This window comes from Lissotriton vulgaris, chromosome 3_1 (genome assembly GCF_964263255.1).
Source record: "Lissotriton vulgaris chromosome 3_1, aLisVul1.2, whole genome shotgun sequence".
Classification (NCBI taxonomy): Eukaryota; Metazoa; Chordata; class Amphibia; order Caudata; family Salamandridae; genus Lissotriton; species Lissotriton vulgaris.
Window position 1 is genome coordinate 1,468,590,011 of NC_141689.1, and position 144,179 is coordinate 1,468,734,189.

The 144,179-nt window shown below is 44.7% G+C and overlaps 1 pseudogene; it reads left to right on the top strand.

Moving 5' to 3' along the window:
* Nucleotides 1–7,961: 7,961 nt before the first annotated feature.
* LOC147728039 (presenilin-associated rhomboid-like protein, mitochondrial) lies at nucleotides 7,962–112,299 on the top strand (annotated as a pseudogene).
* The last annotated feature ends 31,880 nt before the right edge of the window (nucleotides 112,300–144,179 follow it).

The following is a 144,179-nucleotide window of genomic DNA, read 5'->3' on the forward strand; positions in this document are numbered from 1 at the left end:
TGGTTTTTGACTTGACTTGACTATTCAAAGATTAGGCAGACCCGTGCTTGAATCTGTAAAACAAGAAAGGGAAAGACCTTTGTAGTCCCGCAATCCTAGCACTCTATAACAAACCATTTTTGTCAGTTTCGAAGTCCCTAAAATGTATCGGCTTACCGCTGTGAATGCCTTCCTGCTCCAATGCACGAGTCATCGAGAGTGCCGTCGCGGCAGTGTGTGTCCCTTAAGTAGAACCGCAGCGCGTGCACTCGCAGCAGCTTGATGCTAACCGTGCATGGTGAAAGAACCGTATCAAGGAAAAGGAAAACAGACTAACATGCCGGTTGGCAAAACCAGCACCTGATTTAATACACCGTGCACACTCAAAAGTCGAAAAGCCCGATCTAGTCAACAGTAAAGAGTTCTTTTCAAAACTGGCATGAGTGGCAATCTACCTGATTAGATATATCGATATAATACAATTTAAGTGGCAATTCCAGTATGGGTATCTCAGGCTGTCATGAGGCCTTGGGTGATGGATCACTTCATAGGAGTTGTTGAGACTAGCACACAACTGGGATATTAAGAGGGCTCTGGATTTTCAAAAAGACATTAAGTCACAGTAGTAGTGATGACATAAGGATGAGCAATCTTATAGGAGTTGGTGGGATTGGAGGTATCACTGGGTAAATACATGACCCTGGATTTTCAAGACACATGGTGTCACATAAATAACAACTGAATATATATGCACACCTTTTTTGTGGTTAAATCCATACAGTATTACAAAAAGAGAAACATATAGTATACACTAATTTTAGCTTTTGATTCGAGTGTGTTCATCTGTGGTCAACCTGTAGAGGGATATAGTATAAAAACACTACATACATATTCTCCTTACAGTGTGATTACTCTCTATTGACATTTTTAACGAAGAGAAGCTAACTGTGCATAGCTAGCATCATGTTCATTCAATCCATCCTGGATGGTGTCAAAACGAGTCATCCATTTGCTCTCTCTCAGGTTAAGGATTAGACCAATATTACCTCCCCTTGGACCCAGGGATACCTTCTCAAGGACCACCCACTTTAAATCCTCAGGTGTGTGGTTGGCTGTTTTACAGTGTTCCACCAGTGGTACACCGTGGACTTCACACCTTACTCTACTGCAATGTTGTAGGATGCGTGCTTTTATCTTTTGTTGGGTTTTGTCCTATGTAAGCTAATCCACATGGACATGTGATGCAGTAAATTACACAACTGGTATTGTAATTGGTGAATGATCTAAGATCTATTCTATGGTGTCTGTATGTAAATTGTTTGGTTTGTATGGTAGTTTCACAGGCCTTACACTGTCCGCATCTGAAATGGCCCATGGTCACAGGTAGGTTCCACATTGTTTTTCGGGTTGGTGGTTCCGGGGTGTCCAGGAAGGAGCAGACCACATGGTCTCTAATGCTTTTGGCCTTTTTGAAGGAATGCATTGGGGGATCATGTTGATTAATGTCATCAGCATTCAATGCCCAATATTTGTTGATGATTTTACGGATGGCGTTACTCTGTGTGCAATAGGTTGTTACACAGATCATCCTCTCTTGGCTCACGTCATTCTTTTCTTGTGTCATGAGAAGTGCTTCAAGAGGGCTATACCATACCCGCTTCTGCACTTTCTTAACAAGTCTATGTGGATAGCCTCTTTCAAGGAGTCTTGCGCTCAGATCTTCGGATTCTTTGAAGTAGTCACCTCTCTAATTTTGCAATTACAGCATATTCGCAAGAATTGGCCTACAGGTAGGTTGCCCCTTAGGCCCCGTGGGTGGTGGCTATTGTATTGTAGTGAAGAATTGCATTTGGCTGGCTTTCTGTATAGGGTAGTGGAACGTTTGTTGTCCTCATGAAAGATGGTGATGTCCAGGAAATCCACTTTGTTATTGTCCGACTGAAGTGTGAACTGGATGTCCAGGCTCTGTTTGTTCAACCAGCGATGGAATGAATCCAATTAATCTTTTGTCCCTGTCCACCGCATGAGCACATTGTCAATGTAGCGTCGCCACCAAATGACGTGATCTCAATGAGAGTTGTTTATGTTTTCGAACATGTTTCTGTTCAAATTCATCCAAATAGATGATGGCCAGGTCCGGCGCGAAGGCTGCCCCCGTCGCGACGCCCTGGTCTATAGATAAAAACAGCCTTGAAGATAAAGAATTCTGTGGGCACAGCCGTAGGTGCATGTCGTCTAGCTAATGCTTGTTGGATGACGTTCAGGGCCTCAATCTGCAGGATACTGGTATACAGGGAAATTATATTGCATGTCACTAGCAATTTGTCTACAGGATCAAACTGTAAACCATCCACTAACTTGATCGTCTGGACAGTGTCTCGCAGGTATGTGTCTCTTCGGCAACTGGTTTGAGAAACACGTCGATATATTTGCAGAGTGGTTCCAGGATGGAGTGGATGCCCTGGAGGTTCTTGCATACTCTGATGGATCTTTAGTAGAGTATATATGGTTGGTAAACGTGGGTCATTCTGGTTCAGATATCTGAATTCATTTTCACTCACAAAGCCTTGGTCTTTGCCTTTCTTTGCCAGGTTGAGAATCTCCTCTGCCAGTTCTTTGGTTGGATCACTACGTAGTTTCATGTAACTCACTCCATCGCCTAGTTGTCTGAAGATCTTAACTTTATTTTTTTCAATGTCCTGAACCACAATTTCTCCCCCCTTGACTGTGGGTTTTATCACTATGTCTTTGTTGTTTCTCAGAGTGGTGAGTGCTCTTCGTTCTTTACTTGTGACATTGAGCCTCATATGTTTGTGTATTTCCAATGCTTTGTTTACATCTTTTAGAACTGTTCATAAGCCAAGATTTGATTAGTCATAGTACTCACCGGTGGTACAAAGGTAGAGCGTACTCTGAGTCCAGTATTGGATGTATTGGTGGAGGGGGCTGTTCCTGAAGAAATACCTCAGTCTGATCTTGAGAAAGAACTTCATGAGTTCAGTCTTGATAGCAAATGGGTTTGGGTATGCTGTGGGAACAAATGATAACCCTTTGCTGAGGATATTCGTCTCGTTCTCCGTTAGGGTGTATGAAGATATATTGACCACAGGGCAGGATCTTTTCTCTACCATCTGTAAACCTTACTGCGTGTTGCTATCTCCCTGTGGCTCTCTGTTGGGAAATGCACTTGCTTCTGCGTTCTCCCGCATCCCCGTCCCAGCCAGGATTGGCAGGGTTTTGTCCTTGCGACGTTCATCTTTGCCAGTTGCCCCCCCTGCCTTCCGGTGGGCGCCATTGCCCTTCTCCTAAAAAGGAGAGAAAGGACCAAGTGGTTGGTTCCAACCGCCTTGATACCCGTAGCTTATATTAGATCCTGCTTGTTCGTTATCGCGGTCTGCACTAAGTGAAGAGTCTGAGAATGTCGTGTAGTTCCTACGACCACGATATCCGCCCCTTCCTCTTCCTGTGAAACAACCTTGATTGTCTTGCTTATAGTAGTCCTCGTTGAGGTACGGGTAAGTGTTTTTCTTTTCATAAAACCGAATATCTTTTGCATGCTTCTCTAGTTTTTTTTGTTGGGTGTTTGTCTTGAATTCTTTTAAGGTTTTTCCTACGTGGTCCAAAGCTTCCTTGGCATTCGATAAAACAGTATCACCAGCGATCTCAGATCTTAAGGAGGCAATCTCCCTTTGGAGGGCTTGTACCTGTTCTGCCGCTGGTTCTACTCCCAGCACCATCCAGTGCCAGGAGCGCTTATTGGCCAAAAAGCTAAAACCTTCTTTGAACTTAGGCACATCAATGAAAACGGCTGGTTCGTTCTTTACTTGGAGACCCACTGGAATGATGTTAGATTGTAAGTACTTTGTCAACAGGTGGCCATTTAATCGAGTCCAGATCAGTTTTTTCTCTAATCTCTCTAGGCGTGCTATTTTATCATTAAGTGTATAATCAATATTCGGTGTATCTGAGGATAGAAATTGATTGGATCTGTCTTGGATTAGTTGATTGATATATTCTTCTATGTATGATAATGTTATCACTCTCTACCATTGTGAAACTAATGAAATATATTTACAAAAGAACAACAACCTCGCAGGCCAGCGCCTGCTCAGATAGCATTACCTGTTAGGGGTTGACCTAATGGTACTGGGACCTGGGTATTCAATGTTGCATAGGTAAGGATCCCAGTATACGTGCTTTCACTAGTGATTTTAATCATGTGTTCAGGTGCGCCCTTGGCACTCCGTCAATATTGAAACCAACGTTGCTTCGTTTAGCAACTCAACCTACGTATTTGGAAACGCTTTTGGCATAAGTACACAGCAGTGCCTCTTAATTTCCTGTGTCTATTAGATGAAGCGCCCTTGCGCTAGCATGGCTATCGACTGATATATGTTCCGTATGTAATGTTTTTAGTGTATTAATGCTTTTTATTTGGCTACTGGTTAAAATTAAATTGTTTATTGCTCAATGCATTTTTGCTCATGGCTGAGATTTATGTGGGAATAATATGATGCAAACCCACTAATGTATCCACAACCCTTATCTTAGGTTGTAGCACACTCTCTGGTTAATAGGAGCCTACGGGCCCAATCCCTACTATCAACACTACCCTACTTGGAAGGTGGCATTTTGGTAATTATACCTTCCATTCATTTGAACTTCTGCAATAGGTGATTCTTCTTTTAGCTTACCTCCATTTTCTTTAACTCTAGGTACCCTACCCCCACATCATATTCCAGTCCTGAAGAAGACCCCACAGTAAGGTGCAACTTGACCTACACTAACCAGGGGTCGAAACTTCGACTGTCTCTTTTAACGCCTACCCATCTACAACAGGTCATTGCTACTGTGTTTTACCATATGGAATAGGATTTCATGAATGTTAAAAATGTATGGGCTATAACAAATATGCCCATGTGATGTCAACTAATTGAATCTTTGTGTGACCACATCTGACTACTGAAACTGCCTTACACAACCCTGATTCTCACAAATCACTCCCCCTTCCCTTTCTTTTTGCCTCACTTCGGGCACAAATGTTTATTTATACTGACTATGTGTATACGTAAAATGTATGTGAATGAGGATGTGAATAAATAACATCACTCATTAAAGTCGTGGTTTTAGTTATATATACAAAAGTTTCTAATATCTCTATATGCACCAAGAAGCACGTAGACTGGGACCCTTACCTATGCAACTGCCATAGCAATCAGCAGTGTCCAGGGGGTGGGCACCCGGGACACTGCAGGAGCTGGCCCTTGGGGGTGGCGGTCCCCAGGGCCATCACAGGCTCCAGGAGGGGGTCTGGGCGGCCCCACTCCCAACCTATGCACAGCCCTGGGGAGGTGGTGGTCCTCGGGGCTCGGGGGTCAGTAACGGACCCCCACATTTTCATTATAGTGCCCCGGGGAGGTGTCAGTCCCCAGAGCATGTGGGTGCCCAAGCCCCCACACACAGGTTTATATATTTTTTTTAAAGAAACCCAGGGGGTGGTGGTCCCCAGGGCTGCGGGGGGCAGTTTGACCCCTGCAAATAATTAATGAAAGCCCCTGGGGTGGCGATCCCCTGGGCTTGGGGGGGCCGTTTCCTCAAGCAGCTGCAGGTATTTTTAGACGGCACACAGCACTGCTGTTGTGTCCAGTATCTAGCTCTAGCGATTTGTGTTATTAATTTTTGCTTTTACTCAATTTGGGTTTTCGTGAGTTTACACCATGGTAGAATTTACAGATTTGCCATTTGATGAAGATATGGCTAGAGTTATTTTGACCACTATTCCCAGTATTTGTGACTCCATACCCACTGCAGGGACTGTCGGGGATTATTGGACTGAATTGTTGGTCCTTCAGAAATCACACACTCGTACCAGTATTCATGGCGCGATTATGACGGAGTATCTCTGTGTCCATTGCGCCCCTACGGGCTTGATTGTTACAAATGCCCCCAGACTCATTCTTCATGATAATCAGTTTCTCAAAGACGGGTCATTAATAGCATGGCGATGCACTCGTGATTGGCTGATCCTTATTATCAGCACAGCGAAATGCATCACTGATGCTATCCTTATTGACATTCAAGTACTTGAGGAACAGATTAAAACTACACTATCTGGTGAAGCCTTTATGAAAAATCTTGAGGAAACTAATAAATCTAACAAGGAATTCTCCTCTCTAAGTTTAAGAAGGATTTGGCACGATTTTCCTTAGAGAAGGTGTTTCCTTACACTCATGAAAGTTATGTACCACCAGAATTTACAAAAGAGGAAGGAAATATGTCTCTAATTATTCATCTTCAGGGTCAGAGGGTTGGTCGAGCGATTCTGATTCCTCAGAGCAGGCTGCACCACGCACAAGAGGCAGGGGTGGTAACAAAAGAAGACAGTGGAGAGGCCACCAGCAGGCTCAATGGTGGCCCTGACTCCTTGGCAGTATCCCAATGCACCATTTCACCCACAAATTATACCCTTCAAACCACCTCCTCAATATTTTCACAATCAGCCTATTTTAGGACAGGGCCATGGCCGCTCACAAGGAAGGAGAAGGGGACAACAGGCCCAAGTGCACTGGAGCCCCACGACATCCCCATGTAGTTTACGCAGCATAAAGAACAGTCCACCAGTGGCTGGACCGAGCAGCGATTAGTAGTGGTAGTTGTGAGCAGACATACATTGACTGAAATGGAGGAAACACTCCTCATCAGAGGTTTGGGGTTTGTCCCAACTAACACTGGCGACCCGTTTTTAATCCAATGTGAATTGACTAGGTTCTTCCGCAAGATAAGACTTCGCTTTTTCTTCAAAAACCAAATGGAAGATGGCACACAAGCTCAAGTTGAGGACATAGACATTAGGTTAAGACCTAATCCACCTGTAGCCCCCCCCCCCCAGTCATGCAGTACCTGATCAGGTTCTAACTTTTGAAAAATCGGTGGCTTATGAAGTCGCCAATCTGAGTATGACATCTAAGAGTCACTATCAGAATCTTCTTAGGCTAGAAAAACAAGCATTAGATTCTCTTTTTACAGCCCCTTTGATCCCTATCAAGCCTGCCGACAAGGGCGGGTCTATTGTCATTTTGGACACCTGTGACTACCGTGCTGAATGTCTTAGGCAATTGACGGACGTTGAGTCCTATCGTGTTTTGACCATAGATCCCACGGCTAGACTCACGAATGAGAGTAGTGAGCTAGTCAAGGAAACCAGAGTAGAGGGTTGGGTGTCTGCTCACAAGACCAGCTTTCTTCAACTACCCATCCTGTGATGCCCTATTTTTATGTGCAACCAAGGTGCACAAGATTCAGCGTACTCCACTTGGGAGACCCATTATTTGGGGTCTAGGCTCACTTCTTGAACCTCTCTCCACTTTTGTGGATCACTTTTTTAGACCACTAGTCAGAGCGATGCCTACTTACCTTCAATACACTAAGGATGTCCTACAATTACTTCCAGGGATTGATTTCAATATTGAGACGGATTTCCTCATTAGTTTTGACGTTAAATCCCTCTACACTTGTATCCCCCTGGCCGAAACGTTGGATGCTGTTAGGGGACTGCTTGATCATAGACTAGGCCCAATCAGTAAACCTGTTTCTTTCATTATGGAATGCGCCAGGCTGGCAATGACTAAACCATTTTTATGCTCGAAGATCAGAACTACCTCTAAACATCGGGTACATCGATGGCCAGTGTTTTTGCCCCCAGCCTGGTGAATCTGTATGTTCGATTATTTGAACAAAATTGAGTACTTATTGAGGACAACGCCTTTTGTTGTCACATTATTGAGTGGAAACGCTACATAAATAAAATTTTTGTCATTTGGAGAAGGGAGATGGCCACATTAAATTGTTTTATTGACTGGCTTAATGCACAGTATAACTACCTGAATTTTACAATAGATGTGAGTAAGATGAGTTTACCATTTCTCAACTTACGCATCTTTCCATCAGCTAGAGGTTTAGGAAGCGAACTGTACACCTAGTCCATGGCCAGGAACTCACTACTAACATTCAACAGTTTCCACCCTAAATCCTTACGTAACCGGCTTCCATTTGGACAGTTACTTCGCCTACGAAGGAATTACTGGACAACTGATGACTTTAGGAAACATGCCAATGTGCTCTCCGAGAATCTTCGAGCGTGGAAATATCCGAAGAAGTTGATACGCCGATCATACAAGAGAGCCTCGGATAACAATCGGAAAGCATTAATAGAACCTACGGCGCCAAAACCTCCTCACAACCGACTCACCTTTTACAATACATTCAGCACCCAGTCTAATCAGTTCCAAAAGATCGTGCACAAGCATTGGTGGATCCTCAACGTAGGACAGAACAATATACCTGCACGCCTTTTCTCGTTTTAAAGGAGAAAGAACTTACATGACTGTCTTTTTCACACATGACCTAGAGGTGCCTCGGCACCTGGACCAACAACTCTCTGTAATATGCCAGCAGTCCAGGGACACCACCCATGTGGCACTTGTATGGTGTGTCCACAGACCAGACATACGACGGAGGAGGACATTGGTACTCAGAGACCATGGAGACAAGTCAAGCACACCAACTCTAAAAGCAAGAGAGTTATTTCTTTAATTAACATTCCCTTGCATCAAAAAATTTGTTAGGATGATGACGCGCAAGATTAAACAGAGGATTATGGAACATAAGAGCACCATTTTGTGTAAAAGAAAATCAACTTTAAGCAACCTTAAATACTAAGGACAGATGATATGTATGGGTTAATTAGATAACTAACTATATGTGCCTTTTTGCCTTTTGGGGTTTATAGTAAATATAAAGTAATTGTTAATAACCATGTACTGAAAAATATCCCATACCTAACTCTAATATTCTTTAATCTAAAGAAAGCAGTTATACCCACCTATGTTTTCTACTGCTCCTTAATACTGTTCCTTTTCCTCTTATTGATTGGTTTTCTTAGATGTGGCAATTATGAAGAAATGCGGGACCTGCCTCGCAACTTTGTACAACATTATTCCAGTTCAGTTCCTTTAACTTGTTCAAGATACTTAAAAAGTCATTCCTAGAAATCCAGAGACCTCTCAGATTAGAGGTCAAACAAGCAATGCTGCCTTTATGACTCCAAACGAAATATCGACGTCTTTAGTTCACATTTAGTCACAGTTGGTCTTTACTTTAGCACTAAAAACAAAACTGAAGCTCTCCTACCCGAGTTCCAGAAGAAAAGAGTTTCCCGAAATCCTTTCTTAGCTGCCTGCTGTAACTTCCGTGTGTCCTGAAAACTTCGCCGGTAAATGCTTCAGATTTCAACACCCGTTCCGATCTGAAGGCAGGAACGGAAGAATAGTGAGCGTGTGAGGTCGGGCCCAAGGTAGCGTGTCTGGGCGTGGCTAACTCCCCATCTCAGAAGAGCAGCGAGGAAGGAAACTTTGCAATAATTAGCGCAAACAAACACAGCACTTGAAACAAAATTGTGCAAGTGAAATAAAACATAACGCATGAAAGAAACAGCGCAAGTATTGAAGCAGAATACCAAGAAACTAAGCCATCTGTGTACACCTCTTATGGCATTTCCACCAGTATCGATGTTGCGGGGAATGAGATTTTGATACCCTTTTTGATCACTTAGATACTTATCTCATTCATCTATTTGGATCGATTATTTTCTGTCATTGAGTAAAAGACAAACCCCGCATAGGTTAAATTAACCCCATAAACTGACGCAACTCTGAAGGACCACTTACGACTGATGAAGTTGTAAAAGTTTAATATAAAATCAGAATTAAGTGCATATACAATCCTCTCAGGATAAGATTCAACAAGTATACAGGAACTAAAAGGAACATAAATTCCCTAAAGAACCTCAGTCTACAAAAGAATACAATTAAAGTCAATTCCAAAATCAGCAGATTAAAAAGCATAGACACAAAGTGGTTCCGTTGCGTCATCTATAAAAAGAATAAACAAGTTAATTCTGTCCCTACTCTGTACTAGGTGACATCCCTACTTCGCAAGTTCCTTACCTAAAAAAGGTGTCAGCAGTTTGACTTCCAAAGAAGTTCAAACTCTCTTAGCCTCTAATGGTAACTTATATCGAGAAGCAGTACCCTCTCTGCCTACCCATCCGCTCTCTAAGGGTCCTCGGCCTACTGCTCTCTCGCGCTCTGATCTCTCTCAGCGCTCGCTCCCCCCTTCTCCTCCCCAGGGTGCTGTCCCTAAATACACAATCACAGTATGGGTGGAACGCCCCTTGACGCCCACCTCGTACTCCTTCACATGAGGTCATTTCTAGCTCTTTCCATAACTTCATCTCTTCGCGTCGTCCGTTAAGTTGACCTTGCTTCGTAGGCACCATCTTCGTCTTCTTGCTGGTGACTTCATTGACATTCCAATTGACACTTTCGGAGCAAAGTCCATCACCTCAACAGACCTTTATTCTTTACGACTATATTCTTAACCTCATTTGGTCCTGTGAACGGTCATTTCAAAACAAGACTCAAATTCCAAGCGTCTCTTATCTCACTTAGGCCATAAACTTCGTCCAGCATTGTCACCTTAAATCTAGCAAGACCTTTGACTCTTGTCTCGCACATTCAGATCAAGGCTATTCACGACTCCTGTGAGCCCACTAAATTACATACAGCGATCTACACTCCTGCGAACTCTTGGTCAGTTAGGTTAAAATCACATATGACCAAACCTTTTCTAACATTCCTACAACTCTTCTACACAGTATAACCTTTAACACACATTTATATATATAATCGAATTTACATTCTCTGCACATTTCTTTGCTTTACGTTTCGTCTTCTTTCTCCGTTTCATGATTACACACGTATATTCAGTTTTGCACGTTCTACTGCTCTTGAGCATTACTATACATTTCTATATTAGCCCACAATGTATACGGGCCTTTCTAATTCTAATACTCTTTATAGAATAGATACAGATACATTTCCTATTACATTGGTTACATCTGCTAACTTTACGCTACAAGTGTTAACTTCACGTTATAACTCCTACGTTTATGCGATATGCTTGTGAATATGGTTCATACATATTTTTTATTCAAATTGCGCTCTCTCAGTTCCCCCCTTTGATGACCTCTAGGAGTCATCACTAAATGCAATTTGAATAACACCTTTACACAGAGCTAGTTACAAGATTCCCTCTTTTGATCGTTTCGAGAGCTCTTAAACTTTTGTACTGTTGATCTTGCAAAGCAGCTAATCTCCTTTCCTGCTCTCTCATGGATCTTTGTAACCGGTTCGACCTATACCATTTGTACAATTTAACTAACCCTAACAATGTGATTATGCAAATCAATACTATCAATACAGGTTTTAATATATACCACACAACGCTTTTACCAAGGTTGGCAAACCAACTTCCAACCTTTCCTACTCCATGACCTACTTTCTCCCAAACATTTGTTTTTGATAAATCTTCGATTTCTTTATGTATCTGTGTAATGTTTTGTATGACTTTCTCAAGTGGTTTTGAATTATCTGGAATGTAAGTACAACATTCTTGGACCTTCAAAGCCTTGCAGACTCCGCCCTCTTTTGCTAGCAGTACATCTAAAGCAAGACGGTTCTGAAGAACCATTGCTCTAATCGACTGCATCTCTCCTTCTACTAGCATTAATGACCTTGCAGTACTTGCAGATAATCTATCTACAACTGTAGCTAGTCTCCTGATCTTAACATCGTTAAGTATTAAACCTAACATAGGAAACATTGCTCCAAAAATGTCTCCAACTACTTCAGCATCTCCTATTTCCCTTTTCGTTCTTGTCGAAGCCTTTCCTTCTATGATCGCTAAATCCTTTGCATGATATATTTTGGGGAAGACAATTGCCAAGTAACACGAACCATACCAATTGTCAGGCAGTTTTACATAGGCATTTCTTCCACATACAAAATATACATTAGGAATCGCTTGCATCCCTTTCATGAAATCTTTCGTATAGTACTCTAACCTAAAAGCATGTTCGCAATTTACTTCACCTACAAATACACTCTCATAATACGTCTTGCTTCGAGTTAAACATAACTTTCCTTTCTGCGTTCTATCCAAAGCTATTGGACCATTGCTACCCTTCTTCTTGTGTGCTTTTTCTTCTTCGGTCCAATCAGTTTTCCACTGTCCTGACATTTTTAGAATCTTCTGCCTTCTGTATCTGTCGTCTACTTGTCCTATGAACTTTTTCTCTACCTCTGACACTTTGCAAGTCAGATTATTTCTGCGTGCATATGAAGTATCTAATGTATCCCAAGGAAGAAAGAACTTTGTTAGTCTATCTTCCTTTTTGTAATAGTCCCACTTATTCATTTGTTTATAATTCGGGACTTCAGGCAGTACCGAATCATAATTTGAAAAGTAGTACTCGAACCCTTCTCTACCATAAAATATACTGAGCAATAAACTACATGTTATCCCATATGTCAGTGGGAGATGATGATATCTGATGCCTTCATCTACGGAAGCCGGCAATTGCATACATACATAACATTCTTTGGCCTCCATGGCATCGATATACTCGTACAATAGCTTGGCATATGCATTTGATCTAAAATTTCCCTGTGACTCGTCTACGTGTAACCTACGAGCTTCATTTGCCAGTAACGTCTTTTCACGGATGACATTGCTCTCCTCCTTCTTCCCAACAAGAGCAGGTTTCAAAGTCGTTACAGGCTTTACATCTGTTGTCTCTTTTTCACTTGCATGTCCTACCATGTACGATGTGGTAACTACTGTAATAATAAGAAAAATTACTACCGCTATTAGTGTACCTATTATGCATTTTGCTTTTCGGTTTGGGTTGCCATTCTCCATGTTATCAAAACAGCGTAACTCTTTCTTTTTCGAAGAAAAGTTTTTCTTTTCAAGTCTTGTTTTACTTTGTTTGCTTTCTCAGTCTGTAAAGTGCTTTTTTTTTTTCAACAAAAGTCTCTTTTCACAACAATGTCTTTTTTATTTTTAGCAATAGACAACCCTAACCCTTCTCCGTCCTCTAAATGTAATCCCTAATTTTATTCTTCTTTCCACTCGGCGCTAGGTTATCTTCTTCTTTATAGCTTAAACACAAAAGTCTTTATGCATCTACAATGATTCTCGTACCTGCAGCTTTAATAACATGTTCCAATAATTCTAAACGAATGACTTTTTCTTCTTGTTCTGGTATTTGATGACCAAAAGTTGGAAACTCTAATCGATTTAGCACTAGATCTTTGATCCGACTCAGGTAAGGGGGTATGGGAAGTGTGAAAGTCAGTAACCCCTCAGTCTCGAGTCCAGGCGTCAACATCCATATCTCCACTGCCACAAATGGATCGAGATTGATCACTTTCACTTCTTTCACTCTCCCATATTTCTGTCCCCAAGACATCTGCTAGATAAGTCCACTCCGGGGTGGCGTACCTTCTGCAGGGCACACGTACCCTTCTTGATCTTCTTGGACTCTCAGATCCTGAATCTGTAGTTTCTTCTTCTTGATCCGACTCTTCAGAAATCGGGACAAGGGTTCTCTCTTGATTTGCTTTTAAGCTTGGCCTTCTCCTTCTCTCCGGCCAACTAGCTTCGTCACTCCTTGTCCTCCTGCTCCTTGTCCTTGGACTTGTTTCTTGATCACTCACAGCTTGTTCGGTATCTGATTCGAACTCCCAGGTACTCTCTTCTTCTGAGACGACTTCGGTCCCACTGGTGTCCTGACCGTCGTCGGTAGCCTACTCCGACACAGGCTCAGCCTCTTCAATCACCTCTACAGCTTGGCTTTCCCCCTCTGTGGCTTCTCCGCTTTCCGCTGGATTCTCATCCGAGAGAGGAGCTGTTTCTTCCAGAGGTGTTGGCACTCTTCGGGTGTGTGAGGCGTGTATCCAGTTGGGCAAGCCTCCACACTTTACTGCAGTGTTCGTAACTAGTATGACTTGGAACGGTCCTCGCCAGCGCACGTCTAGACAGTTCTTCCTGACGTGCTTCTTCACCAGGACCCAGTCCCCCGGACACAGGTCATGGCACAAGTCTTGTGCTGATGGAACCTCTGCAGCCTGGACCTGGAGGGACACAGAATTAATGGCATCAGATAGTCCCTTGCAGTAGTCCAAGATCAAATCGTCTGTGATGTTCAACAACGCTGCAGTCGGAACCGATGGCAATCTCATAGCTCTTACCATTAGCACCTCGTGTGGAGAGAGACCTGTTCTTCTATCTGGTGTGCTACGTATGCTCATAAGAACCAATGGAAGTGCATCAGGCCAACTCAGGGATGTCGATGAACAAACTTTGGCAAGTCTGGATTTTATCGTACTGTTAATTTGCTCTACGATCCCTGAAGCTTCTGGTCGATAACTGCAATGGAGCTTCTGGTCAATACTCAAAGCTGAACATAGCATCTTCACTATTTCGCTATTGAAATGAGTTCCTCTGTCCGATTCCAAAGAGGATGGCACCCCGAACCTCGGTATCAACTCTCTAAGCAACAATTTTGCTACTGTAAGTGTATCGCACCTACGTGTCGGGTAAGCTTCAACCCATCTAGAAAATATACAGACAATCACTAAGACATATCTGAGTCGATTGCACTTGGGCATTTCAATAAAATCCAGCTGCATTCTATTGAAAGGCCCCCCAAACCTCCCTATGTGACTCAACGTGACTGGTGTTCTCTTTCCTACGTTTAGTTGCTGACAGATCGCACAACGCTGACATACTGCTTCTGCCGCTACTCTAAACTTCGGATTAAACCATGTTTGTCTGAATACTCTCACCATAGCATCTCTACCTATGTGTGCTGATCCATGCAATTTCCTTGCCATTGGACTAACAAGTTCGTTTGGTAAAACTGCTCTCCCATCTGCAGAAATCCAAAAATTAATTTCACTTTTAGTATATCCAGCTGTTTCCCAGCCCTTTTTCTCATCATCTGGTGCATTTTCCTGAACACATTTCAACTCGTCCCATGTATCTACAGTGTCTAACAACATTGTCAATTCAGTTCTTTCCTGTATTCCCCCCACTTCTACATTGGTGTGAGAATAACCTTGTTCTGCACAGTAACGTGCTACTTCATCGGCATAACGGTTGCCTTGCGACACAAAGTCTACATTCTTCGTGTGCGCGGCGCATTTGACAACTGCTATGGCTGTCGGACCTTGCAATGCCTCTAACAATAATCTCACGAATTCTTCATTCCTAATAGGAGAACCCGAGGAGGTCATGTAACCTCTTTGAGACCATAACTGCCCATAGTCGTGAACTACCCCGAAACCATACTGGCTATCGGTGTATATGGTGACTCGAATTTTGTTACCTGCTAAACAGGCACGGGTCAAAGCAATAATTTCAGCTACCTGAGCGGAGTGTACTCCTTCCAGGCAAGCGGCTTCCACGACTCTGGTAATTGTACAAACTGCATATGCTGCTCTCAGCTGACCGATATCGTCTCTTACGCATGAACCATCAACAAAGAATATTTCATCGGGGTCAGTCAATGGCTCATCTACAATATCTGGTCTCGGTTTGGTGCATAGTTCAGTCACATCAAGGCAGTCATGATTAACCCTGGGCGAAGAACTACGCTCCGTTCGCGGAGTTTGCGGAGTTTCGGCAACTCCGCGCTCCGCGGAGAACGCGAAGTTGTTGAATACTCCGCAAACTGCTGCGTAGCGTAGTTCTCGCGCGCTCAATAGCATTTTCGCGTGCGCGAGGATGCTTGTCGGTAAGATAGAGTTGCCGAACACGCAGAAACTGCAATCTGGCACAGAATAACTCACGAACACGTTAGTAGTGACCGGAAATAAGGGGACGCGAGCGGGCGGGACAAACCTCATGGGTAACTTCGCGCGCTACACATCCCGAGCATGCAGGCAATCAATCAATCAATCAATCAATCAGGATATTTGTATAGCGCGCTACTCAACCAGAGGGTCTCAAGGCACTTGGGGGAGGGGGGTCCGCTACTGCTCGAATAGCCATGTCTTGAGTTGCTTCCTGAACCTGAGGTGGTCTTGGGTCAGGCGGAGGTGGATGGGGAGGGAGTTCCAAGTCTTGGCTGCCAGGTAGGAGAAGGATCTTCCTCCCATGGTGGATCTTCGGATGCATGGCACGGCGGCGAGGGTGTGGCTGGTCGATCATAGCTGGCGGGTGGGAGTGTAGAAGGTCAGGCGGTTGTTGAGGTACCTGGGGCCCAGGTCGTTGAGGGCCTTGTGTGCGTGGGTGAGGAGTTGGAACGTGATTCTCTTGCTGACAAGGAGCCAGTGAAGGTCTCTCAGGTGTCCGGAGATGTGGCTGTGTCGGGGGATGTCCAAGATGAGTCGTGCGGAGGCATTCTGGATGTGTTAGAGTCTTTTCTGGAGTTTGGCTGTGGTTCCGGTATAGAGGGTGTTTCCGTAGTCCATTCGGCTGATGAAGAGTGCCGGTGTGACCGTCTTCCTGGTTTCGGTGGCGAGCCATGGGAAGATCTTTCGGAGCATGCGTAGGATGTTGAAGCATGATGATGAGACGGCGTTGACTTGTCTGGTCATCGAGAGGGAGGAGTCCAGGATGAAGCCCAGGTTGCGTGCGTGGTCCGCTTGTTTGGGTGCGCTGCCCAGGGCAGGGGGCCACCAGGAGTCATCCCAGGGGGAGGGAGATGATCCAAGGATGAGGACTTCCGTCTTGTCTGAGTTCAGTTTCAGGCGGCTGTTCCTCATCCACTCAACTACGTCTTTCATCCCTTCGTGTAGGTTGGTTCTGGCAGTTCCTGGGTCGTTGGTGAGGGAGAGGATCAGCTGGGTGTCGTCGGCATAGGAGATGATGTTGAGGTTGTGTTGGCGTACGATGGCTGGGAGGGGGCTCATGTAGACGTTGAAGAGGGTGGGGCTGAGTGATGATCCTTGTGGTACGCCGCATATGACTTCGGTGGCCTTGGATCTGTATGGGGGAGGCGGACTCTCTGGGTTCTTCCGGTGAGGAACGAGATGATCCACTCCAGTGCCTTCTCTTGGATTCCGATGTTGCTGAGGCGCTGCACTAGGGTGCGGTGGCAGACCGTATCGAATGCTGCGGAGAGGTCCAGGAGGATGAGGGCTGCTGTTTCCCAGTTGTCGAGCAGGGCTCGGATGTCGTCAGTGGCTGCGATGAGGGCGGTCTCGGTGCTGTGGTTGGTGCGGAAGCCGGACTGCGAGTGGTCGAGGCTGGTTGGGCGAGCGCAATTGGTGATCCACTGTGTGAGGTTGTTGGCTGCTTGGTTGGGGTCCGTTGAGCTGGCGGGTGGGTTCTGGCTCAGTGAAGTGGTGAGCTGGTCGGTGGTGATCTTGTTCCAGTTCCTGCGGGGAACCTGTTGCGGGTGGTGGTGAGTCGTGGTCTTTCTGAAGCTGAAGTGGACGCAGCTGTGGTCTGTCCAGTGGAGCCCGGTGGAGTGGCTGAAGGAGATGTACTTGCTGGAGGAGAAGACTGGGTCAAGCGTGTGTCCGGCGTAGTGGGTGGTGGTGTTCACCAGTTGCATGAGTCCGAGGTTGTCCAGCAAGGTGGTGGTGGTGTTGGTTGTCGTTGTTGTTCTCCAGGTGGAAGTTGAGGTCCCCTAGGAGGATGTAGTCAGCGGAGGCGAGGGCGTGCGGGCTGATGAAGTCTGCGATGTCTTCGCTGAATTGTGTGCGAGGTCCTGGGGGTCTGTAGATGAGGGTGCCTCTGAGTGTGGTCTTGGGGTCGGTGTGTATCTGGAAGTGAAGATGTTAAGCGGCTGTGAGGGTGTCGTCTGAGTTGGTCGTGATGCGGATGGTGTTCTTGTGGACGATGGCGATGCCTCCTCCTGTCTCGTTGACGCGGTCTCTCCGGGTGATCTTGTATCCGTCCGGGATGGTGACGGCGATGTCGGGCGCTGAGGAGGCGTTCATCCATGTTTCCGTGAGGAAGGCGACGTCTGGAGATGTGGTGTTAAGCAGGTTCCAGAGTTCCACTGCGCTCCCGAAGACGAAAAATGTCTTGCGAACTGGTCAAGCAAGCTACTACGCATGCTCGCGGAGCTATGCGTAGTTCGCGGAGTGCAAGTGCATCTTCGCGTAGCTCGCGGAGTGCGGCTACGCGAACTACGCCCAGGCTTAGTCATGATCTGTACAAATTTCATCATCAATCTCATTTGGAAGTGGCATCAACGTAGCAGGATTCAAGACGGAGCATCTTTTTAGGGTCACATTCTCGGCAGCCAAAATGACTTGCTCGTAGCGTGTGAGCCTGCTATTCGTTAGATGCTGAGTCTTAGTCCTGGTCATTAACAATTCTACAGAATGCGGTACGTACACCACTAACTGATGTCCCATTACCACACTTTCACATCTTTCAATGCTGACACCCGTTGCAGCTACGGATTTGAGACATCCGGGCAACGCTGCGGCTACTGGGTCTAATGTAGCCGAAAAATAAGCAACTGGCCTACGCGCATTGCCGTGTATCTGGGCCAAAACTGCTAAAGCGCAACCTTCTCTTTCGCAGCAGTAAAGCAAAAATGGTTTTTCGTAATCAGGCATTCCCAAAGCCGGGGCACGACACAAGTCCTCCCTCAGCTGCAAAAATGCCATCAAACAATCTTTGTCCCATGGTACCGGATCACTTACTCCTTTGTGCGTCAGTTGTAGTAAAGGTTTTGCCTTCAGTGAAAAGTTGGCTATCCACTGCCGACAATAACCGGCCATGCCTAGAAACATCCTGACTTCTCTTTGTGTTTTAGGCGCGTTCATTTTCATGATCGCCTCTATTCTATCTGGAGACACCTTCCGTTTTCCCTTTTCAATCCTGTGGCCCAAGTATTGCACTTCAGTCAGACAATACTGCAATTTACTTGGAGACACCTTGTGTCCGTTCTCGGCCAAGTGATTTAATAAGGTAATGGTGTCTACCTTGCAAGCTTCCTCAGTTTCTGATGCAACTAGGAGGTCGTCTATGTACTGGACTAGAACCGAGTTCTTGGGCAGTACTAGACTTTCGAGATTTTTCTTCAGCAGCTGGTTAAAAATCGATGGGCTTTCTGTATACCCCTGGGGAATACGACACCATGTTAAAACGCGATTTTCCAGCTTGAAAGCGAAAAGATACTGGCTCTCCTCATCTAAAGGATTCGAAAAGAAAGCCTGGCATAAGTCTATCACGGTGAACCACTCAGCTTGGAACGGTATCTGAAACAATATCACTGATGGATTCGGTACCACTGGACAACATGAAACAACAATATTATTAATCTTTCGAAGGTCCTGCACTATTCTGTATTTCCCACTAGGCTTCTGCAAACCCATAATCGGGGAGTTACATGGACTTCCCACGATCTCCTTCAGTATTCCCTGTTTAATCATGGATTCGATCACAGGCTTTATTCCTGCAATCGTCTCCGGTGTCAACTTATATTGTGGTGTTCTTGGATACTCAGCATTGGGTTTTACCATGACCTTTACCGGTTCTACCCCTTTAATCAGTCCTATTTCTTCTCCAGTAAAATCCCACACCTCAGCTGACACTGTCTCCTTCAAGTCCTGTGGAAGCTCCTCCACCGTTAAGGTAGGATATAGTTCCACGCATTCCTGCGAGTTTACAACCTTAAAATCAGCATCATCGTCGTTCGTCTGCACTTCTACTCCTTCAGGTGTGCAATATATGGTGCAATTCAGTTTACACAACAGATCTCTTCCTAACAGACACACAGGGCTAGAATCACAGATCACAAACTGATGTTCATCACTGTAATTCCCTATCTTCACTGACACTGGTTCAGTTAGAGGATTCGTCATTTTCCTGTTTGCGACTCCTACCACCTGAATCGTCTCTCCCGACATTGGCAAACCTGGGACTACCGCCGATCTCAAAGTGGATCGAGTTGCCCCCGTATCTACCAAAAAGGTCGTAGGACATCCAGCCACCTCAGCTTCTACATATGGTCCTCTCTGGTCTACCTCCAGGGCTGCTCCTAGAGTACAGTCTTCTTCCCTATTTACTCGTTGCCCTGTAAGAGGATCAACGTAGTAGCATTCTTCTCCTCCTACGAACAATGGCATTTGTCTATAGGTTTTACCTCCATTTGTAATGCGAGGCGGTTGAGGGAACGGGGCTCGAGGAGTCTGAGTCCCCCCTTTGATAAACTTTCCCTTCGGGACTGCTGTTCCCTTTACCATGCTGGTTTGAACCTCATCCTCCTCCTGTTCTAATTCCCCCGTCTCGACATTATAGGGACACTCGCGTCTCCAATGTCCCACCTCGTTACACTGATGGCACCTCGTTGTCTTTTTCAGTGTTGCGATATCTACCCTCGGTCTCGGTCTTTCTTCCTCATCTCTGCTCTGATTATTCTGTTTCTTTACTGGTGTTCCTGTTCCCTGTTGCCGCTGTCCACCCTTTCCAGCTGATTGCATCTGCACCAACATCAGCTTTTCCTTAAGTTTCTTTGCCTTTGAGTCTATTTCATCGCTACAGTACCTCGCATACCTCAGAATCTCATCTAAAGGTTTGTTCTGCCAACAAATCAAATGCTGTTGAATCATCAAGCTTATGTCTGGCCTTAATCCTAGGACAAACTTCGACACAAACTGTCCTATGTCTTTGGGGTCCATTACATCCAACCCACTATACTGTTTGAATGCTTTCAGCAATCTCTCATAGAACTCGTGAACTGTCTCTTTAGGTTCCTGAGTTGTTCGATCTATCTTAACCCAGTCTATGTCCTGCACTGGCACTTTCTCTTTTAGCCATGCAATTACTCTTTCGTACTTTTCCATGACTCTCTCTGATGGACCATTTGTCCGGGCATCCCTCGCTGGTTCACATGTGGGCCATTCGACACTAAGTTTGCATGCCGTCCACAAATCTCCGGGTACTACGATATCGAACAGAGTGTTCAAATCGATCCACAGTACCTTAGAGATCTTCACAAACCTCTCTACCTGCTTATACCACTCGACGGAGTTCTCTCTGAGTTTTGGTAAGGAATTGGTAAATGCCGCTAAATGCCCCCTACTCCAGGGTACATGCACGTAGCTTCCGTTCGCGATTTCTCGCAAAGGGAAAGCTTCCATTCGCATTAGCTCTCCATCCGGGGACCTTGTAAGTGAACTCCTCCTGACGGATCCCCTCTTAGACCATCTTTCCTCCCATTTATCCAAATTCCTCCACAATCTAATACTCTGAATCAGTTCCCTTATGTGTACTTTCAGCGCGATCGTTCTACGCTCATCCAGATCCTGATCCGTGCAAGTTAGCCTATGGTTACCCTGTAAAGCTTTAGTTCGTGATAGGTCTATCATATACCTATTTGCCAAATTAGATAAATTTTCATGAGCTGACCTCGCTCTCCGGGTAACATCCTTAGACAAAAACAGTATTTCATCCGGTTCATACAGCTCTATCCTTTCCATTGCCACTGTGCCGTCTATTATTTCATCCAAATCTGACTTTAAACTCATTACATCGAGCCGTTTTGCTTTTATCTCGGCTCTCAGTACCTCAGTCCTAGGTGGTTCGCTTACATCCCTCTCACCCCCACTACGAGCCCTACGTCTCGGTGCAGGTGAGTTATGAGGCGTCCTTCTTGGTTCTCTTTGTTCCCACCTCTCTAGATCCCAAGCTTTTCCATCCTCCCTTGGGGTATGGTGAAACATTGATCTATTCCCTATTACTACATTCTGTCTTTTCGGCTCGGTCTCTCTAGATGCGAGATAGGATCTTCTGTTCTGTTCTACATCACTGCAACTTCCTTGCTGTCTGGTGTCACTTAATAAATGGAAAGGTCCTTCACGGTCCTCCATGTTCCCGCGATCTCGTTCATGATCACCGGATGCATGGCGAGACGTTTCGCGACTCCCTATATTCTCGTGACTCCAATGTCGCGCGTTTTCGTCCGGGGCATGGTGAGTGCACCTGAAACTATCTCGGTACTCCTGCGTCTTTCGTTCTCCCTCACTAAGGATTGGGCGAGGCCCTCCCCCACACCCTGCACTCCTGTCGTCGCACATTTGTCTACTGCCACTAGTGGTGTGGCAAGTATCTCCCTTCCTTCCTTGACTCCCTCTCTCCCACTCTGGGCTGCTTTCGCCAGCTCCGCAGTGAGAGAGAATCCTGTTATCCTGATCTCTCCATTCTGCTTCTGTTTCTAACTTTTTATTCTGAGTCTCTTCGGCAGCATCCCATTCTCTCAAATACTCACTTAATTCCCTAAAGGTTTTTGGTTTCGGTCCCCTCAGATCCATCTGTCCTCTCTCCCTCTGTTCTGTCCAGGGACCCGTTGCTGAATCTAATGGGGTACTCTGACTCCTTGGTCCTAGCAACTGCCTTTGGGAATTGATCGTATTATTCCTACTCTCCATCTCTGCCCTTTCCCTGTCCCATCGTGCCTGTTCCTCCTGCTGGACTCCCTCTGGGTTGTAGATGGACACTATAGGGCCTATGGTAACAGGTACTTGTAGAGCATCTGGCATTTGATACGACCTTGCATGCTGTGTTTCTGGTACCTTCTGGACCACGAATCTTCCTACTACTCTCTGTACGGGACTAGATTGAGGTACTTCCTCACCTTTCTTGGAATCCCACTCTGATACTGGGAGCGGTTTATATTCCCCCATCTAGCTCCGTCCCCTTGCTGTAGTTCGGGACTTTCGGCTTCTCTGTTGTACGGAGGTGGTCTATCTGTTAATAGTCTCTCTATCAGATCCTCATCTGGCTCGCTATCCTCATCTTCTTCTAGAGGTTTCTTTTCTCCCGTAGCCTCTAGCATTGTGAACAATTTGTCTGCTTCTATCTTTTGCACCCTCCACTTTTTAGCTTCATCATCCCATTTAGCATCCTGCACTGCTTTTACCGATCGTCTCACTCTTTCTTGGCGTCTATTCAAGCTCTTTTCGTGTGCCGTTCTAAACCATGCACTAAGGGCTTCGAACTGTGTTGGCCTCGGTAGAGGTCTCGTTGCAAGCATTACCGCTTTCAGTTGGTTTAATACTTCTAGCTTAAACGTCCCGTATCTCGGAAACGTCAGTTCCTTATTCCCTTCTGTTAGCTTATTCCACTCAGAGATCCATAGTATTGAGTGTAAGCCTACATTCACTGCCATATGGTAAGCTGGTGTGCCTTCTGGTGGAGCTTCTTCTCCTGCATACAAGTTTCCTCTATCTCTCTTAAAGATCGCTCTTAAACGCTTAAAACACTTCATTTTCAAGAATCTACGATTTTCCTTAATTCTCTTCCTTGTTTACTTCCTGATGACAAACCACCAATCCCTACGCGGCTCTCGCTGACCAGCCTATCCCAACGCGACTCTACGCTGACCGACCAATCTCAGCGTGCCTCTACGCTGACGTCACTCGTCCCCTCTGCAGCAGTTCCCCTCCTTTCTCAACTCGTCTCACGGTCTTGCATGCGTTTTCGTTCATACGCCGAAAAATGACTACTTCCGTCCAAGCGATCACTTTTCTCTGACTGTACGGCCACAGTCTAACTGTAATTGTCACCTCAACTGACGAGACGTCTTCCCTCTCACGTTCAGACTCTCGCCTTAACTGATAGGTTACTTACACACTGTAAACGTACGACCAGCGTCCGTTACTCATACACTCACTCTTACGCTCCCCCTATCATCGGTCCTTCGGGCGATCAATGGTACCTCATGACCCCCTTTCAATGGTAGACAATTACTCTGGGTGTTCGATACACCCGAACCACTTAAGCTCTCCTTGAACTTAAGATTTTATCCGGTTGCGCGCGCTCACAACCTTCCCTCAATCACACTACAGGCATTCAACTCCGCTTGACATTACAACACAGGTACAACACAAAACACCGCAATCTGGCAACGCATGACCCTTATACTCACTCTCGACCGACTCTGCTGCTTTTCTCTCGACGCACCGTCAGCACCGTCTTTGGCAGGGATTCTTCTTCTGGTCGTCGATGACTAGGGACCTTGGGGTAATCTAGACCTGACCTAGGTTGTCTTCCTCAAGAAGAAAACCATCTTTCTCTGCTACCAACTGCGGGGAATGAGATTTTGATACCCTTTTTTATCACTTAGATACTTATCTCATTCATCTATTTGGATCGATTATTTTCTGTCATTGAGTAAAAGACAAACCCCGCATAGGTTAAATTAACCCCATAAACTGACGCAACTCTGATGGACCACTTACGACTGATGAAGTTTTAAAAGTTTAATATAAAATCAGAATTAAGTGCATATACAATCCTCTCAGGATAAGATTCAACAAGTATACAGGAACTAAAAGGAACATAAATTCCCTAAAGAACCTCAGTCTACAAAAGAATACAATTAAAGTCAGCAGATTAAAAAGCATAGACACAAAGTGGTTCCGTTGCGTCATCTATAAAAAGAATAAACAAGTTAATTCTGTCCCTACTCTGTACTAGGTGACATCCCTACTTCGCAAGTTCCTTACCTAAAAAAGGTGTCAGCAGTTTGACTTCCAAAGAAGTTCAAACTCTCTTAGCCTCTAATGGTAACTTATATCGAGAAGCAGTACCCTCTCTGCCTACCCATCCGCTCTCTAAGGGTCCTCGGCCTACTGCTCTCTCGCGCTCTGATCTCTCTCAGCGCTCGCTCCCCCCTTCTCCTCCCCAGGGTGCTGTCCCTAAATACACAATCACAGTATGGGTGGAACGCCCCTTGATGCCCACCTCGTACTCCTTCACATGAGGTCATTTCTAGCTCTTTCCATAACTTCATCTCTTCGCGTCGTCCGTTAAGTTGACCTTGCTTCGTAGGCACCATCTTCGTCTTCTTGCTGGTGACTTCATTGACATTCCAATTGACACTTTCGGAGCAAAGTCCATCACCTCAACAGACCTTTATTCTTTACGACTATATTCTTAACCTCATTTGGTCCTGTGAACGGTCATTTCAAAACAAGACTCAAATTCCAAGCGTCTCTTATCTCACTTAGGCCATAAACTTCGTCCAGCATTGTCACCTTAAATCTAGCAAGACCTTTGACTCTTGTCTCGCACATTCAGATCAAGGCTATTCACGACTCCTGTGAGCCCACTAAATTACATACAGCGGACTACACTCCTGCGAACTCTTGGTCAGTTAGGTTAAAATCACATATGACCAAACCTTTTCTAACATTCCTACAACTCTTCTACACAGTATAACCTTTAACACACATTTATATATATAATCGAATTTACATTCTCTGCACATTTCTTTGCTTTACGTTTCGTCTTCTTTCTCCGTTTCATGATTACACACGTATATTCAGTTTTGCACGTTCTACTGCTCTTGAGCATTACTATACATTTCTATATTAGCCCACTATGTATACGGGCCTTTCTAATTCTAATACTCTTTATAGAATAGATACAGATACATTTCCTATTACATTGGTTACATCTGCTAACTTTACGCTACAAGTGTTAACTTCACGTTATAACTCCTACGTTTATGCGATATGCTTGTGAATATGGTTCATACATATTTTTTATTCAAATTGCGCTCTCTCAATGTGAAGAACTAGCGTAGCACGTTGTGCCAGAGACGTAGTGCACTTTGCCACAGATCTTATGAAGAGATGATGTTGTGCACCTGCCACGATATGTGACAGCGCCCCTAGAGCCGCAAACCAGAACCATGACAACTCAATTCTGAGTTTGCAGTTTTCCATTCAGTACTATTTGTATTATCATTCCTCACATGGACACAGTGGCGTTGGCTCCAGGAAAATAGAGCATTCTTGCTTAATATTGTTCCTTAGCTACTAGATTTTGTAGGTATAGAGCCTTTGGCTACAGGTGGGCTGAGATTTGACTGCTTTGGGCTTCCTCTGACTTCTTTTTAAGCTGCCAGAATAGCTGCCCATAGATCTCTATATTCAGAGATGATAGACGAGCCTGATACTTAATTTCTTATAGCCTTTTGGGACCAGACGAAAGTGCTCCATATACACAGGAGAGTGTGGTTGTATGTATGATGTTGCAACGCGATCTTTTAGATCGCGGTACATTACAACGCATATTTTACAACACAAGTTGTTACCACGACTTGCGCTGTAGGGTGCAGGACTTAGGAATAGTAAGATTTACTATTCCAACTCCAGCCTACGTACAGTAGGGAAGGTGTTGGAATAGTAAATCTACTATTCCTTAGTCTACAGCGCCCTCCAGCGCAAGTCGTGGTAACGACTTGCGTTGCAAAAGAGGCGTGGTAATGGCAGCGCTGTGTTTTGACCGCGTTGTCATGGATGTTCCCCTGAGAGTGTAGGGCCGGTTGTTCATGGTGTTTGATTTGCAGCATTCTGTTGTTTTTCCCTTGAGCTGGGTACATTTTGGGGTTTTATTATGAATTCTAGTGCAAAGTTGTAATATGATAACAAGTATATGGCTCCAACCGATGTCGGCATTTTACAACTCCCAATGCAGTTGCCATTCCCTGCATTGTGTCACAACAGTCATGAGGTTTTACAATGTTCGGTAGCTTGGTGGTAAAATAAAGTAACTATCTTGAGGCATTAGCAAATGTGGGTATTTAAATAAAATAGCTTCACAAGTTAGATTACATTTCCCAGGGTTCCGGTAGTCCTGAGTAGTTCTCAATGACCGTGGTCTAACACTTTGGATGGTGGCTCTTTGACTATGTTCCCCTTCAGATGTGGCTGGTTAGCGGTACATGGAGCGATTATTTAAACTCACGTGTTTTCCTGGTTGCCACCGCTTGCAATACTCAGAAGTTGGCCCTGGGTAACGACCGACTAGGTAAGCGCAACAGATTAAGTATGGGCTGAAAATCCGTTCCGTTTGCGGAATTTGTGATTTTTTGGCAAATTTGAGGTCTACGAATCGCGCAAATTTGGCCAAAAATCTGCAATTCGCAAGCTGGCGGATGTTTTTGCTTGGTCGCGCTTCTAAAATACAATTTCGCGCGTGCAGCATTGACTTACCGTGATTCTGCGTTCCCCGAGTTGTTTTTCCTCCCCGTTTGCGTGTGCTGCGCCATTTTGGATCTTGCTGCGTGATCGTGCGAGAGTTTTTTGACAGTGAGTACGTCATCGCGGCTCACGATCTTGCACAGCAAGAGTTTTACAACCCGAGTACGTCATAAGGGCCCGCGATCACGTATCGCAGGAGTAAACAACTGCAAACACGTAGATGCGGCGCGTAGCTGACTTCCGGCGGGAGATTTGAACAGCTTGCTTTCCCGAACTTGCAAAAATTACAATTCTGCACAAGAAATCCACAGCAGGCAGCATAAACCTTCTGAAAATGATGATTTTGATCATAATAACTCCTCAGATTGACATTTTGAGGCCTGGTCCAGGCAGGGCCTTGCCATGAGGCTGGGGGCCAAGGGGCCATTTTGAAGCCTGGCTGTGTGCCCAGGCCTGCACCCAGTTTGAATTGCTTTTCATCCATTAGGCCCAGGAACAGTGAGTTGTGCATGGATCAAGTCTTTCTGTGGGGTGTCTTGAATTTAAACATCATTGAGGGCATGGATGGCATTGGATTGTGGTGATTTGTGTGTGTTTTTAAACTTTTTGGGGTGGTGTTGGGGCCTGGCCATGTGGGTGAGAGCCATTCTGAGGCCTGGTCCAAGCAGGGCATGGCCATGTGGCTGGTGGTCAAGGGGCCATTTTGAAGCCAGGCAATGTGCTCAGGCCTGCACCCAGTTTGACTTGCTTTCATCCATTGGGCCCAGGGGTACTCAGTGGTGCATGGACCAGGTCTTTCTGTGGGGTGTCTTGAATCTAAACATCATTAAGGCCATGGATGACATTGGATTGTGGTGATTCTTGTGTGTTTTTTGACTTGTTGGGGTGGTGTTGGGGCCTGGCCATGTGGGTGGGGGCCATTTTGAGGCCTGGTCCAGGCAGGGCCTGGCCATGTGGCTGGGGGTCAAGGGGCCATTTTGAAGCCAGGCAGTGTGCTCAGGACTGCACCCAGTCTGCCTTGCTTTCATCAATTATGTCCAGGGGTACTCAGTGGTGCATGGACCAAGTCTTTCTGTGGGGTATCTTGAATTTAAACATCATTGAGGGCATGGATGCATTGGATTGTGGTGATTTTTGTGTGTTTTTTGACTTTTTGGGGTGGTGTTGGAGCCTGGCCAGGTGGGTGGGGGCCATTTTGAGGCCTGGTCCAGGCAGGACCTGGCCATGTGGCTGGGGGTCAAGGGGCCATTTTGAAGCCAGGCAGTGTGCTCAGGCCTGCACCAGTTTGTCTTGCTTTCATCCATAGGCCCAGGGGTACTCAGTGGTGCATGGACCAAGTCTTTCTGTGGGGTGTCTTGAATTTAAACATAATTGAGGGCATGGATGGCATTGGATTTTGGTGATTTTGGTGTTTTTTTAATTTTTGGGGTGGTGTTGGGACCTGGCCATGTGGGTGGGGGCCATTTTGAGGCCTAGTCCCGGCAGGGCCTGGCCATGTGGCTGGGGGTCAAGGGGCCATTTTGAAGCCAGGCAGTGTGCTCAGGGTTGCACCCAGTTTTCCTTGCTTTCATCCATTATGCCCAGGGGTACTCAGTGGTGCATAGACCAAGTCTTTCTGTGGGGTGTCTTGAATTTAGACATCACTGAGGGCATGGATGGCATTGGATTGTGGTGATTTTTTTGTGTTTTTCCGACTTTTTGGGGTGGTGTTGGGGCCTGGCCATGTGGGTGGGGGCCATTTTGAGGCCTGGTCCAGGCAGGGCTTGGCCATGTGCTGGGGGTCAAGGGACCATTTTGAAGCCAGGCAGTGTGCTCAGGCCTGCACCCCGTTTGACTTGCTTTCATCCATTAGGCCCAGGGGTAGTGAGTGGTGCATGGACCAAGTCTTTCTGTGGGGTGTCTTAAATTTAAACATCATTGAGGGCATGGCTGGTATTGGATTGTGGTGATTTTTGTGTGTTTTGTTAACTTTTTGGGGTGGTATTGGGGCCTGGCCATGTGGGTGGGGGACATTTTGAGGCCTGGTCCAGGCAGGGCCTGGCCATAAGGCTGGGGGTCAATGGGCCATTTTGAAGCCAGGCAGTGTGCTCAGGCTTGCACCAAGTTTGACTTGCTTTCATCCATTAGGCCCAGTGGTACTCAGTGGTGCACAAAACAACTCTCTCTGTGTGGTCTCTCTTCTATTAATGTAAACATCCATTTTTGATAAGAATTGCAATTTTTACTTTGGTTCTTTGGGTGTGTTGTAATAAATGCCTAGTTGCAAATATTAATTGAAACACGACATATGCAACATTTATTTAACTGATGTTCCTCTGGCTTCCTTTGCTTTTAGGTGCACAAGAGAACCAAATCAGTCATCGTTCATCATTTATCAGTGCCAGGAAGAAGTCCTGCAGCGGTGAGTGCAGCAAAACGTCATGCGACGTCACTTGTGGCCACAGACATCTCTGCAACTCATGCAACTGCGGCCTGCTGTTCTGACATCTGAAGAAGATGGGCCCAAAGAAAGGTGTGTGTAGCTCCTCTTCCAAGAAAGTTGCCAGTGCCACTGCCAGTAAGAAGAAGCAAGTGGCGCCACTTACCAAGGAGACTGGTGTGCCCACAGACACTTTTTTCGGGAAAAAAAACTACGCCTGCAGCAGCGGGGTCCGCGGGGACCAAGCTGGGAGGAGCACCTCCGCTTCATTGGGCTCAGTGCCACCACGCCAAGTTAGGTCCAAGACCATAGGTTGCTTAATCACCATCGACCAGTGATGTTGGCTTATCGCAAGAAAGCAGCATCCAATCAACGCAGGGTGTAACTCATATGACGAGTGTTCAACAACCACAGCCGCAACGACAATCACAGGTGCAACTAGTAAAAGCGCAAGTACATTTGCAAGGAGAGGCGCAAGGAGAAGCGCAAGGAGAGGCGCAAGGAGAGGGGCAAGGAGAGGGGCAAGGAAAGGCGTATGGAGCGGCACAACTGCCCACAAGGCTTGTTCATCCAGAAGTAGGGGCACATCAGGAAATCGAGATTGAAGCGGAGGTATCATCCGAGGAAGCCACTCCTCCTGATGATGATCAGGGCGGTAAGGAGGACGGTGGCAGTGTCTTCCTGACCCGCTTAATTGCAAGAGACAGCAAATTTACGAGCTTGACCCGATGGTGCTTACATTTTATATTTTTATTCATGGACTGAAAATGTGACATTTTGTTTGTTTACATTTATGTTTTAAATTGAAAATGGTCCTCTGTGCCATACGGGGAATCTAAGGGGGGCCGGGCACTTACTATCACGTTGGGAAGCCTGTGCTCAGTGTTGCTCCTGCCAGCCCCGGTCCGACTCGGTAGCCAGTACCGTTTAGCGGAGGGTGGGACAGGGAGAGCCAGGAACTTCCGCCCTACCACTGGAGTAGTTAGCGCTCTAGTTGCTGCAAGGGAAGGGCTATTTAGCCCTTTATCATCACGAGCGCGCAGTGTTCGCGCGCAGGGGAAGCGCCTTAGACGTGCTGAAGACAAGCCAAAGAGAAGCCCGGCTGCGCCCGTCTGAGACTGGACGGGGCAAGGGGCCATGCATCCTGAATCTTCAGGCCAGAATCCTAATGTAGTCAGGCATATTTGCTATTCGGCCCAGTCATTGTTATATTTACAGGCCACCCCGCTGTAGGGTTGCGCAAGAGAGACCTGGCCATGTCCTGAAGGCCCGTTTTCATGCTGGTGTTGCCAGTTTCAGGCTTCGCACGTCTATCTATCTTTAACACACCCCCGGGAGGCTAAACACTCTTCAAAAGGGTGAAAGAACCTGCTTTGTAATGTCAGATCCCTGCCAAAACATCACACTGAGGTTTGGGACCTTATCTCCTCTACACAGCCTGAGCTGTGTTTTCTGACGGAGACTTGTCTGAAGCCCCAATCTGTCCCTGCACTCGCCTTGCCTATCCCAGAAGGATACAAAATGGCGAGGCTGGACAGACCTATGAAAACCGGTGGTGGCATTGCCATAGTTTACAAAAATGGGATAACTATCTCCATATTGGATCACAAGTGTACCGAAAACATGGAACTGATGATCTTTAGGGTCAACACCCCCTCAATGGCCACTTGGAAAGGGGCCCTGGTATACTCTCCATCGGGCCCATGTTTGACGTTTGCTATCTCTCTAGGAGAAGCATTGGCCCCACATATCAAATCCGGCAATGATTTCCTATTGCTGGGGCATTTTAATGTACATAGTGAGTCAGTGGACAACGCTGAGGCTCAGTCCTTCCTAGCCGATCTATCCTCATTAGGCCTGACACAGTTTGATAAGGGTCCTACCCACTTGGCAGGCCACACACTTGATATGGTTCTGTCCAACTCCCCTAAGATTGTGTGAAATCCTCCCACGCAGGTTAACTGGACCGATCACTTTGTTATTGAATTTGTCATGCTCAATGCAGTCAAACCCAGAAACTTTCCTGCCCCACCTCCTTTGTTGCGCAGGCAGTGGCATAAAATATCACATGAAGCTCTTCAAGAGTCACTGACTGATCCCCTGATTATAGTCTCCGACAACATAGAGATGGCAATGTCTAAATACAACAATGCCATTCTCACTGCGGTGGACGCCATAGCCCCCATAAAACTATGTAAACTGCGCCCCGCCCAATGGCAGGAAATTTGGTTTTCTGACCAATTGCGCTTACAAAAAAAGGCTTGCAGAAAGTTAGAAAAGACCTGGAGATCATCCCGCTCCGAGGTTGATAAAAATTGCTATTACACCGCTTTGGCCCTATACCACAATATCAGACTGGTCAGAAAGAACTATATTGCCTCGCAACTTACTGAAGCAGGCAACACTCCCAAGGTGTTGTATCGGATACTTCAATCCTTTAGTAAACCCATTGCCTGCGAGAGTCTAGACTCATCATCACAACAATTATGTGATGATATCTCTCTATATTTTACCAACAAAATAGAGATGATTTATGATAAAATTATTAGTACTAGCCTTTCTTCGGGCTGCCCTTCGTCATCTCCTCAGAAGAGTGGGTTTTCTAACTCTCTCTCATTCTCTGAGTTCCCAGTGGTCTCTCAGAGCGAGGTAGAAGCTTTAATGGGCCAATTTAAGCGTGGATCCCCCTAGATCTTATTCCAGCTAGAATTATGCCATCGTTAGGCAAACTGCTTGGCCTGATGATTCAGTCTTTGGTCAACCTCTCTCTCTCTGAGGGTAAAGTACCTCAAGAGTGGAAGACGGCTCCGGTTAGTCCTATCCGTAAAAACTCAGGCATTCCCTGGACAGAATTATCCAACCTCTGTCCCATCTCTCTCCTCCCGTTCTTGAGCAAATTAACGGAAAAGCATGTTAATATCCATCTGTCGAGCTTTATCGAACAAACAGGAGGCCTGGTTTATTCCCAGTCCGGCTTCAGGCCAAAACATAGCACAGAATCAGCTCTCCTTTCAGTGACAGATGACATCCGAATGTCCTTTGATAACAGGAACTCGATGATTCTGGTGCTATTGGATCTGTCAGCAGCGTTCAATACAATATACCATGACATTCTGCTCAGTCGCTTGGAAGAGGTGGGGCTTGAAGGCCAGGCACTGGCGTGGATGAGGAGCTTTTTATCGGGCCGTACACAGTGTGTCAGCATGGGTTAATTTCGATCTGCTTTTATTGAGCTCACCAAGGGGGTGCCACAGGGCTCTTGTTTGAGCCCAACTCTTTTTAACATGTACGTGGCCCCCCTAGCAGGTCTTATGGGAACATATGGATTCATCCCAGTGTCTTATGGTGATGATACTCAGCTTCTTTTTCCTTTTAAGACACTTAGCGGCACGGTCAAACAGTCGTTCGCTGAAGGTATGAAGGCTGTGGCAAGATGGATGGCCTCTAACTTCCTACAGTGCAATGTGGGTAAGACTGAGGTGATGCTCTTTGGGGAAGCATCATTACTGTGGACTCCGGACTGGTGGCTGGCAGACTTAGGCTCCGTCCCCAGCCCTAAGCAGGTTGTGAAGAACCTTGGTGTACGGATCGATCAGGGTCTTTCATTAAAGGAACACGTACATCAAACAGTAGGGTCCTGTTTTCACGTAATGGGACGTCTTCGTAGGGTGTTTCCTCTTTTACCAGATTCTGTTAGAAAGACCCTTGTTCAGGCCCTGGTACTCAGCCGCCTGGAATATTGCAACGGATTGCTGCTTTCAGCAAATTATAGCCTTCTTTGTAAACTCCAGGTAGTACAAAATACAGCCGCCAGGCTGGTCTTAAATGCTCCACCCAGATCTTCTTCACGCCCATTGCTGGAAAAACCACATTGGCTGCCAATCCGTCAACTAATTAAGTTTAAGATCTGTTGTGTTGTTCATAAGGGCTTACACGGCTTGGGCCCTGTGTATCTGGCAGGAAAGTTTGTTCCCTACAACCCAGTACACAACCTTCGTTCCAGCAACCAGTCCCTTCTTCAACTTCCAACCATCAGAAGAGCCAGACAGGGTGGAAAAGCTCTTTCCTATCTGGGCCCATGCCTTTGGAACAAACCCCCTGCTTCCCTTAGACAGTGTACCAATCATCTGACATTCAGGAAACTGTTAAAAACATTTTGTTTCTACTTTAGCCCCTCCTCCAGCTCTCTAGTTTTTCCATCATGTGAGCTGTTTCTTGCCTTGGCGCGGAGATACTCCTTCGGGAGTCGATTCCAGCGCTGTACGAACCCATAAATAAATGATCCATTGTCTTCCAGATCCCCAGCAAGAAAAAGGTCAAGGAGGGCTACTACAAGTTCTTCTTCAAGCCCCCTTTTTTCTGATGATCTTGATGTTGATTGGAACCCACCAATGCAGTCTGAGAGTGAGGCATGCCATGAGCCGACAAAGGTAGCTAAGCCTAAAAGGAAGGTTCCCGCAAGGCTTCCACTTATGGGTGATGACGACGAACAAGAAGTGGTGTATTCTGCTGCTGATGAACAGTCTGACGACGACTCAGTCATCACAGTCATCACTCCAGCCCCCGCGGGCATGCAGCAGACAGACATTTTTACCCTAACCTGAATTGCTGCTGAGCGGGATGTGGGCGGCGTGGCACTGGTACCACCACCAACGCAGTTAACTACTACACCAACAATACGACCTACAGCTTCCATATTTTCTCGTCAGAAGGGCCGGCAGGGACCTCCATCCAGCTCGACCTCCATTACCTCAAGTAGTGGTGCAGAGTCAAATTCAGCCACGCCCATCCTCCACTTCATCTGGCATTGAAACTGAAAGTAGCACCTCCACCACCACCAGACATCTCCAGTCCCCAGTTTGGGACTTCTTTAGTGTTAGCAAAAATTCGGGAAACATGGTCGTTTGTTCGATTTGTAAAGTGTAGTTAGTCAGGTTAAGCTTGGTACCAACTATTGTACCGGAGGCCAGAGAGGTCATCTCCAAAAACACCACACTATCATTTGGGAAGCGCACCTGAGGAAGACCCGGGAATACAAAAGTACAACAAATCCAAATGTATCCATTCATATTGCATCTGATGATGACGAGGGGCTGATCGCGCAGGGGGGAAGTGAAGAAGCGACATACATGTTTTCTGGTACACCCAGTAATCCTGGCAGCAGCACTGCAGTGGTAGCGCCCACACCCTCTAGCCCAGCAACATGTATGAGCCAAACTAAGAGTCTGGGAGAGACACTAATGCGAAAAAGTACATCAATGAGCCTAACTGGGTTGAAGAAGTCTATATCATCATCATCATCATCATCACGTAAAACGGTCCAGACCACCATTAAAAGCATATTTTGGTCGGAGGCGCCATTTGAACGCAACCACCCAACGGCACGTCTGTGTAACTCACAGCTATCTAAAATGCTAGCGCTGGACCTTCTCCCTTTTTCTTTCGTGGAAGGGGTGGGTTTTCTAGAATTTGTGGCAACAGTCTGCCCTAAATGGAAGGTTCCTAGCCGGTCCTATTTTGCCAGAGCTGCAGTTCCAGCACTACATGAAGATGTGCTGGAAGTGATTGGGTCATATTTGCAGAAGAGTGCTGTTCACACTATCCACCTGACAACAGACATGTGGACCAGTTGCCAAGCCGTGGATTACATGTGCATCACTGCACACTGGGTCTCTTTTGCAGGGGTTAGAGATAAGATATCTGCAGGTGTTGACAGTGGCACTATTTTTCAAGCTACTCAGAAACATGCAACAGTAGCCATGTTTGCCATGGAGAAATCTCATACTGCAGTAAACATTTTGGATGAGTTAAAGAGTAAAGTTTTTAAATGGCTGGTGCCAAGAAGTCGCATGATTGGTTATGATTGGCAAATAAATCCAAAATATTGTTTAGCGTGGTCAAGGAACTTGCTGGCTCTAAAACTAAGGCCACACTTCCTCCTCTATCCAACGATAAATGTGACGAGCTCGCACAGTATTTCATCTCTAAGATTGAGAATATTCATCTGGCTAATTCTGCGCAGGGAGCTAACAACATCAATAACATCTCTGTTAACTTGCCCCCTGATACTGCTGAGGTGACTTTTCACACTCAGACTTCAGTCTCACTTCTGTCCTAGCCTGACCTTCTCCCTTCTACTCTCTTAGAGATTTTGGGTAAAGTTAAGTCAGGCTCGCCGTTGGACCCTGCACCCGTCTCCATCTTACAATCCTTGGAGCCCCCCTGCTTTCTATTATTTGCACTTTGCTTAACCACTCCTTGAATACTGCAACTGTCCCAAGCTGCTGGAAGCATGCAATGGTCACACCACTCTTGAAAAAGACCACTATGGACCCCAGTGTTTCTTCCAACTATCGTCCCATTTCCCTGCTGCCTATCTTTTCCAAAGTTTTGGAGAGACGTATCCACACTCATCTATCTCAGTATGTGGCGCTTAATAATTTCTTACATCCTTCCCAGTCTGGCTTTCGCCCAGGATTCTCTATGGAGACCACTCTTTTAGGTGTGACAGAAAATCTATGCCTACATCTGGATCGAGGGGAAACTGCTGCACTGATATTGCTCGATCTCAGTGCAGCATTCGATCCTATATCGCATAGTATACTTATCAAATCCCTCGCACACTTAGGTATTGGTGGCAAGACTTTGGATTGGCTTTCGTCTTTCTTGAAGGACCGGACCTTCCAAATTTTTTCTCACCTTTCCACTTCTAAAGTTTACTCGTACCCACACGGTGTACCCCAGGGTTCTATTCTGAGTCCCCTTTTGTTTAATCTTTATGTCACTCCTCTAGCCCATATTGCTCAAAGGGCCGGCCTTGATTTATTTACTTATGCTGATGTTTCACAGATTGTTTTCTCCCTATCCCAAGCTGACCCCACCTTGCCATCTCCTCTGGAAATCGGACTTAGGGATATTGCAAACTGGATGAACAGCAATTTACTTAACCGCATCGCTGCTGCGGTGATTTTTGCGCTGTGCGCCAAATTGCCAATTTGCTGGTGTCATGACGAGCTCAGCTCGTCATCAGCACACGACCCCCGTGGGTGATGACGAGCTGAGCTCGTCATCAGCATCGAAAGGGTTAAATTAAATGGTGGGAAGACGGAGGTCTTGGTTTTGGGCAATAAACCTGATCTCTGGAGTCCGAGTCACTGGCCTTCAGCTATGGGTGCATTGCCAGTCCCGTCTGCGAACGTGCGTAACCTTGAAGGGATTATCGATAGGGGGCTATCTATTAGGGACCAAGCCAACAGAGTGTCAGCCACCTGCTTCACCATCTTGCGCTGGTTTGAAAAAAATTTCTGGATGCCGCTCCCCCCATGCTCCCTGATCCCAGCTCCTGTTGACGATCTGGCCAGCTGGTGGTACCGCTTCGAGACTACAGAGCTGTAACTGCATTTATTTAATTAATTCGCCTTGCGTTGTGTTTATTTATTTAATTCCGCCTCGCGCTGCATTTATTTAATTAATTCCGCCTTGCGTTGTGTTTATTTATTTAATTCCGCCTCGCGCTGCATTTATTTAATTAATTCCGCCTTGCGTTGTGTTTATTTATTTATTTCAGCCTTGCGCTGTGTTTGTTTAATTAATTTAGCCTTTAGCCCCCGGTGCCCTGTGACCCTCCATCTTGTTGTGTGTCCCCTGGCCCGCCCCTCCTCCCTGCTACCGCCTCCCAGCTGCTGACCCTCCCACGCTCCGCCCCCTCCACCATCCATTTATGGCCAATGCCTCCACGCGCAGCGTCCACGCGCTACGGCCTCGCCGAAGGTGCGCCAAAGGTAAGCCCGTCTACGCCCGTCCGCGCCTGGACCGCGCCCAGCGCCAGACCCCCTGCCCCTCACGTCACCCAGCTTCCCGCATTACCTACGATGCCGCCTCCCTCCTAGCCCTTAACCCCGGTCGCGCCCCCAACTGCGTCCAAGCCGCTCCTGGACACACCCATGGACCTTTCTCCTGCTACTCCTGCAAATTCAGCGGCACCGACAACATCTCCGATACGACTACACCACAGATTCCCGACCCCAACGACCTACAATGCATCCTTCTCAACACCCGCTCGGTGCACAGACACGCCATTGACCTATGGAACCTTCTAGACACCTTCTCTCCAGACGTCGCCTTCCTAACGGAAACATGGATGAACGCTTCCTCCGCACCAGACATCACCATTGCCATCCCTGAAGACTATAAGATCACTCACAAAGACCGTACCAGCCACACGGGAGGAGGAATCGCTATCGTCCATAAGAAATCTATCCGCATCTCAACCAGCTCTGACACCAACCTCGCCAACTCCGAACACCTTCACTTCCAGATCCACATCGACCCCAAAACCACTCTCAGAGGCACTCTCCTCTACAGACCACCAGGACCCAGCGCAAAATTCAGTGAAGACATCACGGACTTCATCTCTCCACACGCGCTCCCCTCCAAAGACTATATTCTTCTGGGAGACCTCAACTTTCACCTTGAAAAGATAAACGACCACAACACCACCACCCTCGTGGACAACCTCGCCAACCTTGGACTTAAACAACCAGTCACTTCCCCCACCCACATCGCAGGTCACACACTCGCCCCCATCTTCACTTCCAGCAATCATGTCTCCTTCAGCCACACTACGGACCTCCTATGGACCGACCACAGCTGCGTTCACTTCACCTACAACAAGCCGAAACCCATCAACCACCCCCAACCTACCCTGCAAAGAAACTGGAAGAAAATCACCACGGACCAAATCTCCGCATCGCTCCTTCGAAACTCCCCAGCCCTCTCTTCTAACGCCAACGAAGCCGCAGCCAACCTCACCCTATGGCTATCCAACACCGCTGACACCTTAGCACCACTGAAAAAACGTCAAAGCAAACCTGGCAGCAAGAAGGCCTCATGGTTCAACGATGATCTTAAGAAATCCAAGAAACTCTGCCGCTCCCTTGAAAAAGCCTTGAAAAAAGACCCATCCACCAGCACCAAGGACGCCTTCAAAAGCACCACCCGCACTCACCACCAACTGATCCGAAAAGCCAAGAAAACAGCATTCAAGGATCGACTTGACAACAACGCCCACAACAGCAAGGAACTTTTCAACATCGTCAAGGAATTTTCCAACCCCTCGGCCAACTCCAACGACATCACCCCCTCTCAAACCCTCTGCGACTCCCTAGCCTCCTTCTTCCACAACAAGATTGCAGACATCCACAACAGCTTTGACAACCAACCCGGAAACCAACCCACCCTACCATCTGCTGACCATCTTCCCCCCGTAAACACCCTTAACGCCTGGAACCCAATCTCCACTGAGGAAACCATCCGCCTGATGAATTCCATCCACTCTGGATCCCCCACAGACCCATACCCTCACCACATCTTCAACAAAGCAGACTCCGTCATAGCACCGCACCTCCGAGACGTCATCAACTGCTCCTTCAACTCCGCCACCTTCCCGGAAGACTGGAAACACGCTGAACTCACCGCCCTTCTGAAAAAACCCACAGCGGACCCCACCGAACTCAAAAATTACCGCCCCATCTCGCTTCTTCCATTCCCGGCCAAAGTCATCGAGAAAGCCGTCAACAACCAGCTCGCCGCCTTCCTCGAAGCCAACAAATCACTCGACCCCTCACAATCTGGCTTCCGAGCTAAACACAGCACTGAGACCGCCCTCATCGCAGCAACAGACGACATTCGAACTCTACTGGACAATGGAGACACAGTCGCCCTCATCCTCCTCGACCTCTCTGCAGCATTCGACACAGTCTGCCACAGCGCCCTTCTACAACGCCTCAATAACATCGGAATCCAAGGAAAAGCACTTGAATGGATCACCTCGTTCCTCACCGGAAGAACCCAGAGAGTCCGCCTTCCTCCATTCAAGTCCGAGGCCTCTGAAGTCATCTGCGGCGTGCCTCAAGGATCATCACTCAGCCCCACCCTCTTCAACGTATACATGAGCCCCCTCGCGGCCATCGCCCGCCAACACAACCTCAACATCATCTCTTACGCGGACGACACTCAACTGATCCTTTCTCTCACCAAGGACCCCAGCACCGCCAAAACTAACCTACACGAAGGAATGAAAGAAGTCGCTGAATGGATGAAACAAAGCTGTCTGAAACTGAACTCAGATAAAACAGAAGTCCTCATCTTAGGCACATCCCCCTCTGCTTGGGACGACTCCTGGTGGCCGGAAGCCCTCGGAAAAGCACCCATTCCGACAGACCACGCACGGAACCTTGGCGTCATCCTGGACTCTTCACTCTCAATGAACAGACAAGTCAACGCCGTATCCTCTTCCTGCTTCAACATTCTTCGCATGCTCAGAAAAACATTTCGCTGGATCCCCTCCGAAACAAGGAAAACTGTCACCCACGCTCTGGTCACGAGCCGACTGGACTACGGAAACACCCTCTACGCAGGTACCACCGCTAAACTCCAGAAGAAACTCCAACGAATCCAAAACGCCTCAGCCAGGCTCATATTAGACATCCCACGCAACGAACACATCTCCGGTCACCTTAAAGACCTCCACTGGCTACCCGTCAATAAGAGGATCACTTTCCGACTGCTTACCCACGCACACAAATCACTCTACGACATCGGACCAGATTGCCTCAACTCTCGACTGTCCTTCTACACCCCCTCCCGCCAACTACGCTCTTCCAGCCAAGCCTTCGCCACTGTACCTCGCATCAACAAGACCACCATGGGAGGCAGATCCTTTTCATACCTGGCTGCTAAAACATGGAACTCACTCCCCGCTTACCTTCGCCTCACCCAGAACCACCTAGCGTTCAGAAAGCAGCTTAAAACGTGGATATTTGACAAATAATCCTCCTCCCCTTCCTAAGCGCCTTGAAACCCTCTGGGTATGTAGTGCGCTATACAAATTTTATGACTTGACTTGACTTGACTTCCCTTCGGATACCCAGAGATCTGTGGTTGACGCCTTGGTGACCTCCAGATTGGACTATGGTAACGTACTCTATCTGGGGTCCACCAAGGTGGTCACCCGCTGTCTCCAATTGGTACAAAATGCAGCCGCTTGACTCCTTTGTGGATGCCGTAAATCAGACCACATTACAGAACGCCTGAGGGAACTTCATTGGCTCCGTATAGAGAGCCGTATAAAGTTCAAGGCGCTATGCTATATGCAAAAGATTAAGATGGGTGTGGCTCCCCTTTATCTTCAGTCGATTGTCAAGCCCTATTCTCCTTCCCGCTTGCTCCGTTCCTCCTCTCAATACTTATTTTGTGTTCCTAAGTATACGTTGTCCAGAATGGGGGGCAGTGCATTTGCCAACCTGGGACCCAGACTGTGGAACTCCCTCCCGCTGGCTGTTCTCGCGGAAGTCAATTTTGCTTACTTTCGAAGAGTTGTTAAAACCTGGCTCTTTAATCAGTAGATTTCTTTTCATGGGTGTCAGGTTACTTTTGACAATCAGCGCCGGGAAACCCGTTTGGGTAGCTGTAGCGCTTTACAAACTCAATAAATAAAAATAAAATAAATAAATGTTTCCACAGATAATGGCAGTAATATAGTGAAGGCCATGAATGATGGTGGCTACTTCAGAGTGCTGTGTTTGGCGCACTGCATTAACATTATTGTTCAAGATTTCTTGAAAAGAGAAAACACAGTCAGCAAGTTACTGACCACCTGCCGAAGAATCTGCACACATTTCAGCCATTCTTTTAAGGCCCGGAAGGAGATGAGGATCATTCAACGTAGCCGTGGGGTGCCAGTCAAAGGACTCATCCAGGAGTTGGCAACACGTTGGAACTCAACCTTCTATATGCTTGAACGTCTGTTTGAGCAGTACTTGGTAATCAATGAGTATGCCAATAGCATTAACATACGGTCTGCTGCTATGAAAAACATGAGGTTAGAGCCGGAGGAATGGGACCTAGTTAAAAGCCTGACAGACATGCTTTGTCAGTGGGTAGGACTGTAGTTTGGGCAAAGCTATACCATTGTTGTTCATGCTAGAGCAACAACTGAAGGTGGTGTCTTCAACGTTCTGAGCTGATGTTCACAAACAAGACGCATATCAGTTGGCGGAGAGCTTGTTAAGTTGCCTACTTGTTAATGAAAGGCTTAAAAAAATACATTCAGAACAATATTACATTTGTGCCACTATTCTGGATCCACGGTACAAAAAGGCACTGACCAGCAAAGTATTCATTCCTTTTGATGAAGAAGATGTTTCAAAGTACAAACATTGACTAGCTGTGTCAGCCACTTGGTTCGAAAAAGAGAGGCAGGAAATTGAAGGAAACACCACAAGTACTACTGAAGCAGCAGGCTATCCGACGTCAAGGTCCACTTCTGTGGCTGAAGGCAGTCACTTTTCCTCACAGCCGTTACCGACAGCAGCAACAGTATCCTCATCTTTGTCACTTCAGAAGGGACCCGCCTCTCACCCAAAAATGTGGAGCGGTTAACAATGATCAAGATGAATCAGCACTTCCTACCACCAGATTACAAAATACATGAATCCATGCAGGAAGAAGAGGATACCGACTTAGGTGACGGAAGCTCTTCTCTGTTAGCTGACCTACTCCATGTTCAATTCACAGAGTTTGAGGACGAGCTTTACTCCCCTGACACCTAGGCTTGAAAAACGTACTTTTTGTTTTCTTCCGTCCTTTTTGACTTTTATTTCTGTGTGTCTTTCTTTGATTTGCAACTTTTAGCACAACAAAATTTAAATCACAACAAATCCATCAGCATCACAGTCTTCGTCTTATTTTCCATATTGAAGGTGCCGCTGTCTGCATTCCTGAAGTTCACAACTCAGTCATGCTCCTCTATCCTCCTCATCCAGACTCCCCTTATCCATTTCCCTCAAGGCAGATGCCCGGATTACGCAGAATCTAGAAACTGTTGCTTCAGTCCGTGCATGAGTCCCCTCAAAAGAAGTGGGACTGGAATGACTCAGTTCAGTTCAGTTCATAGACTTTATTTCGATAAAAATATCACAAAAGTCGTTACATGACACAATAGCGGTGAATTACACACAGTATAAAAATCTTTAAAACAATTATATTAGCATTAAATCACTTGTATTCCATTAACAGGGATATACATTAAGTACTTTAAAAATCTTGATAATACAGTTAGAACTCCTAATACATGAAGAGTTTATAACATTTCATTCACCAGCGCAGCAAAACGGAATTACCAATGGGCTATGTGCAAAATGTGCATTGGACGCCAAATTATAAAGTGCTTTGTGCAGGAGACATTATATATCCAATCATTTTACAGGGTAACCTATTTGAAGTGTTTATTATTCTTGACCAGCGTTAGATACTTAAATGTGCTTTCGAACGAATAACCCACATCCCTCCCAAAAATGTTGCGACAGCAATAACTATCGGTTCTTCCAATGAGGTAGTCAGAATCCGCACTGCCTCATTGCTCATCCTAGTTCCCATATTCTGGCAGACTGGTTTCAACCATCTTAGCCTTGGTCTGTAATAGGCTGGGCAGGCAAATAAAATGTGAACCACCGTCTCCACCTGATCTAAACAGTAGGGACAGGTATCATCATTCAAGTCTTTCCATTTCTTAGTGAAAGCTTTAATAGGTAGGGAGCCCACCCTGGATTGATGGTATAGTTTTCTTTCATTTGGAACAGTAATTATGTCCCAATATTCCTCAAACTTGGCTTCATGTTTTTGTCCAAGAAATGATATAGACAATGACGGCCCAATTGAAGATTTTTGCTGTGATCATCTTCCAATAGGCTGCCCTTAGCTCTACCTTAGATGGAAATACTGTACCCCCTGGATCTGTCCATAAGCTACTCATGCCCATCCCAATGAGTGAGTCCCTCACACACGTTAACCATGGAATTGTATTGGACACGTCCAGATTTTTGACGTTGTTTATAGCCAACGCTTAGTGTTGTAACTCGGGGTCACCCATTTCTTCCTCCAGTATGACTCACTATGCTGACTGCACCTTCTGAAATTGACACGAGACGCTGCCCTATTGCCCGTCACTTAAGAATAAGATGATGGCAAGTGGAACAGGTAATAAATGATGAGATGGCATGCAGTGGTGGACAACACTGGCTGTCTGGCTCTGATGAAAGGAATTGTTTATTTGTCGTGCATGTAGCGAATCCTATCTATGTGTTTTGTTATTATTGTTTAATCTTTTACACACTAAATGTAACTCAAATGTAGTCTGTTACCTTGTTTAATACAAATTGTACTTCTACTGCAGGGGCCAGCCACTACGTTGCATTTTTCAATATGGAAAATGTCCTTGGACTCAGTGTGTAGACAACATTGAGTTTGCCAATAACATACCATGATGATGATGAGTCTTGATGATTAAAGTTACAGATTATCTTTATTCTTTACACAGTCACTCACTGGGATGGATGGATCATCATCATTGTCGGTTTACGGAAGAAATATGGCCGTTTTGTGAGTGGCAAACAACAGGTAAACAAGTCAACATCAACCTCAGCAGACCTTCATGTCTGTCTGATCGTGGTATGGGAGTGGTCGAGCCAGTGTAGTGAATGCCAGAGACCAGACAGCAGTTCATGTAAAATTGTTGCTATGTGGCTTGCTGCATAAAATTAGATGTGCTTTGTTTGTCTGTGTCAAAGAGGTATGCCACATCATCAGGTTGGTTTACTCAGTGGTACCTGCCTTGACCATCTGCATGGCCCTGGCCTGCTGTGTGCAATTACTATCCTTGAAAAGGAGACTCGGCGTAGGCACTTTAGAAATGATGCCTGTATGTAATACTGTCGCCTCTGAAACTGTTATTTTTGCACTACGCACCGTACCTTATATTTTTTCTCAGTGCTGTTTTAATATCTCTTCCTGTTTTTCTATCAAAAATTGCAGGCTGGCTTTTACCTTGTGCCATGGGAACAACATCAATCTGCAATTCCGCATCCGCCAGGCAGGCAGTGGACAGTGTGTCTGGTCACCAAGATTCATCAGCGGAGCATCAGATGGAATCAATGGAGGAGTACCGCGAATAGGAGGAATGGCTGGATGCATGCAACTTCCCAAATTGAACAGGACAACAACAACATACAGTTACAGTATCCTCTTCACTCCTCCTTATCTTTTAAATAACTTATTGTTGTGAACTTCTATGAGTGCGACTCTCTGCTTCAAATTCATCCCTACAGCTATTTCATAACTTTCTTTGCTATTTTTAAAACTAATGTAATGTACTACTAAGTCATTCTCTCTATGAGTGAAATTGCGTAATTACAGCAGCCCTGTACTGTCTAATAGTTTAGTACTACTTAGTAAGTTGTAGTTTGTGCTACTTTTCAGTGACAGAACCATCCATTTAGAAAACAACTTCATGCATGCACTTCCTTTATGTCGCTTAAAAGATTTATGGATATCTTGTATCCAAATTTTTTTTTCTTTATTTGTTGTTTGTCCATGCTGTGTTTTTTTCCTCTCTCCACAAAACTTTCCCAAAAACCCCCATTCCCATCCAATTTTCAAACCCTAACCCTCATCCCCGGGCTGTGTGGTTTTCATTGAGGTATGACTAAATGACAGCAATAGTTCCACACACTTGCTGGGGAGGATAAGGTGCAAGCAACCTCCTCAAATCAACTTTAAGGCAGCTAGATGAATCCTAGGATATTGTAATTCTACTTAAAAAAGCACCAATGAGTTTTTTCAAATGAATTCTGAATTTCATGCCCACCATCGATTTGATCCATTGTCAACATCATCCTCCTACATGTCAAGACTTGTTATGCTGCTGTGTCACTGTTCTTGTTGTAGCCATGATCATCCATGCTAATTTTTTTCCCATACTTATCTTCAGCATTGCTTAGGCTACAAATTTACTGTTCCTTCTAATACTCCTCTCAGGCCACTCAATGTCTCTTTTTTTCCTTTGTTTTTTATATGCTCCTACTGCTAGTGTGGTACCACTCCTACTACCACCACAACAATGGAATTTCTGTCCTGGATAGATTTCATGGGCATCCGTAATCGCCATTTGCCATGCAGCCAGCGCTGTGCCTAGCTCTATTCTCAGTACAGACAACAAATGGTCCTCGACATAATTTTGCCAATAGGAATAATCATAGAACTCAATCAAGTAAATTGCCTCCACATTCAGAATAAATCTGTAGTCTAAGTGGTATAGAGGATAATAGCCCACACACTCAAAGGAATGTTATTACAATAGGTGCCAAATAACCAATGGAACCAAAGAAAGTCCAATTGGGACGGTTAATTTAATATACCATACAGTAATGATTGAAAATCAATACATCTATGTACATGTATTTACACAAATCATAAAGCAAAATACACTTTTTGTTAAAAAAGAGAACGTGCACAGAGAAAGATAAAGTAAGTGCTCAAGTGAATGATCAAGAAGATCAGAAGAAAGTGTGGTTGATTTATGTACAAAAGAAAAATTAGCCTGTCCTAGGGACTGCTTGTAAAAAATACTTCTTTTTTACTCGCTAATTGCTATGTACAATTCCTTAGTCCTTCAATTGCACCATTGGCAATGAAGAGAAGGGGGGTAGGGAGTGGACAAGGGACAGGGATTATTAGATACAGGCTCCCCCTTGGGGGAGCCTGTACCTAAGGGGGAGCCCAAGGGGGAGCCTGTACCTAATAATCCCTGTCCCTTGTCCACTCCCTACCCCCCTTCTCTTCATTGCCAATGGTGCAATTGAAGGACTAAGGAATTGTACATAGCAATTAGCGAGTAAAAAAGAAGTATTTTTTACAAGCAGTCCCTAGGACAGGCTCATTTTTCTTTTGTACATAAATCAACCACACTTTCTTCTGATCTTCTTGATCATTCACTTGAGCACTTACTTTATCTTTCTCTGTGCACGTTCTCTTTTTTAACAAAAAGTGTATTTTGCTTTATGATTTGTGTCAATACATGTACATAGATATATTGATTTTCAATCATTACTGTATGGTATATTAAATTAACCGTCCCAATTGGACTTTCTTTGGTTCCATTGGTTATTTGGCACCTATTGTAATAACATTCCTTTGAGTGTGTGGGCTATTATCCTCTATACCACTTAGACTACAGATTTATTCTGAATGTGGAGGCAATTTACTTGATTGAGTTCTATGATTATTCCTATTGGCAAAATTATGTCGAGGACCATTTGTTGTCTGTACTGCTGAATACCCAGGTCCCTTGACTTCATTGGGTCAACCCCTGTTCCATAACAGTAGCTCTATTCTCAAACACGAATCACAGGTAAGATAAGCATTTTGTGGAGGTAGAATAATGGGCTAGGACTCAGTGGAGAGGAGAGACTGACAGTAGTACTAATAAAGTACTAGTAGGCCAATTGAATTCACTAACTCTGTTAGTGGCACTTTTGTAAATTTTTGGACGTTTTAGATAAGTCATGCTGGTAAGTTTGAGGAAACCAAACGCGCAGTAACCCACGCCCACCACCCCACAAAGTAATATGAACGCGTACACTATGTTGAATTATGTAAAATAAATAATTATATATTTACCCTAACAAAAAAAAACTAGTCCAAAGACCCAAAGCACCCCCCTCCCTAACTTCAACAAATGTCCATTTCAATGTCCCACAAAAAGTCCCTCAGAATCCCCAACTCCCAATACCCCCCCCAACAGTCTTTAGAAAAGGGGCAAGGGACACAGTCACTTCCGGCGGTGTCCTGTGGCGGTGTCCTGTGGACAGGTGGTCCCGCAGCTCTCTGCTGAGGTCCTGGATCTGGTGCTTCTGCTTCTCCATCGTGCGCTCCAGGTAGTCCACCTAGCGGCGTAGCCGGTTCAGCCGTGCCACCCAGGCTCTGGAGGGGGGGGGCAGATGCTGGTTTTGTTGTAGCTGAGCCTCCTTCTCCTGTTCCCGAGCCCACAGCCGGCGATATTCCGCACAAATAGCCTCCAGCTTCTGGGCCCTGGCCCGGACAGCCATCTCCTTGCTGATGAGCTTTTGTGGAGCATCTATATGAAGAAATAAAGAAAAATACTGTAACCAATACTCTTTAACAATAACACAAAATAATTCAACAGAAAGTTGTCTCACGGTAACACTAGCAACTTGCAAGCACAGTATAACATTTTGGCATGTATCTTTCTGCCGTCTTTGTAGGCCTGTAACATTAGTGGGAGTTTGTGGAATTCTACTAGCAGCACTATGGACTCACTACATAGTTAGAGAGTCAGAGAGTACACCAGTCTTCTTTTTTTCCTCTAGTTTTGTGAAAGAAATTACATGTACGTGAACTTTTGGTAGCCAGCATAATGCCAGCTCGGTCAGCTTGTACCCAAAAAAAACAGACACAAGCCATGATGACGCAGACTCGCATTACTTTAGGCAGTACATGCAGGTGGGGATAGGGAAGCTCTTATTTTTCTATAGGGGTGGCACTGGCAATACTCGGTTACATCAAGGGCTACTGCTCAATGTAATTTATATTTCACACTGCCCCCCCCCCCCCCCGGGCCTTCAGTACTACAAAAGGAAAATGAAGATTTTTAATTTCTGATCATGTATCCAGCCGATCACATGATCTTAGCTTATATGATGGATGACTTTAGGTGCTTTGTTGTGATAGATTGAGTGAACAACAGCGATAGTCCACCCATGATTGACACAGCTGAAAGAAAATTATTAACATAGGGAGTGAGTGTGGTAACCAAAATTGCCAGAGGAAGGGTTCTACTTGACTTGATATAATGTCAACTATACAATACATACACAATATATGCTGTGCTTGCAAAGTAAACTACTGTACTGTTAGTCAAGGGAGAATTTCTGTACAATCACAACTTCTAGTATTTGGATTTCCTCTCCTTTGCTACTCTGGCACGGACATGCTGTTCAAACAAAGCACTCTTCATCCACTGAGTGTCTGCTCTACATACACCTCTGCTATCTATGAGGAAGAAGATACCATCCATGCGTCAAAAGTAAAATTCTATTATTCTTCATAATGTCTCAACTGAACCTTTACTTGGGGAACAGCCATGATAACGCGGGGATTACCCCGCACTGCCATTACAACGGAGGGATTACAACGAAAGTCGTTACAAAGACTTTCGCTGGAAGGCGCTGTTGGATAGGGAATAGTTAAATTTTCTATCCAACACCTTCCCTACTGTCAACGTGGGCTGGAGTTGGAATAGAAAATTAAACTATTCCACTATCCAGCGCCCTCCAGCGAAAGTCGTTCTAACGACTTTCGTTGTAATCCCTGCGTTGTAATGACACACGTGGTAATACCACGCTTTGTCATGACATACAACCCTTTACTTTTTCGCAACAACCAACTAACACCCTTTTCATTTTATTTGGTAAACTACTGTCTTGACTTGCATTTCAGTTTCACCCAAATGATATAATGCAATGCACACCACACATGCATTTTCTGATTCACCCCTACAGGCAGTCATCTTCTCTTTCTCCTCCAACCATCCTTGCTTCAAGCAGCCATGGATCTGATTCCTTCCGATCAGCCACCTCTGCATGCTTTCAAAAACACGTTTCATTCTTTACAGTCATAAATGTTACGACTCGCTCGTCCCTCCTTACGCCCTTCTTTCCCTTTTAGTTCATCACATTCCTCAAGTTCATCTGATCTAACTTGCCTTCACGATAAAAGTTTCACAGCTGAGTTGAAGTCAAATAGAGGGGGCCATTGCTTACTCGAGAACTACCGCCACTAATGCTATGGCTAAGTCAAGGGTGCCTATCTTCTCCGTGATTGGCAAAAATGTAGTTCTAAATTAGTAAATGTTCATAACAGTATGGTGTACTTCTACTAGTGTACTGTCTACTGTACAGTACATCATACACTCCTTTGCAAGCCTACTCTAAAATGTCAATAAGTAAGGATTATAATAACTTACCACCATCCGCCGCTGTTGAGCCATCCCCCACAGCAGCTTCTCCTGGTGGCACTTGTGGCGCCACCGCATCTGCCCCTGGAGTGGACCCCTCAGCGCTACTGGCCCCGGCACTGGTGGTGGGTAGTGCCGCATCCGATGTTGTGATGATGCCTAGAAAAAACATGTCATATTTTTAGATGCCATACACCACCCCCTATTTTGTCTCGTAATGGAAGAGAAAATGTTAAACAATTTTTAATTATTGGGACTGAAAAAAAGTAACAGTTTTGGGGAGAGTGTTAACTTATATGCTTAGCCATAACATGCAACACTTGTTGGCACAACTGATGAATGCTTGCTTTTTAACGTGCAACATTTTTCAAATTAGAGACAGAACCACCTACTCCTCAGCACCACCAGGAGGACTTAAAGTTCCAACAAGGTGAGGGCTCCCGAGTCCCGCACAGTTACTATTAATAATTTGATGTGTTGAAGTATATACTAGAGAAGGGTGTTTACACTTTAACGTCATCTATCACCACTGCTCGCTGGGAATACTGGGCTCTTAAAAATAAAGAAATTGTTTTTTTATTTCTTATTTGAAAATAAAACTTTAAAACAAAAAAACACTGTGTGGTTTTTGTTCACGACTGAGTGAGCGGAAGGGTTTGTAGTTGCACTACTGCACTTTGCAAGCATGCTTCCGTGACTCTGATAGGTCGAGACTCGGTAGTCTTCTTCTGTTCTTCTGGGTCGTATAATCTTTGTCAGACACACTAGATCACGGGCACTCATAGTACGGCCTGCGGGCCGGCAGCGGCCCGGCAAGCCTTCCGTGGCGGCCAGCGGACCATGAGACATCGTACTGTGTTTTCAAAGAGTGTCTGCAAACACTCTGCTGCTCTGTGGGGGCTGGGCTATTAATTCCAGCGAGGCCAGAGTGGAGCTGCAGGGGCACTAAGAGGAGGGGAAATACAGCAAAGCCCCATTCACAAGCAAATGGTCTTTTTAAAGACATGTAAAGGGCTCGGGTGGGTCTGTGTGTCTGTGCGCACTTGGGAAGCAGGCTGGGGAAGATGTCTCAGGCCAGGTGACACACAGGTAGCGTGAGATGATAGAGGATGACAAAGGAAGGTAGAGGAACAGAGACAGAGGGAGGGAGGGAAAGGGAGGGAAAGCAGAGACAGAGGGAGAGGAAGGGAAAGAGAGACCGAGACAGACAGAGGGCGGAGGGCGACAGAGGGAGACAGAGGGAGGGAGACAGAGTGAGGGAAGGGAGTGGGGAGGGAATGAGTGTAGGGGAGTGAGGTTGTGAGGGAAGGGGGGTGAGGGAGTGGGGGAAGGGGAGTGAGGGGAGGGAGTGAGTGAGGGAAGGGGAGTGAGGGAGGGAGTGAGGGAGTGTCATGGTGGGTGTGCTGCGGGCCGGAAAAGCAGGCAAGGAAGCCGAATGTAGTGGGCTATGCTGTTAGTCTATTGCACAGAAGCCAAAGAATAAGGGACAACAGAAAAGGGTTCCAGAGGATGATGGTGGTCACCACTCCGGGTCTTCGGTCCGGGTACAGTTCTCCAGGACGTCCAATGACGGGTCCGGTATAGGGGGGGATCCACGGAGGGCAGTAAGAGAAGAAAACAACAAGGGACCGTTAGACCTGACTTGGTTCTCGAGGTACAAATGTTTAACACCGTTTGCCGACTTGGAAAGCTTAGCTACCTACACAGACCGACTCATAATAATAGTACATAGCAATAGCACAGCGAGTGATGGTAGAGGCAGGATAAGAATGTAGAAACAGTCTACAAGAAGATCAAAGACTATTTTGTAAGAAAATAGAATTAGGAAACAGTTTGGAATGAATAGGAGCTGTAAAAGTTAGGGAAGTATAATTATTAATATTAAAAACAGAACAACTTACTGGGGCCAGCAGAAGAGCCTCCAGAGGACCGATCCTGCCCACCTTGTTCCGCTGGAGTCTCAGGTGTGGTCTTCTTGCCCCTGGGAGGCGCTGATGACCATGAAATAAACACAAACATGGATGATTGTTTTTTTTAAATATTTGATTTCTTTGACCACAATCTAAAACTATCTCAGGGAAAAAAATTACCAACAATTACACTACATGTATTGACCTATCTGATCTGGTCAACTAGGAGGATAGTACAGTATTGCTGGATTCGCAGACCGTCTACTTGGAAAGTTATGTAAATCACTAACTAAACCAACAACAAAAAGGTTCTACTATGACTGCCAGCACTCAGCAGCACGTGACATGACAGATACAGTCCGTCATCATGATTGCAGACCACTAAGAATGTCCTACTACTAAATAACAAGTCATAATATACTCAACCTATCAATCCACCACTATCTCTTCTTAGTGGCAGCATGAGTACAAAGGAAAGACTAGACTTGAGTCTCTAGTCTCTCTAGCATTACGCAGTTCTGCTCAAATGAGCACAAAGTTGCAAACAAGTAAGCATAGTAGCAACGCCACTGAGCAGGCGAGCACCTGCAATCACAGAAGCTTTTTAAACATTAATTTACCTGCAATGTAATCAAATCGGCAGCATTCTAGCTCTTCGGGAAAAACATATAATAGCAATATAACACAGAGCAGAAGAAAACAAAGTAGTTATTCAATAGCTACTCACCAAGCCTAGGGATCTTTACGCCAAGCAGGTGGAGCAGGACCTGCTCCCGGTCGAGGAGGTCAGCACACCGGTGCGTTGCCTGATGGTGGGTGCGACGGACCCCCGACTCCCTACGCATGGCCCGGCATACATATCCCAGAGCTGGCGATGCTCCCGGAGGCCATACCCTGAACCGGGCCTGCCCCCTGGTGCAACGGTCTTCAGGAGGTGGCGCTGAACATAAAAGACAAGTGCGGCCACCTACACCGCGCTGAAAATCTCCCGGCCCACTACATCCACCCCCTTAATCTCCCGCATAAGAGCCGGGAACGGGGTGCGGGACCCTTCCCCTTGGTGTTCTTCCCGGCTCCATTTGCCATGGTCCTGGACAGGAAAGTTAAATAAAAAATGGGAAATAATAGGGAAAAAGTAAATAAAATAAAAGAGGTAAAAAAAGTTGTTTTTAAAGTAACGAAAAGTTGAAAAAAACACAAAATATAGATGTAGAAAAATAGAGGGATAGATAAAAGGATTGCAAAGATTAGGGGAGGATTAAAAAAGCATGCCCAGAACCATAGCAATGAATATAAAACAAGATGGCTGCGCCCATTGAGGACCGCGTGGGTACGTTTGCACGATATATCCCCCGCGAGCACGCAAAAACGCACGCAACCACGTAATCGCACCTCGCGCACAGCGCAAGAATGCAACTAGCCGCCGGAAACAGAAATACGCAACGCAAACAAGAAGGCAGCGCCCATGTACGACCGCATGGGTAACTTTGCGGTCGGCGCGCTGAAAGCAGCCCGCGAACACGCAAAGCGCCCTGTGAATACGCAAAGCGCCCTGCGAATATGCAAAAAAAATCTGCAAATTTGCACAAATTTGTGGATTATGCGGACCGCGAATTCATGCAAAAGCGAATTTGCAACTTTCGCCCTTACTTAGGGATAATTCCCTTCTCTGAGTTCAAACAGGAATATGGGATGCCAGAGGGGGAGAGACTTCGATACTTGCAGGTTCGGCATTGGGCGCTTAATGAGCAAGTACGTTCTGTGGCTGAACGGCGCCTTACCCCTTACAAATTCTGGTTACTCACATGCACGACGGATAAAAAACTAATTTCGGAGCTATACAAGATGTTTCAGGTTAAATATACACATGTTTATAGTGCTGGTAGGGCGCTCTGGGAGAGGGAATTGGGCAGGACACTTAGTCATAAGGAGTGGGACGGACTATATCACAGAGCGCGTCACTCTGTACACCATATGGGACTCACGGACACACTTACCAAGATTGCTACCTATTGGTACTATACCCCGAGCGCCTCCATGAAATTGACCACAGTAGGGACGCACTGTGCTGGCCGGGTTGCAGGCAGGTGGGTACACTAGTGCATTTGCTTTGGGACTGCGCGCAACTCCAGGGGTACTGGAAACAGGTTTTAAATGAGGTAGATGCACACTTTGAGATGGAGGTTCCCCATCTCCCATCGTGCGTTCTTCTAGGGCTATTGAGTATCGAACCCCTTGATGTACCCGCTGTGCTCCCGCAGAGGTCGCCTGATTGAGATAGCGCTGGGCTCGGCGATGCAAAACATTCTCTCTCACTGGCAAAATATGCAGAACTGTAGCAGCCCTTTCTATCCTTACTGGCCTCAGAGTTCCGTGAGGTTACCTGCCCCCAATATCTTAGATTTTTGCGTCTCTCAGACGCAGAGGGTTGAGGGCATGGCTGGGTACTAGATGGGTGCGGGGGCACATATGGCTGGACACTGAACAAGGGTGGAGGGTGGGAAAGGGGGAGTGGGGGGGTTGGGGGAGGAGTGGTTGGAGTAGATGTTCCTCCGTCTTGCTGTTTTTTCCATTTCAGGATTGCACGCTATAGCTCTCTTTGTTAGTTTAAGCTCCTAGTGGTACCGTTGGCCTCATTTGCCCTTGATTCTTGAATTTGCGTGATCTCAACGTATATGTAATGGTTACATCAATACATGTATGATTGTTTGTGTGGCAATCCTTCAATAAAAATGATTTAATACTAAAATGTCTGGGTTTGGCAGGTTTCCCTAGAAGGCTGCCAAGCCCGGGACTTAAAACACAGGTGAACCCCTTGCAAAACCAGTTCATTTTCTGATTGATTATCTTGATGCCTCCACAAATATTTTGGGCCCTTCCCTGTCACTGCCATTTGGCTCACCCAGGCAAGTGAGGTAGCATTTTTATCTGGAGACCTGGCAGAATGCTGGGTGGTAGGGAATTTGTATGTGCCCAGTGATCCCACTGCTTTTTCACACAGAAATGTGAGGAAAATGTGATTTGTTTAGCTACATTTGTGATTTGCAGGGGATTCTTGGTAAGAAAACGGTGGGGTATCCATGCAAGCCACAGCTCCCTGAACACCTACTGTTGTCTAGTTTTCAGAAATTTCGGATTTTTTTAGATGGCGATGGCAGTTTATCCACCATGCTGAGGGCTAAGTAAGGGAACAGTAGATAAATGCTATTTTAAGAGTGGGGCCTCTCAGGAGGGGGGGGGGGCATCCCATCAGGTACATGATGATCAGAGTTGCACCCAGGTAATCCAGGTAAAATGTCGGGTGTGCAATGATACACATAACACCCAACCATTCCTGTCACACACAGTGAAGAGTTGCAAAATCTGTACCTCCTAGGCAGTGCGGCACAACGTACGGTGCACATCAATTTTGGCCATACCACACAGCTACAGTCACACACTCAACAGAGATTTGCAAATTCCATACCTTGCTGGAAATGAGGCACGTTGATACTGGTCACACCAGACAGCTCTGATCACACACAAAGGCACAAGTTCAGCAATGCTTCATGAGGTAGAATGAGGCACTACTACTGTTATGCCCCCACCTCTGAGAGTCACAACCTGTGATTCGGACACTGTGCCCAATGAGAATATAGTCAGTGTGTCGCACAAGATAGATGCAGTACTATCAACAAAGTGACCTACGCTTGATCCCATAACCAGTAAATCAGCTCTCCACCAATGAGGTGCTTATGCGTGCCATGATCCCCATGATGCAAGTGCCATATGCCTATGATGATGGCCAGATTTCAGGTCTTCACACCAGGAGAACTAGTCTCAAGGCACAATTCTTAGGTCCACGCCCACACAGCGATCCAGCAGATGATGAGGGCACTTGAGAGGGTACCTCGCTTCAGGTGTCACAGGTATACAGTGTGAGTCAATCTTAGGAGACATTCCATGTCCCTGACACCGCTGAAAGAAAAGGAGGCAAGCACCACACGCACTTGAAGAGCACACTTAATGGTGCCACACAATAGCAGGTAGTTGGCTCAGGCCAGCTACTATTCAAGAAGGGCACTATTCACTGTCAGACACAGCAGCTTTTCTACCTACCAGGCACCCCTATGGTCGGCCCTTGGGCAGGGGGCATTGTTAGTAGAAGGTAGGTCCTGCCCAGGTGTGGGTGGCATGACCTCGTAATACTTTACAGCCTTCTTCATTTTAGAAGTTTTTGATTAGTACCCCTTATTATTTATCTGACCCAGGGAAAATGGGAAAAATACGAGACTAGCCTCCCTAAAATCCAAATTAATTAATACACTCTTTAGGAAGGGTGCTCCCTACCGCCTAAGTCTAGAAATAGGACTTCTGGCCGTGACTGTTTCCGCATGCAATCTTGCTGGACGATACTGCCAGGATGTGTATTCCCCGTCTAGAGATAGTGACAATGCCATCTGGTGTCAGCTGTCTGCCTTTTTGATTAGAGGGAAGGAGTGGTTTCTGGGCTGTGTCCTGTCCTCCACAATGCCAACGCCGCTGCCTGCTGGGCGGCTGATGACCCTGCCTTCCTGCCTCAAAGGATGAGGTGTCCCATGACTGTAGCCACCCCAAACCGGCACCCGGGGAGGGGAACTCCCTTCCCACATGAAAGGAGATCAAAGACATTGTCGAGAATAAAGGAAGGACGCTGGGACTAGAGAGGACATTCTTGTTGGGGGAACAACAGAAGGTGCACCCCGAGAGCCCTGCTGATCCGGTCGCAGCTCCCTCCTAAGGCACTGCAAGTGTGCCTCAGAAAAGACCTTCAGAGCCCTGCTGACGCTGTCGCGGCTCCAACCTTTTGCCATCACTCGAGCCCTGATGACGCTGTCATGGCTCCAAGCTTTCGCCATCCCCAGAGCCCTGCTGACGCTGTCATGGCTCCAAGCTTTCGCCATCACCCAAGCCCTGCTGACGCTTTCGTGGCTCCAAGCTTATGCCTTCACCGAGCCCTGCTGACGCTGTAACGGCTCCAAGCTTTCGCCATCACCCTAGCCCTGCTGATGCTGTCGCGGCTCCAATCTTTCGCCATCACCAGAGCCCTGCTGAGGCTGTCACGGCTCCAAGCTTTTGCCATCACCTGAGCCCTGCTGACGCTGTCGCGGCACCAAGCTTTCGCCATCACCAGAGCCCTGATGACACTGACACGGCTCCCAGCTTCTGCCACCCCAAGAGCCCTACTGACCTCGCCGCGGCTCAAGTCTGTTGTCCGCATTGAATGACAAGTAGCAACGTAGAGTGCGTTCCGTAATCCTGCTCGTACTGCTGGGGCGCCACGAATTGTGAGACCCGAACCGGGAGTACAAAGCGTACTCCCGCCTGCACTGCTGGTGCGCCGTGAACCTTGATAATAGAACCACGATTACGAAGCATACTTCTACCCTCACTGCTGGGGCACCACGAACCTTGATAATAGAACCACGAGTACAAAGCGTACTCCTGCCCGCACTGCTGGTGCGCCACGAACCTTGATAATAGAACCATGAGGACAAAGTGTACTCCTGCCCGCACTGCTGGTGCACCACGTACCTTGATGATAGAACAGCGAGTACAAAACGTACTCCTGCCCGCACTGCAGGTGTACCACGAACTGTGAGAACCGAACCGATAGTACAAAGCGTACGCCTGCCCGCACTGCTGGTGCGCCATGAACTGTGAGAACCAAATTGCGAGTACCAAGCGTATTCCCGCCCGCACGGCTGGTGCGCCACGAACCTTGATGATAGAACCGCGGCCTCATCTTGAGGTACCGTGAGGATTGTATAATTGTGTACCTTATGAGAAAGTTATATAAAGAAGCCGATATTTTTACTAGAACTCTGTGTCGTGTCCATTTGTATTGGGTCTCTTCTACTACCGCGCGCAGTCCGAAATGCCTGGCACGCTATCTAGGGAGTAAGCCTGTCTGCCCTGGCTACCATACTACCAAAGGGAGCAGGCGTCATTTTGGGGAGGGCACCTCCCCTCTTTTACAGGGAAGTGGGGTTCCTACTGGACTTTGGCGCGACCCTCAGCCAGGGTGGAATCCCATTTCTCACAGTAGGGTTCTAATGTACAATTATTTGAGGCTAAGCTCATGGGTCATTTTTTTCTCTTCAATGGTTAGCTTCTATTCAGCCAGGGCTTGCTCTGGTTCCAACAGAGCAAGTACCTGCTCTTTCTCAAATATAGCAAGGGCTAGGGCTTACTCCTTGTCCTGCTTGGAAAGTATAAAATTCATCATCCTTTCTTCTCTTCTGTCCTCCAGCTCTTCAGAGGACAGGCCTCTGGATAACACACCGTTACCTATGGGCATGATGATCCCCTTCCCAAAAAGACAGGGGCTCCCCATCCACAGGTAATAATTTGGATAAACCTGTGTCCACTCTGATCCATCACCACACTAGGATCTCCTCCACCATTCACTGACATCTCTGGATGGGCCTTGGCTCATGCTCAGAAGGCTTTCTGAAGATTAGCCTTCATGGTACTTCCCCTGTCAAGCACCCACATCTCATGGCCGAACCCTTCGAGCTGCGTCACCGTATACAAGTCCAGATCAGCCAACTCGAACAAGTACCCCTTAGGTAGGAGGTCAGGCATGGTGACAACTAGTGGGAGCAGAAATACAGATCTATAGGAAACACCTACTCAGAGGTCAATCCATCCTTCAGAGACACTTAGGGAACAAAGGAACACTTCTGCTCCGTGAAGTTGTGGCTCTCAATTAGTTACAGTGCAATCCCATTCAAATGCATGGTCAATACCACTGCTTGACCACCAAATGTTGAAACTGGCACTTTCTGGTTGGCCGAGGCAGTACCCCTGCCAGGCAGAACATTCCACTCCATCAGGGGTGGGTGATTACACAGATAGCGAAAGATAAAGAGAAACAGTTCATGTAGAAGAGGTGAGAAGAAGTAAGAACAGAGACATGAGACAGAAACACTTTTTTAATTAAATTACATCAGTTGACTGTGAATGATGGTTACTTTTGGCAGGCTGTTATGTGAAGCTTGCATGTGAATCATTCAATTTAAAAAATAATGTGTTTTGTTCTGGAAAACCATTACTACTATTACAGTGAACCAATAGCCATACAAGGATACCACCCATAGGAGCAGGTTCCCGGGTATTTGCCCACTTTGCCTATGCTTTCAATCATCTCTGGAAAGCAACTGAAGACAAATGCACTCCATTATGTCATCTATTTCAGCTTCACAAGAGATCCTACTGACTGAAGGGTTATTACAATTAAAATGGATGAAAGGCATAGAGCCACTATTGTCTGCTGTCTCTCATGTTTGTCATGCATATGGAAAATTGTCATTCTAGTTGTTCATTATAACTCCATTGTGAAACTCAAGTAGACTATTTGCAAACAACAGACTGTTGCTATTATAACTGTATATTTCACTCAGCATACCTTAAATGAAATGACATAGATTTATAAAGAGCAAAATTTACCACAAGGCGTCAAGGCTCTAAAGAGGGGAGAGCTCCAGGGGAAAAAATTAAGAAGATTGCCTAACCTTATGAAAATTGCTGCCCATAAATAAAGAGTGAAAAGCCGGTCTTCAACGCTTTCAAAAAACTGTTCTTTTCCTGAAGATCACTAATGACTCCTGGAAGAGAATTCCACAGTTGTGTTGCAGCTACAGAAAAAGCCCTGCCCCCGCCTGGTCTTCCTAAATGTAGGCATGACTACAAGATTGCAGGTAACCAACTCGCAATGTCTTGTAGGGGTATATCATTGGAACATCTTACTTACTCACCTGGGATCAATATTTTGTACTGCCCTAAGAACAATGCATAAAGCATTAAAGGTAGTGAATTTGTTCACCAGTAGCCAATGCAATGCTGAGACTAAGTGATGTTTGGGAATTTCAAGTATCAAAGTTTTGTATTAACTGTAGCTTAGCAGTTGCTAATCTATTGCTCCCCAAATAGAGTGCATTGCTGTAGTCCATGACTGAATGAAGAAATCAAAGCCAGAAATACCTGCCTACAAGCTTCCAGAGGGAAAAAGGGAACACCTTCCCTAAAGTCCTGATAATCTACAAACAAGTGGTTTCTGTACGATTAACCTGAAATTAGCTTCTATCTAACTGGGTATCCACTAGTATTCCAAGAGTTTTGTTGGAGTCTTCCGGGGTTGGCAATACCCCTAGTATATCTGGCCAGCAGGAATTATTCCAGATTGAGAGCTGGTTGACAAAAATCAAGACCTAAATCTTATCCCCATTCACTCTGAGATAATTGCAACCCACACAAGTTGCTACTGCTTGCATACATTTCTTTAAATTGACAACCATTGCCTCCATATCCTTGGTGATGGAAACACTAATTTGCATATTTCAACACCGCTATGTGGCGAGTGCAGGTTAAGTGGTTTTATTTATTTATATACATTTTCTCACTTCCACCCCCACCTTCCACTCCCACCTCACTCCTCTTATCTGCACCTGCCGCCACTGCAATGAGGAAATATAAATTTTATGGTCAAGAAATGTTCCCTAACGTGTACCCCACCGTCTCCATGTACGAGCTTAAAGTGCATGTAACTTCCCTCCTGTGCCAGCTATGAAGACGCAAATACATTTGCGTCCAACGTTAACATGTCCTCTTTCAGATCCACCCTGAACGGGTTGAATATTCCGTTCCTAAGTATGCCATGCCAATGTCTTTTTGTGGTGTACTTTACACGTTTTTCAGCTCTGGCGAAGTAGGCCTCTGAATTCTGCCATCGAGCCTTTTCCTGCTTTCTGACTCTGAACGCCTCAGCCTGGGCTGCCTCTGTACCCGTGACCTCTGCCTTACTCCCTGCGCGGCTAACGGCGCTTAGCTCAGCCTGCTGCCTGCCAAGACTGTATTCAACCTTCGAATTATCTGCTCCGCTCCTCAAACATACATTCCTGCCTGCTAGTTCAAGTAAACATCCTTCCAGCTGCAGAGCAAAGGGCCCGGCCTCACTGTCTCCGTGCAAGTAATTCATAGCTTCTGTTACCATAGTAGGCCCATGCCCCCTCGCATCTCATGCAGACACGTAGACGCCTATACACGCACTCACAGTCAGTATAGAATAGCCTCTGCCCTAGAGACCTTTCCCTCTAGATAATATGGTTCCCAAACATCAGATATTAGATATGATATAGGTACGAGCTGATCTGACATGCCAGACTTCTGTCTCTTTCCGCTAGTGTAAATGTCAAGTCCCCTGCACCCTCCAGCTCCACGTCAATCACACGTCATACAGCTGCGCGCGCATCCAGACCTCAGATTTCTGCTGACATTGCAAAATTCTGCTATGTACCCACCTACTTGTGACACTTACATGTGACGTTTCTAGCACACACCTCTATGTTCACGCCTAGTTCACGCCTTTTTGATTACGTATTGCTAACACGTGTGTGTTTTTATCTTGTTTCTCTCAGCTGTTACGCCTACTGTATTGGTATTCATTATATGGTTTAAGTATAAAAGTTATGTCTTGTCAATAAAGTATGCTCTATCCCTTCCTGCTCCCCAGTGGTGTCAGGAACCCGATATACGGTACCAGAACCATTCCTTTTTAAGGAATAAAACCCCTAAGAACTCTAACACCACGGACTCTGCGTCTTTCTTTCCGATTGAGTTATTTTTGTTTAAGTACTTACCTGCATAGAAATTAGGACGGTAAATCAAATATTTACCACATTATTTTGGCGCCCGAATAGGGACCCCTCCCCCACCTTACGCGCCGGTTGGTGCGTTGCAACCTTTGCCCCCTGCCATAAGTCAAGACGGACAATTACGCGTACCCGCAGGATTTCCTGTATCTCCCTCTGGCCCACGGAGGTGACGGAGACTGCGATCAGCACCCAGACGAGGCGGTGAGGAGTGCGGAGGATCCCGACCAGAGCCTAGCCGAAAGAAGCAAGGTCTGAGTTGTCAAGAGGCCCACCAGTTTCCGAAGTATCCACGTGTCGAGTTGAGTCGAGTCGAGTCCAGTCCGGTCCAGTCCAGTCGAGTTTTCCGAGGCCTTCTGTTCCGTGCTTCCCGGTGAGTACCATTGCTGGGACGTATCTAGACGGGTGCATTATTATGTATCCGGTAAAGACAGGTTTGGGTACACAAACGCGGTCTGCACTGTTTTAGACAGTGTATCTGTACTGTTTAGCAGTATATCAAGCATTCAAGTTCTTGCACTGTTCTCGACAGTGTATCTGTGCTGTTTAGCAGTACATCTAGTATCAAGGGTAGTGATATATGTTCAAAATGTTTTCATGTGATTAATGTCGTGGTATGAGTGACTGTTTGATGTACATTACTGTGTTTCTGTGTAACTAGCTGTGTTCAGAGTAAGTAACAAGTATCGAGTATCCAGTACTAAGTAACAAGATGCTGTTTTTCAATAAACTAAGACAGATAGGAACTAGGAAAGGGATGCTAGAGGATGAAATTCCTATCCCCCCTAGGGACACTCCTGGAAATTTTATGTACCATAAGCATGACTTGGATGCCATACTGTATCTAGATTTATGGGCCGATTATACTAAGCACCTAGACGAGAGACACAGATGGCCCGTTACAAGAACATGGGATGCCGAGTGCATCATGAAGGTAGAAGAAGCGCTATGGAAAAAGAAAGCCAGACAATCTCAGAAGGACGCCATAGAATTTTGGCGTAAAGAATCACATAAACGAGCCGAAAGAGCACTCCGTAAAGAAGACAGACATAGAGAACAGTCGGATAGAGTCCGAGAAAACGAATTAGTTAATTAAGGGATCCGAGTAAAAGCAGAACAAGTAGACCGCATGCGAAACAATCTTGTAAATGGCATGTACTTAGTGGCCGAGGGTTTGCCTGAAGCCACTTCGGAAATACCGAAAAATCTGCCGCCACCATTGGTTCAGACTAAAGTAAATCACAGGACCACCAAAGACATATTCCTTGCTTCCTATCTAGACGATGTAGCACCCGCTTACACCAATCCACGTGCCCGCGTCCCGCCTACTGACGGTGACGGTGACGGGGACGGAGGTGGCAACCCGCCTCAAGACCATATCCCGCCATTGCCGCAACAAGGTTCACCCGATCGACAGCCTGCTCCACTTGTTCCTCCACCTCCACCACTTCCCACACCTAAGATTAATATACCGAATCCGATTGCACCTGATCCCAGTAAGAGACAAGTTCAGGTACACATACAGACTCCACAGAGAAATAATGCTCAAGCCTCTGCCTCAGGAGGTGCGACAGGAGGTCTCCAGACCCCGCCAGCAACACACAGATTCAACTTAAGGGACATGCTGAAGCAACATACACCCCAAGCACCCCGTCTCGACATGCTCAAAGAACCCCTTCCAATTTGCAGATACGATCCAGTACCCGGTAAAGACGATAGAATGTTGATAGCATCACTACGCTTGCGACAAGCTACAGATTACCTAGTGTTATTCCCAGGGATGGCTGATCACCTAGACAGAATATATAATTTTGTCCAGACTGGGGAAAATCCCGAAAGTATTAAGGAGGCCCTGGCACACCAGAAAGTTGACACTCAAGCATATATATTACGTTTCTTCATAAATTGTTTAATAAGAGACCGAGACAGGCCTGGGGTAGACCAGGAAGAAATGGAAACACTAAACAAGTGGGGTCAAAATATAGCCGACGGAAAGCATGATAAACTGAATTGTATAGCAAGCATGTACAAGAAAATCAGAAAGGAAGTAATAGAAATACACAGAAAAGAACAAGAAAAGGAAAAAGAAAATGACAACTCCTCCGAGGAGGACGAACCTGAAGAACCAGAAACGACTAAAGAAATGATAGCGTATGTAGGTAAGGGAAATTACCTTAGGAAAGGCATTCGTCCGGAAAGCAAGAGAGTTTTCCTCTCTGGCATATCAAAACCAAGTTCTCCTGAATATCTGTTTCAAGTTACCGATAAAATTCTTCAAGAACAAATGGGGTACCATGTACTCAATTCTATGGATGAACAAGAACTAGCCCGGTCAGCAGTACTATGGGCTAACAATCCTAGCGCATACAATGATGATACAGTAGCACAGACATTTCTGAACCTTTCCCCAGACGAGCAGAAATTAGCTGGTGTATACATGATTCAGCATCTCATCACGTTATACAGACAACAACATTCTGATCCAGGTCCCTTACCGGATACATTAGAAGCACTACTTATGAATAGATGGAGAGGCCTAAGTACCAGATAAATTCAAATAATTCTAGAACAACGACGTAAATATAACGCTTTCTTAGGCCCACAATATGTTTCAGCTCCGCCTCCAGAAAGAAAAATGTGTCATTTTGAGCATTTTGACAGGCAGAATCCTTTACGAGAAGTACACCCCGTTATGAATGCCAATCATGCCTTGGAACGTGTGTTTGTGTACACACCTTTAACAAAGTTAGAATTGTTAGAAATGAAGAAACTAGTACCCTGTCATGATAAAGACCCTGCAGGTTTTCACCGAGAACTTAAAGACATGTTACTCATGGGAGATTACACGTATACGGATATTATGAAATTGTTAAAAGTACTGCTGCCCACCGGCATCTACGAGAAACTCAAGGAAAAAGAATGGGAGGTGGGAGATAAAAAGATTATATGGACTGAAATAGAAGACGAGGAAAAAGGTCGTACCCCAAGGCTAGGCCTTGGGGACAAAGCAAAAGCATTACCAGGTTTAATAGTACAGGTCTTGCCAAGATTATTGACAACTAAAAAGGAAGACTGGGACGCAATCTCAGCCTGTAAACAGAAACACGATGAAGATACCAGTGACTTCTATTCAAGATTCGAGAAATGTTTCATTATTAATAGTGGCCTAAAACCAGGTAGCGAGTCGTACCCGCATCTTTTTGTAACAAAGTTAGTCGAGAATTCCCTGACATCAGTTAAGAACCGCGTATATAAAGTTGAAAGTACATGGCAAGCAAATACGCCATCCCAGATGTTACAAATGTTACAATACCACCAGAACAGAATTAGAGAAGAACAGGATCACGAACAGAGACGTATGAAAGACACGAAAATGAAAATGTTAGTGGCCCAGTCGGTTCCAGCCGACGGCCAGAGAAAGGGTACGACCCAGACAGGTAATGCAGCAGCTCCCGTTAAAGGGACATGCAACTATTGCAAGCAGCCAGGTCACTACGTACATGAATGTCCAGTCCTGAAACACAATATAGCAACAGGTAAAACTAAAGAAAGACCGCATCCGCCTAGACAAGACCAGGTCCAGCAACAGACTTAACAGAATTCACAACCTATGCATACCTCACCACATACAGCACAGACCGCAGCTGTATCACAGCCACAGCCCATTGCCGCGACACAGCAAGTTTCACGACAGATGAACCAGTATGCCCAATCTGATTATCCCAATTATCAGCGATACACATGAAACAGCCTAGAGAGGGAGGTTGGCTTGCCCCTTATTGAGATTCCTGTAAATCAAGAGGGTCCTTATGTACACAGTCAAGTATTGGGAAAAGACAGAAAGTTTTTAATTGACACAGGGGCAAGCCGCACAACAATCAGCCATAATGAAGTCCCAGGGGCACCCCTCTCAGGCTCACAGAATGTTTCCCTTGGTTTTTCAGGACAGCCTATTGTAAATGAGGTATCGAAACCAGTCCCCCTAGCTGTGGGTCCATTATCACGCGTTACAGACTTGTTACTCACGAAGTCATGTCCAGAAAACTTGTTAGGTATCAAAACATTGAAGGCTCTAGGAGCTGTGATATGTTGTTCTCCGGAAGGAGTTAGACTTTTCCTGCGTGACTTTAAGGGTCACTATGTATTACGAGAGTTTGATGTCAGATTAAAAAATTTACCGAAACACCTGTGGGCACAAGGCCCAACCGACGTAGGTTGCATGCACATCACACCATACCGTGTTACACTCAAACCAGGAGTTGTTTTGCCGCGAATCAGATAATACAAGTTACCACCCGATGCTGTAGTGGCTTTACTGGAAATCATTGAAGAGCTCATTGCCCAAGGAGTGGTCGTAGAGACCGACTCCAATATCTGTAATTCCCCTATCATTCCGATTCTTAAACGTACTGATCCCAATGCACCGCCAGTATATCGGCTGGTGATTGATTTACGAGAACTGAATAAATGCATTGTTCCACAGTACCCTGTGGTTCCCGACATCTCATCCTTATTGACTGCTATTGATTCAGAAGCGACGTTCTTTACTGTAATTGACCTCAAGAACGCCTTCTTCAGTGTGCCCATTGATCCAGAGAGCCAATACCTCTTCGGATTCAGTTTAAATGGACGAAGTTTCAAATTTTCACGCGCACCTCAAGGATTCACAGAAAGCCCCAGCATCTATAGTCAAGCACTGAAAAGACAACTTGATTGTATCCAAATGCCAGTTAATACCGCCTTATTACAGTACGTCGATGATCTGCTGATCACCGTACGAAGTGAACCCGAATGTGAACAAGCATCACTGACAGTTTTGCATTTTCTGGCCGACAAAGGACACAAGGTGTCTCCTTCGAAGCTACAATTCTGTGTTCAGCAAGTTGTGTACTTGGGTCACTTGCTGTCCAAAGTGGGGAGACAGCTCACACCTGACCGCATCCAGTTAATTGTAAATATGCCACAACCCCAGACACAAAAGGAAGTGCGAGCCTTCATAGGCCTCACCTCGTACTGCAGACAATGGATTCCCCAGTATGCATTTCTAGCTAAACCACTCATTCAGCTGACAACACAGGAGGCAGCGACTTCGACTGCCCTTCCTTGGACTCAGGAGCATACACAGGCCTTTGAGGAATTAAAGAAAGCTTTATGTCAAGCACCAGTTTTAGCGACACCATGTTACAGCAAACCTTTTACGCTTTTTGTTACAGAACGTGATGGTACAGCGTTGTCTGTCCTCACTCAAGATCAAGCAGGTTCACATAAGCCTTGTGCTTATTTTTCAAGTACATTGGATTCAGTAGCCCAGGCGCTCCCTGCGTGCTTAAAGTCAGTTGCAGCGACAGCCCTAGCAATCAGACAGAGCGACTCAATCGTATTAGGACATCCATTAACAGTACAAGTTCCACATTCTGTAGAGGTTCTTCTAAACCGAACCCAGACTCAACACTTGACTATAGCACGACTGACAGGTTATGAATTGACGCTATTCCAGACACACATAGAAATCAGACGCTGTAACATTCTGAATCCTGCAACATTGTTACCTTCGATTATGACAAATTCAGCCCCGCATGATTGTATAGAGATCATTAATGCAGTAACAAAGCCCCGACGAGACTTAACAGATGTTCCACAGACAAATCCAGATCTGACACTTTACGTGGATGGTTCATGTATGAGAACAAACACAGGAGAATTAGTGGCCGCGTATGCAGTGACCACTGAAACTGAAGTTAAAGAAACATATCATATTGATACACGGTCCACTCAAGCAGCAGAGCTCATCGCTCTGACCCGAGCCTGTATACTAGCCAAGAACAGAAATGTTAACATATACACAGATTCACGTTATGCTTTCGGAGTCGTACACGACTTCGGAGTGTTATGGCAAGAACGAGGTTTTTTGACCTCTCACGGTGCCAAGATCCAACACGGTCCCCTCATTCAAGCACTATTAGAAGCAATACATCTGCCTTCAGGCATATCCATCATGAAGTGTAAAGCACATACTAAAGTTACAGATTCCATTTCCCAGGGTAACGACCTGGCAGACCAAACAGCAAAACATACAGCATTGACTCACACCCAGACAACTGATGTGACAAAGACAATAGTGCCGACACATTGTATGACAGTTAGGGATCCCACACTAGATGTAATCGATATTCAGACACATGCTACTCCAGATGAAATCAAGAAATGGACTGAACTAGGAGGGATCCAGACAGATCAAGGATGGATGACGAAGGGAAAATCTACATGGTTTCTCCCCGACTCTATGGTTCAAGTCATAATAAATACAGCGCATAGTCCAGCACACCTAGGAGAAAAAGCTATGTTAGACAGTTTACAGAATCTCTGGTACAACAAACATTTACGAGCAGCAGCAAAACAGAAAGTGCGTACTTGCATGATCTGTTGTCAGTTCAATCCAGGTAAAAGCGTCCCTGTAGAGCAAGGTGGATTTCACCCTCCTGATCACCCTTTTGAAGTCCTCCAGATGGATTATATCCAGATGGACCGTTGTCGAGGATTCAAGTATGTCCTCGTAGTTGTTTGTGCACTTTCCCGTTGGACCGAAGCATATCCAGTCCCAGATTACACTGCCCCGACCACGGCCAGGCAGCTGGTTCGAGAATTCTTCCCACGGTACGGCTTGCCTCGTATCGTGTACTCAGATAACGGACAGCCATTCTCATGCGAGCTCATGAAGCAGGTTTCACTTCTGCTAGGATATCAGTGGAAATTCCATTGCGTCCGACATCCCGAGGCAGCTGGCCTTGTAGAAAGACATAACCAGACACTGAAAACACGCCTTGCCAAAATATGTAAAGAGAAAGGGGTCGACTGGATAGTCGCCCTGCCAGTTGCACTGTTCTATATGAGAATGGTCCCCCATTCGAGATCAGGACTATCCCCGTATGAGGTGGTCTTTGGCCGACCACCAAATATGTGGGGGACGCCCATGCCTAAGAAAATAACCGATGTTGATTGTAATATGCTGACAGATTACCTTGCCTCCTTGATGTCCGCACTCCAATCATGTCGTTCACAGGTTGCCGCAGCCTTTCCCGACAACACTGATGTAAAGCCACACGATGTCCGTCCAGGTGACACTGTGTTGATTTGCAACTTCGACAGGAAAAGCCCGCTGGAGCCCCGCTGGAAGGAGCCGAAGATCGTCCTTCTGACCACGAGGACGGCAATTAAAGTTGAGGGCCGAAAGGGGTGGATCCACACGAGTCATATTAAAAAATTTAATGAACTGTTGCCAGAGACTGACTCTTCCACCCCCTCAAAAGACTGCCTCGATACTAGTGACTTTAAAGTTCCCAAGAGAGAGAAAACTCCCCAAGAGGAGTATAAAACGAAACTACGGTCTAGCAAGTCAGACAGTTTAATTGTTTAAGTCCTCCCCTAGGTGAATCGGTTAAATAGTTTCTGACATGTATCCCCTAGACCGAGATAGAGAGAGAGAGAGACAACTCAAGAAACGTGCATATTGTAAATCACTCCGTAGTCACTGTATAGTGACATTATTGGTTATGTTTTTTCTAAGTCTTTTGATTATTGCTACCAGTATATTGCTGCCTATATATTACCCTATCTTCAAGCGTGAACAATCTGCTTACAATGTCACTGCCGAGCATTCTTTTAGCGAATTACCCCCTCATGAGTTATCTTACAGACTTGCGCTACGCAACAACACATTCATTAGTATGTTACATCACTCCCATCAGACTAATAATGCTACAAACTGTTGGATATGTGGCCGACTCCCTCCCTATCAGAAATACAAGGGAGTTCTGCCCCTCTTTCCGTACCCGTTCACACAGAATGGCTCATGTGGAGCATGGTTTAGAATAATTAATTCCTTAGATCCTGATATTGCTGTTTTCGAAGGAAATTGGGTTTGGGGAAACCTGAACTTAGTTCTGCTTAACGCCTGTTATCCTGACAAGAAGGGACTCCCCACTAGGATAGGAACTGATCTAGAAAATGAAGTATATGGATTAGGTAATTATACAATTAACCTTATGATTCTTACTGTCGAATCCGAAGCTGCACCAGTTTTGCCTGCTATGTCAGTATTACCAGTCACAGGTGACTTATGTGTCAGAAAGAAGGGTTCAGTACACTTAGGTCATAGTAAATGTACTACTGTGGTCGAATTCAGTGATCAAGGCAAGTCTTCATTTAGAGCTACTCGTCATTCCTACTTTGTTTGTGGCCATACCGCATACATATGCTTACCTCCAGATTGGGATGGTACCTGTTACATTGCATTCCTTCTACCACCTGTTTTTCTAGCCCCTCCTGATTATCACAGGAATACAAATCTAGTAAAGAATAGACTCCGAAGAGATCTCCCGATTGTCGACTATACTGAAACGGCATGGGAGCAATGCACAGACTTCAATAAAGGTTTCTTCCCCTACTTAGGTACTGTCTTTAATAGTAAACTGATACGAAGATTAACTAGAACCCTCGAAGCAGTAGTGAATGAAACTACCTCCGCTCTAGGCAACTTAACAGAGGAGCAATCTGCCATGCGGGTTGTTGTTCTCCAAAATCGTCTTGTTATTGACGTCATCCTAGCAGATAGAGGCGGAGCTTGTAAGGTCATCGGGTCAAGTTGCTGTGTTTTCATTCCAGAAAACGCGCCAACAGTATATAAAGCTATCACACGTCTTCATAAAATTGCAAGTTTGATACATCAGAATCCAGGCACCTGGACTTGGTCCGGTTGGTTCTGGACAACGTTGACCGCTTGGGGATGGAAGATCCTATCCTTCCTAGGCATTGCCCTTGTCATAGTATTCAGTTGCTGCCTGTGCCTACAGTGTGGGCCAGCGATTTGTGGTCTGTGCGCCACATCATGTATTCCACATTCCAGTTTTCACTCAAAACGTGAAAAGAAGAAAGAAGAGCAAATGATGTTACAAGAACAGACTGATCGGTTCATGAGGATCGATATATCATGAAGGGTCCGTAGGGAACAAGGAGGGAATGAGGAAATATAAATTTTATGGTCAAGAAATGTTCCCTAACGTGTACCCCACCGTCTCCATGTACGAGCTTAAAGTGCATGTAACTTCCCTCCTGTGCCAGCTATGAAGACGCAAATACATTTGCGTCCAACGTTAACATGTCCTCTTTCAGATCCACCCTGAACGGGTTGAATATTCCGTTCCTAAGTATGCCATGCCAACGTCTTTTTGTGGTGTACTTTACACGTTTTTCAGCTCTGGCGAAGTAGGCCTCTGAATTCTGCCATCGAGCCTTTTCCTGCTTTCTGACTCTGAACGCCTCAGCCTGGGCTGCCTCTGTACCCGTGACCTCTGCCTTACTCCCTGCGCGGCTAACGGCGCTTAGCTCAGCCTGCTGCCTGCCAAGACTGTATTCAACCTTCGAATTATCTGCTCCGTTCCTCAAACATACATTCCTGCCTGCTAGTTCAAGTAAACATCCTTCCAGCTGCAGAGCAAAGGGCCCGGCCTCACTGTCTCCGTGCAAGTAATTCATAGCTTCTGTTACCATAGTAGGCCCATGCCCCCTCGCATCTCATGCAGACACGTAGACGCCTATACACGCACTCACAGTCAGTATAGAATAGCCTCTGCCCTAGAGACCTTTCCCTCTAGATAATATGGTTCCCAAACATCAGATATTAGATATGATATAGGTACGAGCTGATCTGACATGCCAGACTTCTGTCTCTTTCCGCTAGTGTAAATGTCAAGTCCCCTGCACCCTCCAGCTCCACGTCAATCACACGTCATACAGCTGCGCGCGCATCCAGACCTCAGATTTCTGCTGACATTGCAAAATTCTGCTATGTACCCACCTACTTGTGACACTTACATGTGACGTTTCTAGCACACACCTCTATGTTCACGCCTAGTTCACGCCTTTTTGATTACGTATTGCTAACACGTGTGTGTTTTTATCTTGTTTCTCTCAGCTGTTACGCCTACTGTATTGGTATTCATTATATGGTTTAAGTATAAAAGTTATGTCTTGTCAATAAAGTATGCTCTATCCCTTCCTGCACCCCAGTGGTGTCAGGAACCCGATATCCGGTACCAGAACCATTCCTTTTTAAGGAATAAAACCCCTAAGAACTCTAACACCACGGACTCTGCGTCTTTCTTTCCGATTGAGTTATTTTTGTTTAAGTACTTACCTGCATAGAAATTAGGAAGGTAAATCAAATATTTACCACAGCAAAAGTATAACTTTATGACTTTTGCTAATCACAAAGGTCATTTGCGACTCGTATCGTTATGTCCGCAGTTGGGGCAGAATCTACGCAGGCGGGTAAGACTCTCCAGCTTTGGAAGGATAACGTCTAATCACTGATACCTGCAGTCAATTGGCACCACCTGTAAGAACTGCACTATAAGCCAAATAAAAGCAGCAAACAACTAGGCCCAGGTTTGGCCATACAGAGTTCCTGCACGCCTGCTCTGCACCTTGCCTCAAAAAATGCTGCACTAGAGGAGGAACAAAAAACGACACTGAGTAGGAGACCCCCATGATCCTTGAGTTAATTGTTAGGCACTACAAAAGGCTCCATTGTACTCCCCCTTAAAGCACCATTGGCACACAGAAGGCAGCCCTATGCCACAATGTAGCCACTTCAGTCACAGCATTGGGGGAGGATGTCCAAACTGTAACTGACATAAAGAAGACGTGGCAGGACAAGAGGAGGTGGGTGAGGGAGAAGTACGCAAGGATTGAGGTGGCCAGAGTTCTCCTTGGTGTAAAATCTGAACCCCGCCTACATTTTACTCCACTAGAGGTGGATGTCCTCAACACTATACACCCCCACATGCTCCATGGGCTGCCTGTGAGTGATATCGGTAATCTGGTACAAGGTACATGTAATAACCAAACCATTAATGTGAAATATCTGGCTGTGTTGCACCACAATAGTGACTATGGATGTTGTCCCAAGTATGTGTAAAAACCATGGTGAGTCATGTGGCTTCTTTCGTACATTGCACTACAAGTCCTAGAATCCTTTGTGTTGGCAAAGGCAAATACCATTTCCTCAGTCCCAAACAGCGGCCCACCCCTGCAGGAGTATTTAACACTGGTAAATGGCAATGGACAAAGTGCCCCATCCACGACGCATTACTGTTAGCATGTAGATGCAGTGGGGAAATTAGTGACAAGCTGCACATGTACATTTTTGATTGCTTTTTTTCTGTTCTCTTCTATTGCCACATACAGCCAGAGTACAGTCACTGTAGCAGAGGTCCCTGCATCTGCTGGGAGTCTGGAGATCCATCGCTGCATGTCGCAACAATGTCACTGCATGCACCACGATTTTTCGGCAGCATCCGCCGCCACTCAACAATGGCTATGTAATATTTCACTGTTGTGTCCACTTACCTGAGACCTAAACAGTGGCACAAACTGAAGATTGCATTTTATGTTGCTATTTTATGTGTTGTGTTTTGTCTCTTTTTTATCTATACAGGTTTTTATTTGACAGTCAGTAAGTACTTGGACACCCTTAAGTTTCACCCAGACACCTCAGCGCGTGTGTAGGTACCTCTCCTAAATTCACGTTTTTCACTTACCAGGTCCTGAAGAAAGCCCACTGTACTCACCTTTTTTGGGCTGAAACATGTAGATCATGTTACTACCCAACTAGTAGTAAATAATATTCCTCCAGTAGTTGCACCACCAACTTTTAAACATATCCTGGGCCATCATTAACAAATATTTCAGGCAAGGATTCCCAGCTATATTTTTATTTCGCATTCATCACATGATTCACACCACACCAGCTTCGCTGTAATCATGCATTGTAGCACCACCGGGGAGCATTCGGCCACCCGGTTGGGACCCCAATGATGAAGCATGGCACCAACTAGGATGGTGTGCGAGGGGTCTTTTAAGAAAACCTAATAGTTTCATGTGCTCATCATAACAGTGATCAACACACACTTGCTCAGTGGGTCCAACCACATTGATTAGTAATGTGTAGAATTGGGAACAAGTACGAACCCCTTAGTTTCCCTTGCTCTCTTCTTGTTTTCCTCAGGCAACACCATCAGCCACAACAATCCACACCACCATCACAAACTTTTTTGTGATAGTGGTCAGTAGAGGGTCCTAAAGCTTACATTGTTACCAGACAACCCATCAACATATTACTGTAATCCATCAACAGTACCAGACCTGTGAACTGAACTCTGATATCTAGTGCATCACATGTGGCAACTGGAACATTCACTGACAAACACTAATTTCTTTGTAGGCCCTACAATGTTGTCTAGGAATCGAGTCCCTGCAGTAATTTCTACTATAAGGTTGGCTTTGACATCTGGTCAGGAACCCCACACTGGGTGGATACGGGACCCTGGAAAGTAAACCCCAGAATGATGTACCTGAATACTCATAAAATGTGGATATAATGTATGCAATATGCTGTGGCAAACATTACTGTTGTCCCCAATCTCAATATGCCCACATATGGTACATTACAGCATACCATATCACAACATGTTGGCTAGTGAAAGGATGACTTTCAATGTATGGCAAATGAGTGCAGTATGTACATATTAGGCTATATTGTGTCATATGAAGTGGAGTAGCCAAAACTGGATTGTAAGTCAATGACATGACAACTCTCAAGCAAAGTCCTAGGGCCCACATGTGTGGAAATTGATATGGATGAGGCACTGATGGTAGTAGGGTTGTGATTTTAGAGGGGTTTATGGGCTGCTAAGGTGGATGTTGAGGAAGTGAAATTAATACATATGGTGGCTGAACCGCACAATGTTGATCCAATATAGGGATCAACCATTCAAACCTCTACACCTTACCACAATGTGTGGTACTAGCCACATGTTGAACATCAGCATGCCTCCTCTTATACTGTATACTCATATATGAGCAACAAGTTAAATATACCAGTTTAGGATGTGTGCTGTAGAAGACCTCATCCAGTGAGAGCTAAAATCTACCATGTCATGTATAATGGGAACACTGGTCACACAAACATTACACCAAACAAATGTCCTAAATAGGATTTGTGACTGGGGGGAGATGGGGGAAACACAAATGTTCACCAAAACTCAGCTAACTATTAGACATCTCACATATTAGCTCTGTAATGTAGTGACATGATCAGATGTGTGAAGGACAAACTGGTGTGCATGTTGAGGTACACTCCTTTAGATTTGTGAACAGACAACATCATAGTAATGATGCATGATGGGCCCAACATGAAATTGTACCCTAAGATAGGCAGAGCTGTTCCCCATAATTACCACCTTCCTTCAAATACTAGTTACCTTCTAATATATGATTGTTTCATAACGTGATATCTTGTTGATGTCAGTGCTGTGAGGTGGTAACAGCTGACAACTGTTATTGGTGATCAGGGTCCCACATGTAAAGGTCAGTAGGGAAACATGCGGCACCCTGGCCAGAAATAGCATATCATTTGTCTATAACAATGACATATACATATTAACTCATTTCTATCATCCTTTGTACTTGAATATGGACATGTATGTCTCATTACAGCTGCTGGCAGCATTTCCTCAGAGCTGCAGAAAGCACCCTTCCAGGGTATGCGAGACATCCTGGCTGCAGCATTAAAACCCATCCGCATCTGCCCATCAAGTAAGTGTGCCATATATTGTTTCCAAATATGGAATACTGATTTATTAAGGAGATCTCAATCCTTGGGGAAGGGCTTTAGAAAATGTAGCCCCTTCTGCATAGCATATTTAGCTATTGTGTAAAACTTACATACAGTTATGTGTGTGTCACGTTTACCTGTTTGCATATTAGTTAACCAGATCATTAAGTATGGTGTCACTTCCTTTTCAAGCTGCTGGATCGAAGACCACATCTTCTGCTATACCTAGGAGGAGCCAAGTTCAACAGTTGACATCAGCGTGGATTTCAAAGCAACGCAGAGCTGTGGCTGGAGCTGGGAGTTTGCTTGTGCATTGTACTTCTCCATTCAACACCTCATTGCTACACATTTACAAGAATGATGATGTTACAGTTTCAGCATAGACCTTCTGATTGCCCACATATTACTGAGAAACTTTGCTACTGCCCAGACTACCAGGAGACTGGGATCAGATTTTAAAATGAGCAGTGCCTCACGATGGCAATGAATGCCAAAGTGTTTGCAAATGGGAACAAGCCATTTGCATCTCGGCCGCTGATAAAGTGGACAGGCAAAAATTATAGCAAGGGGACAGCCAGGAAAAACTGTGATGGAATAGATGGCTGTCACCAGGAAGCCGTAAAAGAGTTCAAAGGAAGTGAACTGAATCTGAATTGCATGTGAAGATTCAAATCCTGAGGAATCCTGATAGCTTCCAGATATTTTTTGTATGAACCAGACAGTTTGAACTCTGTGAACTCCATGGTAAGGCAAGTCAGGAAGGATACGATAATGAAGACTGCGCCACCCAATTCTAATATTATTTCATTATCAATCCCTTGCAAATCCATATATAGTGATCAAGTGCCTTTACTTCGGAGAGGGCAGCATAAGGAAGGAGCTCAGGGGTGGAATTTAAGTGAAGCCAAAATAGAAAGGGGTGTAACTTCGCCCTCACGATAATGGTAACTAGTCTCATATCTAGCCTTAATAGATGAAGAGTGGTGCTCTCCGGGAGTGAAACCAGGGCCCTCAGAAATGTATTCTCTGTGGTCAAAAGGCGTTCCATCTTTTTGAATCGCCACAGTTCTGCACCATACAATGCTGAGCCTACTGCCTTGCAGTCATATATGTGGAGAAGGGCTGCTACTGGTCTGGGAAATACTGTGCCCTTTAATCAAAGCCCCAGTTATCTTTCTCTGTCGGAGCATGCACTTTGATTCCTGGGGTTTCCAGGACATATCGTCCGAGAGAGTGATCCCCAGATAGTCAAAGGTATTCACTCTCTCCAGTGGGACCCCAGCTAGTGTTAGCTTCTCTTTATACATTTTGTGTGAGTTCAACATTAAAAGCTTTGTCATTGAGGTATTAACCTCTAGGCCTTGGGAATCACAGAAAGCCTTTAACTCCTTGGACGCTCATGACGAGCTCAGCTCGTCATGATGTACACCTCCATACACTCATGATGAGCTGAGCTCGTCATGAACAATGGGGTATCTCAAGTGCCAGCACAGGAGGAAAATAACACTAGCATCGATGGTGTTAAGCGATCTAAAAGAAATTGTAGCCCTCTAGAGGTTTTAGAAACTAACAATGTGTTGTCAGCAAACAACAGTGTTACCACTTTGTTGCCTCCTAGGTTGGGGGCATCTGCAGGGACCTCAGAAAGGTGGTGGACTACACCATTTACAAATAACGAGACGAGTGGAGGTGCCAATATGCAGCCCTGTTAGACCCCCTTGCTGACTTTAATCAAATCGATATGCTGTCCTTGATTGGCCCAACAAACCCTTGCATAGTTGGCCTCATGGAGGCTGATAACAAGGGCTAAGACCATAGAGGGGAGGCCCATCTCATTGAGAACAATCCAGAGCTTGTGCTTGGGACTAGGTCACAAGCGGACCTTAAATCAATTAAAGCGACATAGAGTATACCCTGACAATTAACCACAGTTTCCAGGTCAATAGGAGAAATTGGAACATCTGGTCGATGGTGCTTATGTTTTTACTTAACCCAGCCTGATATGGGAACAGAATATTATGGTCGCTGGTCCAGGCCTGCATCTTCAAAAGAAGTGCACAAGCGAACATCTTGTGAACACAATCAATGAGGTTAATAGGCCTGTAATTAGATAGTATGGATCTATCGCCCTTCTTATATACTGGGATTACCTTCACTCCCTTAAACGAGGTTGCTATTTGGGCCTCGCTCCAATCCCATTTGCTAGGGCCAAGATGTAGGTTGTCCAGTTGTCGGGATCATTCACAAAAACGTCACCCTAAATGCCATCTGGGCCAGGGGCTTTGGTCCTTACAATACAGTTGAGACTTGTAATGATTTTATCTTTAGAGTAGAAATCAATGGCTATAGGATGAGTATATCCAAGGCAGGGGTCTTCAATATCAGTGACAGAGGGTCCAGAATAGAGTGACAAGAAGTGATCACACCAGTCTGCTGTTGAAACTGTATTAGTCGGCATCAGGGGTCTATTTACATCCCCCTAGTTACTAAAAGCCAGAATTGCTCGGAAGGTTTACTGGCCCAGGCCTCTCTGATTTGCTCCTATCTATTTTTATCCCGTTCCCTTTTTGCTCTACCCTGGGCTAACTTGTAGGATCTTCTCACCTCCCTTATTTGGTTCATATTGTTTGCCCTAATGACATGGGCTAGATGATGCCGGAGGCTCCTACTCTCCTTGTTGAAGGAAACAAACTGCGAACTGGTCTTCTTTCCAGTTTAGTGAGGATGTCTTGGTTCGCTAAAGCAGGTACGGCGTGAGGTTGTGGACCCGATTTGCCTATCTACACGAAATAAGCAGACTGCGGGCGGTCTAGCTGTGTATGAGGATTACGATTAGATTTAAAATTCGAAACTGACAACTCTTCTCCTAAAATGGAAAGCTATTGTGTGATCAACATGTGAGATGGAGCTGCATTCAGCCCCATCAGCCATTTGCACAGCGTCATGCCGCCCCTGGCGTGCATGTTAATTTCGAAGGTTTTTTAACCATTTTTCAGTAGTAATCCTGATTTTTATTCTAGTTTTGTCACTTTTCTTTAATCATTTTCATTTCCATGTTATTTTGTCCAAATCCACGAAACAGATTCTTATGCCAATTTTCAGTTTTCTTCTATTCTAACAGTGCCGATCCTGGCCTCTTGAAAGAATATGAATGATGCAGTGTTCATCACAGGCAGTTTTTTATTCAACATAAAACCCAATGCATTTCGGGCCCTTATAGGGCCCTTCTTCGGGGGTCACTACAATTGATAATAAAAAATTAACATTAGCACCAATATTTTACGAGTACATGTATACAAAGTTTCATAAGTAATGCGCTTTTTCTAAGTCATTTGTTATTCACATATTGCATCTTACTTTACATATCCTCCCTTTTTGATCTACCCAAAGTGCACCCATCGTTGGATTGTAACTGTCGCCCACAGTGGCTCTCCATTTCTATATCACTTGTTTCACTTCCCAGGTGGTCCCAATCACTACGTCTCACTTTCCTGTGCCCTTCCCCCAGCCCTCCTGTTAGCTGTAGAGCATCCCTCTCTCAACCCGTGCTGACTGCCAAAGTGTGTTTTTTTTACTAATGTATTCACCTCATTTTAATTGGAACTATTTTCCTTATTTTTGTCCCACTGTGTGTAGAAGTATTATGTGTATAACTGTATTCTTATTGCTGTAATATTGTATTCTATGTTTTTTAATATATACTGAAATAAATTGTACACTTTTTATGAATTCACTATTCATATTATTATTATCACTTTTGCTCCTTTTGTGTTGCTCAAGTTAATGTGATGTGGGTATAAGGGTTGACTATTTGTAAAGTCCGCCCAAAGGGGAAACTTTCTTTGACAATTCGCTAAAGCAGGTAGTCAACTGTTCAAATAGGTGAAACCAAGATCTCTTCCAGCCCTCCTTGAAGTTGGGCCAGTCTATGTAGCTCTGCAGTGCTTGCGAAAAGATTGGACTTGTTTGTTTCGAGTTTGTCTACATCTAAAGTTAGCTGTGACCATTTTAGGCGCCTGTTGTCATTAGTTGGGAGAACCTTGTCTGTACTAGAAAATTGCAAAAGGTGGTCATAGGTAGAAACAATGCCCTAATGTACAGGTCTGCTTTTGTTAACTAGTGTTCTTACATTTTGCATCCCCCCAAGAGCAACATGTATAACTGGTAGTGCAGGGGTACACTTGATGGTGGCACATGTAAGGTGCTGTTGCAGTTCAGCCATGGGAAGATGTGGGTTATTATTAAGCAGAGTTGGATTTCTTTGCTTGGTAGAGAATGAGCGGCTTCAGGGGTAGGACTTCCAAGTCACCTCTGACTAGAAGGAACTTAACCTGCTTAGTGAGATCTTGAACAGCAGATTTCAGCAAGTTGACTTCTGACCTCAAATCTGCTATAATTCTCAAGACAACAACGTAATTCGTAGCAAGCCTATCTGTTGTCGCCTTGCCCCTTAATCCAGCACTACCACCTTCGCTTATCTCCTCTTCTACCCCATTTCCCATTGCACCTTCCCGCCTCTTGAGCCTCTTTCCTCCCATTTGCATGCAACCTAAGTTCAAAAGTGGTGAAAATCGGTTTGTTAGGGTGAGTTCAGTGTTTGCGATGCCTGGGGCTGGGTCAGTAGTGGGAGGTACAAGGATCCTTGATTCAGCCTCATCTATAATAAAGGGCAATGGTGTATAACTAATAGGCATTTAGTTAAACTAAATGTGGTGGACTTTTTAACATTTGGGGAATACATTTTTGCAGCGTTGGGTTTAAGTTGATTTTGAGATCAATCAATGTTTGGGGAACTGGAGGTTTGATTAGGTTTAACGGGGCTGGCGGAACACTAATTTCCTAACATTTAACTAAAAGAAAGCCAATCCAATCTAGAACACAGAAGCTTCCTGCTGACTTACAAACCTGTTTGGCTTTGTTGTTTTTTGGCCGAGCCTCCCCACTCCTGCAATCAGTTGTCTTCCTTTTCCCCAGACAAGGATTTATAAGCTAATTTATAGGTAGGATAAAATTATGAAATAATAGAGGGCAAGGTCACAGCAATTACTTGCAGCCACATGGCCACACTATAAGCAAAACAATCACTATTGCACCAAGAGCACACCTGCCCCAGACCCTTCCACTAATGGCCAGGAGCGCTAGCCCTTGAGCTGGTACCAAATTATAGGCAGAGTATTGAAAACAATGAAATATAGGAGCAGCAAACCCTTAGAGGTCTGAGGGACTCAAGTTCAACAATAGATTGCCAGATAAGCAGGGCACAACACAAATGAAACGTGCAGCTCAATCTCAAAGAATACAAGCATACAAGGAGTACTTTTGACAACTCACAGTTTCTTGGCTTGGCATTAGTCTGTCTTAAGATTTGCAAAAATCATAAACCAAGAGGGCTAGCCTTGCCTTGCCTCTTCTTGTCAATGACAGGCAAGGACGGGCCTGCCTTGGCCCGGGCTTTGCCTGTGCACGTCCCATGCAGAGGGAGGATGATGGTATTTCAAAAAAGCATTGTCAGCCCCTCCCTTCAGGGAGCAGTGGAGTCTGGGGTTTGGAGTCCCCCAGCAGGACCTGCATCAGAAAGACCATCATCCCGCAGAGCAGGAGAACAATATTACTTTAGAGCACATTGTCAGCCACTCCCTCCAGGGGAGCAGTGGATTCTAGGGTTTGGAGTCCCCCACCAAGACCAACAGCGGGAGATTGATGACGCTTAAAAGCATGTTGTCAGCCCCTTCCTACCGGTAGCACTGGATTCTGGGGTTTGGAGTACCCCACCATGACCAGCAGCAGCAAGACCAGCATCCAGTGCAGCAGGAGAACGATGGCGGTTAAAAGTGCATTGTCAACCCCTCCCTCCAGGGAGCAATGGATTCTGGGGTTTGGAGTCCCCCACCGAGATCAGCAGCAGCAAGATATTGCATTGTAGATCCCAAACCAAAACTGTGCATTCATCACAAAATAGCAACAGGTTTTGGTTCAGGACGGATCTGCACATTTTTTCCCAACTCAAAGCATTTATGCAAAATCACAACACATTTAATATAATAGGTGTATAACTGACTACATGGGTACTTGAGAGAATGTGGGAGTGGCTGTTAGGTGTGTGAGTGTTTTAGAGGAGGTGTGACTGTTTACATGTATCTGTTTGTTGGTGTATGAGTGGCTGTGTGGGTCTGTGAGTAGGTGAGTGAGTTGTTTTGTGGGTATGTGAGTGGGTGTGAGTGGCTTAATGATCTCTCGGTGGATATGTCAGTGGCTGTGTGGTTCTCTGACTGGGTGTATGAGTGTCTGTGTGGGTCTATTAGTGGGTGTGCGAATGGCAGTGTGGGCCTATGAGTGGGTATGTGAGTGGATATGTGAGTCTGTGAGTGTGAGTGGTTATGTGAGTGGGTGTGTGAGTGGTTATATGAGGCTGTGAGAGGGTGTGTTAGTGGCTGTATTTGTCTGTGAGTAAGTGTGTGAGTGGTTTTGAGGGTGTGTGAGTGGTGGTATGGGCCTATAGGTGTAATTGGGAGTGGCTGTATGGGTCTGTTTGTAGGTGTATGAGAGCAATATGGGTCTGTGACTGGGTGTGTGAGTGGCTGTATGGGTCTGTGAGTGGGTGTGTAAGTGGCTGTATGAGTCTATAAGTGGGCATTTGAATGGCTGCATGGGTCTGTGAGTTGATGTGTGAGTGGTGGTATGGTACAGTGAATGTGTGTGCGTGGTTTTGAGGATGTCTGAATGCCTCTATGAGTATGTGAGGGGGTGGGTGAGTGGCTGCATAGATCTCTGACTGGGTGTGGATGTGGCTATATGGGTCCATGATTAGCTGTGTGAACTCTGCAAACAGGTTTGGGAGTTGCTGTATGGGTCTGTAAGTGGCTGTGTGAGTAACTGCATGAGTCTGTGAGTGGATGCTGAGTGGCAGTACGGGTCAATGAGTGGGTGTGAGAGTGGTTTTGAGGGTGTCTGTGTGGCTGTATGAGTATGTGAGTGGGCGTGTGAGTGGCTGTATGGATCTGTGACTGGATGTGTGAGTGGCTGCATGGATATAAAATTGGGTGTGTGAGTGGGTGTATGGGCGTTGTGAGTGGGTATGTGAGTGGCTGTATGGGTCTGTGAGTGGTGGTATTGGTTGGTGAGGGGGTGTTTGAATGGTTTTGTGGGTTGGTGTGTGGCTATATGGGTCTGTGAGTATGTGTGTGTGTGTTTTTAATGGCCCATGAGTAGATGTCTGAGTGGTGGTATGGGTCAGTGAGTTGATGTGTGAGTGCTATTGAGGATGTCTGAGTTGGTGTGTGAGTGGCTGTATGGGTCTATAAGTGGATATATGAGTGGCTGTATGGGTATGTAAGTAGATGTGTGAGAGGCTTTATGGGTCTATGCATGGGTGTGTAAATGGCAGTATGCGTCAGTAAGTAGGTATGTGAGTTGTTCTGAGAGTGTCTGAGTGGCTTTATGAGTTTGTGAGTGGGTGTGTGGGGTTGTAAGTGGCTCTATGCATCTGTTACTGTGTCTTAGAAGCTATATGGGTCCTTTGAGTGGGTGTGTGAGTAGCAGTATGGGTCTGTGAGGGGGTATGTGAGTGTGTGACTGGATGTGTGAGTAGGCGTCTGAGTGGTTGTCTGGGTGTGTGAGTAGCTGGATGGATATGTGAGTGGGTCTATGAATATGTGACTGAGTGTATGAGTATGAGAGTGGTTGTGTGGATCTGTTTGTAGGTGTCTAATTGCTGGTGTGGGTGTGGAAGTGAGTTTGTGATAGTCTGTTTTGGTGTTTGATTGGGCATATCAGTTGGTCCAAGAGTGTGTGCTTTTTCCATTTGTGAAGAGTCTGCAGATCTGTGCACCTGGAAAAAAGCTTTTACAAGCAGTTTATTGCTCATCAGAGGTCCCTCAGCTGCCCCTATATTGCACCCATGGTGTCAGGGCACCTCAACCTTGACCCCTTTTATTACATTTAATTCAATGTTGAGGCCCCGGGACCATGACTCAATAAATAAAATGGTGGCCACAACTTTCCTGTCGGGTTGTGGCCAGCCAATCATGGCATTGCTTGTAGAGTGTGCTTCATCTCCAAAGTAGGTTAATGCACAGTGTCTTGGATAACAGAAGTATGACACACACTTGCCCAGATGATATTTCAATCAGTAACAATGGACGCTCAGTTAAATGGGTGTATATCCTAGAGCACGATGAAGCACTGATTAATGTCAACAGTACCCTTGCTAGTAATTTTGAGCTGTAGGTGGCTGGCCAAGATGGCAATAAAACCTTTTTGGATCTGCATATAGGGTTCTTTAGAGAACTCATCCCGTTGGTAACAAAAAAAACAGAGGTGAATGGTAGAGCTAGTAGATTGCAGCAGGCAGGAAAAGCTTGGTACAGTAAAGAATGTCGCATCGCAAAAGGCGACTTAGTGCAGGCAGTAAAAAATAACAACATGAAGGTCGTAAAAGAGGCCAGGCTTAAATATAGGAAGATACAGGAAAATGCAAAAGCGCCTGGGATGAAGAGATTTGGTCCAATATGTTAACTGCGGCTAAAAGCAGGGACCATATGCTGTTTTGGAAAATAGTTGCAAAAGGAAATAAAAAAGAAAGAGGATCTAGGGAAGTCTTCCTTGATAAGACTACCTGGATTGATCACTTCACTAATTTATACGAAGCACCGGAGGAGGACCCAGCCCCACTGGAGGCAGATTTACCGCTGAATTCGAGCAGGACGAACTAATTTTCCACTTACAGGAAACTGAATTAGCCATTAATCTAGTAAAAAATGGGAAGGCTCCCGGATTAGATAAAATACCGGATGACCTTTATAAGCATGATATTAGTGTCTGGGCTACTTACATAAACTGTTTATGCAACGTTTTAGCTGCCGATGAAGACATTCCGGAGACTTGGAGGGGGACGGAAGTCTTTACAATTTTTTAAAAAGGCGATAGAAATGACCCTGCCAACTATCGCCCAATCAGTCTAATAGACATCTTACAAAAGATTTATGCTAGGCATATTTTAAACAGAATAAATATTTGGAGAGGAAAAAGCGGTCCTTACAAAATTTCAAGCAGGGTTTAGAGACAAAATTAGTACTGTAGACCTAGTCTTACGGTTCTGCTTCTTATGCTGGAAGTATGTCACATTACAAAAAGGCCATTTATATGTAGCTTTTGTCGATTTACGTGCCGCCTTTGACTTAATTCCCCGAAAAACTTTGTGAGAAACGCTTAGACACCAAGGACTCCAGGCCAACTTACTAATGCAAATTATAAGGCTACTTGAAAACAATTATGCCAAAGTTAGATGGGGCCCTGGTGTAGAGTTAACTGATTCAATACCGATAAGGAGAGGGGTCCAACAAGGATGTGTGTTGGCCCCCACATTGTTTTCATTATTCGTCAACGATATCCCAATTTACTTGGAGGATTGTATAAACGATTCTCCAAAATTGGGGGGGCGAAAGGCTCCCAACCCTCCTCTTTGCTGACGACACTATACTTATCTCCCAAACACCAAGGGGCCTGCAAAAACTAATAGACAAATTCCATACATATTGCAGCAAAAAGGGTCCTGAAATTAATACTAAGAAAACTAAATATATGGCGATCAACCCTCATAAACATTTTAAGGAATCAATGTTTTTAAATGTCCATAAACTAGAACATGTCAATAATTTTAGCTATCTGGGTGTGGCCCTGGACTCTAATTTGTCGTGGAAAACCCAGATAGAAAGAATTAAAACAATACTTACACAAAACATGTTGCCTATCCTGAAAAGGCATGGTAGAAGTCTTTGTAAAGCAATTTTGCCAGTATTAGAAGTTTTCAAATTTAAAGCCCAATCTGCGGCTCTGCATGGGGCATAATTGTGGGGACCCGTGTGTGATAAAGTATTTGGAATTGGCTAAAACAAGTTTTTCAGAGCACTTCCAAGACTACCGGTTAGTACACCCTTAATAGCACTTGGATTAGACTTAAATCTAAAACGTACTGACCACCATGCAATCTTGCAACCTTTGATGCTCTGGGTAAGACTGTGGTCGACCCCAGAGCTTCTCATTTACAAAAACAGTCTCATGGAATTACTGGAATTGGATAGTTGCAACAATATTTTATGGTTTAGACATGTTAGATCCTGGTTCACCAGGATTGGTTTAGCGCATTTTTGGGATAAACCACACAGCTTATCCCAAGTCTCAAAGAAAATATTGAAATTATCATTCTGGGCTTATCAAGATTGGAATGTGTTGAATGGAAAAACATATGGATCAATAACGACTATCTTCCTCTCATTTAAAGATACTGCACAATATGAATCTTTCCTTGATGAGGTTCGTCCACCACTTGCTAAGACACTGTATATGAAATATAGATATGGCATCTTAAGGATAAATGCAAGTGTAGCAAAGTGGTTCATTAACAGCAATGATACATGCAGTTTATGTTCTAGTAGAGCGAAAGAAGATGATTGTCATGTCTTGCTTTTCTGTTCGGCCTATGTGGTACCAAGAAGTAAATGGATTAGACCACTTTGTTTAAATATAGGCGTGAAATCATACAAAGAGGCAGGAAGGATCTTAAAAAATTATACTAGCCAGATTATTGTCTTTGAGTTTAGTAGATTCTTGTTAGCTACAAACTATATAAGAGCTAAATAGGGCCTGAAATTTTAATAGAAATATTTTGGACCTAAAACCTATGATTTACACCATCCAGAATTGTTTTAACCCCTCCCATGCTGGTGACGGAACCGCTCCATCACCAGCCTCGGTCGCGCTGTGCTGGTGACGGAGTGGTAGAGAGAACACCACAAAGGTGAACAAACAACCCACTGATAGAAACAAAAAACAACCAATGTTTCATAAAAGAACTAGTCCCAAAAGGTATTCCCAGTGCACTGAAAAAACAGAAAATATTCCTTTTGTTGGGAAAACGTATTTTCCTGAAGTCCATGCAAAATGTCCTCTGTTAATGCCTCCAATACTCTTTAGGTAGCGTAGCACAAATCCCGCACTATAGCCTTATCAGCATAAGGCAAGTCTGCTCCAGCCGGAGACAGACAAAGTCCATCCTTGTAATGCATTGAAAAACAAGGCAAAAGGACAGCAGGAATCCAGAATGGCGGTAAAACAGATGGTTTAAATTCCAAGCGATCCAGCAAAGAAAGACAAGCACCTCCTTAAAAGACAGGACTCCAGTAACGTCAAAGCCGAAGTACTTCCGGGGCCGAAAACCAGAAGAGAACCCAAGCAAAGAAGGAAGGGGAGGAGGCCCTTAAATACTGCCAACAGCCCCACCCCCAACCGTGGCTACACTACGGGAGACAAATCAGGGCAAATTAAAAAAGGAATGTCGCCCGCATAATCCGACCCGCAAGGTCCCGCCCACAAGATCCCACCCAAGCACCCCGCCCATGTTTCCCACCCACAGAATTCCACCTGTGTGTTCCGACCACAGAATCCTGCCTGTAGAAAACCCGCCTGTGAATACCGCCCAAGGAAAAAGGAAACAAAGAAACTGCAGCAAGCTGTCAGACTGCAACATTAACGCTGTCTCCTCCTCCTGCTTCAACACCCTCTGCATGCTCCGAAGGATCTACAAGTGGATCCCCACTGAAATGAGAAGAACAGTCACCCAGACCCACGTCAGCAGCAGGTTGGGCTGCGGAAATTCCTCCTACGCAGGAGCCTCGGCCAAACTCCTGAGACGGCTCCAAAGCATCCAGAACGCCTCTGCACACCTGATCCGCAACATCCCTCGCCGCAGCCACATCACACCCCACCTGAGAGACCTGCACTGGGTCCCGGCCAACAAGAAGATAACCTTCAAGCTCCTCACCCATGCACACAAGGCACTCCACAACACCGGGCCAATGTACCTCAACAGACGACTCAGTTTCAATACCCCTACCCGCCAGCTCCGCTCTGCCGACCTCGCCACGGTCCCCCGGTTCCGAAGAGCGACCTCCGGTGCAGATCGTTATTCCACCTCGCCGCCAAGACCTGGAATACCCTCCCCATCAACCTACGGCAGACCCAAGACCTGCTGACCTTCAGAAAACTCCTCAAGACCTGGCTTTTAGAGCAGTAGCAGCATTCCCCACCCCAGCGCCTTGAGACCCTCAGAGGTGAGTAGTGCGCTTTACAAATGATATGATTAATTGATTGATTGATTGATAACCCTGTCTTAAATGCTGACTCCACAGCTGAGCTTAACTATGTTTTAAACTGTTGATTTGCTATGCTTTAAAGAAATTATTCTGAATGTTTTTCTGTAACATTGTGTATTGTGCGTAGGGCTTCCGGTTTTATGGTTTTTTTTTACATTTCCGTCTGTATTTATCCATATTTATTTTTCACTAGTTTTATCTGTATTTATCCATATTAATTTGGGGTTTTGTGGAAAAATGAAGCTGAAATTAGTATATTTCCACATTTATTTAACGGGTAAATCTGCACTCATGCTTGAATGCCTACTAGGTTTCAATGTTGTAAACCCCCACAGAAGATAAATCAATGCATGTATAAGAAAATTGGCATATTTCAGGATCAACCTTGTGCATATATACTGCTGTTAAAGCCTCTTTACTAAAAGTCCTCTCTTTTTTAAATACCAATTCACACAGCTATTGGCCTGGCAGTCATGACAGACAGTATTTAGACATACTCAAAAAGCAACCCAATTTCCGTTTTTATCCACATTTAAAAATAAATACAGACAAGAAGATACATGTTTTCTGTCTGTATTTATCTGTAAAAAAAACAGGGAGCCTTAATTATGAAATTATTAATGCTGTGTATGATCATGGTATTGGAAAAGCAATAAAATAATAATATGTTAACCATTGTGCATTTGCCAGTTGATGTTTCATCTGCAATAGTGTTTTGTTTCAATACACTCATTCACTGACTGTTGACATGCCTGAGGGAGTGAGATGTAGAACTGTGGAGATCATATGTAAGTGTGTACACTAATTCATACAAGGCAATCTGAGTATGCAATTTTAAAGAGTGGTGTGATGTGCCTGCCCATTGGGACTCCAGTGATCCCACACCTTCATGTCATAGATGTTCAGGAACAAATAAAACATTCAAAGGTGTATTGGCTTGTGGATATACAATCTATGACTGTCTTCATTATCTGTACCAAGGAGGATTGGGAATGTTCATATGGGTATTTGGAAATATTGTGCTGTGTGAATTCCGAATATCTATCTTCCAAATATTTGGACCTCAATGTTTTCAAGGAACTTTATTTGCAAAATGTGATACAAAGCTTTAATTTGACTTTTCTGGTAGTGGACATATGATGTAATTTGGAGTGCAAAGTGTCATCAGTGTGCAATGGGCATTTGCATGTGACATGATGTCGCCCACAACAGTAATTGATGGTATCTTTGTGTGCAACCTGACCTTCATGACATCATCATATATTATGAGCAATAGTTAGATTTGTTTGATTCTGGGCCTTCTGTATCTATTACGTAAATCTCACACTTGGATACATCCGATTTGGTTACATATTGTTGCAATAGTATACAAGTGCTAAAGTATGCAAGGTGATCAACTATCCTTGTATGGATATAAGGATGGAGTGTAGACAATGTCTTCGATGCTTTTCGGTCTGTCTGGGGTTATGGCATGAGTGGACCCAACTGTTTGCAAATTAGGCAGCATGCATGCATTTGCTCGTGCAAAATGTGAAATTTGGAACCATGAAGGTGGTGTGATATATGGACTTCTCCAATGTTTTCATTTGATCTGTGATGATCAGTGTGGAAACACAGTTGCAATAAACCCATGTTACATGTCATTTCAGATACACCCAGGACAAGTGAAGGAGAAAGGGCCAACGACAGTGTTTCTAGACGTGAGACATCAGACACAAACACACATAAGGGACCCAGTGACCGGGAGGTACAGCAGCTCAAGCTTGCCATCATGTGAGTCATCCTCCTGTGGACACTCCAGAGTGGAGGTGGACCCTACAGGATTAGTTCCACCTTCATCCTTGTCTGCCACCCGTAGTTCCTTTTCCACTCTACCTGTTGTCCCCCTTCAAGTTGGATGTACCTGATCCAATGAAAGGGGAGCGGTCCCCTGTGCTGCAGGCACCTCTTCCCCTGCCGATGTTAGCCCCGCTGCCTTGAGTGAGGAGGCTATTGACCTCCTGAGGAGCTTCTCTGTGGGTGAGAGTGCAGTCCTGGATGCAATTAAAGGGCAGAGCAAGCATCTGACCTGCCTGGAAGGTATTCATACTGCCATGTCTGGCCTACAGAGATCTTTTCAGGCTCTGCCCTCCTCCCTCTGGGCAGCCCTTTACCCATCCCAACCTTCCACCCCCCCTTCTTGTCCCTTCCCCTTCCCCATCCAATTTCCCTGTTCCCATTCCTATTCCAAGCAAACGCGCAGCTAAACATTCAAACACCTCATCAGACACAAGCAACACACACAAACGCAAAACATTGAAAAAAAACTCAAGCATATTTGCCCAGAACAGACACTCACCACCCTCATTACCCCTAAAATACCCCCAAGGCACCACAGCTAGGTGTGGGCGGAAAATCCGTTCCGCTCGCGGATTTTGCGGATTTTCGGGAAATCCGCAATCCGCGAGATTTGCGAATTTCCCGCAAAATCCGCAAATCCGCGAGCAGCGGATTTTGCTCGCACTGCTCGCACTGTTCGCGTGAGTTCGCGCCCCGCGAATAAGTGCAAAATTGCAGAAATACGATTTTAGCAAAACTGAAAGTAACTACTTACCAGGTTCAAAAGTTCAGGCTCATCATTAGTAGCCATTTCCTGGAGTGCTTCCTGAGGGGCCCCTCCAGAGTTCAGTTGCCAGTTGAAACTAGTATGTGACCCTGCTCTGAACCTCAGAATAGTTACACATATGCCACAAAGGTCCTGAATTACAGCTAAGGGAGACAAGCAGGAGCCAGGCTGGAAGTTAAAATCCATTAATCAGCCCCTAATTCATTATTGTCAGTTGGGGCAGGGCAGGTGTTGTAACTAATTTTGCAACAATGAAAGCACTTAGCAAGTGCAAAAGATCACTAATCAGGGCGCACTAAGGAAGCAGGTGCCAGCTAAAAAAATATTCTGTGACACATGAATCAGCCCCAAATTAATTCAGGTCACTTGAGGCAGGGAAGGTGTGCTTTGCTTTGCCGAAAATAATGTACACTGGACAACCAGAGGGTGTGGTGATGAAACAGAGGGTGGCATGGGTGGGCCAGAGGGTGGCATGAGTAGTCAGAGAGTGGCAGTGGTGACAGAGAGTGGCAGTGATGAAGAAGAGTGTCCCAAACAGGCTGGACACGTAGAAACAACAAGTTCGCGAAACTTGCGACCCGACAGGTAAGTTCGCAATTTGCGAAAGTGTACAAAACCCTCGCGAACTGGCAGAAACACGGGCGAACACAAAAAAAAAAAAATCCGCAAATTCGCGGGAATTCGCGGATTTTGCGGATTGCGAATCCGCAAATCCGCAAAATTCGCGAACGCGAGATCCGCAAAATTCGCTCATGCTTAACCACAGCAACACATATAGACCCCTCCACACATACACCTATACGCTTAGACACCGCACCCACATCCCCATCCACAACACCCAGTATCCTCACAGACACTACACCAACAGCCACAGACTCCTCCACAACACCTAGCATTCCCACAGAACCACACCAACACCCACAGACTCCTCCACAACACCCAGCATTACCACATAGACCACACCAACAGCCACATACCCCTCCACAATACCCAGCATCCCCACAGACACCACACCAACAGCCACAGACCCCTCGACAACATTAAGAACAACCAAATCACACACACCAAAAAATGCAACCACTCACAGTCACTCACTCAAAAATTACCAACAAAATACACAGTGCAGACAACAGAACCAGCTCACAATTCCACTCCTTCCTCCCAACTGGAACTCCATTCCTAACATCCCACCGGTTTTTCCCATGTTTGGCCTTGTCCTTCTGAAACCTGACTCCCCCTCCTAAAGTCCCCAAAACCTCTCCCACACCCAAACCCATCACTTTCACTTCCCACTTCATCTTTGAAAAAAAGCATTCCCACCCCCAAACCTAGCCGTAAAAAAGGAAAAAAAAACATAAAAGCACATACCAAAGATAAATCCATCCCTCCCACTCTACTCCTAAAAACAGCATTCCCAACCCCCTAAATCCTGCCCAAACCCCCGACACTTAAAGGGAATCCTCTCAAAAATAAACCCACCTCTCCCTAAACCTCTGACCCCCCATTCCCAAGTGCCAACTTTGAGGTTCCTACTTTACCCCTGTGTGAGGAGTTTCCATGGCAGTGTCAGTAAGGGCAAGTTTGGTAACACAGCATTGCACTGTGGCAAATGGACACTGAATGGACTGGCCATTGGTCTTTGTTTATGAACCTGTTGTGACGTAGTGTCATTAAAATGTTTCCCTAGTTTTGATGACAGTGGTCCTGTCATTACTTTTATAACTAGTTGATATTATCGTATGGTTAGTGATGTGTGACTTCAGTTGTGTTTATTTTATCCCAAATTGCTGATCCAGCTGTTTTGGTCAGTATGATGTGATCTTGGAACCAGTGCTAGAGTTACATAGGACAATGGTAAATGTTGAATCAATGTTTATTTGAGATGAAATCCAAATGGAGCAGACATTGCATTGGGTGACATGTTATATGGTAAATATTTCAGCTTTGCCTAGCCAATGTTACAGTCATTTAGGTTGCACTTCTTCCTATGATGTAGTTTCAATATGTGTTTGATGAGCTGTAGTTAGATATATGTGTATCCACACATGGTGGGTGTTGACTTGTCATACCTTTGTGGAGTTCTGCATGGATATGTGTCCATTTGTCAGTCTGTACTGTACAGCTCCTTCACCTACAGGTGTGACTAATGCTGTTAGTGCTGTGTTTGTATTCATAAATTGCATTTACCCATTGCCTACACATACATGGCCCTTGGTTATGCCATTGGGTGTCCCTGATATAGTTCAGTTCACAGTTCCAGTGCACATGGAGCTTGTCAGACATGTGCCAAATCTACTGTACCCCAGGGCCCCAGACTTTCAGGGTTGCCCCTGATAGAGGCATAGCTATCATGCAGAGACTCTTTCCAGTGTGCTCTTAGAACGGTTCTCACACTGATTCTATGTAATCCCGTTGGCTGACATTGCCTTTTCATGTGGGTGAAGTGTGAGTCCAATGCAGAGTTGTAACAGAGAAGATGTGTTTCACTTTAATGACACATTCATGTGGATGTTTCTTTGATATCAAAACAGGACCTGGGTTGGGTGCTATGTGAGTGTGTCATATACGCTATAGCATCTTGGTTAGAGTTGCTGTGCGAGGGCCTCATGGTAGTTGCAGTCACTTCAATCTCACTTTATCAACACTTGACGAATGGTAAGCTGCATGATGAGTGAAGATCAGTAGTAACATGGCAGACAAGTGACAATATGTTTGACAGAGAGTAATAGGTGTGATATTGCAAACACATATTCCCTTGTGTACAGTGTGACTGTGCATTACCAGTGTTTTGGCCTAGGAGGGCACCCTACAGATGTATTTTTTAATATTCTTATGAATCAATCTCATACAGGTTCCCTTTAAACGTGAATATTACTTAGGGACCCCAACTGCCTTGCCTGGTCCGTTGTGGGGCATTGTTTTGCTGAGGAGTACATGGAAACTGGTAGTTGTATGACTTACTGCTGATTTCTTCCACAAAGGGAAAGCAATGGCACAATGTGTCCGATGGGCTCCATGATAGCAGAAGACATGTAGAGATATGTAGAGGTGAGTTTGGGCCTTATATTCTTCCCTTCCTGCTGTCTCAGATGTGGTGGTTGGATCGCCACGGTCATGCCGGATGTAAAGCTACTCGCAACTGGGCCAGCAGTTTTACTGGCGGTCCGAGACTCCCACACCCTCATTGGCCCATTCTAGGGCCACTGATACGATCGTCCACAGACTGCCAAACTCACAATAAGGCCCTGAGTAAAGAAAAAAAACATTTCACAGAACAATTCTGCACATCTCAGATGATTTTGGGTGTTCAGAATCTGACATTTGTATACATAATGTCAAATACTGAGCCACAGAATGAGATTTTGGAGATTTTCGAATTCAGACTTTTCTATGCAGATTATCTGCAGAAAGCTTTGAAAAGGTTATGAGCACTGATGTTACCAGCAGAGGAGTATTGGTGACAACTTGAGGAGGGTCGACACTGAGAAAATTGCAAAATTATGTGTTATCACAAACTTTATTAATGGATATTTAAAGACTTTTTGAACAGCTACTCCTACTGGCAAACAAGGCCTGCGTAATAGGCTGGAGTGATATGGTTCAAATCGGGTTCAAGACCTAAGAGCACCACCATATTTGATACACATACAGGGAAAAGCGTTGCTTCAAACAGAAAACATTTGTCCAATGGAAAAAAAAATGAAAAATCTGTGGTTAACGTAAATTTTTCCCTGACAGAAAATGTTCCTGCTTAGAGTTAGGCATATGCATTGAAATCTGCAATTTTTTAAAGATTTCGCTACATTGGTCAGTGGGTTCTGTGACTCATTATTTGGACCCACCTTTGTGAAATTTTTAAGCATAAACCTTCGAATCATGAATACTTCACATTTTATATGAAAATGGGAGAGCATGAGTAAATATCCGTGATATGTAAACTCTCTTTTTTCTAGATTCCTTTATAACTTTTGAGAATCGGACTTGAGAGAACATTTTAACACAAACAATAAATTAATGTAAGGTAAAAAGAGTTAACATATAATATGAGCGATGTGTATGTCTAGGGGAAGTGGCTGGGATTATTTGAGTGCATGTTCTTCAGATGTAAGGTAGTATGAATCAATGTTAACATGTTTTATGGAGGCTTTGATTGTATGCCATTAGTTGCTGTTACGCGTTCATGTGAAGGTATGGCTACCATACGGACATGTTGAAGAATAATGCTATTAAAAAAGAATCAGCAGTTAAGTTATTAGAATGTAAGATGAATGCTGTTGAAGCTTGTGGTTAATGAAATGAACTATTAGCATTCATTTATGTAGAAGCAATCAATTATAATAAAATGCAAGTTAAAACAATTCATTATAACGATCCATAAAAACCTGAATTATTAACCAGCAATTGATCAGTATTCGCCTATGAAAATTTGAAAACATCTTAATAATCAAAGTATGTGTTATTTTATCATTATGAAAACAATAAATATTAACACCACATTGTAGTTTATAACTCTTTAACAAGCCTGTTCATTGTTACATTTCAGGTTTAGAAGTCTAAAAGATCTACTTGTTCAGATTTGTATATTGTGCCCTTTTACGTTTTCAAATGGAAAATGTTAAAGAATATGTATGTTTAAAATTACTTTTTCTTTTAAAATGAGCGATCGAAAAGCACATGCAAATGGTAACAATCTATCTGGGCCAAGATCACAAAAATAGGGATAAAATATGCATTATATGTTTCCCCCTCTGAGTTTCCTATTTTTCCTATTTTCCTGAAAATCACCAGGCCTTTGCCCAAAAATCTAGATTTTCAGCTGCACTCCGACTTCTCAGCCTAAATGCCTGTGGACACTCTGAGAGTAATTATGGCAAAAATTGAGCATTTGTACATTTTGCTTACTCTGAATTTTATGAAACTATGTGAATGTTTGAGTAGTCTTTTCACACCCAATTTACACATTCATTTCAGCATTGTAGCACTGATAATTAGTGCACTTTTTGAGTGTGAAAATCCATTGTTAATTTTTGTGAGAACTAAAAATGCAAGATATGTCAGGGTAATCACCAGATTTCTCAGCTGCACCCTCTCAGCCACTTCTATTGGAACACATCAGTCAACAAACATATGGCTGCAGAAAATATGATACAATGATTTCTTGCAGTAGCGAAATGATATTATGGATCTAAAGAAATCCAGAATCCTTCTAAATAGGTGTCCTGAAACAACCATTAGACAGTGTTGTATCCAGGTATAAGGTCAGTCCCTAAGAACCTCTATGTATGTAATTTAGGGAAGAATATAAGTGAAAGGTTACAATGTTACCTGAGCATATATTGGGGTACCTACAGGGAATATAACACCCACTCCTCATCTGACAGGACAACATAACTAAATTCTAAGGTAATACTAGGCTGTGTAGGCACTGGTATGCAAACAACTACAGTAAAACAATAGTTTGTGTGCCATCCAAGGCCTGGGTGTCAGTGGAGGAGATGGTATCCATTCCAGCAGGAGCAGAGACTTCCTGTGGAGGCTCCAAGAATACCCCCATCAACATAGGGATACGCTGGGGACACAGCAAAACATAGGCCGTTATTGGGTCCAGTAAAAGCAACAACATCCGGTTGTGCAACTGATGGAAGTGTCAGACAGAGATCCAACACGCATTCATCTCTGCAGAACAGGCATCGGAGAACAGGTATGAAGCAGTCCATCCAGACTGGTCTAAATGACTGGAACCAAGAGGCGCTTAGTTCCCGTAGGTGAGGTGTGCCCAGATGTTGTACCATACGATCACAGTATTTATAGTCCAGAAGCACTTTTTCCATCTCCTTGGTGACTGGGACATCCTTTGTGTAGCAGAAAAACTACAGACAGGATACCTGATATTAGTAGCAGGATCAGCGGAAGTCTTCCGAAAATTCTTCTGAGTATGGAGTTTATAACGTTTGGAATAACTCAAAGGACCGTCTGAAAGGTGCCTAACAGTCCAAAACCTTTTGCCTTAAATAGGTGGACTATACCCATCGTATCAGACATGTTAAAGATACGATTTACCATTTCTGTGAAATGGAAGAGGCAGTTTGTATGTATGAGTGCCTGTATCTCAGCCGAGCACCTTGCGATCTGGCGATCAAAAGTCTCCTGGGCGGAGGTTAAGGGCACGGTTTTCTCAATCAATCAATCAATCAATCATGGCATTTGTAAAGCGCGCTACTCACCCGGAAGGGTCACAAGGCGCTGGAGGAGAGGGGGACGTTACTGCTCGAACAGCCAGGTCTTGAGCTGCTTCCTGAAGGAGAGATGGTCTTGGGTCAGTCGAAGGTGGATGGGGAGGGAGTTCCAGATCTTGGCTGCCAGGTAGGAGAGGGATCGTCCACCGGCGGTGGCTATGCGGATGCGTGGTACGGTTGCGAGGGCGTGACTGGTCGATCGTAGCTGGCAGGTGGGTGTGTAGAAGGTCAGGTGGTCGTTGAGGTACTTGGGGCCCAGGTCGTGGAGAGCCTTGTGTGCGTGGGTGAGGAGTCTGAATGTGATTCTCTTGCTGACGGGGAGCCAGTGCAGGTCTTTCAGGTGTCCGGTGATGTGGCTGTGTCGGGGATGTCAAGGATGAGTTGTGCGGAGGCGTTCTGGATGCGCTGGAGTCTCTTTTGAAGTTTGGCTGTGGTCCCGGCGTAGAGGGTGTTTCCGTAGTCCAGTCGGTTGGTGACGAGTGCCTGGTTGACGGTCTTCCTGGTTTTAAGTGGGGATCCATCTGAAGATCTTGCGGAGCATGCGCATGGTGTTGAAGCAAGATGAGGAGACAGCATTGACTTGTCTGGTCATCGAGAGCGAGGAGTCTAGGATGAAGCCCAGGTTGCGTGCGTGGTCCGTTGGTTTGGGAGTGGTGCCCAGGGCGGGGGGCCATCAGGAGTCGTCCCAGGCGGAGGGTGCTGACCCCAGGATGAGGACTTCCGTCTTGTCTGAGTTCAGTTTCAGGTGGCTGTTCTTCATCCACTCAGCGACGTCTTGCATACCTTCGTGTAGACTAGCTCTGGCGGTGGCGGGGTCATTGGTGAGGGAGAGGATCAGTTGGGTGTCGTCGGCGTAGGAGATGATGTTGAGGTCGTGTTGTCGTGCGATGGCTGCGAGAGAGCTCATGTAGACGTTGAAGAGGGTTGGGCTGAGTGATGATCCATGTGGTACACCACAGATAACTTCGGTGGCCTCGGATCTGAACGGGGGGAGGTGGACTCTCTGGGTTCTTACGGCGAGGAACGAGATGATCCACTCCAGTGCCTTCTCTTGGATTCCGATGATGCTGAGGCGCTGCACTAGGGTGCGGTGGCAGACAGTGTCAAACGCTGCGGAGAGGTCCAGGAGGATGAGGGCCGCTGTTTCCCCCTTGTCGTTCAGGGATCTGATATCGTTGGTGGCTGAGATCAGGGCGGTCTCTGTGCTGTGGTTGGCCCGGAACCCGGACTGCGAGGGGTCGAGAGATCCGTTCGTCTCGAGGAAGGCAGCAAGCTGTCTGTTGACGGTCTTCTCGATGACTGGGAAGGGGAGGAGCGAGATGGGGCGGAAGTTCTTGAGGTCGATGGGGTCTGCTGTTGGTTTCTTCAGGTGGGCGCTGAGCTCGGCGTGCTTCCAGCTCTCTGGGAAGGTGGCGGTGTGGAAGGAGGTGTTGATGATGTCCCGGAGATGGGGTGCGATGATGGCGTTGGCCTTGTTGAAGACGTGGTGGTGGCAGGGGTCGGTTGGGGATCCGGAGTGGATGGTGTTCCTTGTGCGGGTGGTGTCTTCGGTGCTGATCGGGGTCCAGTTGCAGAGGGTGGTGGTGGCGGGCGTTGGTTCGGTGATAGGGTGAGTGGTCTGTGCGTCGAAGCTGTTGTGTATGTCGGCGATCTTGCAGTGGAAGAACGAGGCGACTGAGTTGCAGAGGTCTTGCGATGGAGTGATGTCAATGTTTTCGGCGCTGGGGTTGGAGAACTCTTTGACGATGCTGAAGAGTTCCTTGCTGTCGTGGGCGTTGTTGTCCAGTCGTTCTTTGAGTGCTGTCTTCTTGGTGGTGCGGATCAGCTGGTGGTGTTTGCGGGTGGCGTGCTTGAGGGCGGTTCTGTTGTCTGAGGTCTGGTCATGCCACCAGGCTTTCTCAAGGGTGTGGCAGTTCTTCTTGGAGTCCTTGAGTTCATCGGTGAACCAGGGGGTTTCTTGCTGCCGGGTCTGCAGAAGCTGTAGAAGCATGGCTTTCATTCTGCTCAGAGTATAAACCATATAAAGGAAACATTCAATGAAGGCCATATGAGCACCTCCCTGACTGTGTGTGTTGGTGGAAACAATACCTGCATACAGCAAGTAACCCTGGAGCACACAATGACTAGATATGCAATGCTTGGAAGCATCCCACAACAACCTTGATCATTCAGCATCAAGTAACTGCCATTTGAAAGTAGCTTGAATACTGGGGTAATCACAGCTGCTGGGGTACCCCTCAAGTGACAGGATAGGTTCGCTACTGAACCATTGCATGCCTCTGCAGCATAATATTCTGGCATATGAGATATCCACTTAAAGCGTTCTTGCAGTTTGTACTGCTTAGAAACATTTCCAGATCCCCACTCCTTCATCAAAATCTGTACAGTAATTCCCAAGATTACTTGATGAATTCCCTACCCATTTCTTCAGATCTGCCTGCCTGTTGCTGTTCTAGGCAATACTGAAACTGGAAAGTTGTGACCGGTAATATTATATGGCCATGGATCAACCATTCTGTGCACGATGATTCTGCCACAGTAAAAGGTAGTTTGTCCAGTTTTTTAATATGCAACATTATATATTTTGCTCTCCTCTGTGCCTTTTTCATCTGTTTTTCTATTAGATTGTATACAGAAAACAGTGACGTACTGTTGATAAAATGTCCAGCCACATAACCTGCACGCATTGATTGCAGCGTCCAGCTCAATACATAATATAACGTAATTGTGATTGCCTGTGCTGTAGTATAGACAAATCTTGTTCTAGAACATCAATAGCAAAAGATACAATGTTGCCCTGTGAATAAATCCTGGAAGTTAACGTAGTCATGCCATTGTCAACTACGGCTAACGATGCTTCTTGTTGGGAGAATTTCCAAATTTAGTTATAGACAGCATAATAGAAATATCTTTGGCGTGGCTTTCTGGGACCTAGTAGAAAATCCAGCAGGTCCACATCCCCTGTAAGTAAGGATAAGTGTTGTTTCACCTTTTGTAGTGTTGAGGTTTTTAGCCAATCGTGGCACAACTTCCCAGCACTGTATGATGTCACGACTCCTGGATGAACTCTTTGTACATAGCGTGGGTGTGGCCTATGGATACTGAGCCCTTCGGTGGTATCCATGAATCGTTCCTGACATCTATTACTGTCTGTGGGCCAAACCAACCATCCCATCCAATTGGGGTGTGATATATTGTATTGTAAAATGTCATCTAAAGTAATCCCTTCTAACTGTGATGGTGGTTGCTTTCAACCGGTAAACAGACAGAATATTAAGTCCTATATTTCGACTTGCAGTAATATCGAGTTGAGAACATCGGGATACAAAAATATTGAATATCGTTGTCTAGAATATCGAGTCTAAGATAAGTAATATAGTTTTTAACAATAGCAAAATTGTTAATATAGTTTTAAAAAATATCGAAGTCAATATTGTTTGCAAAAATATAGTTGTTTAAAACATCAATTTTTAGTTAGTGTGATGTATTTTAGTTTGTATTTTTAATGCATGTGTTCTATTTTTTTGTGTTAGTATTGCATTTATTTTTAAAATATATGTATTACATTTTATTAAAGTTATTAATGTTATGTTAATTCAAATTTGAGTTTTAGTTCCATAGCGGGTTGTTGGTTTATAGGGGAATAGGGTGGGAGGTCATTTAAATATAATGACTTCATTCTTATTTTTTATGAATTCATATTTATGTATTTATTCTTTTGTATTATTAATAATTTTAATTAATGTATTCATTATTCATTAATTGGTTGTTAATTATTATTAATTCATTGGTAATTATGTTAATTGTATCTTTTGTAGGAGCGGGTTGTGGGTTGATAGTGGAGTAGGGTGGGAAATAAGTAAGCCTGGGCGGAGAACTACGCTCCGTTCGCGGAGTTTGCAAATTTTCGGCAACTTCGCACTTTGCGGAGAGCGCGAAGCAGTCGCCTACTTCGCAATCTACAGCGTAGCGTAGTAGTTTTTCATCAATAGCATTCTCGCGTAAGCGGTAATGACTTACCGTGGTTCTGCGTTCGCTTTCTCGCTTTTCTCTCTGGGTCGCGTTCGCTACGATGTTTGGAATCCGGCCGCGCAATCCAACCCGACTGTGAGAACGCGATAACATCATTCGGACACGCGAACATGTCATTATGACGCGCGATCTTCCTTACAGCGCTATGTAGGTAAGATCGCGTTTCCGAACACGCAGAAACTGCAATCTGGCACAGAATATATCTCGAGCATGTTATAATTTTCTCAAAAATGTTCATTTAACCCCTCAGATTGTGATTTGGCTGTATTTATTTGGGCTAGGAGTCCACTTTTTGTTTCTACTCTTTTTTTCAAGAGAATGCTTTTTTGCATTAAGCTGTGATGTGGGCATCCTCCTTTCTCTGACCATATAGGGAGGGATATAGGCCTGCTTGAGTTTATATTGTTCTGGCCTTTACCCATGTACCTGTGATGAGAGTGCCCATGTGGAGCTGTGGTGGTAGTAGTAGTGTGCTGTTTTGTTTTTGACAAATTGGCCTGTGTCTTGCCATTGTTCCTGTTGGCTTACTACTGTTCACATCCCCATTGCTATCTGCTGCAGGTCACTTATGCTGCATCCATCCAAAATGATGCACAAATTAAGGATAAACAAGCTCCACTTCCACTACATTTGCATTTTAATTCTTTGCTATTCTTACTCTTACTGGATGTACTAATACTTCTAGCAGTAATTAAAGCTAAAAAGAATCCATATTCGACTGATGTTGTTCTGCCTTCTTTACTTGTAGGTGCACAAAAGACTGAAGAGGAGGTGTCTGTCATCATTCATCGCCTGTTCTACTACCAGACAGACGTCCTTCTGTACTACGTCACGTGTGGTGTGAGTGACTAACCTGACCAGACATCATTCTCAGCAACTTGTGCAACTGAGTGCTGCTGCTGACATCTGAAGAAGATGGGCCCAAAGAAAGCAGGTACCAGGTCCTCCAAGACCAAGGAAGTTGCTGAGAAGAAGGAAGAACAGAAGAAGGAAGTGACACTTAAGTCTGGTGTTGACCCGAAAACCTTTTTTGGGAAAAAAAAGTACGCCTGCAGCAGCAGTGACCGGGGTCCAATCTGGGGCCAGCACCTCCGCATCAGTGGGCCCAAGCCACCACCCCAGGCCCAAGCAGATGAGTGGGCAAGAGGTAGCCAGCCTAATGGTGGAAAGCAGTGATACTGAGCCTGACCTGAACTTATCTCAATCTCAAAGTAGTACACATTCCACGCAAGAGGGAACACAGCAGAAAAGTGGTGAACAACAACCAGCGCCCGCAATAGTAGATGTTCAACAACCACCACCCGCAATAGTAGATGCTCAACGAAAAGAACAACCACAACCACCGCCTGTAATAGTTGTTGTTCCACAACCACCGCCCCCAATAGTAGATGTTCAACTAAAACAACTACCAGAACCACCGCCTGCAATAGTTGTTCAAGAACCACCACCGGCAATAGTAGTTGTTGTTTCTCCCGAAGTCGGGGCAGTTCAGGAAATTGAGCCTGATGCAGAGCAAGAAGAGGCAGCACCTCCTGCAGGAGATCTATTGTTTTCCAAATCCCCACCAAGGAAAAGGAGGGTTAGTCCATCAAGTTCTTCGCCAAGCATCCCTTCTGATGATCTTGACTTCAATTGGGAGCCAGAACAATCTGAGCATGAGAGGGAGAGACATCCCAAGAAGACCATGCTAGGGAAAAGGAAGGTTCCAGGAAGCCTACCACTTATGGAGTGCAATGTTCAGCAGCCAGATAATGATGATGGTGATGATGAGTCAGACCCAGTCATCACAAGCATTACTCCTGGCCCTGAGGACATGGAGACCAACATTTTAACCCTATCAAGAATGTCTGCGACTAGGGATGAAGTAGCACGCATACCACCAACACAGGCCACACCAAAACTACCTCCAGCTTCCATTTTTACATTTGCACAAAGCCGGCAGCGTCCTACATCCAGCACAAGTTCCACCTTATCAGAAGTAGGTAGTGGTACTACCGTGCAGCCACATAGTGAAGTTCACCACACAACCTCCAGTCCATCCGGCATTGGAAGTGGCACCTCTAGCAGGAGACAAAAGTTAAGTTCCCCAGTGCGGGACTTCTTTACAGTTAGCGCAAATGAGGAGAACATTGCTATATGCTCCATTTGTTATTCCTCTGTTAGTCGTGGTAAGCCTGGTACAAACTATGGTAACGGAGGCCAAATGACCCATTTGAAAAAACACCACGCAATCAAGTGGGAGGACCACCTACGTATCATAAAAGCAGGAACCATTAATGTTGGTGGGGAAGCAGTAGAAGGTCCATGGAACACACAGGAAGAAGAGGGAGACTTTCAATCTGGTAGTGGTACACAAAGTACACCTGTCCCACTCCCCAGCACTGCAGTGGTAGAACCCACATCCTCCGCATCAGCAACATCTGTGTGGCACCAGAGTAAGAGTAGTAACCCGGAGACACCAAGGAGTACGGGTGCGAAGTCTGCGACAGGAAGTACTGCATCGGGCAGATCTGAAAGAAATACCAAGCAGCGTACCATTGTTAGCATGTCTAGGCAGGAGGGAAAGTACGAGCGCAACCACCCAATAGCACGTTTGTACAATGCTAAGCTTGCTAAAATGTTAGCTCTGGACCTTCTCCCTTTTTCTACTGTTGAAGGGATGGGTTTCCTGGAATTTGTGACAACCCTCTGCCCAAAATGGAATGTTCCCAGCCGCTACTATTTTGCTAGAGTTGCTGTTCCAGCACTACACCATGAAGTGCTGGAATTGATTGGAAAAGCCTTGCAGCAGAGTGCTGTGCATAGTATCCACCTGACAACAGACATGTGGAGCAGTTGCCAAGCCAAAGATTACATGTGCATCACTGCACACTGGATCTCTTTTTCAGGTGTTAGAGACAAGATATCTACAAGCATTGACACTACTGAGAATTTTAATGGTACTTGCAAACATGCTACTGTAGCCATGTTTGCTATGGAGAAATCGCATACTGCTGCAAACATTTTGGATGAGTTCAACAGCAGGGTCTTTGAATGGCTGCGACCAAGAGGCCTCAATATTGGTTTTGTTGCCACTGACAATGGCCGTAATGTAGTTAAGGCCATGGAAGATGGTTGCTATTCCAGGGTCCCGTGTTTGGCACACTGCATTAACATTGTGGTTCAAGACTTTCTGAAAAATGAAAGAAAAGTCAGCAACTTACTGACCATTTGCAGAAGAATCTGCACGCAATTCAATCATTCGTTTAAAGCCCGGAAGCAGCTTCGGGTCATTCAACGTGAGTGTAACATGCCAGTCAAAGCACTCATCCAGTAGATACCAACACGTTGGAACTCTGTGTATTACATGCTCGAACGGCTGTTTGAGCAGTATATACCACTTAATGCTTATGTCATGACAAGAAGATCAGGGATCCTACTGTTAAAGCCTTGACCGTTGAGATGTGGCAATGGGACCTCATTAAATGCCTGACTGAGATGCTACTTCCTTTTTAGGTCTTCACACGTGCAGTCAGCAGGGAGGACTGTACTATGAGCCAAGCAATCCCATTGTTGTACATGCTTGAGCAAGAGCTGAAGGAGGTGTCTGAAACATACGAAGGCGTGGAAGGAAGACGTGAAGCATGTAATTTTGTGAAGTCCTTAGCCGGCCGCCTATCTGAGAATACAAGGATTCAAAATAAGATTTTGTCACATCAACATTACATTACTGCCACAATTCTGGATCCACGGTACAAATTATTTGTGAACAGTAATGCAGTAATTCCTTTTTCAGAAGCGGATGTTTCCAAGTACAAAACTGTAATAGCCAAGGAAGCCACTGATTTAGAAAATGAACGGCTCTCAATTAGAGGCCTGCCAGTGCCAGCCCAGGACAGTGCAAGTACTACTGAGCATCCTTCAGAGTCAAGTTCTTCTTAACAGCATGCGAGCAGTGCATTTGCTTTCCAGCAGTCACCAACACAAACAATAACAACAACAGCACCAACAGGATCTGATTCATCAGACACAAGCAAAAAAATAGCTGCTTGGTTTCCACAAAAAGGGATGGGGAAGTCCGTTGCTGTTGCAAAGCAAAAAGAGGACGAGAAAACCAGAGCACCAATGAATATTGAGCGGATGGTTCAGGCCTATCTGGATGATACAACAGAGGTGTTCATGGAGCAAAGCCCATTGGTGTATTGAAATAGGACAATAAGCCAATGGCCAGTGCTCAGCAGGCTGGCGATAAAGTATCTAGCTTGCCCTGTTGCAAGTGTCTCTTCTGAGCGTGTGTTCAGTGCTGCTGGTGCCATTGTGACTGTGAGAAGGACCAGTCTCTCGCCCAAAAGCGTGGAGAGGTTAACCATGATAAAAATGAACCAGGACTTCATACCACCAGACTGCAAAGTCCGTGAATCAGAGCTGGAAGAGGAGAGCGAGTTGGAAGAAATAAGTAGTGGGTTACAGGACCTAATACTGTCAGAAGAACCACCAGAGTTTGAGGACGAGCTCCTCTTCCCTGACAACTAGGCTTGGAAATTGTTACATTCTCCCTTCCTTTATTTCTCCCTTCTTTAGTTATTTGTGTGTATCTGACTTTCTGACTCAAACTTGAAAACTAACACCAGCTTCCTTTCTCTTTTAATTACCTATTGCAGTTGCACTTCTGAGCATTTACTGTGCACTCCACTCATCAGAGTCCTGCTCCATCTTCCTGGCTCACCCTAAATACATTTCCATCTTGCCATACTTTGGATGGAGATGGACAATGGTGCAATAATGTAGCCTCTAACAGTCCCTCCATAACAAGTGAAACGTACTTGACTACAGCCATCTTCTGTTTTGTTTCCAATCTGAAATGCATCACTGTCTTAAGGCTACACCTCTGTCTGCAGGCATACACAACTCTTCAATTTCAGAACTTGAGCAGGGCTCCAAAATTAAAGTAAACTTGTCATTACTTTCAGAAGGCTCTGCTGCATCTGTGATCTGACAGTCTCAAAGAAGAGAAAGACAGGTATATGAAATAAATGATGCCATACATTGCATTGGCTGCTTGCTGACTCAGAGCAAATGTGCAAGAAGTAGAAGTATACCAGTAGTTTCAAAGTGCTTGTGTCTCAAGTGATGGTCAATGTTTCCATGTTGTTTAATAATATGTATCTAATTGTACTCCTACTACTGCAGGTGCAGTCTGGACTTAATCGTAGTCACTCACTACATACTTAGTTGCTGTTTTTGGTCAGTTGGAGAACACGTACACGTGCCACCCTGGATGATTATGATGATGACCACCATACCATCTTTGCACGCTGTCAGTCACTTTGATCAGAGATGATTGATGGAATATGTTCAGGAAGTGGAATACAAGGGCAACACACAACCAATCAACAAGAAGCACAGCAGGCCTAGGCTACATGTGTGTGCAGTGGTGGAATGGAATAGTGGTATGATTGACATTGACGCATTGATTTACCTTAATCACTTGTTTTGGAAATACTAGGTTGATGTATTGTATATGCCTTTTGTCTGGAACTCTGAAAAATGTAGGTAAATGGAGTTTGGCCACAGACTCACGTCCCGGTGTTGTGGTGTGGCCCTGTAACTGTTCTGTGCTGGCTCCTATCTTGTTGTTCTTTTCAATGACTGCTGTGCAACTAGAAGAGTAGAGTTCATCAATGTATCCAAGCAGCCTCCGTCTGAAAATCTTATGGCTCACGAGTCTTGTCTTTTTCGCACTACACCGTAATTGATTTTTATGTTTTCATTCTGTTAACTTATTTTGTAATACCCCATTTCTTCTTTCATCAACACTTACAGGCCAGCCTTTCACCCAGCGCTACTAATATACGTGGAGCAACAACTCACACTTACCTTACCAATCCTCATCATCATCATCATTCTGCCAGAGGCGCCCAAGAAATATATAATCAATCAATCAGTCACAACAGTGTCAATGGAAGGGAGGGAAAAATTGAATGACGAGATACAACTACACATTTGGCCCTGGATAATACATTAACTTTAGTATCATTTTTCCTCTTCATTTATTTCATGCTTGTGTTTGGTGATTGATTGTTCACTTAAAGTATCTCAATTTTGTTGGCTAGCTTTCAGCCCGCTACAAAAGGTATTACGGTTTCTCAGAGGGCATACAGCCTAGGCAAAAGTCATATCATATCATAAGAAGTACTTCCTTTGAATTGTGTAGTAGTAGTTAAGTAATTACCACTTATTATTAACCATCCAGTTAATAATAAACCTTCATTGTGCATACATTTCGTTGTTCTTAATTGACTTTACATTTATTGGGGAATTGTGGATCACCAATCATCGTCTTCATTGTTTTGCTTTTGTTGTCTCCATGCGTACTGTTTTTCTTTGTCAAACCTTTCCCCAAACCCCCTTTCCCATCCATTCATCAAACCCTAACCCTCTTCCCCCGGGCTGTGTGGTTTTATATTGAGGTGTGATGTTACTACATTAAATATACACCAACAATTGATCACACGCTTGCTGGGGCAGATGTGGTGAAACCAACTCTAATGGAATCAAATGTCAACGAGGCAGGGCAAGATCTTCTTCTGCTTGCCCACCAAGCTCAATTTATGTAATAGTCTACAAGGCAATTAATTTCCCAAAGTGACCCAACAAATAAATGTAAATCATTGCTGGCATTGTTTGAATTTAATTTTAGAGCATTTGTGTTTACGATTTGAATTGTGTTTTAATGACTCCAACGCAACTACAGCTATCTTCTTCTACTTTTTCAGTCCCCGACACCATTGATTTCTTTGAGTTTGTTTGGCAGTTGCAATATTGTTTGTATTTTTTGTCCGTATTATGTACTACTTCTCTCACATTCTTTCTCAGGCAAATGACTGTCTCTTTGTTTTTGTTTTCCAATGCTAGTGCCAGTGTCTAGGGGTCTAGTCTACTACTATCACACAACCATGGCATATTCTCCGTTGTCTTGGGAAACTATGCAGCCCTTGCGGTGCCAAACGTAATCATCATCAATCACAGGTAAGAAGAGAAGTTTGCTGGGAGGTATAATGGAGGAGAGGCTGGTAGTACTAATAGGACAAATATAACTGAGTGAGGGGCACAGCATCTATCTGTTTGCATGTTACACATGTGGTCAGTTAATAAAGTATTTTAATCAAACACTGTCCGCTGCCCTGCATCTAGAGTAAACTTTGTGACGTACAACAGTAACCCCACCACAAAACAAAATCATATCATATCTGGGTAAGTTGAAAATAAATAACATTTATTCAAGTCTAAAAATATCCTCCTATCCCACCCCTATCCCCATCCTAACCCCAACCAATGTCCAAGTCCATAGAATGTCCTACAAAAATAACCCCAACACCCAATTCCCACCCACCAACAAAAGTATTAAAAAAGGGCAAAATCAACTGGGTCCGGGTCCATTACAGTTGGTGGGCTTTAAGGTGTTTGTCCACAATGATCTTTACGCGCTCCTCTAATTGGTCCTCCAGCTTGGCCATCGGAGGAGAAGTTTTTGCCGAAATGCACGGCACCTACATTTGCATCCATTGTGTGTAGGGGTGGCAGATGTTAAATGCCGGCGGTGAGCGGCTGCCTGGCCGCGGCGTCGTACTCCTGCAGGTGGAGCCTTGCTGGGGCCAGACGCATTGGAAGCCGCCGCCTCTTCCTCCTCCTCCTTAGCCTCAGCCACCAGCTTGCGGTACTCCTTTACAATGGCCTGCAGTTTCCTTTGCCAGGCCCTGGCTGCCAACTCCTTCCGCAATGGTTTTGAGGAAGGAGTATGAGTATCTATAAAAAAAGAAACAGAATTGTAACTGAAACTCTTCATAATTAATTCAACAGTACATTGTGGCATAGTAGCACTACCAAGCGCAGTACATACAATTGGTGTCAACTTTTAGTAGCTATCTAATCTGTCCTCCTGCTTCCCCTGCCTGTAGCATTTGTTGAAGTTTTTTCCGGCATTATACTTGCCCTAGTACTGGGTGGCCTTGAGTACACATAAGAAGAACAAAAGTCTTTTTTGTATCCTTTTATTTTTTCATAGTAAGACTCTGCTTCCAGTGACAGTCTTCACCTATGATGAATATACAAATACATTTAGGGGGCATCCACCCATTAAAAGTAAATGTCTATCATTCTTTATTATCGGCTTAGCTGGTTTCACTTTCACCATCAACCACCCATGCGTCCACCCCTTCCTTGCCTTGGGTTTCATTGACACAAACTCCGCTCATGATTCTTGCTATCCACTGTATCCATGCACCCATATTCTTTTGCCCAACCAGGCCTGCATTTTCTTTGACCTTACAGTTCTACCCATCCTTTAGCAACCCATGCATCCGATTCATATCAGCCATGTGAATGAACCTTCCAAAGTATCCTTCTATGGTAGTTAGTCTTATTATTAAATCTCTTTAGTCCTTCCTCCTTCCACCCTAGTTCACTTCTTTCCCTTTTTGTTCAACACATCCCTCAAGTCATCTGATCTGACTTTTAGTCTTCTCCAAAAGTTTCACAGCTGAGTTGGAGTCTGATGGAAGAGGCCTTGTTTACTCAACTCAAACTGGTAATGCTACAAAGGGTGTCTTCTTCAACCATTGTATATTGTCCAGTACAACTTCAAAGTCATACTTTCTTAGTAAGTCTCATAGCACAGTGAGGGAAATGTTCCCCTTCCACCTAGTAATACAAATAAGTAATGAATATAACTTACCACCGCCCACCGCTGATGTTTCCTCCCCCACTGGTGCTCCTGCAGGTGCCGCAGCCACTGTCCCCTCCTGGATGGCATTAGCATCGCCGCTGGGCCCATCTGCACTGGTGGTTGGTAGTGATTGTGCACCTATAAAAGCAAGTACACCTTTTTAGATGCCTGCACACCTCCCCCTATTTTACTAGTTGTACTTTTTTCACCAGGAAGGAAGATTGAAAAAACAGTTACGTACAACATGAAGTGTTGTGACAGTGTAACTAGTCCAAATTACGTCCAATGTACAGCAGTCACATTAGACAGAGTTTAGTTTTAATTTATTAGATGGTCCCTAGGGTCATCTAATCTACTCCTACTCTAGTCTTTGGAAAGATAGCCTGAGACATATAACCATTTTTAGATCTGTGTCTACTGCTTTGCCCATGTTACCTCGCAGCTTGTTGCACAGTAAGAAAGACACCATTGAGGCCACATGAGTGTCGCATACAATTGACAAACCAGTATTGTTAGTCCCTTTTGCTTATCCATAATGTTGCACTTGTTGCCATGTGATGACTGCTAAAAACGGGCATAGTTGTATTCACTGTCTAACGTGCAACATTTTTCTCATAGGCAGATGAGAAGAGAAGATTGCCTTCTACGAAACAAGGGATTTGCAGAGCTTTCGAAAGATGCATGTGTAACCACTAACAGTATACGTTCAACAGTGAGAGGTCTCCCACAATTAACACATTTCTCTATCGTGCACTAGATGTACAAAATGTACAGTATTTAATCTTCTTCATTTTGCATGGTGGAGCAGGATGTTTTTCATGGAAATGCTTGCAAGTTACAACAATACAAAGCTTGTTATTAAAAAAATAAAGTTTTTGAACTTGCACGTAGACTCTGTGGTATATTTTCAGTGTCTGGGGTGCTGTGGACTGAAACGAGTGAGTGAGCGAAAGGGTCTTCTTCTTCTTCTGTTCTGGCGTGGGTTGTGTATTAAAATCATTGGGTATATATCTAACTATCTTCGTGTAGGGGTCGGGAGTGGGACAAATGACTATGACCGAGACACTTAGGTAGGTAGACTAGACGGTCATTGGATTATGGGTTCTTCTGACTGAGTTCTGTGACGAGGGTGTAAGGTCCAACCTCCCTATCACCAACATCAACAACATCCTATTTTCTTGTGCATAGTTCTGTATGTGTATGTGCAGAGAGAGGATAATAACCACAACAGTAGTAGAAGTATACTAACTGAACAAAAATTAATAGGCAAACATCTGGTTGTGCATTTTTGTTGGTGGGAATAGACAAAGACTGGAGATTACAGAGGACAACGCAAAAGACAGGAGTGGACCCAGTGGCTACAGCTATTCTATCACAGCTTTATTCAAAAGAATACCTTAACTAAAGAATGGCCAACAGGGCAAGCTTAGCTACACACAGTCTAATAGTAGTAGCACAGAGAGTCTTGGGGCAGAGGCAGCTTGAAGGAACTGAAAGTCAGGGATGGCATGGGATAGTTACGCAAAATTTGGAAAACAAATTTAAGACCAAAAGAAGGTTTTGCTAACATTGAATTACGATGGAGGATTAATAGGTTGGAAAAAATAAGGTGCGTCAAAAGTTAGCGAAATATAATTGTTAATAATATTAGCACTGTAGGACTTACTGGGGCCAGCAGCAGGATCCGCGATAGAGGAGCGCTCCTCCTGTGGTTGTCCCGCCAACTCGGACTTCGTCTTCTTGCCCTTGGGTGGTGCTGATCATGTAAGAAATAATAAAGAAAGAGAAACATTAAGTGCTGTGAAACAAAGACCTCATTCAAAAATCCTCTCAAAAATTTTAGGGAACAGCAATTCCAATAAAATTGACTTCGAAGTATAAATGACTACTGGCTTGCAAGATCCACAGACCGTCTACTTATAGAACACTAATCAAATGTGCCATAAACATTCTGATTGCAGAATACTAACGAAGCCAGTACCACCTGACCTACACCACCTATTCAAGAATCCAGACGGGCCAATTGTTCAGTAAGTCGGCATTTCAATTTTATTTTTGCCCGCAAACATGCATAGATGATGAGATGGAGGACACATGCATAAATTTGTACATACACATAATTGTTGGTTGCTTGCGTCAGAACTGCTACTGACTCACCTGACCATGCTATTGCTGTGCTAAGCCTACCACTCAGTAAACAAACTCAAACCGGTTCTATGGAGGGGTGGGGTAAATAAGAACTAACTAAGCATTCAGTGACAGAGGAGGCATCATGCAGACCGTTAAAAAATATGAAGTAATACTATCCATCCACCACTATTTCACTAAAGGACAATGGGACTAGGCTCTAGCAATAGCATCAACTAACTTCAGTTCTCTAAAAACTCTAACATCAATAATCAGCAGCCCAAGCTAGCGCTAAGTTACAAACCAGTAAGAGAAGTGGCGAGCAGCATTTGTGTCATACAATAACAGAAGAATTTGAGACGACGGAATTAATCTGCAATGTAACTAAGCGCACTAGTAACCGTGTTACTCATTCATCTAAGAATTATACACAATACTTATACTACTATAATATATATTAAATTAATAATATTACTAGCTACTCACCAAGCCCCACGACTTCAACACCTATCAGGTCCAACAGGTCCTGCTCCCTGTCCAGAATGTCTGCCCACCGGTGGGCCAGGCTGCTGGTAGGTGTGCCGGATTTCTGAGCGACTGTAGACTGCCCGGCGCACCTTCGCCCACCGGCGGTGACGCTCCTCTGGCAGGTAACCGGACCCTGGCCTGCCGCCTGCTGCCAAGGTCAAGGGGCGGTGGCACTGGATGAAAAAACCGGGGTGGCCACCTCCGCCTCCCCGAAAAGATTCCAGGCCTGCACCCCTGCATGCCGCATTCTGCCGCAAGGCAGCTGGCTCTTGGGTGCAGGCGCCTTGCCCTTCGAGCTGGTTCTGCTGCTCCCCTTTGCCATGGTTCTGGGCAGTGCTTAATTTGTAAAATATGAAGTGCAGGTGCTCAAATGTTTGTCGGAGGCCACACCTACTTTTCTCTGGCTCCACCCACTTCCTCTACTGGCTCCACCCACTTACTATCTTAGCTCCACCCACATCTTCCACTGGCACTGCTAAAAGTCAGAGGTAATATCCGAATTTCAGCAAGGGAGCTTTCCTCATTGTAAGGTTTTGATAGAAGGTTCCCTTGCCCTGTGAACATTTTGAAAAAAGTGCATTTAAACCTGAGAAGCCATCTGAGGTTTTTAGAAGTAAAATGACTCCACCATTGCAGGAGACTGTCTTTCAGACCACCTCCAATTCAGTGAAGCGCCTATTTAAACCTTTTGTTTTTACTGTTGAGTTTACAGGTTGTGCATTTGCTTCTGCTTCTATTTGGCAGTATGAAGCTCCGAAATTCAGAGTCCAGAGCTACTTTGATGAGGTACAGGCAGATTGGCTGGATACCAGGAGGCCAAAAAAAGAATTGGCTTTCAGAAAACAGGTGAACAAGTGGTAGAACAGCCTGACTGAAGGGCAACAGATGGTGGTAGGCATTATAGCAGCAAATGTCTTAATATTCTGTCTCTGGAAAGTGCCGTCCATGCAGCACACAATGATTAAATACTTCACTTCTAACCCGGCCTCAAAAACTCTTTCCCTTTCGATGATTCTGTCAACATTCAGTCATTTCTCCCTGTTTCACATGGCAGCAAATATGTATGTGTTGTAGAGTTTTTCTTCAAGTATAGTACCCATATTGGGAAGTGAGCAGTTTGTGGCAGTTTATTTGTCAGCGCAGGTGTTCTCAAGTTTTGCCAGCTACCTTGCTAAAACGGCCACAGGACGATTTGGTCTATCACTTGGTGCGTCGGGGGCCATTATGACAGTCCTTGCAGCAGTATGTACAAAGATGCCAGAAGCTAAACTAGCAAGAACTCTTCTTCCTATGTTCACGTTCACAGCTGGAAGTGCGTTGAAGGCTATCATCATCGCACTGGATACTGCAGGTTTAATTCTTGGTTGGAGGATATTTGATCATGCAGCACTTCTCGGTGGAGCTATTTTTGGAATATGGTACGTGACCTATGGACATGAGCTGATCTGGAAGAACAGAGAACCACTTGTGAAAATGTGGCATGAATGGAGGACTAAAACCCCAGGAAAATGAGACTTTTAGCGTTGTCATTGTAATTTGTCATATTTTTCTTGTATTTTGAGGGGTTTAATCTGCTGTACAGAACAAATTGGACTTCCTGCTTGTATGTATGTGTAAATTAATTTAATAAAGTCTTGGACTCAAGATTTCACCATTGCCCTTAAAACCGAATGTACTTTTTAATATTTGACAGTGGTGGCTGTTATCATTATGCAGTATTACTTGACTGCACTTTCAAATTTACATCACGCAGCAATCCGCATTGATCTTGTGCACTAGGCTAAACCGGACCATGTGAACATACTGTGCACACGTGACAAAATCAATCATCCCCTGATCCGATCACCGCTACTTTGATCGGCGGCTGGCTGGCTAGCTGGCCACCGGGCCACGATGACTCAGACGGTGCCGGCGGTGGTGAACGGGCCTCAGAGCCGCCTAAGCTAGTGCGGGTATGCTGGGGTGTGGCGGGGCACCGTGGCAAGCAGTGTATGCACGCGCATTACAATGTGAAAAAATATGTGCATGCTGCGTGCCACGCACAGCCCCAGCCCCCACAGAATTTAGGAGCCTGCCCTGAACCGAAATTGAATCTATCAGGGCAAGTATTGATCTATCCAGCCAGCCCAGGCCGGCCCACGCTGCAACAATAGCGTGCATGCACACTACTGGCAACATGATCATTGTGATGATCATCATCAAACACAAACCTCATCCTTATTATCAGAGTGACCCGGCTTCAACATAATGATACAAAAAGTACAGTTTAGGAAAACCAGTAGGCCGCACCTGCGCAGCTCTATTTATTTTGTAATAAATCATGATTTGGCTGCCACCGGCCTACGCCGCCTACCCCAGGCCATCTTGATTAAACCAGTCACCCACCACCAGTCACCAATCATCTTCATTATGATTTAAAAAAAAAACAGTAATCCTGCCCTGCCTCACCTGCGCAGCTTATTTAAATACTGATTATTGGACTGCCGGCTCTGGCTTACCCCAGGCCCTCACGACGCGACCAGACTAGACGGTAGACCAATGCCAATCAGCATAATAATAAAATATAAAAAAACAGTAATCACCGTCACGGCGCCCCCTCCGGCTTGCCAGGCCCTGCCCTGCCTCACCTGCGCAGCTTTAATTATAGGCCACCAGCATACCCCAGGCCATGCCTCGCTCGCCCTCACAGCAGAGCTATGTACTGTCTACTCTGCAGCAGTAGTCTAGCCAACGGTACCTCACTCAGGCTCACATCATCCAAGGACAGGTCCCGACCGACTTTGAAAGGCGGCGTTGAACACCACCAGCCAGTGGATACTCAGTGGTGCGGTGCGGGTATGCTGGGGTGGGCGTGCTGAGGCAAAACGAAAGCAGCAAATGAGCGTGCACTCCAATCTGCGCATGCATCGCTGCCTCTGCCACGCATAGCCCCAACCCCCGCAGAGGAAGACAACCAACCAACATCTACTACAGTGTCCCGCCCACTCCACTGGGCCAGCAACACTGATCCGCGGCCGGCCGCCAGAAGTCTGAAGAGTGAGGAGGAGAAATTGAGTCACGTCACCATTTAGACAGTGTTTAGTCAACAATCAGTACGACGGGGTAACTAAAACTAAGTGACTACAGCGTACAGCACGTACGGTACTACTACAGTAGCAGCACAGCACACGCTCTCTCTGCCAGTGCCACACACAAGTCATTATACATAAATCAATTACTGACAGGACGGCAGCTGCACTTAATGCAGCGTGACTGTGTAGACCCAGCCCTGATAATTAGGTGCCGGTGCTAAGCACCGACAAGCTCCGGCTCAAATTAAGCCCTGGTTCGGGGGGGGGGGTGGAGTTGGAAAAGAAAAGTTTGAACAAAAAAGGAAAATAAGTTAGGGGGAAGAAGTAGGACCTTAAATAAAGAAGTAAAATAAAACAGTAGAAAAGCTAAAAAAAGGTGGAAAAGTAGAAATAAAATACAAAATATAAACTTAGGGACAGAGAGAGATAGATGAGAAGTAAAAAAAGTAAGAAAAACTGTGAAAATAGGTAAGGTTTGAAGAGATATAAGGTGGATAGAAAACTAGGCCCAGAACCATAGCATAGAGTGTAAAAAACAAGATGGTCGCGCCCATCACGATCACGTGGGTAAGTTCGCGCGAGATTTCATGCGAACACGCACTTTGTCAGTGTGAACAAGTAGTTGTGTTCCCAAAAAAGACGTGCAACGCGCGAACGCGTTATTCGCGACCCGGAAGACGAAGTAGGGGACGTGGGCAGGCGGGACAATTGAAAAAGCAAGATGGCCGGGCCCATAGCCCACCACATGGGTAATGTCGCACGCTACAATCCCTCTAACATGCAGACAGCGCCCCGAACACACACTACGCGCTCCCGAGGAAGAAAAACGGCTCGCGAACGGGACCAGCAAGCTACTACGCAAGCTCGCGAAGCTCGCGTAGAGCGAGAACGGCTTCGCGTAGCTTCGCAGAGAGCGGCTACGCAAACTACGCCCACCCTTAGAAATAATTTAATTATAAATAATTGGTTCATATTTTTATTAATTACTACGTATGTATTTAATAATTTTCATTATTAATCGTGCCTATTAATGTATTATTAATTAATTCTTAATTGGTTGTTAATTATTATTAATTCATTGTTAATTATGTTAGTCGTTATGAAAGACACCTATGTATTTCTGAAAGTGGAGCAAAATATAGAGTTTAGAAACAATAGATATTTGCACATTTCCGAAATTGGGAGTACACATATTAGCATGAGAATTATAGGACATTTTTCAAAGTGACTTCTTCTTTACACATTGTCTTTCATTTGAAAGGCAGAAATGCATCAAAAGTCAATAGGTAATAACAGTTGTTCTACAATTCTGTATTACCCTAAGTCTTCTGATAAGAATGGTACCTCACATGTGTGGGTAGGCCTAGTGCCCGCGACAGGAAACTGCTCAAAATGCAGTGTTGACACACTTTATTTTTACATTGAAAACTGACCCTTTTTTTGCAAAGTGCCTAGTTGTAGATTTGGAACCCTAGCTCTGCCGGCACCTAGGGAAACCTAGAAAACCTATAAATTTTTTTAAACTAGCTACCCAGGGAAATCCAGGATGGGGTTTTTTGTCTGGCTCCCATCAGGTCCTGTTACCTAGAATCTCTTGTAAACCTCAAAATTTGTAAAAAAAAAAAAACACATTGGCCTCACATTTCTGTGGTGGAAAGTTCTGGAATCTGTGTGGTCCACATAATTCCATCCACCCCACAATCCCCAAAGTCTTCAGAGAAAAATAGTACCTCACTTGTGTGGGTAGGTTTACTGCCCACGACAGGAAACTGCCCAAAACGCAATGTGGACACACCACATTTTCACAGTGAAGACGGACCCTTTTTTTTGCAAAGTGCCTAGCTGTAGATTTTGAACCCTAGCTCTTCCGGCATATAAGGAAACCTACAAACCTATATATTGTTCAAAACTAGGCACCCGGGGGAGTCCAGTAAGGTATGGCTTGCGTGGGTCCCCGAAAGTTTTCCTACCCAGAATCCCCTGCAAACCTCAAATTTAGCTAAAAAATCACTTTTTCCTTACATTATTGCAAGGGATCATCATGCCGGCACAAATGTCTTACCACCCAGCATTCCCTTTGTTCTCCTGAGTAAAATGATACCTCACTTGTGTGGGTGGGCCAAAGTCCTGTGACTGGGAAGAGCCCAAAACATAGGGAATAAGGGTATAGCACCAAGAATTCTAAGGTCTATGTTTTTAAAAAACAAAAAGTTTTTAGCCAATTCTGCTTTGGGCACCCACACAAGTGAGGTATCAATTTACTGTAGCAACTGAGGTGAACTCTGTGGGGTAGGACATTTGTGCCAGCACAGTGATTCGACGTAAAAATATGTGGAAAATGTGTTTTTTTCAGCTAAATTTAAAATCTGCAAGGGTTTCTGGGTAGGGAAACGTTGGGAGATCCAAGGAAGCCATACCTCAGGAATGTGTGGGTTGGTAGGTTGGCTAGATGGCGACGAGCATGGGGCCATAAAACCAGGTGCCTCCCCAAAACCAGGTAGTTTTGTTATAGGTAATTTTGAATTCTCCACAGTACGATTTGGGCCATTTCTTGTTGCAGCCACCATGCCTACCTACACAAGTGAGTTACCATATTTATCGGGAGACCAAAGGGGAATGCTGAGTGGAAGGAAATTTGTTCCTGCCCGGTGATCCTACAACTTTCCCACACAAAAATGTGTGAAAAATGGTCTTCCACCCACGAGAGGCAAGATGGCGGCCGCTTAGGACGGCCGAGAAGCAGTACGAGTGAGGAGATGCTGTAGCAAGCAGCATGACACTGTAGACCCACGCCACGGAGTCACAGAGTTACGGAGTCACGGAGGCACGGAGCCTTCAGAAAGGCAGGGAGACGAAAGGTGCGGAGAGAGAGCCCGGAGTCGAAAAACCCGGCAGAAGAAACTGACACTGCCGAATGTAACTTAGTTGCGTCGGCCGCTTAAGCGGCTGATTTTGGAGCTGCTGCAGGCTGCGAGGAGGCTCTCGCTGAGAGGCGTGTCAGGTGTGGGACGGCTCACAGAGGTCGCGGAGGTTGCTGAGTTTGCAAAAAAAACGGCGCAGAGCTCACGGAGCGGACGGAGCTTGCAACGGAGGAAACAGCCCTGGCCAGGAGAACTTCGGCATACGAATCCACAATCAGGACAGCAAACGTGTTTACACCAAAGGACTGGGAGGAGACTGCGGAGCGTCCTGGAGATCGCTGCAGACTCAGACTCAGAAGAGAGGAAGTGTGGCAACACAATAGACGGTAAGGAGCAGTTTGGGCTCGAGGAAAGGAGGAGGGAAATCATGGCTCCCAAAACTAGTGCAATAGCTAAAGCTGCCGCGAGAAGGAAGGCTGCAGCTGAACAGGCGGAATTAATGGCAGATAGGGAGTTAGATAGCAGCAGGAAAAAAAACAAGTCTACCCTGCTAAAAGAATGGCGCAACAACAAGGAGCTAGTAAGGGCAACCAAGGCATTCAGGGCACCACCCCGATATCTGACATTTTTCAAAAACTCATAAAAGAAAAGGATATTAATAATGAGGCTATGGAAAGACTGCCAGATGAGAGCCCCAATGATACAGGGGGGGCACTCCAAAGTATATCAGAATCATCTGCCCAGCCTGCTATGTCCAGAATTATAGAGGAGGATAGTAAAGGGGAAACTGATCTAACAGGAGAAGCTGAGGACAATACCACTGTGATACCCCTGGCGTTGGAAGAAGTATTAGAGGAAGAGGCTGGTGAAGACACAAGCGATAAAAAAGAAGCCCCCATGGAAGCTTTCTTTTCAGTCTCAGAAGGAGGGGAATGGTCGGAGGAAGATGATGATAGCCTGGAGCAAGAGGCCAGTGGGTCAGTTACTGACAGCGAATTGGAGCAGGATGATTTCAGCCCCCCGATAACCGCGGTGAAATCCACAGCAGGAGCGAAAATACACTGTCAAAAAAGGGACCATCCGACGACCAACCCTATGCTGGAAAGCCCTGGTGGGGAAGCAGCACAAATGTCTCTCCTGGAGGTGATACACCAGGAAATAATCGCACACAGGGAAGAAGCACGCCAGGAAAGTCGCAAATCACAGGCGGCAGTTAGAACAATGCAATGAGTGGTGAGGAAACTGACTAAGGTGTGTGTGAATCTGGGAGAACGGGTTACTAATCTGGAAGAAAGAGTGGTGTCAACGGAAACCGAGTCAGCGGCGGCCTCTAGCAAGGTAGATTTACAGGGAGAGCAGCTAATAGATATGCAATGGAAACTGGAGGCGCTTGAGAACAGATCTCGACAGAACAACCTGCGCATTTTGGGAATACCCGAAGGATCAGAAGATACAGACATGAAAGCCTTCGTGGTTAAACTATTCGAACATGCCTTTACAGAACTGAAGGAATGGGATTGGGCTAAGGAGATTCAGAGGGCACATCGCATCCCCTTTAAAATCCACAAGAATGCCAAGGAGGGAGATAAGCCCAGAGCAATTTTAATTTTTCTGGGTAACTTTTACTTGAGGCAGGACAAGGGTATGCAGGCATACTTGATAAATCCAGCACAGCTGAAAATAATTAAAGATGGAAGAACATTATATTTCTCCTCCGAAGTGAAGGCTAAAGAATATCTGATCTCACAAGGGGTTTAGAAAATGTCTTGTATAAATAGATGAGCTTAATCAATAGTCAAATGTGATATTTTGTCATGCTCAGGTAAAATAATAATCAGTAACACAGTGCGGGTTGGTGTTTATAGTGTAAGGTGGTGGGCACTACAGGGTCATAGGTAGTAAAGATGGGTTATTTGTGAAATCTCCTCATTCAGTACTGCGAACCATCACGTTCACAGACCTTGGGTCTGAGCGCCTCTGAAAAAGGGGGGTGGGAGGGGGGGAGCCCGGCACTCGAAAGGGGTGAGGGGAGGGAGAGTGAGCAGGAGCAGGGGGAGGGGGAGGGGGTGGAAGGGGGAAGGGGGGGGAAATGCGTGGAATAAAAAAGAGAAAAACTTTGAGATGGAAATGGGTGCGATCTTGGTTAGTAGTAGATTCATGGATAACAGACATTGTAGGAAAAGTAACTTTGTTAATAATGTCAGACATTAAGATATGTACAATCAATGTAGGGGGATTAAATGACTGGAAGAAACGACAGAGATTGAGTCATTTTGCTAAATGCAATAATATAGATATACTGTGTATACAGGAAACCCATTTACCTTGGGCTAAAAGGAAGTTGTTGGATGTGCATGGCTATACTATGCTAGGATGCTCATCGCAATCATCTATGATTAGAGGAGTGGCTATTTTAGCTAAATGCAATTTGGAGTGGGTGAAACGTGCTTAAACTGATGGGTCTGGTAGATGGGTCCTGGTAGAACTAAATCTAGGGATTACACTCGGTGTGATCTATGGCTCAAATGAAGATGACCCTATGGTATATGATAAAGTAGAAGAAGAGCTGGCTAATTGGGGTACCCCCATGATAGTATGTGGGGACATGAATATTTCAGCTGATTGGAGACAGGGAGGTAAATACACAGGACGCAAACATAAGGTATATAGAGCTCTTGGCTCTTTAATACAGTCGCATGGTCTGGTCGATGTATGGGGGAAAAAGTCCCTGGGGATCCAGGGTTTACATATTTCTCACATCCGGCGCAGAAATATTCTAAACTGGATTATTTTTTTGTGACAATGGGGGAACTCTGCAAAGTCAGAATTGCTAAACTTCCAAGAATAGACTCGGATCATAACCCTTTGATATTGACATATAAGGTCCCTAATATGTTGAGGAAAACAACAAGATGGACATTTGAGAGGAAACTTCTAAATGATGAAAGGTTTGTAAAACATATTAAACAGTGGGCGAAAGAGTTTTTCGAGATTAACAGATATAGTACATCCAGGATTGGAGTATGGGAATCCTTCAAGGCATCATTAAGGGGGGAGACGATTAGCTGTTCCGCCAAGCTAAGGAAAGAGGATAGAAGTAAAGTGGAAAAACTCACCTCAGAACTAGTAGAGTCGGAGAAACGACATATAGAGGAAATAGTATCAGGCAAGGATGGCAGTGAAACAGCTAGAATTATGGCTATGATTAAGGGAGATATTTTAAAAGTAATCACGCAAAAGGAGATTGGAGAATATCAAGCATTTCGAGCAAGGCGGTATGAGACAGGCGAACAAGCCGGAAGAGCATTAGCGCTGCGCATTAGGCAAGAGGCTAACAAAAATAAAATACGTAAGATTAAGTATAATGGGGTAGAACATACGGATCCAAAAATGATAATGGATGTGTTCCAGAAATTCTATCAGAAATTGTATGATCAGGAGTCAGGGGACTTACCATCCAGTCAAGAGCACGGGCCACCATGCCCAATGTTAAAGGAGGAGGATAGGGAGCAGCTGGACTTAGATATTACAGCAGAGGAGATAAAGATCGCATTACAAGAACTAGCTGCTGGTAAAGCTGCAGGCCCAGACGGCATACCAATAGAAGTTTATAGGGTTTTAGGGGAGGAAATTCTTCCCTTGCTCGAAGACTTATTTAATGGTATAATTTGCTCTGGGAAGATCCCTGATACTTGGAAACAAACTAACATTGTAATATTTCATAAAAAGGGAAAACCAGAGGAGAATCCCGGCTCATATCGGCCAATTTCGCTGATAAATGCGGATGCCAAACTTTATTCTAAGGTATGGGCTAAAAGGTTAGGGAGAATTATTGACCAACTTGTCTCACCGTGGCAGCATGGGTTTGTCCCAGGAAGAGGCACCACGGAACACACGGCGCGGGCGATCTCGCTATTTGATGCAATGGCTGCCACGGGGGGAGATATGGCCATGATTCTCTTAGACGCCGAAAAGGCTTTCGACCGTGTGGTCTGGGACTTTATGTGGGATGTTTTGGCCAGAAGGGGCTTTGGAGAGAAATGCAGGAAAGCAATAAAGGCTATGTATATGGATCCTGTAGCCAGAATTATTACGATGGGTCTGCAGTCGGAAGAGGTGGTTATTAAAGGAGGCACCCGCCAGGGATGCCCCTGTTCCCCGATACTTTTCTCACTTTATATTGATCCCTTAATTAGGAAAATCCTTGCCTCCGATAAAATATCACCTGTTATAACTAATGGGTATACTACCAAATTATTGGCGTATGCGGATGATTTGGCAATAGTCACTACTAATCCGCAAACGGCAATGCTGGAACTGAGCCAATTGACACACGCGTTCGGATCACGCTCCGGGTATAAGCTCAATGAGGAAAAAACAATAATAATTGGCACAAATAATATTCATAAAGCTGACCAAAGGTACGTGGATTCCGCGGTATATCTTGGGGTTAGAATTAACGCAAATGTGGGGAAAATCATACAGGAAAATTATCTACCCTTGATTACTTCAATAGATAAAGAATTGAGAAGAATAGATGTTTTACACTTATCCCTGATTGCTAGGGTGAATGTACTGAAAATGTCCATGTTTCCGAAAATATTGTATCTATTTCGTGCCATACCTTTACTAGTTGATGAGGGTTTGTTGAAAAAAATGGAAGCTGTTTTTTCGCAATTTGTGTGGCAATATGGGAAAACTCGGAGATCATTGACTCGACTCTCTGCACCATTGGAGGGAGGGGGTTTATCTGCACCAAATCTGAGGTTATATCATTGGGTTTGTCTAATGATGCAAATGAATCACCTATTGAGATATGATGATATAGAGGTGCCGACTGGTTCATACAGAATCCCCACAATCTATGAATGAATAGTGGGAGAAAGGGCTCTGGGGCTTTTAACACGAGAAATAAAATCTAGATATTTGAAAAAGGAGCAAAAGCAAAGTAATGCTAAGTGCGTGGGGCACATGGAAGGCTATACTGAAATTTCTGAAGGTCCCGAAGATCAATAGTACAGTAGATCTTTGGAGCTCAAACCCATTTACACATCTTGGACAGAACAGACATAGCAGGACATGGAAGGTGTTGGGTATTAGATGTCTGGGTGATGTCATGTGTAAGGATGAATTATTGGATTTTGGTTTACTTCAACAAAAGTTTGGTATACCTACTAGCCAATGGTTCCTATATAGACAACTAGAGCAAACAGTGAAGTCATTTAGACCTAGGATATCAATTCAGGAGCTAAACCCGATTGTGAATTATGTAAGGAATGGCAGCAAGAAGATAAAAATTGGGTATAGTTATCTTTTACAGGGTGTGGGAGACGACATAGGACAAACGGAATCTGCTTGGGCTCAAAGGATTGGGGATCCAGATATAGACATTGATTATGCTCTTGCTCTGAACAAGAAAATAGTAAGAGCAACAAATTTAAAAGCACAGCATTATAAGATGATCTTTAATTTGTACTATACCCCCGCTAAGCTGTTTAAATGGGGTAAAAGAGAAAATGATAGATGCCCTAGGTGCGACCAAGGCCCTGCAGATCTATCTCATATGTTTTACACTTGCCAGAATCTTACGCCAGTTTTGATAGAAATTGAAAGGTTTTTAACGGGGCTGCTCGAGCACCAGATCTCTCTATCCCCTACTACTGTATTGATTGGCAGGGATGAAAATCTCAAACTTGAACAAGGGGCCGAAGCATTTATCTTCCTATCCATGGCCGTTTTTAGAATTCTAATTGCGGCGGCCTGGAAAGATTCTGTAGCTCCCACCTTTCAGATGTGGTTAACTAGGCTGCTGGGAACTCATAATATAGAGGAATGTCTATACAGCTTTAAAGGAAAGAGGTCGAATGATTATGGTAAGAAGATTTGGGCTCCTCTTAGAAATTGGAGAGAAACCAGATGAATAACAGTAAGCAGATCTAGAGCCAATGTTGATTGATTCTCCTACATAATACTGTGCGAAATGAAGTTGGTTTTATGTCATGTATTAATCAATTGTCAAGATCTATAAGATGTATAATGTATATAGTAACTTCAATGTCTGACTTTATCCTGTTGACCTATGTAATTTTTTTGATACTCAGAACCATCTCAATAATAAACAAAAAAACAAAAAAAAATGTGTGAAAAATTTTAATATTTCAGCAAAATTTGAGAAACAGTTGATATTTGCACATTTCTGAAATCGTGAATAAGTTAATGGGAATAAGCGCAATAAACGCGAGTATTCATTTGAAAATGTATATGGAGGGGGTTGGCACATATTGCATTCTGGTAGGTGTAGTGGTAACGTGCTTAAAGTAATTCAAAAAGTCAAGATGAAGATTGAATAAAATGAATTAATCATAAGTTAAGCATGGATTAAACTAAATGGTTAAACAAAGAAGAATAAATGAGAGTGAAGAATGAATACTGATTCATTGGATTCAAACGAAGTCAGGGCTGCGCAGCCTGGTGGAATCGGTAAAAGGGTTCCTTCGTGGATTTGTAAATATTGCAGCGCAATGAGATGAAGTGCGAAGCAGGTATTGCACGCCGTCAAGATTCACATGGTGAAAGGAATGGGTTAACATGAGGATTAAAACAAAGATTAAGAGGTGTGCATCTCCACCTATGAACTTCATTAGTATGACTTTTTTGATCTCTCACGAGATTGCACCCAGGATAACATTAAGAGTACAGGCATAGCAAGCAAGGAAATGTTTAAAGCAAGGGCACGGATGGCAAAAGGCACAGGAGCTGGGTTTCTTTCCATGTTTAATTATCAGGCAACAAGGAGCGCTTTAAAACACAGTCACGAAGAGTCAGTAAAAACTATTAAATGTTTGTGAAAAATGGACTCAGAGAAGTTAATGGGAATGAGCGCAATAAACGTGAGTATTCATATGAAAATGTATATGGAGGGGGTTTGCACATATTGCATTCTGGGAGGTGTAGTGGTATCGTGCTTAAAATAATTCAAAAAATGGAGTTCGGGAGTCCTTTGTCAATGTCAGTTTTAAACCTTGGTGAGATCTTCCCCCTAGGGGTGTAGACACAGTCTAAAAACATTGTCCCTAAAAGGGGAGCGAAACTTGCCTAAGGGGCCGTTTCCCACAAACAGTTAATGACATTTCCAATAAAAAAAATCCCTGGTGACTAGTGAGCATTCCTGCTGCACGATCGCATGATCGTGCAGCAAGAATGCTCAAAAGAGGCACCAGGTGAAAGGAAAACTAGCTCCTTTCCCCCCGATACCTCTTTGGTTGAAATCCCCCCTCCCTTGAGGATAAACTTACCGCCTCTCCTGCCGATGCGCTGGAAGCACATGGCTTCTAGCGTGTTGGGAATCCTCTAATGACGTTGCACGCTGATGTCATTAGATGGTGTGAAGAGGGGGTGGTGGGACACAGGGGAAGGGCTTCACTGGCCTTCCCCAGTGGGGGCACCTTAAAGAGCGGCCCACGGGGGTAGCGCCAGCACTTCCCCCATGGATAGGGGCAAGGACGGCTGGGAGCTGTCCGACACACACTCCCACCACGACGTCGGGCGGATTTCGGCTGTCCGACGCATGGAAAGGGATAACAAACTAGTCACTCAAAGCCACAAATGCTCTCATCAGTTTGCATCTGAGGTTAGGAATGGAAGGGTGAATTTAGTTCTTAAACCGGAACCCGTGTCTCTGTTGTGATATGACAGGTATTCCAAGGAAATGAAATGAGCTATGGATTTTCCTCATCAGAAACACATACATTTTTGAGACCTTGTGGAAGGAACTAGTCAGCTCCTCTTTAGTTCCTTGAAGATAGTGCGTCCCTGGCTTGTCTCTTGACCAAATAGGGCTTTCAATAGGGATCTGACTTGAAGGCTAATCATCTAACAACTTCTGCGTAGTTTTTACCCTTTTGTTCAAGGCACGGTTTTTATCTGCCATTTTCCATCAGATAAATAAGATAATGGTCCTCACTGCAACCACAGGAAAGCTATTATTTTATTGAATTCAGTACATACTCAAAAAGTTAGGAAATATAAAATTGGACATAGCTCAATATTAAAATCGTTTAGCAAATGCTTGTTCTGCAGCACACATTGGAATAGGAAAATGCATCTTGATATTGCTTTTGCAAACAATCTTGCCGGTAATGCAGGCACCCTCACACCATGCCACAAGGGTTGTTGCGTTGGTGCTAGGCAGCACTGAGTGCGCCAGTACAGTGAGAGAGCAGGTATATGCCATATCTTTAATAAGGCACATTTTTCCAGTCTCCATTTGACAAAATACAGTGCAGCATGTTGCCTTGCTGCCTTGCATCAACTCTTAGTAACTTTGGCACATAATGTCTAAGCTTGTTTATCAGGCCTGAGATAACCAAACTGGCCCAAAGCAAGAAATCTATAAAGCCCAAGAAGGTGGGATGTGTATCAAAGCGGAGACAGTTTTTCACATCACTCATCTGAAAACCTCGCTAGTCTGAAAAATCACCACTCTGAACAGAAACTTAATCTTCTTTACAAAGTGAATCATTTTTTAAATATCATATCTAATACTACCAGATTTCCTGTCCCATATTCAGCGGACAAATCTACAGTTATAAATATTATGCTGTCTATAAAATAAATTGCAATTGACATCTCACTCACCAGACCATTATAAACATTAAGGACAAGTCCCATGTCCCATCATGCATGCCAAGCCAGACCACTTTATGGGGCATATTTATGAGGGGAGTTGCATCACTCTTGCACCACGCAATGAGGTGCAAGAGCAGCACAAGCCCAAAATGGTAATCATGAAGCCATGCAAGGCCACCTTGTGCGGCCATGAGTGGCTTTATATATCTGGAGTATCACAACTCAGTGCATATCCCTGCATTGTGTTACTCTGTCATTGACATTGCATGAGTGTTCTCCTGCAACTCCTATGGCTTTTGATGCATTCCCATACAGAGGTTGATCTGGAAATGTGCCAAAAAGATACACCTTCTCAGGGAAGGTGTAACAAGGAGAAATATCTTTATTTCTCGTTGCTACTTCCTCTTTCTATTTGTAGTGCATTCTGCAGCACAAATAGAAAGAGGACTATGCCCGTAGGATTGTTTTTTTGCAGGAAGGAGCCCCTTCTGGCAGAAAAACATTCATGCCTGCAACACAGGCAATCTTGCACCATGGTGCAAGGGTGCCTGCATTAGAGCAAGGCAGTCAAAATGGCACCAGCTCAGGGGCAAAGGTAGGAATGCACAGTATTAAATACGGCACATTCATGCCCTTACCCGGTCATGCTGCACATCGCAGCAAGGTGACCTGCTGTGCTGATTGACTTTCATATAAATATGCCCACAAGTGTTCTTATACCCAATAACCTTTCAATTATCCTAGTTTTCATCAAAGATACCATCATTACAACCATTTCAAAATAATAAGTCAAGCTAATACTCGTCATTCTTTAAACAAGGCTCTTTTCCAGCTCAATAAACACTTTTACACATGTTTTTTACAACGACTCACACCAAAATGATATTAGATGTAGCTTAACAATGAATACAAAAGGGGACAAGCTACAAGAGCATATGTGCATGTTTACAAGTTATTAATCTTGAATGGATTTGCACATTTCTTCACAATAGGAGTTAGGAAATAAGAATAGGTTTCTCTGTCTCATCCTCTGGGAAAATCGATAGCGGAGTTCCTTCAGAGGTCTCCCCTGTTCCCATTTCCCTTCAACATTTGTATTCCTATGTTATCTGAAATGCTGATAATCATCAGAAATACTAATGATTGCCTGGACCATGTCCACTTTTGAATGAAGAAAATTAGCTCATCCTGAATGAATAAACTACAGAAGTCCCAATATTTCTGAATGGAGGTAGAAAAAGTGATACTCCACAAAGTGGAGCTCCGCTGATCTAGTACAGGATTATATGTGCCATCTTACTCAACCTTAGGAAAATATTTTTATTCATTCCTACTTTTGTAGGGACATGATATTTCCACTATGGTGACGGGTTATTTAGTTAAGGCACCCTCTTGTACTCTGTTCCAAGATGGTGGCAAGTTGCTATAATTGGACCAACAGTTGGTTCTTGATTTCTGCTCACCACGCTATTTTAGCATCTTGGGTAACACTGCTGAATGAACCTACCTGAATGTAGGCGATCACCAGGAAACAGGTCAGTTACTTATGGGGCTTTGTTTATGAAATACATGGCTTAGTTGTCATCTTTATTGTTTTGGTAATACTCAAGTATTCATTCCTGATATCGTGCCACAACAAAACAATCATGACCATGATTAGCATAAAAGGCCATTTATTAGGACATGGTTCCAAACGTATTCAACTTTATTCAACAATAACATAAAATGTACAAATAAAGCACATCCCACTTACATCCTGTGTCCACTCACACCTCACAACAAACTTCCATTCCCCCAAATGTCATACCTTGGTCCATCCCTCCCTGCTCCAAACTTTACGTTCTTGCCATCTCCCCAGGCTCACTTTCTTTTATCTTCCAAACAACTCCCCTGAACTCTCTCCTCACTCAACAAGGTACTGTCAGCTGAGTTTTCACCAGTGCTCCCTTCCTCTTCCCCCTGAGGGTGTGGAAAAGCCTGCATGTGACTATCCGTCCGACCCCCCAAGATTCAAATCCTATTACCCCTACAAATTGTCTTAACCTTGGATGATAATGATGTAGTACAGAAAACCAGCCCTTGTTCCCAGAAACGTATCATTCTGTAGGGTGTGCTGCGGACAATTTTTTTTCCCTCTACACACACCCACGGTGATGCACAGGGTCCGGAAGAGCCAGATCTACCTCTCTGGACCCTTATATCCCAATCCAAAACCAACCCCGCCCTTTCTCCCGGTTACCTATCCCCACCCATGTCCTGTTTTCCTAGCACAAAATCCCCCGGGAAAAGACTAGTCTGCGATGTGCTTTTCCCATGGTGAACAACAAAACACTCAAGACCATAATTAGCATAATTAGCATAGAAGGCCATTTATTAGGACATGATTGCAAACGTATTACATTTTATTCAACAATAAAATCAACTTTACAAATAAGACACGTCCCCCAAATATCCCATGGCAACTCCTATCCCACACCAAACTTATATTTCCCCAAATGTTATACCTTGTTCCATCCTTCCCTGTTTCAAACCTTACAATCTTGCAGTCTCCCCAGGCTCTCTTTCTTTTATCTCCCAAACACCTCCCCTGAACTCACTCGACAAGGTACTGCATGCTAGGTTTTCATCTGTGCTCTGTTCCTCTTCCCCCAAGGGTGTGGATAAGCCTTCATCTGACTCCCCACCCCCCAAGACTCCAGCCACCCAGAATAAACCCCCATATGTCTTTTTCCTGTCCCTGACGAGTACACCACTCAACTGTGATCTCTTCTGCACCATATGTTCTCATGCCACAAACGACTCACCATCTCACGCAACTTAATCGTCATCCCGAATCAAAAATGCCTGCTCTTCCCGACTATACCCATGAAAGAGCACCGTAACTCCAATCCCCATGAAGAAATCTCTCATCACTTTGTTGAGCTTATGACAAGCCTTATCAATCGCAGCAGGCCTTACTACCTCCTTCCAGACCTGGCAGGGCACAAATTCAATCCATACAATGCAAGTCCCAGCAAAGTTCTGTTTGATGGCTTCAAGATCCCCCTGCATTTGTTGAAAAAGTGTTAAACCAGATAATTGCACCAGATCATTTTCCTCCAAGTGAATCAAAAGCATATCCGGACAGCCCCTCTGCAGAACCAATTTTTATGAACCAGGGCCGCAAAATACCCAATCGCATTCCACTTTTCCCCAACACAACACTTCATGACGGCTGCTGTGTAAGCCCAAGTTCCTGACGTATATCTGTTGTTCTGCATACTTGACTGCCTAATGCACAACTGAATGTCCTATAATCCAGGTCACCGTCTTGGACCCTGGCCCGGTCACACAACCTGCATTGAAAGAGCAAAAACATTAAGTCTGGCACAAAACCCTGCCAATACAAGCCCCTCCCCTAATTGACAGGTTATGCAGCAAATTTATTTATTTTTTCAAAATTAACACTCATCACAACGCAACCTTCACCTGGCAATACTGCACATCAGATCCCTTTCCCACCCCAGTCGCTGCCCCTGTTCTAAAATAATGTGTCCCAAAGGCAGCAGGATCTTTCCCCAGCCAATGCAACCCCATACCCAGCACAGCCAATAGCTGCAATACAGACACAGGTCTGCCCCCTGTGTGACAGAAAACTGCACTGTTGCCCCGGCCAAGCCTGAAAACGCTGCAACTCCTGCACAATGGAGACCGTCTTGCTTCCCCCTTCATGCAACCACAACTATCTCCCCCTACCCTACTAATCGGTCTTGGATCTGCCCAACCATCCTAGATAAGAAAGTATTTCATCATGTAATACTCCCACAGCACTCGGCGACCCGTACAACTCCTGAAAAACAGCCACCTCAAACGTATCGTAACAACATTCAGACAAAACCGCCAACAGCTCCTTCAACAAATTGAATGTAATAGCCTCCCTCAGTGCCATCCTCCCCCTACCCCTTTGTCTGTCCAAACCTTTTAACTTCTGGCCTGAAATCTAATCCCGCCAGGGTCGAAACTCCAATGCAGCATGCCACAGAATGAAACTCCAGCCAACTTGACCCCAATAGTGGTTGGCAACAAATCTTTGTCAATACAGAATAGAACAAATCATAACACCTACTTTTGACCTCATCCCGCTCTTGGGCCCAGCCATGTAGCACATTTCCTTGGAAATCCCAGAACTCGCTCCACACCAACCCATTACTCTTCCTGGTATGTGAAGCCAATGATCCCTCAACCAGACTGATGACCCTCGCTTACCCATCTCCCAGACATCCTCCGGCAGCAGCGTCTTGATGGCATCCGCCCCAGGCACCAAGTTTCAGAAGCGCTGCAACTGGGAACAAGATAGAGCTTAGCCTTGAAGACAATGTTTGAACGCAGGTACGTCAGCATAAAACATCTCAATAAACACAGCACTTGGAGGTCCCTGGCCCTTTGTCTGTTCACTAGCTCCACCACCGTCATGTTGTCAACGTGGAAAATAACTGCCCAGTTCGCCAGCTCCCCACCACACACCCGCAATGCAACCAGCAAAGGAATAAATTCCAAAAAGGTAATGCTGCTTCCTTGATGCAACCACTGTTCAGGCCAGCACTCTGCACACCATTGTCCATCCCAAAAAAGACCAAAACTGTGTGCGCTAGCCACATCAGAAAGCATCTGAATCTGCCAGACTGTGCTCCCATCCAGGAAATACATGGATACTCTTCAATTAATGTCATCCACACCCCCAAGTCAGCCATGACTGCCATGGAAATTCTGAGGTGCAGCAAAGTCACCCTGGACATGGCCATGCTCAGTACCCTGAAAAAAGTCCAACCCGCCCACACCACACCACAAGCAAAATTAAAGAATCCAAGCAACTTCTGTACCTTTCTGAGATTAATACTGCGCTCTCCAATCACCTCCAACAAGAAACCCTGAATCTCCGTCACTTTAGCCTATGGCTATTTCACCACCATCAGAACCTTATGCAACTCAATGCCCAGAAATGTCAACACCACCCCTGGACCCTCTGTCTTTTCAAAGCAATCTGTCATCCTTTGAAAATCTTGCCATGCTTTCAGACGCTCACCCGAATCCTTCTGTCCCACAAACAGAAAATCACCTAGATAGTGAAACACCTCCTTATGGCCACTAGATTTCGTGAAAACCCATTGTAGGGAGGTACTGAAAGCTTCAAACCGTGCACAGGAGATTCCAGAACCCATCAGCAGCACCTTGTCCTCGTAGAGAGCCCCCCAAACTGCATGCCCAACAGCTGAAAATGATCGGGATGTATCAAGAGTAAACAAAACGCCAACTTGATGTCGCATTTTGCCAACTTGGCCCCCTGCCCACATCTCCCCACCAGGGCTACCACATCATCTACTGGTGCATACAGCTCCCTTGAATCTTCCTCAGCAATGTATTCATAATCTGATGAACCCTCAGTCCTTGAAAAATGATGAATGAGTCAATAAACCCCCTCCACTTTCTTTGGCTCCTCCCCCAGAGGAGACACAATCAAGTCTACCATGGACTATTCCATATAACGTCCCCCTATCCTCCCCTCTTCTACCTCCTGGCCAGCTTAGATGCAACAACTTCTGGTAAATCCTTGGCTGATTGCAAGTTCCAGAAACCCACATTTAATCCATAAGGTGTCACACCCTAGAGATAATGATCTAAAGCAAAGGCCGTAAGGCTTCGACTTTAATGGGAGTAGTTGCGTTTTGCGACAGGGTGTCCCTGTTGGCCCCTCCCTTGGGACCTCTTCCACTGTTCGGTGGGTGTAGCCAGGGTAAAACATTGAGTAATGGGGTGTTTGCCCCCACATTTAGAATACTCATGCTTAAATTAGTATGGGTGACGGGAACAGAAACCCATGTATAATTTCAACACATCACAACATTGGTTCCAATTGGTTTTGGGGAATAACATTGGGGCAGGCTTTGACTGAGAAGGCCGGTAAGCACCCGGTAATCTTCTAGCCGAGTGTCTGGAAGCCACAAACTGAGTGGACAAAATCCACTGCATAAAGACTTCAGAGTCGACCTCCCCCCCGGGTTTGTACGGGTTCAGGCTCACCCTCCCCCGGTATCCTTCATTGTACTTTAGCCATGCAAAACCCCTGAAATGCATTTGGGTCTTCCTAATTATGTCCATGTATTTGAACCAAGCTATCGCCCTGTCCACATGTTTCTCACAATAAATGCTCGCATAGATCAGAAAAGCTGATCTCCAGTTTTCCATGTTACATGGTACTCTGGGACATCTTGTGAGTCCCCAATCCTCTTCTTTAGATCCCTCTTTTGCCTGAATGTCTCCAAGAAGAAGTTTATACACATCTACACTTTTGTGTTTCCATATTCTGTCCTTAGTCTTGTCGGACAAATGGGACCAAAGCAGCATTGCCAGATCCATGTATAGGAGTCTCTTCTTGTTCTTATCATCCTCTGAATTCGTACCACCCTTACCCCCTCATATTATACAAAACTATCTGACTGGCATCTTTTCTTTTCAGTGGCCTTTCTCACACTTGGATGCTTGAGCGATTCCTTGCTGCGCAAAGCATCCTTCACTTTGTTCTTCCTTTCTGTAACCATTACCATCACCAACTTCCATAGACTGCCGCTTAGTAGGCATAAGCGGGAAATCCGTTACACCCGCGGATTTTGCGGATTTTTGGGAAATCCGCAATCCGCGAATTTTGCGGATTTCCCGCAAAATCCGCAAAACAAAATCCGCGGACGTAACGGGTTCAAAAGTTAAACCCCCACTCATGTAACTCTTTTACAATGGCGCCAGCAAGCTGCCAGCGCCATTGTAAAATAGTTACAAAGTTAGCTTGCACAGGAACCACTAGATAAAACGAAGCAGGTGCTGCTTTATTTTATCTAAGTGCTTTCTGTGCAAGCTAACTTTGTAACTATTTTACAACGGCGCTGGCAGCTTGCTGGCGCCATTGTAAAATAGTTACATCATAAATGCCAACATTTCAGAAGAGCAAAGTGGGAGATTTAAAAAAAAAATCGGGAGAATGGGGCCTTGAATCGGGTTACTGGCATGTACGGGCTTCAATGCGCGCAATGGCAGGCAGAGAGAGGGTGATGCAAGTGCTGTGCACCCCCCACCCGTGGGCTTTCCAGGGCGCACACACAGCCGGCATGTCTGTTACATGAGTAGGCTGGGCACATTGTGTTCGCACGGGTTTCTGCAAGTTCACGAGCGTTTTGTACAAATTCCCAATTTGCGAAATTGTACAAAACCCTCGCGAACTTGCAGAAACCCGTGCGAACACAAAAAAAAAAATCAGCAAAATCCACGAGAATTCGCGGATTTTGCGGATTTTCGCAATCCGCCAATTCGCAAATCCGCAAATTTGCGGATTGCCAATCCGCAAAATCCGCCCATGCCTACCGCTTAGGTGCTCCCTGCAGCGACTTCCCAGAACTCCACACAGACCACCATTCCCCCATACCGTAAGGAAATGGCTCCACCCCTCCTTTGTCCTTGCAGTGTTCTCCTTCACCTTGGCCTTGGCACCTCTCTATACCTCTCTTGACTGCTGAAAGACAACTGATGAACAGGTTGTTTATCCTTTGCTCATGCAGCTAGTCGCCAGCCTGCTCTCATCCTCATCCTCGCACAACTCAACTTCTTCCCACTCATCACTCTCATTATTCAACACTAGGGCGTCCTCACATGCAACCTCCTCACACTCAAACCGTTGCACTCAATCCGCTCTTGTTCAACCACACATATCAGTGGTCTGTTGAAGCCCACTGGCCTGATTGGGGCGAGAGGCACGATCCCTCTGTGTATGGTTGGCTGCCACGGACTCCCCCACCTCTTCTGACCAATGTCTCAGGGCTTTCGTGCACCCCGCTGGTATTGCCTCCTACCTGTCAGCCTCTGTGTTTACCCCCAAGGAGAGTCTTGTGCTTCACTGGGCCCCTGAACAACAAAAGCTGGCTGCCTGTCCTCCCTCAGGTCCCTACCGCTGGAACTGATAGCCAGTCGCCTGCCCCTTCATCCCTGTACTAGTCCTGCCATTGGCCCCCTCCCTCACCAGTCTTGCCCTTTTGTGCCTTCTCCCTGGCCCACTCTCCTGAATCACGCTCCCTTCCCATCGCTGTCCAGCATACTTTGGTCTCCTGGACCAAATGGCGCTACACTCTTATTTGGCCTCAATGTCTATGGTTGCCCATCTGCAAGCCTGTGCCACAGTCCCCAACTGCCCCTTGCCCTGGGAAGCAGGTACCTCCTGGCTGGCATGAACCTCCTCACTACCCCTTCCCCATCCTGGGGGTCACCTGCTGTGATTTTTCTATTTGTTGTGGGAGGGGACTTTAGCCTTGGGCCCTGCCGTGTCCCCACAACATAAGCAGCAACTGGGGAGGCCTCGCTCCCTGGTCCCTCCCTCCCTCCCGGTGACCTTCTTGTGCAGATCTGGCCACCCTGCAACCTTGCCATACTGGGCCGCATCAGTATTTTTTTCCCTGAATACTCCTCGAACCACAACGACAGGAGCAAGCAGAGCTCACTGGGCCCACCTAGGTCAAACAACTTTCTTATCCAACAATTTTTGTATCCTTCTACATCAACCCGGTGAGCCGCAGAGTCTGAAAGATGCAGACTACAACTCCCCGGATCCTTATGTCCTAACCCAAAACCCCTCCACTTTCCCCCGGCTACCTAGCACAAAATCCCCCAGCCAAAGACTAGTCTGCGACATGCTTTTCCCGGTCCATCATTGTTAGACATGATGTGTTTTTATATTATTGCTGGAAGCTTATCACGGCCTCAATCTTGTTTGGCTCTTAGGCCACACTTCATTAGACTTTAACTTGCCACTTCATATGATGCCATTTACTTGTGTAGTTGTAAAATTAGGGGACTTTTGCCTACAGCAAAATTTAACTCTAACTGCTCTTACTATTATCTCCTATTCCATTATACACATCACATACTTTCAATCATATTTACATGGAATAAATGGAGAGGGAGCTAGTGTGCTTCGCAAGGACGTTGGGACGCCATTGTGACCGGTCGGAGGATCGGCTGGACGGCTGGATGGCTGTTAGTTCGTTGAAGGCATCGGCTTGGTTTCTCCTGGGGGTCCGGGGAATCGCCACAACCCCCGCAACCCCGTACCGCTGCACTCACGCGGTTGACGACTGCTGCTGCCGTACTGCCATACAGTGCTGCTGCCGCCGCCGAAGCACCCCAAGCGTTTAGCGGGCGCGGGCGCGGCTCTACTCTGCGGCTCTGCAGCTCTGCAGCCAGCGGCTCTGCTCTGTATGCTCACGAGTGGGGGATACGGCGGTAGGGCAGGCTGCCAGAAACCAACTGCAAATAGTCGGGTTTGGAGCTGCTTGGAGCTGTGACCTGGGACCTTGGTGCGAATAGCAGGTCCACGAAAACACTCACCACAAGTATAACCGAAAATGATTTAAAAGGAGTAAAAACATGGTAAAATCACGGATTGGACTGGATTGAACGCTGCTGTGCTCCTAAAGGAGAGCATTAAGGAGCATTAAGGAGTGCTAAGGGGTGCTAAGGTGCTAAGGTGTGCTAGAGAGCAAAAGAGAACAGCTTCTCTGGAGAAGCACAATTTGCATATCTAAAGGACCCCCAGCAAAACATATTTTCGTTCCTTGCCTGCTTTTGCTTGCTTTTGCTTATCCCATCTTATTTTTCCATACTTGCTGGAACTTGCTGGAATTTGCTGGAATTTGTTGGACAAACGACAACCGGCAAAAAAAAAAATAAGGAAAATACGGAAAATGGAAAAATAACATTAAAAGGAATTGATATTGTGGCGTCAGAGCCAGTGAGCCTACCTAACCTTGCCTGGTGCTCTCCTTCTCAATAGTCGCAACTCAGTGAGTATAATTGGGGGTGACTGTGAACTGTGAATCTATGAGCTGCTAACCTTGCCTGGTGCTTTCCTTCTCAACAGTCGCAACTCAGTGAGTACAATTGGGGTGACTGTGAACTGTGAATCTGTGAGCTGCTTACTGGGAATCTGTGTACTGTGTACTGTGTATTATATACTGTGGGAGCTGCAGGGGGGAGAAAGGTTCGGGGATAACCTGGTCTGGGTCCTGGTGAGCTAGGTAAATAACATAAGGGGTCGCCATTATCACCATCCACCGAGGTCCCTTGCTTTATTTGCCATACTACTACAGTGCAGAGCTTTTCCTTCCTGCCCTTGCTCTTGCCCCCTCCCTGACGGCAGCTGACCACTCTCAATAGGGCAGACGGGCCTGGTAGGGTAAGCATCCAAGGGTGAATGGGAGGCAGTGACGTGTAGTAAATTTGAGCGGTCATCAGAGGAGGGTATACATACCACCCAGTTTCTGCAATAAACTGTCAACAGCAGCTTGGAATATAACTGAATTGTGCGCACCGCCCTCGCCAAAATCGGGGGCCGGGGACAAGCAAGAATATAAGGAAGTATGTGCTCTGGTAAAGTGAGACCAACGGGAACAACTACCAGACGTATTAAGAAAATACAACAGCCAAAGGTGAAAGCAAATATTGCAGGAGCAAATCAAACTTTAATCTCCCCAATAGCCAGAATGTTCGCAAAATCAGGAAAAATCCCGGATAAGTTTGAATTCATGAAGGATCCAGCTGGTGCTCTTATTACGATGTATAAGGATAGGGAAAACGATAAACTTCAAACTCCAATAAGGCCGACAAGTACAGAAAAATACAGTGGGCAAATTATCCAAAGAACTCCCCAAAACGGAGGCTGCAACCTTGAAAGGAAGGAGCAGGAATTCCAAATCTCAGACCAGGATATCTTAAATGTATCCATCCATCCTGATATAAAAATCGAAAAACCAATTGATCTAGATGAATTAGAAATATTGGATATACAGGATATACAAGACACATCTATTAAAAATGGCACGATGGAATCAAAACAAGCAGTAATTCCTATAGAAGTAAATGTGGAAATTTTGAAAGAACCTCAGTCATTAGTTGATGAAACCAAGACCAAACCAACTAGTACACTAAGTCATAATACCGGGTATGAAAACAAAGAAGAAAATGAAATGTTGAAAATGTGGCAAAATAATGAAATAATTGAGGATGTGTTTTCAAAAGCAAACAACTTCCCTAAGTCAGATTGTACCTCACCAACGGAACAAACAAACGGAAGGCCAACTAAAGGTAATGTAAGAGATACAAAAATGCTGGATGCTGGAATAAATTGGGATATATTCTATCAAACATCAACACTAACTCTAGAAGCGTTAAAATACCAATCGAATAAGATGGATATTCAGATAGACCTACTCACAATGATGGCAAATGCAGTAACAGGGATAGATAGCAAACTTGCACAGCTAAACAATTTAATAGTCAGAGTCCAAAATGATAAACAAAAAATGGATATTGAATGTATTTGCACTCCAATTATGGATAATCTTGTAGAAATACCTGATGTTTTGCATACCATAATAGAAGACACAAAAAAGGCTATAAAAAAAGAAAATGACCAGGAAGTGAACATAAGGAAATATAAATGGGAAGAGACGGAAATAGCAAAAAAGAAAGAAAAGAATTGCACATCAAATGTTGATAAAGAAGAAATAACAAAACTGAGGATGTCCCAGAAAAATGAAAATATACAGGATGAAAGAGACTTGTTAATAGAAACCCTACAAAGGGATGATATACAAGTGGAAAAAACTAGTATAGAAACGAAGGTAAATTACGATTATAAAGAACAGGACCCAAACAGTTATATTATGTCAAAACGACAAAGAAAAAACTTCGCAAAGCAAGGAAAAATCAAAAGCCTAACTATTACAAGTATGAGGAGTCAACAAAAACTGATGTTACAACAAAAAATAATGGATTGCAACGAGAAAAAACAACTGAAGAAAAAACTTCTCCTATAACTAAAAAAGAGCCTAAAAAAGGATTTCCAATATTTGTACAAAAACCACTACTGGAACAAGCGACTAATAAAGAGGCCATAAAAGGACAAGAAATGATGAAAAAGAACCAAATGGCTACAACCAATTCACTAATGATTACAGAGAAAATAAAGGAAGAAGACGAAATCCAGGAGGACAATTTAAAATATGAACATATGAATGGATTGATTGACAGTATGCCATTAAAAATAACTATAAAACCAAGTGAGCAACAATACCAGTACCAGAATGTGAACACAGAAACAGGCTTTAAATTAAATAAGAATGATGAAGGAAGTTTGAGTACAGAAAGAACAGTAGAGCCTAAAATCAAATTACCATACTGGGATCATCTGGTAATTAAAAAACGGGAAGGAGAAAAATTAATTAGATATAGACCAAATCACATAATGGCAGTCTCGCACAAAAAAAACCAATTATCAGAAGAGAAAATACAGCTCATATTTAAACCTGAATACGAATCCAGAGGTAGATATGACACACTGAATAGAGGGAACATCCTTAGATTATTTAAATCACTTCCAGCTTTAGACAACATCAAGAATGAAGATATTAATTCTATTGAATTCATTGCCGACAAGAATAGTACCCAAGAACTAACACTGGTCACATTAAGATCTATGTCAATAGCAGAGCAAATATTAAAAGAGTGTTCAACATTTAAGGCCTGGGGAATATTTATCACAAAACTGGAGCCAAAAGCCTATCCTACTCCACTTATTAATGAGACAAATCTGGTTCAAACAGAAAAAAATACTAAACAAAAAGGAACAGTGTTAAGGAATGCCCAGGGGAGATCCATTAGCACATCCAGAGTGACACCACCACCTTCAACAATAGAAACAACCTCACAAATAAATGAAAAATGGATTGCACAGGCTCTGCATAGTAATAAAGCACAATGAAGGAATAATATCTCAATCCCCCAGAGAAAAATAACTGAACTGAGAATGTGTTCATGGATCATAAACGGAGTAGGGACAAAGCTCTCCAATGCAAAAATAAGGTCTATTCCTTTACCCTGTCATATCCTATTCCTCCAGGAAACCTGGGAAGCACACCCATTTATATTGGAGGTTTATGCAGGATACTATGAAATCGCAAGTAAAACTCATAGGTATGGACGCCCGAGTGGGGGGCTAGCAACTTTTATTTCCAGTAGCATACAAGCTGAACATGGGCAACTTGCAACACATAGTAAAAACATACTTATAGTCAAACTGAAATATGAAGGTACAGACCAAAAGGATAGGTCATTAATTATGATCAATGTATATATCCATCCAACAAAAACAAGTAGAGCAACTATATGTGCTACCCTCAACTCCATACTATTGGAACAAATCCTAGCAATCCCATTAGTGGATTATGTGATGACTGGGGATTTTAACCTTAATTTACTAATACCGTTTATAAGGGATGACGTCTCACAATCACAAGACCTTCAATGGTCAATTCCGCAGCAGGAATATCAAGGAGTGTCGACCAATAAGGCACAAAACCAAATTGGTATAACATTCATTAAAGACATAGAAGCATTAGGGCTGCGAGTACTTAATGGCCGATTTAAAGAGGATACTCCTCCTGCATATACGTATATCGCACATAATGCAAGCACTAGGATCGATTACACAATGGTTTCACTCAACATATTTCAAAACATAAAATCTTATAGAATAGTCAAGGTTGGAGATAGTGACCACTGCCAGCAGATAATAACTACCAACATTAGACACAATATTAACCAACCGTACCATACAGTGCTGGGGTATACTGGAACAATAAATTATAAAAAACTAATTTGGACTAATCTGAATAAGGATAGTATGAATGAGAAAGTTGAGAACATTATAAAGAGCTGTTTTACCGAAAAAACGAGAGAAACTGCAGTTGAACAGTGGGTGGAATTTACTAAGAAAATATTGAAACCCCAAACTCAGGTTAACCCTGACAAAAGGAATGTAAAATGGAAAGAAGAAGGAAAGGACTCATCTATGAAACTTCCGTACACAATAGCAAAATTAAAAAGAGACCGAAACAGAATAAGAAGACAAATAAAAACCACAGCGACTAATGATGAAAGCTTGAATAAACTAAAAACATTAAATCAATCCTTGAAGAAACTAATATGGAATGAGAAACACCAAGCTAATCAGGAAATGTGGTCTAAATTATTTCATGCAAGCAAACAAGCAAACGCAAGAGAATTTTGGAAAATTATAAACAAATTAGTACGGCCGAACAAATTGGTAGTTTCATCAACTTTAAGTGAGCAAGAATGGGTTACTTTTCTTGAAAAGCATCTAAACACTAAGGGAGTGACAAAAATCATTGCAAACATACAAGTGAGCTCTACAATAAGTGATGAGATCCAAGAACAACTTATAATCTCAAAAGATCAATTAGTAAAACTAATAAGAAAGCAGAAAGATGGGGCACCAGGCCCCAATGGGATACCATTTGCCCTTTATAAAGAAAACCCGGACTTTTGGTCGAGCTATTTGGAAAAAGTATTCAAAGGAGTTATAGAGACGGGCAACATCCCTGAGTCCTGGCGAGGATCTCTAATTTCCCCCATATTTAAGAAAGGCAATTGGGCACTTGCGGAGAACTACAGACTCATCACACTACAAGATACAGATGCCAAGCTGTTTGCAGGAGTTCTGTTAATTAAATTAAATGAATGGGTAACAGAAAACAAGATTTTGCCATTATATCAAACTGGTTTTATTAAGGGGCTTGGAACAATGACAAACATTATGGCATTATCACTAATAATTGAAAAATCACTCAGGGTAAAGCAGCCCTTGTATCTGTGCTTTGTAGATTTCAAATCTGCTTTTGAATGCGTGCAAAGGAATCTATTGTGGAGAAAACACACTGAAAAAGACATTCCAATTGAACTATTAAATTCTGATTCAACTGTTACACAGTAAAACCTGGGTAAGAGTAAGGATGGGGGATGGTTGATCATTAACAAAGGAAATTCCAGCAACAGAAGGGCAAAAGCAGGGATGTGTGTTGGCCCCCCTCCTTTTTAATCTATTCTTAGGAGATCTATCAGGGAACCTTGACAAACTTAATGCACATCCGCCGAAGTTAGGGGATAAACTGATATCTAACCTAATGTATGCAGATGACGCCATCCTTCTAAGCCATACTAAAATCGGACTTCGGCGCTTAATTAACAGAACGGTTCTGTATGCCCAGGAAAATGGAATGGTAATAAATGAAACCAAAACAAAAATCATGGTTGTCACTAGGAACACTAAACTGAGACAAAATAATAAATGGTACATGGAAAATACCCAACTAGAACAAATAGAAGTGTACAAGTACTTGGGTGTACTATTTGACCAAAAGGGAAACTATAAACTACAAAAACTGGACATACAAAGGAAAGCTAACTCATTAATTGCAGCATTTAAAATAGCACAGGGATCACTTGGAAATCTGACCTATCGTCCGCTTTTGAAAATTATAGGGGCTAAATTGCTCCCAACAATAACATATGGCAGTGAGGCATTAATGGGGACGGATGCAGAAATGATAAACAAGGCCCTTTCCAAAACATATAAAACTCTCTTCTATCTCCCAAATATTGCTTCACCAGCTCAAATTAGACTGGAGTTCGGGTTAAACAATCAAGCCTTTGCAAGAAAAGGCCAGTTTATTAAAACGTGGTGTAGGATTAAAAATGACCACGATAACCATATATCTCAGTTACTTTGGCAAGAAATAAATAAGAACACAAGATCAGCTGCATGGAAATACCTCAATGATGCATTAGAAGAGTTGCACTAAGGCCCATCTGGAACAATACGATAAGTAATGGATCCTTTAAAAAAATAGTAAATCGAACAACAAACCACCTATCACTTGTAAAGGACAAAGATTTGCTGGCAAAAAGAAAACACTCGTGGTCCGTAATAAATGGATATGAAAAAAAGAAAGTACAGGAATATCTGGAAATACCTTGGTCTGAAAAAAGTAAACAATGTCTGGTGAGTGCAAGATTTGGGATTCTACCAGGCCTTAGTCATGCCCCGCCGTGGAAAAAAACCAACAGCAGAACATTGTGTAGACTTTGTAAAGGTGGAGAAGAGAATATTGTCCACCTCTTATGTATCTGTCCCGGACTCCGCAACGAAAGATGCGCTACACTTAAACTTCACTTTAATATGCCTGGAACAAGGACATGTAGACAGGCATTGAAAGTCTGTCTACATTCGAATGATATAGTCATGAACGCTGCCTTTGTAAAGTTCCTAAAGATAGCATCTATAAAACTGGGAGAATAAACTAGAAAAATGTTTTTATAAATATTTTTTTTTAAAAGAAATTTTTCATGATATAATTGCTTTTACTCTATTGTATTTATTGAACGTGTTTTTGTATTGGAAATATTGTAAGATTTTAAATAATCAAACAATAAAGAATTATTTAATGATTTTTACATGGAATACCTTTAATCCTTAATTACTACATTTTTACAACTAGTGAATGGTCACCCCTTTTGCAACACTTTCTGTTTTTTAGTACACTTCAAACCGTTTCTTATGATGACTCATGCTGAGGTATGCATTTTTTACACTATTTTGTTTCTCATACTTATTCTTGGGGGGAAATACAATTTTGCATTTTACAAGGTGAGGATGGACTACTGCACAGCATGTTTTGTCGCCTAACACAAAATATTAACACTTGGTGAAAGGGTTTTGCTTAGGTTTCTTTATTTGTGGTGTGCATTTGTGGTGTGTGGTTACGCACTGTATCTATTATTTTCTTATTCCCATTGGGTACTTGCTCTCTATCTATTGCTTAGTTTAACGGCTGTTGCTAAAAAAACACCTCGGATACGAGCACATGAACATCTGGGTTTCTCTTTGCTTTTCTTCTCCTTTTCTTCTGACAAACCAAGGACATTTATGAACCCAAGGATTATAAAATGCAATTTTTATCTTCTTTGTAACTATTTTAGCCTTGAAAAGCTTGCTTTTTGATGAAACACGTCAGCTGCCATTTGTTGCATGCAAGGTCACAATCAAGGACCGTATGAAACTTTGGATAGTTATGGAATAAACAATTTCTGTAACTTTCTAAATAAAACTTCAGCAATCTCCTATATGTTGGACTATATGTTATGTGTGCTTCAGTTTCACTTGTTCTCTATTTTGGATTGTAAACCATTGGTTCATGATCAGCGTACATACCAATGGTAGCAGGGTGTAGGATACCATGTGAGCACCTGTTTTATTCACTTACGATTATTGTAGGTACTTTACTCAAAGTGTGCATGTTTTGGATCTGCAATTATTTGACAACAGCTACAAAAGAGTGTACATTTAAGAATGGGGGGGGGGATAAAAGTAACCTACTTTCAACTTGATGTCAAAGTGGGCCTCCACTCTCTTCTTGTCACAGAAACCTGGGGAACGTTTTCATTATGAACTCAACTTCACTTAACAAATGGGAGCATCAGTCAAGTGAACTAACTTCTAACCATTTATCCTTTGGATTCTCAGGACTATCTTAAAATAGTCTGTACAGGCCTTTAAAAATAAAGCTGTCAGCTTCCAAATAGGCCAGCTTTGAAAGTTCTTGATTGGTTCCCTTTTTAATTCAGAGGCAGGTTCAAAACACTTTGCATTATTGTTAGAGTTGGTTTTCTCTACTGGGCCATCCCCAGATTTTTTGCCTTTGTCCTCCATTTTTCCGAACACCTTTTTGTAGGCTTATAGCACTCTGCTCACTATACCCCTGCTAACTAGCGCTAAAATGTTTGTGCTCGCTCCTTTAAACATGGAAATGTTGACTTACAACCAATTGGAACATTTATTTTACTTGTAAGTCTCCATTAAAATTGTACCAAATGTACTCATGGCCTTTAAATTAAATGCTACTAATGGGCCTGCAGCACTAACTGTGCCACCCACTTAAGTAGCCATTAAACGTGTCTCAGGCTTGCCATTGCAGCCTGTGTGCAGTTTCAATGGCCATTTCAACCTGTCAAAATATATCTTTTGCCAGGCCCAATCCTTCCTATTTAATGCATATATGTCACCCTAGGGTGGACCCTAACTAACCCTTAAGTCAGGCTGCATTTTGCTTAGAGAGTAGGGCATGTGTCTTTAGGTTTTTTATTCAAGGTAGTGGAAAGCTCAGAAATTATCTTTTCACTACTATAAGGCCTATCTCTCTCATTGGATAACATTGATTTGCTTTAAGACATTTATTAGGTGCTAACGTTTGATTGGCAACAGGTGGAAATGTCATGCTTTGACTCAAATTAATTGTAATTTAAAAACCCCTTTAGGTAAAATCAGATTTTAGATTATGATTTTGAAAATGCCGTGCTTAGAAACTTGCTATTTCCCTGCCCAAAAGCTTCATATGTCTTCTAGGAGTTTTCAACTGCTTGGACCTTTTAATGGCTCCCAATTAAGAATGCTTATTGGGCCCAGACAGTGAACAATAGGAGACTAGATATAGGCACAATGGACCATCTTGCCAGGATGGTTGGGGTGGAGCTGTTCCCTGTCCCCTTTACATTTCATAGGACTTGCATCTAACACACACACAAAAACCTAACACTAGTCGTTTGTGACCCTAGACTTCTGTGGCAATGGGAGAAAATAACTTTCCAGAACCAGATGTTGGGTAGCCTAGAAAATGCCCCCACTTCAAAAAATGGTGCCATGTATAAATATTGAACCTCCTGTGCCTCTGTTAATTACACTCCTAGACTTTCAGACATTACAGAAGAAAGACTGTCTTGTTGTCCAGGGAACTACCCTACTGCTTGAGGCCTGCCTTGTTCCCCAGAGGATTGCCCTGCTGTTGGAGGTCTGCCTTGTTCCATAGAGGGCTGGCCTGTTGCTACTAGAGGACTGTCCTTATGTTAATAAATACCTTCTTGAAGC